The sequence below is a fragment of the Melospiza melodia genome, chromosome 5 (genome assembly GCF_035770615.1).
Source record: "Melospiza melodia melodia isolate bMelMel2 chromosome 5, bMelMel2.pri, whole genome shotgun sequence".
NCBI classification, from domain to species: Eukaryota; Metazoa; Chordata; class Aves; order Passeriformes; family Passerellidae; genus Melospiza; species Melospiza melodia.
The window spans coordinates 6839024-6983202 of NC_086198.1; the positions used below are offsets into that span (position 1 = coordinate 6839024).

The 144179-nt window shown below is 37.1% G+C and overlaps 3 protein-coding genes and 2 long non-coding RNA genes across 15 annotated transcripts; 1 reads left to right on the top strand and 4 right to left on the bottom strand.

Annotated features, from left to right (window-relative positions):
• Positions 1-18155: 18155 nt before the first annotated feature.
• LOC134418964 (uncharacterized) lies at positions 18156-23245 on the bottom strand. Its single transcript, XR_010027903.1, has 3 exons — positions 22215-23245; positions 20084-20280; positions 18156-18996 (listed from the first exon to the last, which is right to left on the bottom strand). It is a non-coding gene; the product is annotated as an uncharacterized LOC134418964 (long non-coding RNA).
• Positions 23246-26156: 2911 nt separating this feature from the next.
• On the bottom strand, positions 26157-33937 carry SPCS3 (signal peptidase complex subunit 3). Its single transcript, XM_063156178.1, has 5 exons — positions 33738-33937; positions 31179-31254; positions 28575-28649; positions 27041-27156; positions 26157-26597 (listed from the first exon to the last, which is right to left on the bottom strand). The coding sequence occupies exons 1-5, from the start codon at positions 33878-33880 to the stop codon at positions 26465-26467; spliced, it is 543 nt and encodes a 180-aa protein (XP_063012248.1). The 5' UTR covers positions 33881-33937; the 3' UTR covers positions 26157-26464.
• ASB5 (ankyrin repeat and SOCS box containing 5) lies at positions 33681-74160 on the top strand. Of its 5 annotated transcripts, none has more exons than XM_063156176.1 (9): positions 33681-33812; positions 40507-40658; positions 63580-63647; positions 66970-67049; positions 68119-68226; positions 69580-69730; positions 69864-69998; positions 71996-72187; positions 73558-74160. In XM_063156176.1, the coding sequence occupies exons 3-9, from the start codon at positions 63590-63592 to the stop codon at positions 73683-73685; spliced, it is 852 nt and encodes a 283-aa protein (XP_063012246.1). In that variant the 5' UTR covers positions 33681-33812; positions 40507-40658; positions 63580-63589; the 3' UTR covers positions 73686-74160. The 5 variants fall into 5 exon arrangements, with proteins under 5 accessions (XP_063012246.1, XP_063012245.1, XP_063012243.1 ...); XM_063156175.1 differs by having other exon boundaries at positions 33702-33812; positions 40504-40658; XM_063156177.1 differs by lacking the exons at positions 33681-33812; positions 40507-40658 and adding an exon at positions 58077-58195.
• LOC134418198 (uncharacterized) lies at positions 36013-45717 on the bottom strand. Its single transcript, XR_010027732.1, has 3 exons — positions 45652-45717; positions 42945-43262; positions 36013-36615 (listed from the first exon to the last, which is right to left on the bottom strand). It is a non-coding gene; the product is annotated as an uncharacterized LOC134418198 (long non-coding RNA).
• Positions 74161-76744: 2584 nt separating the features above from the next.
• On the bottom strand, positions 76745-130602 carry WDR17 (WD repeat domain 17). Of its 7 annotated transcripts, XM_063156166.1 has the most exons (31): positions 122161-122178; positions 121234-121334; positions 114972-115100; positions 113834-114017; positions 111810-112040; positions 109446-109697; positions 108575-108697; positions 108070-108257; positions 106644-106812; positions 104535-104626; positions 100141-100223; positions 99258-99344; positions 98354-98518; positions 97276-97478; positions 96990-97139; positions 96752-96882; positions 94762-94887; positions 92562-92717; positions 92222-92286; positions 91708-91840; positions 90409-90500; positions 89183-89282; positions 87944-88083; positions 85483-85503; positions 84411-84522; positions 83564-83705; positions 83373-83475; positions 82431-82532; positions 81291-81386; positions 80940-81123; positions 76745-79229 (listed from the first exon to the last, which is right to left on the bottom strand). In XM_063156166.1, the coding sequence occupies exons 2-31, from the start codon at positions 121297-121299 to the stop codon at positions 79110-79112; spliced, it is 3945 nt and encodes a 1314-aa protein (XP_063012236.1). In that variant the 5' UTR covers positions 121300-121334; positions 122161-122178; the 3' UTR covers positions 76745-79109. The 7 variants fall into 7 exon arrangements, with proteins under 7 accessions (XP_063012236.1, XP_063012237.1, XP_063012234.1 ...); XM_063156167.1 differs by lacking the exons at positions 121234-121334; positions 122161-122178 and adding an exon at positions 130513-130602; XM_063156164.1 differs by lacking the exon at positions 122161-122178 and having other exon boundaries at positions 121234-121745.
• Between the last annotated feature and the right edge of the window lie 13577 nt (positions 130603-144179).

Genomic DNA, 144179 nt, shown 5'->3' on the forward strand with positions numbered 1-144179 from the left:
TTTAGTGATCTCACAACTTGATGATGATATATTTTATTATTGCACCAACAGAGCAAGATGCTAAGACACAAAGATCACATGATTGTTTAGTTAAAAGGGACCTCTGTAGATCTGTCCCCAGTAAAATGTAAATTTTTAGCAGTTTTAATGATGCAGGTATTATCCACACATGGTTTGCCATCTGTAAAAGCTTTAAAAATAAAAATATATCAACAGGAACACATTTAGTTTCCACCATTCTCACAAGCATGTGAACTAATTTTAAACCCAAGTCAGGGCTTTTCAGGTCTTAATAGGTGTATTTAAAAAAAGTCTCCTCATAGGTACAGTATATGAATAAATAATCCTAATTCCTAACTACACTGTAAGGCACATACTCTTGGAGTGCTCATTCTACTAGTAAATGAGATTCAAGTTAGCACTCACAGGATAAGTCCTATTAATGCATGTTAGGGCAACTACACAAACATATTTACATATTAGAGTAATTACAAAAAGCAACAGCTTCTTAAATTAGGCAGTAAGCCCTGAGCTGGTTATTTGCTTCATTCCTAGCTGACTCAAAAAAAGAATGGAACAGTCAGTCACCAAACATTGACTTCAAAAAATAACACATTACAGCATTACTAGACTTGGTAAAATTCTGCTAGCTATAAAGCACCTCATGTCTTCTGGGAAGAAATGCAACTCACACTAGACCATAAATGCAATAACCTTGTAGATCATGGCATTTATCATTTTGACTCTTGCTAGAAAATCATATTTAATCCATGGTTTTGTGATTATCATTACAAAGAGACACGTCTGAGCAATAACTTGTAATAAAAGACCTGATGGGTTCTGTTACTTTTATCTTGATTATCCTTTGCAATGAGAGTTTGAAGCTAATGAAACTTGAACAAAGTACAGTAGATTTCTTTATAATGTAGAAGTACCAAGAAACAGGCCTATTCTGTTCTTATACATCATTTTTCACCAAGGGATCTCAAAATACTTTAAAGAAAAGGAAGGAAATGTCATTAAGCCATTTTACAGGTAGATAAATTTCAGAGATTTCAGTTTTTCTCTGCCTATTTCACATCCTCCTATGCAAGAAAAAACAATGGACACTATATTTAGAGGCAGCTTCCAAACTGTGGTCTGTGAGAATTCAGTAATTCACACAACCATATTCAAGAGTGGTTTCAGGGTGCCCTTTAAACTTGTGTGCTGATCCTGAAGTTCTAAAATTGGACAGCTGTTAACTGGGCCCCAAAAATCTTGCAAGGCAGAGGCAATGTTTATATGCATTGCGAAGTGCCAAGATACAGAAAATGAGATCCCAATTCCAATACTCTAATACTTAAGCCCTACCCATTAAGAACTGTTACCCAATTCAGACTGAAACTAAGGTGAAATTTTTCTCTCTGTGGATGAACTTATCTCAAAGAGTCTTCCTTTTACAAATTAACAGCAAAATTCAAAGTCATAAAAATTCATGAAAAATAGGTATTCTAATTTAGTCCAATAATTTTTTTTACATTAATGAAAATCTTTATTAAAATCGTATGCGAACTGAAAATGGGAGCTTTTAGATTGAAATTTTGAAGAAGAATTCTATCCTTTTTGTTGGTTGTTGCTCTGTTTTTAATATTTATGATTTATTTGGGGAGGGAAATAAAACTGACTCATCTGGATTTTTGCATTAGGCGGGAAGAAGATCTTTAGATCTCCCTAATAAAGTAATGCTGAGTATCTCCATTTTCTGATGATCCACTCTCAGTACTGAGATCCCCAAGAATGTCTGGGTTTTCATGTTCACAAGAGCCAGTCCCAGAGTCTAGAATGCCTTAGAGCTGTCTCACTTCATATGAAGGTCTCAAGATTAAGTAATAATCTCAGTACCAAATGTGAAGAACTATTTATACAAACAACTATCTTAAATGTAGGACTAGAAGCTTAACTTTAGGGGGGAAAAAAAAGAAAAAAAAAAGAAAGAAAAAAGAGTATCTTCAATTATTAGTCTTTCTGCCTTACCTCCATCCATTTATTTGTCAAGTTACAGAGCAACAGCAAATTATACCAACTTCAGATTCTGGCCACTTCTGTTTTCTTTAGTAATGAAAACAAGTGGCTGATAGTTATGTCATGTTTGTGTAACCAGTTTCATAATGAAAAGCGCAGCGCTGTGTCAAGGGAAAGCTTTGTACACCAACCATCTCCTAAGCCCTTCCTGGCAGGAGTTCAGCGGGTTGCCACCAAAAGTTCCAGGTCACCTCAGGAAGCAAAGTGGAATTAAATGTTTCCACATTAAGATTTGCAAATGCAAATCTGTCAGACAGATGGATTTCATAGCTATTTCTAAACTCTGCAATATACATCTTCCCAATGAAAGACCAGCAATTTAAGTCTAAAGAGTTTCTGGTAAAAAGGTTTTATACTACGTCAAGTCTGAAATTATGAAATCTGTTGTCTCTCATCATTAGGCCAGTTAAACTTCTAGTTATATGGCTTGAGTGTTGATACAAATGCTGGAAAACCAACATGGAAACTAGCTCATGAAATTTTCGGCTCAATTGCAAACTTTTGAGTATTTCAGGAATAAATATGACAATATACAAATTTGATTTATTATGAAATACAGCCCACTTAAATGAAGCTGAAGAGGTACAAGAGAGAGAAACATTCAGCTACACAATTTGTAACAAAAAATTAGATATAATGTGCGATCCCCAGATACAATTAAAAAAAACCAAAACCCACACAAGAAACATAAAGGAAACAAGAAATCGTGCAAGTACTAGTGCTAGTTAATGCTTTTATTCAAAGGCTATCTAAAGAGACAGTTTCAGGGCCAGAAGAATTTTGTTTTGTGCAAATTTTTGATGGAATCTTTTCAGGATGAAAAGATCTTCAGGGGTCCTCTCAGCCAAAGAATTCAACAGAAAACAGGAAGAACAGAAAAAAAAATTCCTTTTCTGCCACTCTGAGAGATGTTTTGGGCCATGAAGATGTTATGGAACTCATAACATTATGGTTGATTCCATAACTAAAGTTTGCATTTTACAATGAAAATTGACTTCCATAACAAAGATAATTTCTATACTAAGAACACAGAATGTGACCTCATGATTTTTATCCCAGCATATAATGCATAGGCACAGAAATTAAAAGAGTTCAACCATTTGTTCCACTGTGATCTGTATTATTCTGTATAGAAGTGACCCTCAACACATCTAACACAAGGAAAGGACATGGCTAATAGGAATAGCAAAAAAAAGGCCACCAGCACTTAATTCCTGTAAATCCTACCAAACACCAAACCAATGCCAGCAAATATCTGAGTCATGGAAGCCTTTAAATGTGCTTTCAAGCAATTTTAAAAAGGAAGAACTTTGCCCATACACTCAGAGTCTCCAGAACTGAATGCTGCTAGCTTTCATTGCTGAAGTGTTTTTCAGCGCTCAGCTTCTAAATCATAATCATAAATCAGATAAGGAGCTTGCAGGAAGTAAATCTGAGGTAAATCTAGGTCCTACTGCCCTAACTTACTTGATTACAAAAACAAATAAACAAGAATATCTGGGGATGTTTTTGAAGATGTAAATATTTTACATACCTAACACAACCTGAAATCAAGATGATTTTATATGTATTTACTCACTCAACTGAACGAGCCTGATTTTTTTTAAAGTAGATCTTAAGTATTTAATACCCAAAGATCTGACACAAGTCCCAAGTTATGATGCCCAAATTGCATTTCACATGTAGTAACTTGACCTGCAACTGAAGAGTGCTCAGTCCTGACTCCTATCTTAAACATATTTGACTGCACCTGTTTGTGAAAAAATGGCTTAGTATAAAAATTGAGTTATTTAAAAGTAATAAAATCCTTTTCCAAAGTTTAATGAAATGAGTGTATCACAACTCAAATTTCATAAAGCCATTGACACTTGTAAAATATTTTCCAAGTATAAAAGCATAATTGTTCAATATTCATACAGAACTGCTCCATTAACAGTATTGTATGTACAGAACATGACAGCAAAAGTGCTCTAACACATCCTTTTTCATGTACCTGAGTGCCACACGTGTGCCAAATACCCTGCAATACCTAATTCTAATGAAATGCATCTTGCAAGGAAAGCAACTGTGAAGGAGCATTGGTAAAAAACCACTTACTGCCATTTTTAGGATGGAAACATGCATTCTGAATTAGTTGGGCAAGGTTCAGGAGCCCAGACACAAAGGGGAAGAGCAGTGTGAGGTCTAAAGGACAATTTCAGGGTGCCCAGCTCACTGACAGTACTGGTACTCTCAGTATCCTGGTACTCACTGAGAAACCAGTAAGAAGGATGAGTAGCAACCCCAAGTTGAATTTTACACACTAAAATGTGCAACTATGTGCAAAGTATGTCTTTTGCCGTAGTTTGCTATATTTTCTATTTTATTGATGTGCTTAATTTTTAATTAATTTCACAAAGGAAAATAAGCAAAAAGGTGAGTGAGTGTATAAATGACAAACCAGAAAAACAATATTAGATGAAAACAGGCATCCCTATAGGCAGGCACTTTGATAATCAGCAAAGGAAAAAGTAAGAACTGGGCAAATATATGAGGCTGTGCAAGGAAGAACCCCCTTAACTTTTTCCATGTCCAACTTTACGCAAAGGCTAATATATGCTTTTGTGTAGTAATTACACATAGATCTCTATTTCAAGTACTTGGGCCACCCTGAACTCAAGCAAATATTATTCATTTCATTCATGATCACAGCTCTCATTCTGCAAATAGTTCTGGAAGCAGCTTCCAGTTGAAATATCTCTAAAGCATCATTGACTTTGAACTTGCAGAGATTTCATCAGCATAAGAAAAAAAAAAAAAAGCAATGACAGAACTATTTGTAAAAGTCAGACTATCAGGGGAAAATAACCTTGTATTATGCTAATAAGAAGGCTAAAAGAAGAACACTTGCATTCTCGAAGAAAGCTAGAATTTGCCTTACAGAGGAGATGACTAATTAAGAGCGTCTTATGGTTAAAATACTGTAACCATTTACTTTTTAACCAGAAGACATTCCTTTATTTCAAATATGTCACTACAGACTCCTCCTGTTTTCATACACAGTTAAGTGGCAGACAACATCCTAAGTCTATTCTGTACAGATTTATCAGCCAAAGACTTCTTGTTGAAAAACAAGGCAAACTTGGGCACCATAGGAAAGCATTGCCAGTAAGAGGGTTAGGATATTTTTCTCCAAATTGCTTTCTTGCAAAACATGGTTTGTGTATTTTTTTCCTCTATTTTTCATGCTACCACTATGAAGAAAACACAAATAGATTAAAAATACTTCAGAAGTGAAAAAATACATGGAAGATTCAAGTCTAGAGAGACAGAGCTGACCCTGGGGAACCATCCTTTTCTCCCATTTTGGAATGTTAAGACCTCAATAGCATGGCGGGGAGGGGAAAGGTGAAGGAAGATGGGAACTTATTTCTTATTACCTAAGCAATTGGGTTAAAGATTACAGGAAAACAAGAGAACATTTGCTTTTAGCTTTTATATCAGAAGCCAAAGCAGACTTGGTTGAAAGAATTTGCAACACTAATTCACATCTTTCTCGTGTCTGGAATAACCTAAATTGAACTGAACAATTAAATTAAAACATTGTTCTTCGTATACAAACATTGCAGCATCTTTGAAATTGTTTGTAATCAGAACAATTTCATCAAATAATCTTCAAGGGAAAACAAGGTATCTGGTTCATTACATCAGCAGTGAGTAGTAATTTCTCATATTTATCTCAAATCAGCTTCACTTTGTTGACACAGTTTAATCAATATTGTGCTTCTCATTATTTATTTCTTACTGTGAGAGTTAATCTTTTTCAACGGGCCTATTTAACTCAATTGTCAATTTATGAGCAAAACTAAATATGTTTTGTTAAAAAAAAAAGTCTTTCTGACGCTGCCAACATTTTTGTGGGAGGGCAAATATTCAGCCGTAGTTATTTTCTTATTTATATTCATGTTTTTTTAAAAAAAACAAAACCAACAACACAATATATTCCAAAAATACACAAAGCCTTACTTTATTTCAGGTCTTGTAAGACTCTGTATATTTTAATTTAGTAGCAACTTTAATTTAGTAGCCTCAAAGCTTTTTGGTAATCTCTGACAATCTCTGCCTGTGGTAAGACATGTATAGAATTTATAGGTTTTACCTGCAAAAACTGCATTTCCAAACACCAGGCAAACACTACCCAGTTTCCTAATATAACAGAGCTTATATTTTCACATTCATTGTCAATGAAATAAGCCTCATCTAGCACTTTTTGTGATTTTCTGTTCCCTTTTGCTAGAAAGAAACTCTGGTGTTATTATTCTGTTAACTGCGCCTCCTGATTTTGCCTTTTTTTCTACCAGGACTGGTAATTGTCTCGTCTCTGCAAACAGATGAGACTTGCATGTTTTTCCTACAAAACCTGAATCATAAGCTTCCTAAACTCTCCAGTTCTTTAAACAATTTAGAAATTTAGAATTGGATCAGGACCACTGTTCTATAATGACCATAAGTCTATACACCTGCTTTTTTCAGTTAGGTTTTCAGGAACTCTCATAAAGCACACCATAGAACAGGTTCCACAGAGGGAAAATGTGTATAAATATAAAAATCTAAGGTAAGCACTGGGAAGAGAGACAGGACAACTTGAAGCCACACTTGGCTTTTCTGCTGAAGAAGTGGAGACAGCTGTTTAGGCAGGAATCAACATAAATGAGCTCCTAGTGCCTGGTCACTGAAAATTTGTATGTGTGTGTATGCTGGTCTGCCTCAGCTGTCACGGAGCTCTTTGAAAACAAACTAATGATCCATTAAAACTTCCACTGAGGTAAATAATTATCACATCTTCTTTCACAGAGGAGTAAATAAAGATAGTAAATAAATAGCTGGTCTGAAACCACAGAGTAAAATCAGTAGTTCCAGAAACAGAGTACCAGTTTCCATGTTTACATATTCCCTTTAAAGAGTTTCTGTCCCACTTTACTTCTTGGTTTAGATTACAGATTAGCCTTTTAGGTTTTGCAGCTGCATATTTTAGCTCAGTTTCACAGAAAAACCTCACAAGTGAACAGAATGTGTGCATTGTACAGTATTATACGCCTGAGCTGCATCCAGAAGAAGCAGCAGGATGAGCACATCATACAAAGTAATCTGCTGGTAGAGTAAAAGGAAGACTCAAAAGGAATTGTCATGCAGAAGTCAGGTTTTGAAACACAAGCATCTTCCTAGTACTGCCTGATACAGGCAATATGTAGTTTCATTAGCAGCTTAACATCTAGCTCTATAATGAAGTTCCCTCCCAAATTATTTTTATTACAGCAGTACATGGCCTTAGACCACCTTTCATGCTAACTAATTACATCCACATGTTCCAGAGGCCCAACACAGACTTCATCAACTACTGATCAATCTTTCTGAAAAGACAGGCATGGTGAGGAGCACAGAGGAGCTGCTAAGCAAGCTGCTGTAGCAGCAGGCTGGATTGACACCCTGGACTGCTATGGGGGAACTGAAAACATAGTACTGCTAAACCAGAGAGGTTTGGTTAAGAGCAGCACAAAAGAAATTAGTGTAAAAGTCATGCTTTTGGAAAAGAACAACTTTATTTTTGAGAAAGACCAACTCTCAGCGGTAAGTTATGGTGAAGCAGAAAGTAAATATAATTCACTTACTTAAATAATTTATCAGAAAAATATGATCTGACAAAAATTCTTGACAAAAAAGGCTGTTTGATAAGGATAGCTACACAATATCACATGTAGCACATAGGAATGAAAATACATAATCTTTAAAAACAAACAATAGGTCACACTTGAGGGCAGTTCACTTAAGAAAGAAAAGCAAACTTTCTTACTCCCTGTGAAAAAGAATACAATTCAACTTCTCTCCATTCTTTCTTCATTTGTGTAATGTAGAATCAAGAAAAATTACAGTTATACTTTCCACATTCCATGTCTCTCTCATAATGAAAATTTCAAATGAAAAAGAGGGAATGATAGGAAGACATTAATGTCCCTCTTTGGAGGTGGTTGTACCACCTTTTCAAAGCACTGATGCACTGAACTGAGTTTAGCGTTTGATCAGAGAGTTTGGCACATAGGACTAGCTATCGGGGCAGGCAGGGAAAAGAAGTTGTAAAGAAAGAGGCAGAGCAGAATGATTAAAGCAAAGCCTAAAAAACTGAAAAGCATACTGATATACAGAATTGACACATTCACAGAAGTCAGCCATATACCTACTCTTTCAAAGATTATCTCATTTTAGAGACTTAATATATTATCATATGTCTACATATTTAGGCAATATTGATCTGTGAACTTGAGTAAATTGCATTTCATATTTCACTTTATCTGTCCATGGTTTTTGTTTGTGCTTTTATTACATTGCCCACCCTAACACATTCCAAGGTCTTGAAAATATTTTCAGTAGACAACCACTAAAATATCTGGTAACTTAGTAACATTAATACACTCATAAAAAAAGGCTTAATATATTTTTACTGTAAAAATAAAAAGAATACACACACATTCAGAAACAACTCTTCCAGATGACAGTATAAAGGGTTTGCCAAATGCAGTTAAGGAGCACTGATAAATTAACATGAAAATGAGTGTATATGGCACAGTATGTTTTCTGTTTAGTGGATTAACAGACAACTTTAGCCTATTAGTGTTTTCTGTGCTATATACACATCAAATCAGCACTAAAAATACAACTTCTGTAACTTTAACTTCAGCTCCCAGATAAACAAGACTCCTTTAACATGACAGCTATAAGCATTCACGAGAAAATAACTCTTTTCAGCAGTCATGTAACAGAAGCCATATGCAGAGACACATACCAGCAGTAGATAAAAATCTTACTATACTGAACTCAATTTCCCCAAGACACAGTTTTGCTCAATGTTCCACCACATCAGAACCACTATTCCTGTTTCTCACATGGTAAAATCATGCATGTATGGATGTGACTTCATTTGATCCCAAGTGTAATCACAAGAGCATTGAGAAAGCTCTGGTGGGGAGTGCACACTTGCCAGGAGAAAAACTTTTACTGAAGAACTCAGGGAGAGTGAAGTTTGAAAACATCACTCTTTCAGGGAAAACATGTAAAGAGCATTTAAATTAAGCAGTAAAATTCATCAAACCTCTGTAGTTTATCACACTGCTATCCACAGTCCTCTTTTTGTTACTGTTTTACTGCCAGTGTTCACATACTGTTACGCTGAATTTAACATTTGAAATACCTATGGCTTTGTAGTATTAAACTTTAGTAGTATTTTGTAGTATTAAAGCCTTTTAAAGTAGTAAACATATTTTGCTAAACACTTCAATAAGTCAGCCCCAAAGAAGGGAGAATGCCAGCTAAAGAAGTCAGCTCTTGGCAGAATTCAACTCCTCTAAGTCTTCAAAGAAAGGGCAGTCTCTGAAGACAATGGATTGGGCAAGCAGTTTTTAGCATGCCATTAAACCAAAAAAAGTCCAGATCAAAAGTGGAAGCAGATTGGGCTGTCTCTCTGAAAACAATACTTTGCATGCCATAGTGTTTCTCCAATATAATTTTGACTTGGCTAGAAAATTACTTTGGGTTTTCTTTAGCAGACCTTCTTTGAAAGGTGGGAACTTCTAAAGCACAGACTTCAGTTGTGAGTCATTACTATTGTTTCCTTTAAATTTTCTCACCAGCTCATCCTGCGCCACTTCCCTTGTTCTCATGAATGAACAACAGTAATGGAAACGTACCCATTGGTAAGAAAGACTGAGAAAACTTTTGTGATAGATTCTCAAATGTCCTGACAAAAAAAAGGCAACAGTTAATTCTAGTCGCTGATTTTAGGGCTGTTGTAGAAATTAAGAACTTAATATTAACTCATTTAATATGAACTTATTTCAACTTTGGAGCCATGAAACTCCTTAAGAGAAAAAAAAAAGCATCCATCTTGTGCAACTTTGTTTTATGATCCATTACCGTAAAAAGGAAGGGGGATGTGATTTTAATCTTAAAATAATATCCCATTTGTGTAAAGGCAATACATCATCAAAGCTTCATTTCCCCATAGCATCTCTGTATATCAGCACAAGGGAAAAAAATAAAAAGTCTTTACATACCATGAAATCTTACCTCCTTTCGAGATTAATGAGCAATAGTCTGTACGTACATTAAGAGGTCACTCGACCCCATCTGTTGTGCAATAGCCAGGCACACTGGGATAAGTGAAGGAGACTGAAAAGCTTCATTTTCCCTCTATAAGTCATTGCATGCAAGCTTTGTGCTGTGGGCCCTTCGTGTGTTACACCCTTGGAACTCCCTTTGACAGCAGTGGAATTTCTGAGAATGACATGAGCGTGGTACTGCCACATCAGGTTCTGCCAAGTGCTGCTTTCCTGCAACAAGCTCCCCCAGGTATTTGGTCTCTCCTAGTACTGAGACCAAAAGTTAAAAACCAAACAGCCCTCCACCAAACAAACAGAAAAAACCCCATGAAAATAAGGGGGATAGTCTAGTTTTACTAAAGACATGCAAACTTTAACAAGTTGTAGCCTAGACTTCGTTTTACTTAGCTACAAAGGAGGCCAAGAACTTTCCAGTTGCCCTTTCATGAAGGAGCACTATGACACAAACTCTGACTAAACACCTACTGCAATTTCTGTTCCACCATAACTATCAAGGCCTTCAAAGACGACTAGAAATATTAACATTTCTCTCCTGCAAGATTATAAATATATGGTTTTTAGATAACGATATCACAAGTCTGTTTCCTAGCTTCTCATTTGTTGCACTTTTATCCATGAAAACTGCCTCAAAAACCTGTTTTTTCTCTATCTTAAGAACTTGCTCATATAGTTTAACAAAGTCCCCCTCTGCCATGTGTTACATTGCCATCTAGTGACACATTGTAAAGGTATTTTCTGCTGATAAACTATTCTCAATCACTTTTCCCTAATGAAATTTCACTCAGTGTATTAGCTTAGGGTTAATAAAAGATTATTCAAATCATTAATGTAGTTTAATAGGAAAGGAAATTATATTATTTGATTGTTTTTAGACTATTTCTCACTGTGTGTTTGCTTTTCCATAATTAGTTCTTCGGCAGTCTTGCTGGTATTTTTTAATATTGTTAATGGAAAAGACCTTTATATTAGTAGGAAGTGGAAGTATTTTCTCTTTGAAAAAGAGATCACACAGGACTACTGGCATGGTTACAGAACTTGCTGTAAGTGCTCTGAATAATTATATTAATAATTTTACTGGTTTTACACTTCAAAATGAACCTTCTCCTAGTGCACATCTTACATGCCATCACCTTATCAATACCAGGTGCTTTCAAAACAATAAATCTAAGAACCAACTAAATTAAGCCAGGCCTAAGCCAAAAATGAATGGGCTTGTGCTGAAGATGAGAAACATACATGTGCTGTTGGGTTACAGCCTTCTCCCAAGCAGAGGGCCAGATAAACCAGGGTGTCACAGCCTCAGCTCACTGTGACCCTGCAAGTGGCCTGGAACAGGCATAAGATGCTCCAGCACCACCTTGCTAAGGTAATAAATGCTCTAGAGGACACAGTCAAAGCCCAGACTGACAACAGCCTTGGCAGGGTCCTTCCCTTCAGCTTTAGAAGGCCTGTGGTGTGCAGCCCAGCCCTGGGCAGCTTGCACTGCACTGCCTCTGGCTACTCTCAGGACAGCTAAAAATCCAAATGAGAACAGTTCCAGAGAGCCTCATCATAGTTTGCACAAAGATTTGGTTGACAGGGTTGACTTTACCTGTCTATAGTGTATTATACCAAACAGTCTTTGAAATTGTTCCAAACAATCTTTGAAATGTTGCTACTCTCCAGAAGCTATTTTGGGCACAACAGCAAGTTTGGATGCCCTGAGCTGTTTTTATGCTTTGGACTTAGGCACTGAAGGTGACCATTTCACTGAACTTCTTGCAATTCAGAACAGAATTAATGAGGTCCAAATGAGAAGAGTCTTGCCTCTGGCAAGAAAGTGATGCTGACCAGCTCAGGCTGCTAAGTCTAGTGATGAGACTGATTGTCCAGCTGGCTAAGTCCTGACTCACTGATTCTCTCTGCCTGAATGAAGGAGCAGTTACTTGCCATTCATTCACAGAAAACTGTTGGATCAGCAAGCTCTTCAAAATTACTTGGCCCCAAACCTTGAGTTGGGCCAATAAAGGTGGAAAAAGTATGTGAAATTTTCTTCAAATACTTCTATACTAAGTCATCTTCTTTCTAATCTGCCACTTTCAAAGTGGTTTATGAACACTACTGATTCTTATTTATAGCCGATATCTTTGTCTTTCCCTTTTAAATTGGATCAAAAATACTTTCCCAGTGCTTGCACATAAGGGAAAACCCCACAGCATTCTGGAGCAGGTATAAAACCAAAAGGTCCCCGATTAATGTAGCACTCCTTTACTTCTCATATATACAGAATACAATATTTTCTTACAGCACTTATTTTGGCCCTTCTTACTTGAAGTGGCAAAAGTTGGTAGGTAGAGGACAAAAATGGTTGGTTGTTTCTAATACAGTGGGAACTGCAGAGGCAGCAATTCTCATTTCATGCTCATGCTTTCTGTTGTTTTAACCACGGCTGCTTTGAGTTTCCTGCTGCTGCAGCACCAGCAACTGACTTGTATCTTGTCTCCTTGGGAAGCAGCTGTTCCCACTTAGCAGGGGTAGATGCTCAGAACGCAGACATTTACCTTAAAGAACGGGGTCACTGCGGTTATCTGTATAGAAATACGACCCCACTTCAAAGGACAGCTACTCCAGCTCCACTGCCCAAATATTTACAAAAAATAGTTTTGTTTTCTGTATGAAACACATAACAGGTAATAAATGCACTGAAATTTGCCTTAAACATATTCACAAAAACAGTGTAGCTTCAGAAAGAAGATGATGCTGCCCAGACTTCATTCCCTACAGCAATCTCTACCCATACTATTCAAAGTTGGAAAATTTGATTTATATTTGCAATGAATTAGGATTCAAAATGCTTGTGAGGCAACCAACCATCACTCCCTATATAGTTTAAAACTCATCTGCATTTGTCATCTGAAGCTTTTTTTTTTGGCCCATGAAAGATCTGTAGAGGACCCAAGAATAACATCCCAGAGTCCCGGGGCTGTCACAGTTTTTAACTGTAAAGATTTTTTCATTTACAACAGATGATAGCAAATCCCATCCCAGGGATGGGATTCCCAGGATAAACTAAACAGCACTCTTAAATGTCACCAGACACTTACTGCCTAGAGAACACAAATGCAAGTATGTCACTTGTGTACACATGCACATAATTGACTCATCTTTTTTTACTGTATTATACATGACATTCATAAATATGTCAAATATATTTTAAAAAAAAGTTATAATAAGACAATCAGTGTCTAAATCCAAACACTCTGAAAATTCCTTTAAATTAAAATCTCTCAACTAAAATAGGTAAAAAACCCTGCATATTAGAGTTATATATCTAAATTTAAAGTCCAAATATCTTATATACCCTACTCTGAAAATGAACATTTCTCACTCCATTGTTTTGTAAAGTGAATGCCTGACATCTGCTGGTAAATATACAAACTGCATCTCGTTGAATTAAACTGTCTCTGTTTTTTAGACTAAGGAAGACGTTTTAGAATATGTAATTGATTAAAATAAAATATTAAAATTATTACAATCATGACATAATGAGGCTCAAAACTGAACTGCATCAATATTGCTTTTACACATTAGACTTGAGAGAGGTTCTTAGATTTTCCTACAAAATTTCCTTGCAGAAATGATCAAATCCAGTCCTCAAAAAACCAACATGAAAACCAATCATTTTTCCTCAACACGATTTTTGTTTACGTTATTTTTACTATACTAAATTATCAAAAGCAATTTTAGTGCAATTACACTGCCATTTTGTTTAGATTGAACATTCTTCAAAAAGCTATTTCTACACTATTCTGTAATATTTCAGTCATGCTACCAAAAGTATAATTGCTGGTTAAAACAACTGGAATGTCCATTAAAGCACTGACTTATAAAAGTCTAATCTGTGACAAAGGATACAAAACATTTTTTTTAAGACTTCTCAAGACCCAGGAAAGATATGGGAGAAAATAAAGGATATTTCTCTAGGAAAAGCAGCGGAGAGCACTGTCCCCAGAACTGATCAAATGAAGGCTTTCAATTTTTCTCCCTCTCATGTATCGCACAGTTCTTTTTCTAAAATCTGAGGAATTTTTAGCATGGATAATTAGGACTCAGTTTTTATGATGTACCTTTGTAACACAATGTCTTGCTGAAACACAATTCAGAAATTGATTTTGTGCACAAATGGGTCAGCATATCAGAATTAAAATAATCTTGCTGGATCACAGCAGAAATCAGGAAGGAATGAATATACCCAGGAAAATGAAAAACTAAAATATTTTATGAATTCTTTAATATGGAGTAATATGAAAGTGGTAAAAAGACTGAAGTACTTTTTGACAAAATTTAAAAGGGGAAAAGATTTCCAAAGTTAATGACAAACCTTTGCTTAAATCCTATATGGATATGAAAGAGCAGAACTCCTTTGTCAGCCAGAGAAACTGATCCTTCATTGAAAAAAAAAAATTGTTTGACAAGAATTTCTTTTGTAAAGTAAAAAGCTATTGTCTTCATTCAATTTTGGTTATTCATTTTCCCTCTGTACCAACAAAAACAATCAAGTATAATTAAAACTTGGTACAGTTTCTATTGAGCCTCTATATCATAATGTGCATTTCTGGTGTTGAACAATATAAACACTATACTTGGCTACAATACCACCAAAAAGAGAGCATAAAAGAATTACTATAACTTTAATTGCAAATGTAGATCACTTTTCTGAAAGCAAACCATCCACAATTCTCTTTGACAGAATAAATTAATAAAAAAGGAGAGAGAGCTAAAAATACAAAAATTAATTAAAATCCAAGCCATCAAAAACCTTCACTTTGGATCCAGCAAAAAAGTCATTTACGCCTCATATAGCTCCCTGGGAAAAGGGTTAAATTTGTGTTGCACCCTGTAGAAGTGGCCAGATAAATCTCAGTGTTTGATGCTGGTTCCTCTGAAATACAAGCAGCACTGAAATAAAAATTGCTGAAGTTCCCTGGTGCTGACCAGTTCTTGAAGGATCACACTAAACAACAGATACATATAGTATAAATATTTATTAGATCTCCCAATATAGAAAGGATAACAGCTTGTTATGTAAAATACAAATGGAAGTTCCCCATTCTTTGTTTTCTTTAACAGTAAAAATTGTGAATTTCAGAGTAATGGGAAATTGCCATCCTGGGATCAGGAGAGCATTAAATGAGACACCACTACCAAACCCATGGCATTACTATTATGTGAAGTATCCAGAAAAAAAGAAACAAACAAACCCAGACACCTCTTATCTGAAGACACCCACTGGCTTTGATGAATATTGATGGATTCTTACACAGGTTATCTCACTGTGAGAAGTGGCTTACTGTCCATGCTGAGGATGTCAGCATCTCCTTTACAAATTTCTGATTAATAACTTATTAAAGTGAGAGACAGGGAAAAAAAGATACTCATCTAGTAAAAGGTTCTACCTATACCCTATTAAGTAAAAAAAAAAAAAAAAAAAAAAAAAAAAAGTTTTATTAACCAAAAAAAAACAAATCCTAAGGAGATATTCCTTTTTAGGAGAGACACTTGACAATACAGAGAGGTGACAACTAAGCTAAGTTCACTGCTCATGTGGATCAAACCTTGTGAAATGAGGCAGTCTTTACAGTGAGATCAGGAAACATTTTTGCATTTAGAATGCAGGCATTAGTGCACTACTCTCTTTCTTACTATACTAATTCCTAAAGCAAAATGCAAATGAACAAGTAATATTTAATGAGCAATGGGGACTAGAAAGGCAGGAAAGAAAAAGAAACCCTTGCCTGCTCTTTCTTTCAGAACTAGGAGAGATAAAGGAAGAAATCATGAAGAAATTTACCTTCTAGAAATAAAAGTAAAGTAAAAAAAAAACAAAAATCAACCAACCAAATAAACCAAAAAAACAGCAACATCACCAAACAACAAAATGCAAAACCCAGAAAGACTTCAGCAGCCACAATCTGATCACTGTTACTTCCAAATTACAGTTAAACTAGTTTTATCTCAATCTTCAGTTACAATGTCACACAAAACAGACCTCTGTCTACCACTCATAACTACATCTAACACCAACCATTCTTAAGCATAAACATTTTTACACTTCAACTCAGAAATCAGTGTTTTGGCTTATCTTCTTTCCCCATCTCATAGCTTCTACCACCACACTCTGAAACCTCATCTGTGTATCAAATCCAACAAACTCCCTTCAGCATGAGCACATGGGGCCAGAGCAGTCTCTTGGAAAACAAAAGCAAACCCTGACAGAGCAAGAAGAAACACTGAGCAAGGAGGCAGACTGAATGAATAGCACTGTACCTGCTGTGCACGATTTAACACAGAAGCAAAACTCCACACACGGCATCCAAATCCCAGCTCTGCCAAAGGCCTGCCCAATTAAGAGTTCTCAATTATCCCTTCTGGTTACCAACCACCTGTGCAGCCAGCTGGTGGGACCTGTGGTGGGTTTATCACATGCCACACAGGCAATTCTAGTTATCCCAGGATACTGTTTTGAAGACAGTTGCTTGCAAAAGCACTTCCAGTATGGCTTTAGAATGCCAGGATCTGTCTGGAATTAAATGTGTATTTTTCTTGTAAAGCACTTGGAAATCATTGCATTACAAGTGCAAAGCACACGATGACTGCTGCTAACAAAGTTAGTGGTATAATACAAACATGTCTTCTAATTACAGAAATGCTTGCTCACTGTCATGGTCTTCTAGCACTGGAAATATGCCCTCTAACCCATTTCTGCCAATTTTATAATTTTAAAACATGCCAGCTATTTCTTCAGAATTTACTAGCAAGGAACAAAAGGGAATACAGCTGGGAAGCAGAAGAAAGTTTCAGATGAATTTGCCCATGGTTAACCCACAGTTGTTCTTTTTCCACTTTATTTTCTAAATAGTTTATTCACAGAGGATTTAGAATTTCATTATTGGACCATTAATGATTGAAAAAAACAGTTGTGTTGAAGCTTGGAGTAAACAGGCAGGGGTAGTGAGAAGGAGAGAAGGGTGAGAGGAGGGGAAGAGGAGAAAGTGGAGAGATGGAGAGAAAAATCCTGGCCATGCAGATGATTACAGGGATGGCTGAGAGAACTGGGCAGTTCAACCTGGAGAAAGTTCCAGGAACTTCTAATTGAGGCCTCCCAGCACTTGGGAGGGGCCCTAAAGAAAGATGGGCATTAACAGTTTAGCAGGGCTTGTTGAGAGAGGACAAGGGATAATGGTTTTATACTGAAGAAGGCTGGATTTCTAGAAGGAAGAAGTTCGAGGGTGGAGAAGCACTGAGCATGCTGCCCAGAGGGGTTAGCTGTCCCATCCCAGGAAACATTCAAGGTCAGGCTGGATGGGGCTCTGGGCAGCCTGATGTGGTTGGAGATGTCCCTGCTCATGCAGAGGGGTTGCATTAGATGGCCTTTAAATGTCCTTTCCAACCAAGCTGTTCTATGACCATTGTTAATACTGAATACTCGTTTCCATCTGTGCATCTTCAGCTCATTATCTTCAATAACATTGAGAAAATGGTCTGAGGGAAGTGTTGGAGGGCACCAGAAAAAGATCCAGAAATGATTTGGCTTGTTCAAGCTAATTCTTGGATTTTTTTTTTTTTGTTTAATAAAAAGATGCCTGATGTAACTACTGCAATATGAACATTTACCCATGTGTGTAGAATGAGACTTTTCAGGCTAAACAATATCTGTCTGCTGCTTTTGAACGAACAGTTTAAAATTTTATAATTTTTAACTGTTTTAATGAAAAAAAAATTCCAAAATAAAGCAGCCAAATAAACCAGAAAAACTTTTTTTGAAGTCTTGACAGTTATTCTGTATGGATTTTCTAACACAAATTTGGAGCAAGATTGCTTCTCCAGTACCTGAGTTTTCAGCTTAAATAGCTTTCATTTTGCAGAACTGATCTGTAAAACCTACCATCTCGAAGCAATTTTCAGAACATTTTCAACAGTTGGAATCCAAAAATTATGCAGGAACTCTATTTAAATCTTGCCAGTAAACAATATAATAGCTAGGTTTAATGTCATTGTTCATAAGAAATATATAAAATAATTAACAACTGATAGAAATAATTTTTCTTAATGTCTATTTTCAATAACTGTAGAGCCACCCATAAATAAGACTGCCTGCTCAGGGGAGCAGAGCTCTAAACACAGATTTGTCAAAGCTATTTTGCCCCTCCTGCATAGAGCTGTCAGTGTAGTGCTGCATGTTTTCGATGGCAAATGGAAATGCAGGCTACTTTAAAAATTTCCTTTTTCCAGTCCTTACACAAGAACTCCTGTATCCAGAACCTCACTTAAAAATTACTATCTGAAATGTATCTTTAGCATTTCAGTTCAGCCTCTCTCCATTGAGTAAATCACTTGCCAAATACAAACCAACCCATCCAGAAAGTCAGCTTCACTCAAAAAACAATTTACACAGAGTTAATAATACAAGGAAATAAAACAACACACCATATACCACCAATGAATATAATAGTGAAGGAAAAAAAAAACACTACATTTTTTTCTTTTTGTTTTTTAAACTAACTTCTTTTATTAGCTAGAACAAAAGCTTTTGCCAGGACTGTAACAACAACAACAACTTCTTTTTCTTCTTCTCCTTCTAAAATGTCCCTTCTCACTCCCAAATTCCTTTCAACTCCTGAGTTTACATCCAAGCAAAAAGAAAAATTTGTGCACTCGTGCGTTCGCTGCTCCTGTCAGATTCTCTGTTTCCCTCCACATCTTCTTACACTTTCAGTCCTCACGCTGTCCCGCCATGATGAGTCTGACAGAAGAATTGGCACAAGTTAACAGAGCATTTCCCTCCCTCCCTCTGGTTTCCTCAGCGCATTTCAATCCATCCCAGGCCTGCAACGATGCACCCTCACCCCAAAGCTCACAGCAAGCATGCAGCAGCTCAGGCTCACTTGGCTCCAGGGCTCTGTGCCTTGGATAGCCGAGGAAACTTCTGATGAGCCTCCGTTCCAATAAACTGGAATGCAAACTCACCTCCATCTCAGAGCCTCAGTGACCTCGCCCAGCCCCTTCATGACTTGCAGGCACAAGGATGCAAAGCAGGTTTTTGTCTTTTCTCTTGAGTGCCAACAGGTCAAATATGTAGGCTTTGACATAACTAATTACCCTCTCTTTGAACTCTCCCAAGGACACTTTTAAAGAAAAGACAGAAGATTGCTGGTACATCCATGTGGGATCAGGAGGAAAGCAGCAAGGATCCGAGGCCAGCGGCGTGGCCGGGCAGTGTCACGTCCCTGCCACCCTGTGACAAGGCACACGGCTGCAGAGCCCCAGAGCCTGTAGGCCCTGCAGCTGCCACACGGATGGACCTGGTTCCCTCCCCGGGTGCCCAGAGGGAAACCTGAGGGCAGGCGTCCACCCCGAGGGTGCACCCGGAGCCCTGAGCAGGGATGGAGTCGCTGGCTGCTCTCTGGGGACGAGACCCTCCCTGCAGGTGACACTGCCTTTTCCTCTCCCTCCCTGTGGGACAGGGACCTCCAGGCTCTATGACCTTCCGTCAGCATCTAGGTGCTGTGTCAGAGCCAGAGGGGTCGAGGCTTTCCAGAACCATAGCATCCTTTAGGTTGCAAAAGCCACTTAAGGCCATCGAGCCCAGCTGTTGCCCCAGCACTGCCAAGCCCCCACCCAAATCAGGTCCCTAAACACCACATCTTGCCATGCTTTAAATGTCTCCAGCAATGGGGACTGCCCTGGGCAGCCCGCTCCTACGCCTGACCACCCTTTCAGTGAACAAATTGGTCCTCAAAGCCAATCTAAGCCTTCCCTGCTGCAACTTGAGGCCATTTTCTTTTGTCACGTCACTTCTTACTGGAGAGATCTCGGCACTTAAACCTTACCTGCTCCTTCCCTAGGAGGTCTTTGGCTTGCCTGGATGAGAGGAGAAACACTCCCACCACAGGAACGGCAGCTCAGCAGGTCCCACACCGAGGCAGGGGAGCAGCTGTCCTCACCAGAGCTCCGGTGTCAGCTCTCAGAGATCGGCTCTGCTCTGCCTCCCGGGCAGCTCTCTGCTCAGTGCTTCAGAATTGGCTGTCTGAAGGAGGGGGAAAAAACAGGTTAGCCAAGATTTTTATCCAGACTTATCTGATGTCTTTGCCTGCTTTGCCTCTTCCTGACTTCCTCCTGCTAAGAAAACAGCTGCCTTTGGACTTCTAGGGGGAACTGCCACGTAATGCTCGAAAAGGAACTACAGAAAAGTGCCTCATTTTTAAAGACTCAGCCAAGAAGACAGATAACTGCAGCTTCTCCATCCCCACTGCCTGCAGAGATGCCAGGCACCAGGCCAGCTCTGCTGCTGCTTCAAGTTGTTCCCAACTCTGCTGCAAGAACTGAAGGCTGCTTTGGCGTGCCATTGCTCCGCTTCTCCCTAAAAAGATCTTTCAGTGCTGTTACCCCTCCACAGGAAGGGCCTTTCTGTCTCACACACTCGGTGACACGAGGCTGCGCGAAGCTGCAGCAGCCTCTGCTCCAGGTGGGAAGGGCTTTCTTCCTCCTCTGGCACCTGGCTGGCACAGGTTGCTCACAGATGCTGGGGCTGCCCCATCCCTGGAAGAGTTCGAAGGCCCATTGGTGCTCTGGGATCAGGCTCAGAGCAACCTGGTCCATGGAACCATGTCCCTGCCCACGGCAGCAGGCTTGGAACGAGGTGATCTTTAGAGCCCCTTCCAACCTGAATTATTCCATGATTCTATGAACTCAAAAAACTCGGGGAAGAAATCTGTAAAGGTCACTAAATACATAAAAGCATATCCCCCTCAGCATAATTTTGAATGAAAAGCATATCTACAAACAGGGAGAAATATCCTACGTATTTGCTCTTGCTACCTTTCAGGCGTAATTTTAGCTATCGCTTCACTTTTTTAAATATTCTCTTTTGAAATAATAAGCAGTGTTCAAATTTTAGCATTTTTACACTATTGCAGAAGCAAAAATCGCTGACAGTCAGGCCGTGTCATTCTTTATGGAGCAGAGCCATCGTGACAGAATTTCTGGGACAGAAGTTTTACAGGACGTCACTCCACAGAGAGCACCAAATTCCATATCAGTTGGCAGTTCTGTACCTCCACATCAGAAAGCTAAACTAGGACAAGACAGCCTCGGGCTTCATGAAGGGCAAGGCAATAAGAGACGCGCCTTAATAAAATCATTACAATTTCCACAGATCTGTCACCTGATCTGTGACAGCACAGCACCCTGGCCAAGAGGAAGGTGAGCCTGCCCAGGACAGGGGTGGAACTAGGTCGTTTTCAGGATCTCTTCCACCCCAAACCATTCTGTGGTGTGATGAAACAGGAGAGTTGTAAGGGAGAAGAAGGATGAATTCCTTTGGAAGGATAATTGTTTGCCTCTCTAGTAGCAGGCTTTGCTGGCAGGATTGTTTTGCTCTTGCATTGACCTTGACTGAAGGTGCTTCACCCTGCAGAGAGCGCTAACAGCCTGCTGCACACGCTGTTCTTGGGCAGGCTGCACGGAGCTCGAGGGCAAAGAGCCCCCAGCAGTTCCGTGACAGGAGCAGATGCTCCTCCCCACGTTTGGAAATATCCATTAGGGATTTTTCCAGCAGATGGCAACAGCAGACTGGTGTGTACTGCAAGGGCAGACTCTGCAGGCTGCCTGAAACCTGCCTGGCCTCCACCCAAAGCACCTCTCGGGTCTGCTTCTCCCGCTCCTGGTATTGAGCCTAGCTGGCACCCCAGCGCATGGTTACTGGAATACAGAATAAATCAGTGCTGCAGTGAACTGCACTACAAGCTCTGCAGCTCTCGCTGTGTGTGCAGGGCTTAAAACACGCCTGGTGCATTTGAAACAGATGAAAATTATGGCTCCCCCTGAATAAACATGATTTCTCTCCGAGATATCATTTTGAAAAATAATACTTCAAGGGGTGATCAGAATGGGAGCACAGACAAACGCAAAGAATAAAAACTACAGCGTTTGATGCTTTATCAAAAGGTGTGTCTGCCCTACCGTGTCGGGAAGCTGGACTGCTGGACCCAACTTTGCAGCACATTCTTGTCATTGCTTGTGAGCCACCTTCACCAGCTGCTCTCGTGGCATTTGCCGTGCCATTTGCAAATTACAATACGAGCGAACCTGGAAGACAAAGCACAAGATAAATTTACAGCTGGACAGTCAAATCTTTTTCTCCAAAATGCAATCAATGTACAGCTTTCCCCTTAAGCTGAAGTACAGGCCAAATTCATAGAATCATTCGGGTCAGAAAAGCCCTTCAGGCAGTGAAAACGAGCATTTAGGTGTGGTGTGAAGCTTGGGGAACCCTGAAGAGGCCGTAAAAGTCAACTGATATTCTGTGGAAATTACAAATAAAAAATGGGAGGAATGAATTTACAATGAATCCAGTGCAGAAACGCCACAAGGGACAGCTTGCAGGGCAGATGCCTGAAAGCCAAAGCTGTGCTTCAGTGGCATCTGAGGTGGCAAGTTTGCAGAGTGCCTGTACACAAGTTTCTTTTCACTGTGAGCAGCGGCTCAGAAGACCTGGCTGTAAAAAACACAGGTTACTGTCCCCAAGCACATGCCAGTGGTCTGGAAAAGGGTGACACTGGTTGACATGACTGTTGTGTTTGCTAAAGGGGAGAGCTCCTCAGTCCTCCTCACTTCACTGATGCTCCATTGGCTATCACCGGCTCTTGGTGTAAACTCCGCTATTTCCGGCCACACTCGGCACTTCGGTGAAACTCGGCTGTTTTCAGCCACAGTCAGCTCTTCGGTGAAACTCGGCTGTTTTCGGCCACAGACAGCTCTTCAGTGAAACTCGGCTGTTTTCGGCCACACTCGGCACTTCGGTGAAACTCGGCTGTTTTCGGCCACACTCGGCTCTTCGGCTCTTCAGAACAATTCGGACAGTCGCGCTTCGCGTCACCTTTTACGACAGTCGCGCTTTACAACACCTTTTACGACAGTTGCGCTTTACGGCCGTCTTTACTACAGTCGCGCTTTACGGCACCTTTTACGACAGTCGCGCTTTACGGCCGCCTTTACGACAGTCGCGCTTTACGGCCGTCTTTACGACAGTCGCGCTTTACGGCACCTTTTACGACAGTCGCGCTTTACGGCCGTCTTTACGACAGTCGCGCTTTACGGCCGTCTTTACGACAGTCGCGCTTTACGGCCGGTTTTACGACAGTCGCGCTTTACGGCCGTCTTTACGACAGTCGCGCGTTACGGCCGTCTTTACGACAGTCGCGCTTTACGGCACCTTTTACGACAGTCGCGCTTTACGGCACCTTTTACGACAGTCGCGCTTTACGGCCGTCTTTACGACAGTCGCGCTTTACGGCCGTCTTTACGACAGTCGCGCTTTTCGGCACCTTTTACGACAGTCGCGCTTTACGGCACCTTTTACGACAGTCGCGCTTTACAGCCGTCTTTACGACAGTCGCGCTTTACGGCACCTTTTACGACAGTCGCGCTTTACGGCCGGTTTTACGACAGTCGCGCTTTACGGCCGTCTTTACGACAGTCGCGCTTTACGGCACCTTTTACGACAGTCGCGCTTTACATATTACTTCATAAACCAGCAATATTTGGTCAGCAACACAGCTAAGAGCACACTCAGCTGCCAGCAGTACTAGTACCTCATGAGATGTGTGAGACAAGAGGAAGCCAATGCCATTAGTTCCCACAAAAGCACATTCTTTTTGTAAATGCTTTGAGAATTGTCACAACAAAATACAGTAGCCATTTGACTTTTGGAAAGGCTTTTTACTTTTTTATAGAGATCAGTTGAGGACTTTGCCTCCTTAAACTCTGAACCAACACCCCGTCTCCGTGGCTCAGGAGCAAAAACCAAGCTATTACAGCATCAAGTGCTCATTTATGCTGGCCTTTTCATCAGGATAAAAACAAGTTCTTCTCTCCAAGAATTTGAACTCCATGATGGTTTCTCCTTCATCCCTCTAAAATGCTTACCTCAAACATAATTTCTGTTCACAGAGAAACACAAGTAAAGCATCAAACATCACATTTGAAAGCTACTGTTTCTGTGTTTTGAAATTCTGCTACTGTCTGCTGGGAGGAATATACCATTTTGTAGGACAGAAAGTAGCTTTCTCCCTGATGCTCTCTGACAGCAGATCCTTGTCTCTGTAGTTAAAGCTTCTCTTTAATAGGCAGACATTATATTCAGTGGAAGAGTACTGCCAAAGGAATGCAGGGAAGTGGTTGAATGCCAAGCCACAAGAAATGCTTCAGTAAACAACTCAATAATATAATTTAAGAAAAAACCAACCACTTATTTGGCAATTAGCAAAACAAATCTACAACTCTGCCCAATTATCTCTAAAAATATTTTGTTTTCCTTCTCTATGACAGTTTCAAGTTCTCTGTAACAGTTTTTAGAGCCATATATACAGTTGATATCAAAGCACAGCAAAAATCATGTGTTTCAACGTGCTGATTATACTACTCTGTGGAAAACAGCACAACTTCAGAGAACTGAAATTCATGCAAATATGCTGGATACAAATGACAAATTCTCCTACAACATTTATGTAAAATTTTTTTTTTTTAGTTTTTTTCACTTAAAATTTTGTTTGTACAGACAAAGCACCTTTTGGGAATTTTTTTCAAGACTTTTTTTGATTAATATATCAACATGAAGAATGTATTCAATAGTCACTTAGGAAAAACTCACAAATATTAAAGATCCGTTTTTAAAAGCAAGTTAGTTCCTTCAAAATCTATCAGCTCTTAGGTGAACTCAAAACAAAGGGACATACTCTGCTCCGATCTTTTGCATCTCTTTTTTAATAAGGGTTTTCACAATGCAGTTCTCATCATTTTTCCTATTACTTTTTTTCTGATTTACAGCATTAAAACCTGAGTTTTAGTTTCCTCTTTTTCCAAGTGTCCAGTACATCTAGAACATTCCGTCTGGCAATGAATTCCCTTTGTCATGCTTTGTGTGAAGATACACATGTAAATCAGGCATTGTGCCAGGAGGGTGACAGCAGATAGAGGGGGTGCTCCATCTCCTGGCTGTCCCCTGGATGGCCTGAACGCACCAGGCAATCACTGCAAGCCACTGCTGTTGCCTAGAGGCATCCTGGTACCCTGCTCCTTCCCTCCTCCCAACCCCGACAGCACTGCCAGCTGTGGCTGAGGGGAGGAGCACACACAGGGCGATGTGCAGCCACAGGGAGGCTGCTTCTTCTGCAGAGGTTTTGCCTGAAGCTGCTGCATGCTGCTTGCTGCCTTTCCTGGCTCATGCAACTCAGCAAGCCTTGCAGGTAGACCCACTGACAATCAGGCTGGGAAATCTGCCTCAATTACTCTATCTTACCATGGGGAAATCCTCTGCTTTGGAAAGGTTTGCCCAGACTGTTTAGGGAACATCTAGCCTATCCCTTGCTGTGGAAGATCCCCTCTGATATCAGTTGTCTCAGCCCCTTCTGGGACAAGCACGTTCATTCTTCCTTGATGAACAGATCCCAGTAAAAATCTAGAGATTCCATTTCAGAAAGCCTTTCTCTACCTAAAGCTTTTACATTTCTTACTGACTTAGCCTCATGTCTTATGCTTAAAGAAATGACTCAGTATATACTGAGTGGATTTCTTTTTATTCTTCCAGTTTGCTGCGTTGCAAGCAGTTATTAAAATGATTTGTAACACAGAACTGAATGTGGGCTTCATCAGTGGCACTCAAGACTTGAGGCTGACTGACAGATAATGAACTACTAGTTTTCCAAGTAGCTGCTGACAGTCCTAGAAAGGACCAAGTTTAGCCTACTGTAACATACTGCACATGGATTTAAAAAAATGCCCTAAAATGGAACAGCCATTTCCTTCAGGCACTTCCAGAAACCAACTCCAGAAAGTATATTTGAGTTCTACACAAAATAAATAATAATCACAGTACTTAAAAAGCCCAAACACAGGAAGACTATCTTCTGGTTTAAAAATATTTATTTAAAAGAAAAGGAGATCTATACTTAAATGGCCAGGAAAAAAAAATCTTCAGTTCTCCCCCTCAAAACCGTTACTCTGCAATTTAGCTTTCCCCTAAGTTTCAGCTTCAATGTTTTATTAAAAAAAAAAAACACCTGAATTTTCATTTTCTTTTCCTATGCTACTATCCTGAGGAAATTAAGCTCCATTCAGTGAAAAGTTGCATGGGATGCAAGAAGAAACTGCAATAAAATGTATCCACAATATACAAGTATAAAAATATTTTGCTTATGATTCAGTACTATAATTTAATAACTTTTTGTTGTTTCATAGGTATCTGGGAAAGGTACAGACACATGTCCTGATCCTGTTACAAGAGGTAGAATGCCAGCATTTGGTACAACATTCCAGGAGAGAGTCAAGGTGATATTCCTGTTTCCCCTGCAAAAGCAACAAAGACTATCAGCACAAACACTCAAGTTAAGTGATTTAATTAACAGTTACTAGTATTAAATAAATTAGGATACAGATTGTTTATCTGGTCCAGAAACAACAAGCTGTTTAATTTTAGGTAGTTACTGCCTACTTTTTTTTACTTGACTCCTTTGGAGTTAGGTGGATTACAAAACCAATTTTACACAGACTGAAGGCAGAAACCCAGAAGCCTGTTGCTCATAATAGCAGTGCATCTTCCAGTCTACAGAATACATAGGGTATCTGTACCCCAAGGCCATCTGCTACCAATCAAAGGTGCAATAGAGATGACAGAGTATCACATAGAGTACAGGCAACTTACTACACCAATGAACACATGTATTAAATGCAACGTATGTAAGTAAATCAAGATACCATGAATACTACTAATAAAACAAATATTTACTTACTTGAGACCATTTCCATCATCAAAGAAAAAGTACTTTGACTTCATGTCTTTTAAGGACAGCCTTGGGTTATCTCCTCTCAACATGATCTTGTCCCAAAGGACCACCTGATTTAGGGCCTAAAATCACAATTGTAATTAAGTCAGCAAGGTATCTTACCAGATCACATTCAGACACTGGACCTTCATTGCACTATTCCTCTAAAAACCCCTTTTGCAAGTACATGCTTGCAATCCCTAGCTAATTTAACAAAGTAACACTTCACAGTGGGGTAATGTAATGCTACTACGAAACAACAAGGAACATTTTAAAACACAAGAAAGACATTTAAAAAGAAGTCATATGCTTTAGAAGAATTACAAAGCATAAAGGGGTTTCCTTCTGAGTTGCAAAGGTAAGTCACTTTCAAAGCAGAATTTAGACTTTGTTTCAAATAAAGGACCTAAACTGAGTTAGCATGACTCTGCTTATGTCCATAACATTTTTCCAACTTTAATGGAAATCTCTATTTGAATTGCAAGCATAACCCCAAAAAATTTATTAACAGATGAAAAAGTGAGATCCCAAGTTCTTACATTACAGGAATTTACACTCTGAAGTGTAAATTCTTTACACTCTAAAGTGTAAAGTTGTCTCAAGTAGATGCTACACAGTCTTGTTTAGTAATTTACAGAACAATTTAGAAAAATACATCTCAGTATTGGTGAGAAGTGTTGAGTTACATAAAAGAAAAATCTAAAATATGGAACAATACAGTAAAATCACTGTACAATCTAGTACAAACATAATATCCACCATCTTGTTTAATATAACTAAGGTACTTTAAAAAAAAAAAAAGTTAAAAAAGAAGGATAGTTTTGTACAGCAAGTTAAGAAAACCCCCAAGTTTCACCATATCCTTGCAATGTGACCACAGCAGCTTTAACTAGAATTCAGTGGTACTATGGCAGCATGCTGTTTCATGAAAGCAATTTTTTAAACAGCTGCTCCACATAGCTTCTATCAGATCAGTAAAAAGGGTTTTCAACTATCCCAAAGGGAAGGCTCAGTAGCAACCAATTTAAAGGAACGAGGCAAATTATTTTGAGAAGTATGACAAGGTAATGTAAATGAATTACGGGGCTACAGTAACTGGTAGGGCCAACTGTGATCCATGAACAAAACACACACCACATCAGGCCAGCCCAGAAGCCACTCCCTCCTGTTTCTAACAGCAGTCAACTGCAGAAATTTAGGAAAAAAGTAAAATGGACAGAAAAGGTGAAAAAACTCATTTACAGTATACTATTGCAAGTATACTGCAACACAAGGCATATGCCATTTTTCTCCCATTCTACTGGGCATATATCAAGTTAGGTTTTATGGAGGTGAGCTTCCCAGCCTACGGTTTAACTGTCAAGAAAATAATCATGAAGGCCAGTGCAGGCTAGTAGGAAATACTGGTGGCCTTAACTCTTCTCAGCAGAACTAGAGAATGTTTAAAAATAGCTGCAGTACTAAAATGAGTAATTGCTTCAAACCTCTTTTTAATACTTACATTGTTTTTTGTTGAATATTCTGCAGACAAATATAGAAACAACTGTTTAACATTCCAATCAAATATACTCTGCAGATGTACGCAAGTTAAGAAAAATACCACAGTACTTACATAACCTTGTTTTATTTTTACTAGATCTAAGTAGTCTATAATCATTACAGTGAGCTCTTACCTTTCAACATACCTCATATTACTCATAAATCAGAGCACTGCCAGCAGTTTGAACACAAGTTTTAGTCATAATAAAGTGACAGGTTTTCAGGTGGGTATTTCTTTTTACTACTTATGAAATCTAGCAGATATTTCTCCTCCAATAATTTAAGAGTTCTATATTTGACACTGCAAGCTAGTAACCACAATCCTCTGCTAGACAACCTATTATAAAACCTTAAACATAAAAGTCACAACAGAATTCTTCCACAAATATCCCCAAGGCAATTTTTATAGTATCAGAGAACCCTTGCATCCGAATACAATAGCGTTAAACAATATATAAATACAAAATTGGTGAAGACTAAGGAATTCAAAGAGCCTTTAATGCCCATGTTAGAGAAATTAGAATATGGGAAGTATTTCATATTGGAAGGGACCCCAAAAATTAGCAAATTTGATTCTCTACTGACAACAAAGAAAGCTCATTAGACTGGAACAAAAAACTCTGATCAGATTTTTAATCAGCAGTAAAGAACTGATGACTGCCATTTGAGACAGTATAATAATGCTGGGAATCTAAATAGTTGTCTGTTTATTTAACAATAATGCGTGACTGCTAAGGAAAACACTTTTTAGTTCACAATAGAGATTAGCTGTAATCTTTTATTTCCTAGTCCTCTTTTCTATTCTATTTGCCATTATCTCAAAAGAATAAACAGATTCCCTAACCAGCCTCAAAATCTGTTTCTCCTTCTTCCACTCATCCCAAGACACACATGTTTTTCAGCTACTAATTGAAAGGGCAAGAAAGGAAAGAATTAAATATTTAACTCCTGTCACTGCAAGAATAGGTAGAAATATTTTACTTGAGGATTTTTTTGTCACCTGGCTCAAAATATCAAACAAGATTTTGAAGATCTCCTTGACAGGATTTCTTATCACTTGCAAAAGTTAACAATGAATTAAATAAGCTTAAAGGAGACTGTCAAAATTCTATGCTCCCTTTCCTTTGCCTAGTTCCTTTTTCTAACTGCCATTTTATTTAACTTCTCCCAGGACTAACAACTTCTTTCTGGTAGTTAAGACAGTCCATGTACCTGTACCTCTCCACAAATTTTGAACAAAAAACCCTACCAGACTTCAACACCTCTACGTATTGCAAGCTTTGTTTATGCCAGGCATGAGAGATTCAGTCAGAATATTTTTTTTTTTAAAAGGCTGTTACTAGTAGCAGTCATTCAAACATGGAATCCTTATGCTCACATATTGCAGACTAATCCTTTTATAAGAACATTTCTTTTAGTGGTCCTGTCCTGCTTTGCTCTGCTTCTCTCTATACACAATGTGTACAGGTCTGTGCATCTAATTTAGAATTCAGTCTCTGTTTTTAATATGTATAAGCTTTTCAGAGGTAAAACTCAGGAACTTACTTCTCCTGTTTCCAGTTGATAAAAAAAAAAAAAATCCTCTTATTCCTGTGCAAACAGGCCTGCAAAAATCTGATTAGCCTGTTTATCCAGCATTTGTATCAGGAGTTGTATTTTGTGTGGTCTGCTCACACAAGACAGTGTTCTTCAAAAGGGCGAAACCAAAGCAGAGAGGTGATCAGTGCCTTGCCTAACAGACAAAAACCAGCAGACAGGGAAAAATCCCAGGATTCTCAGACCAGCTGCAAAACATGGTTTAGTGTAACCACCTGAACATGCCACCTATTATTTGGTACTGACTTCTGAAGAAAAACTCTTTCAAGAGCCTAAATGCAGACTAGCAGGGAAGCAAAGAAATACAAAAAAAAAAAAAAAACAAACCTGCAAAACTGCAACAGCAATTGAGAAAGAGACCAAAAAACAATGTGATACATCTTTCAGTAAATTGTATGCTTCCCAATGAATTTCATACTATTCAATGCTAAAGATTAGAGTGTTTAACATCTAAGCAAGTAAACTATTACAATGTCTTTTTTATTTTTAGAAAATGATGGGTACTTCTATGCAACTATTATACAGTCAGGACTTAGAAATCCTCACAACAAATTGAGTTTGAAAGGTGCAGTTCCTACATCAGGTGTGACATTCAAAACAATATTCTATATAAACCCTACCATTAATCCACTTCTCAAACCACGGATACAAACTTCACTTAAAAGTAATAATGTCTAGATGTTAAACTGCATTCCTCATTATTAGATACAGTGCACTTAACAAAAGAGCCTGATTTCAAAAAAAGGCATTAAACAACTTGTCAACTACTAGAGACCAAAGAGCTGGTTTAAGTTCTATTTCACTGCCATAGCTATGCAAAATACTATTTTTAGCTGCTTTAAATTTTTATTTTTAGACAAATTGCTAGTTTTCCCCGTGTCCTGAATATCTGAAGATTATAAGGTAACAAAAATAGCATCTAAGTGTTCTCATTCCAAAAATTCTGCAAACCATATTTTCCATTAAGGATATCTGCAGTAATGTCAAATGTGACGAATCCCAGATCACTTCTTTCTCTAGGTCCAGTGAAATCTTCTACATTTTTTCTAGGAGAAAACAAAACACAACACAAGATTATCCTCTCTCATTATTTATATCTTACACATTACAAAAATTATGGTTTTTATTAGATATTTCCCACATCCATTTTCTGTATTTTGCTTGATATACTTCTGGCTAAAATGCAATCAACATTACAAACTAACACCCACCTTCCAGAAATTACGGTGTCCCAGTTTTAAATGTCAGGCCTTGACACCACAGTGTCTAAGACATATAAGTAGCCTATTGACTTTTTCCTGTTAACAAAAATCTGTATATAAGCTGGACTACATTTCACTTTAGTAAAATATGTTTTAGCATCTCCATATAAGTAAAACTGATTAGGACAACATCAGCATAGCAGTCTGCTGGCAAGCACATTCAATATTATTTCTCAACTGTCCTTGAAGAAACAAAAAAAACCAAAGCCTCTCATGAGGCTTTGACCATTCCAACACAACAGTTTACATGCATTGTTCACACAAGTCTCAAGATTTATTCCTGTGATGTATTTAAGTAACAGCATGAAGAAAATAGTTATTTTTATCTACATTCTGGAAAATGGTATCATTTTGGAAGGCTTTATTATAAGCGTCCATTTGGAAAACTACCTCATGTTGGCACACTAAAACACAATGGAAAGAGTAACTGGAAAATAACAGACACACAGCAGATATTGCCATATGTATTCATAAAGCTTATCAGTTTACCAAACTTACCATCTACAAAGAGGAATACCACAGGCAATTAGCTTGGCCATCAACTATGAACCTCAACTCTTCATTGAACAATTTTTTTTATGTATTATGAACTTCATAGCTATATTTATTCCAGTTCAGAAATTAGTAAATTAAAATATTATTTCATTAAAACCAGGTTTAGTAATCTCAAATTAAAAAAAAAAAAAGTTTACAAGTGAAGAAAACACTTTTGGAGATAGCAGATAAGAAAAACACCACTAAATCTTCACAACTTAAGCCTTGTTATGAATTTTCATCTCTTTGCAAAAAGCAGTATATTTTAAAGTAGAAAACCTTATCAAGCACTTGACTTCCTCTCTGAACCATTGTCAGTCAGATGGAATAGCAGGCCTGAGCTTGGGGACTCCAGAACTTCTCAGACATTCAAGAGAAGCAGATTAGGTGTAGCACCTCCCAGTAACATCAGATCTGCGTGCATCACACAAGGGACTGGCAACACACATTTCACCCAAACCAGGCATTTGTATGCTGCCCTATATATGCCCTGAGCTCACCATAACAGTCGGGAAGACATGCTTTTATGTCAAGTTTGTGCTTTTGCAATCCTCAGTGTAGCATGAATACAGGTTCTTGGTTTTTTTCCTGTGGTATTAAAGCAGTCTGAAAGGTGATGGCAGTCCCTTTATTTGCAATCATGTCTCCTTTCAAGTCCTGCTATTAGGCATCCACAGGTGACACAACTTGGGGTGGTTCCAAAGCTCCACAGAATCATCACCAAATCACAGAATGGCCTGGGTTGGAAGGGACCTTAAAGATCATCAATTTCCAACCTTCCTGACATGGACAGGGACACCTTTCACTAGTCCAAGTAGTGCAGAGCTCCATCCAACCTGGCACTAAGCACTTCCAAAGTGTGCTGCTTTAGCTCCCTAATCTGAGCCAAAACCAACCTAACAAAAAAACATGAGCTGAGTTAAAGCAGGTCAGTTAAATGTCCTATGAGCCAGATTCCCAATGGCCTCTGGTAAAGAACCACGTGGCAAAAACGGGAGCAAAGACCTCCACCCATAGGTGGCTGTAACAGCTGCTCAAATGCTTGTGGAACTACTGCCCTCCACATCACACATAAGTAACTAAATGGAAGTTCTCTGTGAGGAAGTCTCCTTTCAGAGAAAAAACCCCACCCCGAACTAACACCAAAACTGGGAAAAAAGGTTCCCCGGCACAAGTTTGCATCAGCCCATTTTATCTGTGTAGGCAATGCGTTTTGATGTGCTATTGTGTCCTACAATTGGTGCACTTCGCAGAAAAGAAGCCATCCCAATCACTTTGCTACCATAGGACAGAAAGTATGCTAGGTTATCAATGGAGGAACCCAAGAGAGCTACTAATCCAAAGCAAAAGGTACTACAATGGGATAAATGTTCACGGGATAAACTCCACGTTCCTGCAATCCCTGTCTCCCCCCAGCCGCGGGCAGGGCAGCAGCTGGCTCCGCTCCGCTCCCGGGACCGAGGCGGCCGGGCCGCTCCCCGAGCGCCGCCCCGGCTCCCGCCCGGCCGCGCCGTCGTGGGGCTCCCCCATTGGCCCGCCCGGAGCGCAGGAGGCCGAGCCCGAGCGCCGCGCGAGCCGCCGGCCGCCCCTGCCGGCCGCAGCGTCCCCTCACCCGCCCCTGGCTCTCGGCTCCCGAGCCCTTCGCTCCCCAGCGGGCAGCGCCTGCCGCCCAGCCCGGCCCGGCCCGGCCCTGCCCCGCCGCTCCCTTCCTTCCCTCTCCGCGCCGCACTCACAGCGTGACCCGGGAGACGGCGATGCGGACGGGCACGCTGCGCTCCTTGAAGGCGGTGGTGATGAAGCAGCCGAAGGTGAGCGCCGCCATCACGCTCAGCGAGAAGGCGAAGAGCGAGTTGGCCCGGGACAGCACCGTGTTCATCTCCCCGCTGGGCCCGGCCGGGGCTGCGGCCGCTGCTCGGGCGGGGCGGGCGCGCGGACGCGGCAGGAAGCGGGAGGCGGCGGGCAGGGGGGCCGCGCGCGCGACCGCCGGGAGGGGGCGTGGCCTCGCGCCGGCTGGGCGGGCTCCAGGATGGCCACGCCCCCTCGGCAACCCCGCCCCGTTCCGCCAGGAGATGGGCGGCGCCGGCGCCGGAGCGCGACATGGCGGCCGTGACATGGCGGCCGTGGTGGGGCGGGCAGGGGGGTGCTCTGTGGGTTCTCTGTCTGCCTCCCCCTCTGCTCCCAGGGCACTCCCTCTCACAGAGCATCTGTCGCTCTCCTGGATTTTTGCATTCGTGTAGTAAAGCGTAAATGAGTCTTAGGCGGAGGCTTGTATTTTTACTTGATGTCTGTATCTTGCTTTCACTGGTGGTGCTATTTGCCATTTCCTCCCTTGCTTCCTATAGGATGTTCCTATTCATTTGCCCTTTGTTACACACGTGCTCAGTGTGTCAATGTTCTTGCCTAGATATTTCCTTTAGTAGCTGGGCGTGTTCCTGGATCTTCTTCTTTGGCGTGGTGATCCCACACCGTCGGCAGGGTGAGGCAGCCTTTCACCTTACCCCACCAATTTGGTTGAAGTTTCAATTTAAATTGGTACCAGCAAAGATCAGTTTGTGTAGTGAGGTGATTCCTTACGCTTCCTGGGACCCCTCTTTGGTGCCTATTCCTGCTTCCCGGACCTGCAACGTTATCAATGTGAGAGCCCAGGGGGATGAGAACTTTTCAATGCTTTGGTGCCCTTCTTTTCGGTGTTCCCAACCGCTGTATTCGTGTGTATTAACTATACCAGAACGGATAAACCGGGATTTCCGGGGCTGCCAATAGGTGTCAGCAGTGATTCGGTTATGTTTGATTTCCCAGCCCTGAGGTTGCAGCGCTGCAGACACAGGGAGTAGGAGCAGGAGCTCCGAGCCAGGAGTCTGACAGGGTGGGAGCCTCATGGGGACTGAAGGGACAGGGAGAAGAAGGTGGGCACTGCCGGGCCTTTCTGAAATACCTCTGTTCTGTAATGATGGTGCTGTTTCTTTTCCTCCCTGTAGCCAAGAGCCAGGTCTATGAATCAGGGAAATAAACCTTTGCAGATAAAGGTAGGAAATAGAAAAGGAAAAAGACCATACTGAGGCTTTTTGTTTCCTCAGACTGAGTACCTGCAGCACATGTCTGTTTGGCCTGCAGGATGTGAAGGTACCTATGGAGACATTCCTTTGGGAGCCCTGTGTTCCGCTATCTGTGCATTTGCCACATTGAGATCAGTCACAATCCGAAAGAGGGTAGGCTCTTTTCTGGATTGCATTTCCTAATTATTGGCCTTTTTGATATTTCATAAGAGTTTCAGCAGCACAGAGAGCTTCTTGTGTAAAGATTTTTGTTGGCTTGTTATTATTTTATGCTATTCAAAATATTAATTATTGTCATGGTGCATGGTCTGGAACTTGTTGTTGCTGAAACCTTGGATTATTTTTACTGAAAAGTGGGTACTTTTCCCCAAAATAGTTGAAGACTTAGAAGCATTAAGGAAGCTTTTACTGTAAGCTTCATTTCAGAAGTTACAAAATGTCTGCTGCTTTCAAAAGGATAGTTCAAAAGCGAATGCCGTTTTTTGTCATATCTATGAAGAACAGAAGGCTTAATCACCTTTGTTCTTGTTTTTAGTTCATGTAGTTGCTATTTCGAGTTTTTCATACTAAACAACTCTTTAATTAAAAATATGGCTCTTTGGCAGAATTTACAGGAATAAAGTAGTGAAATTTTGAAAGCAGTAGTTAGGTACCGGCAAAAGATCAAAATCAAAAGGCTTAGCCAAATTAATGTGTTTTTAAGGCAGTGCATAAATATGGCTATTGCTTGTGGAGGTTTGGATTTATTTTAGTAGAAACCTTAAATAAGTATCACTTAAAAGCACAGTAAACAGGAGAAGACAGATGGTGTAATTTATTCAAGGACTGATCTATTACTGTTTCAGAATAAAGAAACCTATAGCTTTTTAATGACTGAAATATTGCAAAATCAAAATAGGAAAGTATCTTGAAATAAGGCAGTTGTGGGAGAAAATTATTCACAATAGCTGTTTAGTCGTAAGTTCTAGATTGCTCTTTGAAAGGTATAAAATATGATCTTTTGTGAAGAATGGTGACATAATATTAATATCAAAAGTTGCTGACAGCTAAATAAGTTATGTTACTGGGAATTGAGCAAATACTATAATTATGGAAACAAATTTGAAGGAGCTTGGGGAAGCAGAAAACTTTGGGAGACCATTTCCAAGATGCAGTGGAATGGTATTCATTACACCCAAGCAGCATCCTTAAGCCCAGACCAGCAAAGCACAAGGCCTGTCAGTGTTCAGGCTGGCTGTTACTTCAAGAAATGTCATGCTTTTCATTACAAACTCGTTGAAAAAAATGCAGAGATAGGATTGGCAGCAGGTCTGAAATGTAGAATTTGCCATCCTTCTCCAGTCCTCAGCCTAAAATTATCTGACTTTGCAAATGAGTTTTTGTACACTCTTTGATCTATTAAGCGTGTTCTTTTTTTATAGTGCCGGCACTTCAGCAGGATTGATCCTTGTCAGCAGCTGATGATAAGTAGTCTTTTGAGAGAGAGTAGCTTGCTTTCTTTGGTTGATATGTTTCTACTCTGATGTTCAAGTTACGGAGCAATTCCTTTCATCATCTGTAAACAAAATAGCAAGTGTTGACACTGACCATCAACAGAGATTGCTATGAGTTCTTTGTTTTCCCACTGAAGTCATATTGGTTCTAACACAGAACACATAGATGGAAGCTTTGGGGTGTATGTTGTGAATTTCAGGTGAAAGGGAGGTGTTAACTTCAGCCCAGCACCTGTAGCCTTCTTGGGGCTTAAGTTTCTGACTAATTTTACAGCTGAAAATTTAGGTGCCTGTGGCATCTTTGGCACCTAGACAGATGAGGACCTTTTTTTTGATCTAGGTACATGTATTTATGTCTTGATCTTTTTACCATGAATGTCTAAATAGTTTCTTGTATTTGTCCTTTATTAATTGTTGAAATGTTAATTCTTTAAGAGACAGTAGCAGCACACAGCCTCTTAGACAGCTCTGGGTAGGAAGATAAAGATTAAAATAAATGTGATGCTGTCATGATCAGCTGTCTCTTGCAACAGCCCCCTTTCAGTTAACACCTCTTCTGGATGGCTCATTTTTGCAGCTGGCGTGGAAAGGCTGTGACTAAGAGAAGGGCTTTTTGGACTGCATTTGATTCTAATGTTCTCCTCACCTCCATTTTTTAAACTTTGGATCTACACAGTATGCAGAATAAGAAGATAAGCAAGAAGAAATTTTCACTTGTCTTTGTGGTATTACTGTGAATCCTTCAGCAAGAAAATCTCGGGGAATTTTTAATTTCTGATTTCAGAATGAAGTTGATATTTTACAACATTGTCTCATTTAGTGGCATAATATATGGTAAAATAAAAGCTGCATCACAGAGAGAATCAAATGTTCTTGGCTCCAAAGTCAATATGTTTTGGAGCCTAACATAGTTAAGTTTTGGCTCCTGTGAGGTTTGCCCATTTCATGGCCTATGAAGCCAGGTTAGTAAATTCATTCAAACATTGCTAATTTAGCTTAACCTTTCTGACTTCATTGTGCTTTCCTTTCTGGGCTAGAAACCCGAGTGCTACTGCTCCACCTCAACCGGGGTTTAACCTCATTCACTCAGCCACTTGCAGCACTTCATCACAAGGTATTTTTATGTCTCTTGTAAAAGCACCAAGCAGAGACTTGTCGTGCCTCAGCTTGAAGAAAAAGATGTTTTACTGGCTCTGTCATGGTGATATCATTTAGCTGATACCAATTTTAGTGGATGGAAAAAGCCTTTCTGTTACAAGCAGTAGCCATGGGAGTCAGCATATAATGACATAAGCTTGCAGAATAAACTTTTAACTCTCATCCCTACTATTGACTGTGTAATTTCCTTTTCTTAACAACATTCTTAGGCACCAAAATACACTTTACAGAGAAAGAAGAAAAATTAAACCACTTAACCGCTTTTACTTAGTCAAGAACAAAACCTGACAAAGTTTGAAGAAAGGGGGAATAAAAGTAAACAAATTATTTCACTGTTTTGAGAAACAAAAAATATTTTTTGAAGAAAAATCTAAATGGTTAAAGAAAAATTTACAGACAGCCTGTAAGGAAGAATAAAATTAACAATTTTGAAAGGAATTAAAATTGATGACAAAAGATTCACAGCTTAAGAATTGCTTTTATTTAGAGGTATCTATTTAATAAGAACAGGTGACATTTTTGCTGTTAGTTGAAGAAAAGATTAAAAACTACAAAAATACCAGGTTTACTTAATGAATTTAGATTAATAAGGTGGTTGCCCTGCCTACTAAAGTTAGTTTGTCAATCTATTTGAAACTAAAGTTAGTTTGTCAATCTAGCTGAAACTAAAGTTAGTTTTTCAATCTAGTTGAAACACCAAAAGCATAGCTCCTGTGGTACCACAATCCTAAGAGGTTGAGTTAGTTGCCACAGAGGGAATCTCTGTTCTGTAGACATGGTTTGCAATGAAAGAAATTGCTTGGACCCGAGAAAGGAACTCTACAAAGGGAAAGAGGTGCAAAATGAGGAGATTCTTCCCAAGATTCACTGATACACCTCTGTCAGTACATAAGGCCATCAAAAATTATGCCTAAGTATCCTTAAGAAGAGGCAGTGCGTATGTGCATTTTGACATTACTCTCCCCTCATAGTTTGCTACGAGTTTTTCCAGGGGGTCATTTGCCTTGTCACAGGATGGGTTGTAGGGGGTGGGTGTGAGTGATTTTTTCATTGTAAAGTCCAACAAGATTGGTTTTAATTTATTAAGAGTTGAAATTGCCAGATTTTGAACTGAGGAATGTACCAGTACACATTCCTTCCTGTTGATTTCCAGCAAGGGAGAGAGAGGGGCAGGAACCTTTGGCTGAGGAATGGAATGGGCAGCTGGAGGAGGTAACTTTAATTTAAACTTCTGAGGGGCAAGATTTGCTAGAGTTCGTCTGTCAGCAGGCTGCGTGTGCCTGCTGTCTGACACGTTTCAGGGGTTAGTAATGTCTCTAAGTACACACATGACTTATTTTGGAATCTTCTGTAATACTCTTAATAGTTGAGTTATGTTAGGCATCCAAAGAGAACTGCAACAAATACTGTAAATAAACTTACTATGTTTCTAGCAAAACTCAGATTGAATTTACTTGTAAGCTTGTTGGTCATACCTACTTCCCTTCTGGGTAGAACTTTGCTGTCAGTGATTAGATGGACTGGTTAAACAGATCAGGCACGTTCATGTGATAATGTGACAGCACAATTGGCTGATGCCAGACTTGTAGCTGAAGGGGAGTCTGTCCCCATTATGAGAAGCAGCTGTCCAGTGGTGCATAACAAAGGGCTACGAACTTAACATTACTATGTTATTTTTTCAAGGACTGAGAAAGTTAGAAGACTAAAATTTCATGATCACTTAAGTATCTGAGTTACTTTTTATGCTTTTAAATACATGTTATATGGAGAATGTCTGCTGTGTGCAGAGATGCTGATTGATATTTAATCTCTGACCAGTAATCCCATTCTCTGGAAATCCAGACATACAAGTCTGTAGGCTAGAATTATTTTCTAAGATAGGAGTAGTATTTCCAACTACTAGAAAAGGCAAAACACCTCAATGAAACCATTTTTAATTCATTAAGAGTTAGTACAATAAACAGTCTTTTTATGATGTTAGAAATGAAATCATTAATGTGTTCAAATAACTTGATTTGTATAGAGCCTAAACTGTGTCAGACCAACGATTTTAGTACACTGGACCAAAAAAGTACCACTGTACCACCCAAAAGGATGAATTTGAACTTCTACAGCAGTTCAAGAGCTGTGGAAATAATGTGCTACACCAAAATATAAAGAGAAAGTATATACATAACAAACCTTTGTAAATTTTTGTGTATTAAAGCTCTTTTAAAGGAACTGTTGTGCCTCATTGTTAGAGAAGGCAAATGGTGTCTAAATAAGTAACTGTTAAGTAGAATGGGTGTCAAAAGCCAGAGCTCAACTAAGAGGAGAAGTGTTTTAAGACACTCTCATTTTTCCCTGTTGTGCCACTAAAGTTGTCATTGCATTGCATTTTGAAACAGACTTTTGGTTCTAGTCTTTGGTTGGGTTATCAGGCTATTAGCAGGGATTATGAGAACTACAGAAATTGGAATGAAACTAACTTTGGTTATGAGTTGTAACTTCATGTTGTATGGTGTGTGTAGATCCTGGATAGACATGGCATTCAGGAAGAAATCTGTAAATAGGAGAAATGGGTCTTTCATTTCTTTGGTTTACGGTGTTATATCTGTTGTAATTGGCAACACAACTCTCAGGTTTTTGTGCTGATAGTATGGCTTTGTCATGATGCTCAAGTAATTTTGTAGAATTCTTAAGGATACCAATGAGGTGCAGTGAAAAAGCAGTTCAGATCTAAACCAAGTTTCCTCTTTTCTGGATGAAAAGGTTTGTGTTCTCTCATATTTTGTCTTTTCATTCCCCCAAAGCAGTAGCACACAGTCTGTACTTCAGCCACCTCTTCCCTTCATATTTTATGAAGAGTAGTATTTGTGTTGTACCAATGGGCCTGAGCTCCTGTTTAGAAAAGGACACAGCAGCTGCTTGATGTTTCCCAGTCACTCCAGCTTCTGAATTTCTTCAGGTAAATATGACTTGTTTGGGTTTATTTTCTGTGCCTAAGCATAAATGCACCATATCCTTAACTTAAGAATTATAGTAATGAAAAGAACATTTAAGACTTTTTGAAGACTGATTTATGGTATGTATGCCTTTTTTTTGTCTCCAATAAGATGTCAAGGTAACATTTTGAATAGTGAAGAAATAAATTTTAAAATAGTTCCTTTGAGTCTAGATTTCTCCAGTTCAAATGCTTTGAATATAAAATGGTAGAAAAAAATGCTGAACATAGATTAAGAGGTAAATGATATAACATTCAGTAGCTTTAGATAAGTAGGTAAAATATTGAAGATTAGCATCTCATACACTCATTAAAATACAAGTCAGCTGGTCACTAAGCAGATAATTTTTGATGCTGAGTTAGACATTTCCTTTTCAGTAGCTCATGCTTCTCTTTTTTTGAGCCCTTCATGAAGCATTTTATGCTTATATCAGAAACTCAGTACTAAAATTTGATTTCTTACTCGTATTTTATTTTAAACTCTTTGTTTCAAGGGTATTACTTTAAAAATATCTCCTTGCTGGTTGCCTATAATATATAAAATAATAAATTCCTATAAGCACCTAAGAGTTCCTGTTTCTCTGCCTCTTATCTGAAAATCTTCTCTTATCCCTGTTATTGGACAGAAGTGTCAGAATCAGGATGTCTTGTGTATATCTAGATGTCTCTTATATGTGGAGGAAGATATGCTGGTGAAGTGTCATAGAAATAATTCCTTGTATTGTATTTCATCTTTATCTCATTGTTAAAATAAACATTTTCCCTTTCATGGTTTTATATGCATCTCCAAAATAGAGAAGATAACTGTTAAGACTAACTGTAATGGAATCTGTGTTGTGAATATAATTACTCTTTTACATCTTCTATCATTTAGTTTAAATAGATTACTTTAAAAAAATATAAATAGAAAGAAGTATGTTTTCCAAACGTAACAACACAGCATGTGCTACAAAGAAATCATATTTTTAAGGGTTTTGTAGTCTTTGATGTTGAAAAAAGTGCCTTCAAAGACTAAATATTCTGTCAGTAGTGTTAATTTTCTTTTGTATTTTCTCTCAGCTTACTGAAAATTAGACACACCAGTCTTCTAAAGCATAGAAGAAAAATTGTGAGAATAAAATAGTTTATGAATGTGGTTATGCAATTACTCATAGATGATAGAGCACAGGTTTTGTGGTTTTCTTTTTTTTTTTTTTCCCTTTGGTTTTTTGTTTGTTTGGTTTGTTTGTTTGTTTGGTTTGTTTTTCTAAAAATTACTTTGTTTGGTTGAGGGTAAATTGTACACTAGATTTTGGACAGTTTGAATTAGCACAAACAGGTGCCAATGCTGGATACTTTCTTTCTGCACTTGGCTGCTACACAGCAAAGCCTTAAAGGCCAGCGTACTTTGTCTGAGCTCTGGCATTTGAAATGAACCCCTTTATGGTCATTATAAACAGCAGGATTGCTATCTTGATTCTACAGATTACGTTCTTGAGAAATGATAGCTGACCAAGCTACATTAAAAGGGAACTCTAGGACCATAAATTCCAGCATTTGAAGTTTCTTGAGTGGTTTTAAAATTAAAAGAGTTAATTGCCAGAAGTGGGGAAGCAAATCAGAGGAATCATTACATTGTTCTTGTTTTATTTGCTGGAAATGTGCTAGTTTGTCAAAGGTATCCTCATCTGCCACAGTATTACTATCTTCTTAAACAAAATAAAAATACAAATATTGTTAATCTGCAATGTACTTTGTTGCCATTTTCTTGTGTGCTATGATAAAACCCTAAATGCTAAAATAATTTTGCATCCCATCTCTTCTGTTGACATTAAGTGAATGAACCATCAAGATTTCATTTTATTTAGTTTTGTAATCTGAATTTTGTATTAAAATAAAAGTTATTAAATACATAGTTAGTTATTCTTTTCACCAGGATACTTGAGTGGTTTTTTAACAGCAATGAAGTTATCTTCAGAATACTCCCCATTTTACTAGAGAGGAAATGAGGCCAAGAAATTTCATTCCCAAAAGTCAAAACTACATGGGAAATGTGAATATCCAGACTAAGCCACTGCTCTTTTTAAGTGTTTTGATATCATTATAGTGTTGTACATTTGTTACATATGGTACATTTCCATTTGGAACCTCTCAATATTCTGAAGTGCTGCAAGATACTGCCATGCAACAGAAAATGTGGAACACTTACATCTCACTTTTTTACAGTCCTTCATGTCATCTCATTGACTGCCAGATCCTTCGTTTACTTACCTATGTTTCTGTTTTCTGATTTCCATTGCAACAGCTGTAGCTTTCTGTTTCTGGTTTTCCCAGTCTGCACGGGCTTCCTCTCAGCTACTCTGTGTTCAGATCTCGCAGTCGCATTGTTGGTTCTCCCAAAATGCTGTGTGGGCGTTAACTCCTAAGCAGTTGCTCAGTTTTCATGACTGGGTGCCTCATAGCATGGCTTTGCCAGCAAGCTGTAACAGTAATTTCTGTAGCTCTTTAGAACCCTTAGGTTAGGATAGACTTGGTTCTGTGCAGCTGGGAGGGTTTCCAGCTAAGATGGCACGTAAGAGTTACACAGCACTAAAAAAAGAGGAAATATTATAAGACTAATTTTGCCAGCTTCTGATGAGTATGTGTGAACTGGAATTCTCAAAACTCATGATTTCATGTATATTTTCATCCTTATGTAGTTTATTACTGATGAGGGAAATTTTTGAAAGGACGCGAGGCAAGTTTTGATACAGGAATAACCTTCCTGTTCAATTTTCATCTTGTTCCTAAAAGTGGTTTTACAAATCCATGAGGTTGTTTGAAACATCACTTACAGAATACTAAATGCATATTAGCCTTATTATTGTAGTTTTAAATTTACTTTTTCTTGAACCTCGACAGAAAAAAATTACTTGAAAAAAACAACGTAACAATTGAGAAATTTATTTTGTGATTTATCTACTGCAGTTATAAGAAGCAGGAAACAGTATTGTATGGTGAAGATGAATTCTGAGCACTGTTAACTCCTGCTGTTATTTATGGTAATTGCTATTTGGAATTTTGCCTCTAAAAAGAAAGATTATTTTGTTTGTTAACAAAATATGGGAGAAGTCCAGATGAGAAAGCAAATACTAGGTGGCATAACATGAAAAAAGGGAAAAGGGGTCAGGTAAAAGACTGTAAGGAAGAAAAAGCTTTCTGTAACATAATTATGACTTTTCCTTGTACTGCATGGTAAATTTGTGAAACAGGTCCATAAGGTGGCTGGAAAATTCTGTGGACTGATCAAGTCAAGCTTAGTAATACTAGTACAAATATGGGAGAAGTAAGAAATTCCAGTATTGGGTGTGTTACTAAGGAAAATACCATTTCTATTAATGATTGAAACAGAGCTTGGCAGTGGTAGCTCAGATCATAATGCCTTTTATACTTGTGGAAAACATGACGCCTCAATGCAGTGTCGGATAACAATGTGCCAAATATAAAAAGGGATTTTCATTTGGCATTTTAAGTACTCATTCCCGCTTCTAAGAATGGTATGAGGAAAGCAGTTCCTATTCTGGCTGGATGAGAAAATGTCTATAAATGAAATTTGTTAAAAATTTGGGTATTTTTTTTTACTAACTAATATAGTTTGCAAGGTAAACTCCTTTTTAATTTCCTTTTCATTTCCTTTTCTAGTTATTTTAAGTGGACTAAATGTTTTCAAACAAAAATACCTGTTGCCTCTTTCTCTCAAGATAAGCACAATTCACTTCCTGTCTGTCAAAAATTTTAATAATTTCCAAGAACATTTCCACTTATCATTGTCTTTTCTTCATTTGTATAGGTTTGTTTGCATTTAGTTTCCAGAAAACATTATAGCTTCTTACTCTAATGAATTACTCTGAGAGTCAGATTATAAGAGGTGCCTTATTGTTTCCACTTCCCTTCAGAAGTATGGTTTTGTATTATAGTGCTTTATATCTGCTATTCTGTTCATTGAAGTCAGGGTGATTTGTGGATGCAGTGGCATTTGGATCATACCCTTTTATCCTGATGGACTGCTGCCAACATTCTAAAATATCTTTGTTTTTTTCTAATCATCAAATGAGAATCCAGGTTAGAATAGAAAGGTTTAGGATTACTTTGGTTAGAGCATTTTAAGATATAATTCAAGTCACTGTTTTTTTAATTTAGAAGGAAGTATAAAAGTTTAGGGTAGGACCCTTTCTTGTGCTGCCAGGAATTTTTCCTTTAGGATTATAGTTCACTTAGAAATCTGGTTCTGTCTTGCAGCTCCTCAGTTTATATCATGTTGCAACTCAGCAATTTACTGAGCAATTACTCACACTAATGGAACAACTTGTGAGTGACTGCTGATGACTGTGAGTAATAGCTTTATGGTATAAAGGCAAATTAATTCTTAAAAAATTGGAGGAATTTAGATTCCCCTCTCTAAATCTGGCCAACAGATAAAGCCTGTCGTGTCATATGATGCAGCACAATGAAATACATTTCATAACTATTAGAAATTTTCCATGTTGAAATGTTACCATTGCATTTTAATTAATTTAATTTTAGGTGCTCCAGGTCTTATGGATAAAAATATCTAGATGTTTGACTCGTATCACCTACTCTGAATACTGTTTTATGTATAGTGCTAAAGTCTAGATACTTTCATTCAGCCTGAGCAAAATAATGAGACTGTCAAAGCTGATATATATTAAATCTCTGTTTATTTATGAATGTGTACTTCAATTATTTACTGATATGATTCTAGTTTTTTAAGGAAAGAATATTAGTCTGACATAAAATGAAATATCAGAAAAGAGCAATTGTACTTAAGCAGCAGGAGAACATATTTTAGCAAAAACATGTTATCTGAGTTATGTGGTTTAGTACACAAATTTCAGGAGTTTATAATAATACTTTTGAAGATGTATTTTAAACATGTAAATAAATGAATTAGAAACACAGAATTTGTAACGCAACAGACCTTTTAAGTGGAACAAGTACAATCCAGGATCTTGGAACCTGCTCTCCCACATGAATATCACCGGGCTAGCAAGAGCGGTAGTGAACTCAGTACTATGTACAGTATAAATAATCGTCATATTTTGAGCAGCAGGCATCATGACCAGCTGATATTTTCTTTCCTCGGGACCAGTTGTTCCCAAGAGTGCATGGCTGGAGCCATCTGATCTTATCAACACATTTGAGAGCCCGACCCAAACACTGACAGAGGTTTTGCTGCAGCAATGACTGTCATAGAAGAAAGTCGCCCTTTTGCACAGCAGTTATCCAATGTCTACTTTACTATACTTTCACTTTTTTGTTTTAAACTTTTTGTGAAGATCAGCCTTGCTATACTTAGTCATTTCTACATTGTGAAAGGAAACCGTAAGGAAGCAGCAAGGATAGCTGCTGAATTTTATGGAGTTCCTCAAGGACAAGGTATATTTGTATATACTCTGTTATCTCTGCTGTTTGGGGATTTTGTTTTTCAGGTAATTACTTATCTGGTAGCCTCATTTGCATTCAGTTTTTCAAGTGATATGTGTGAGTGAGGTTTTTGTTCTGTACTTGTTGCTGTGTTTTTTATAAACAAAATTATCTGTAGGAGGGTTGTTAGATTATGTGAGCTTTTTTTTTTGGTTGTTTTTTTTGTTGTTTGTTTGTTTGTTTGTTTTAATTAAGTTGAGAATAAAATTCAAATACCACAGCTAGTTTTCTGTTTGGAGAGAGGCCTAGATTTAAGATGCCTGTGTATAAATAAGGTTGCCAAATACTTCCCAATCTGGGACTATTTTCCCAGTTGCTCCTAATGTCCCCCAGATTACCATGCATAGTTGAAATTTTCCAAGTTTAGCATATGATTATTTTGCAACGCTCTAGTGAAACTAGTCAAAATATTTCTGAAAGTTATGTCTTGATATAGTAATTTTTTGAGAGATATAGTCCTCATATACCTTGAATAAGTTGACTCTTGGCACAAAGCAGGAACCTTAATAACAGTTTATCAGGGCCAACTTTTGGGCATGTGTGTGGAAATCCTTCAGATTTTACTGGATTGTAAAGCTCTTGTGAGAAAATTTCTTTTTCTGTTGCCACTAGCAGAACTTTGGCAGAACTGTTGCCCCAAGTTCATCAGTAGTGAGGTACCATTTTCATTCAGTTCTTCTGCATTACAGAGCACTCTTTCTTCTAAATTGTGGCATGCTGGCACATGACTGAGCCCTGATTTTGCTCAGCTTGGGATCCCTGCTACCTCACTTGTCTTCATTATTTTTCCTTATATTCTGGGATGGCATCAAGCTGAGTTAGGCAATGGAAGAGAAAGACTTGTCTTTCCTCTTGCTGCCTTTATCACTCATCCCTAGGTACCACAAATGTGAAGACAAAGCCCAAGTTAAACATGAGGGAGAAACTATTGAAATGAGCCAGAAACAGTTTCAAACTCAAAAGATTTTTTCAATCTTCAGTGTTGGGACTAAAGCTAGACATTTTGTGTAGGGGTGTTAAAATTTGCAATCCAGAAAGAAAGGCTTAAATCCTAAAGCAGGAATTAGCTTACTTTGCAGAAGATTTACTTGAGATGGATTTCATCGTGTGTTTTCTGCACAAGCTCTGAAACCCAGGGTTTTTACATCTGAGCCTGTTAATGGCACCACTTGAACTGCTGTGCATGTGTGTGTTTGTGTGTGAGTGTATGTGCAGGTACAGGTGTGGGAGGGTGTGGGTGTGTATGTATATGTTCACTACAGTAGGGTAGGAAGGGCACAGGCAGGAATACTTGCAGAGAATGGCAAAGGCCTTACTTGAAGTCAAGAATTTTTTGCCAGAAGCTGCTCGCTAGCTCTAAGGCAGCTCTTTATAGGCAGACCAACACACGAGCTGGGCACAGAAGGACAGAGACTTGGGAGGAACTGGAGTGAATGGAATAACATGCATCAGGCTGGAGAGTAAAATAGTGTTTATGGTGTTACCTGTTGCTGAACTCAGGAATCTGTAATTCAGGCATTTTTCAAAAGTCTCATACCTAAAGAAATTTTAAGCTTTAAGTATTACTAAGCATTATAGTAGTTGGCCAATGCAAAAGGTGAAAATCTATCACTTTGGCAGGTTACTGTTTTGGTCAGGTAGCAGAGGTTTTTATCGATTTTAGGGTCAAACATATGGTAGATTTTCTAGTTTTCTGCTTGTTTTATTAAAAGAAAATAGTTAATGCAACTATTTTGTGCTTAAGTTGGACTTTTGACAGTTCAACATCAGTGTGCCACTGTCCAGCTTGCAGTGGTTGGTTCTGGATTTGTAACAGTTGTAAGCACATATCCAGCTAGTGTTACAGAATCTGCTATTCATCCATTAGTTGGGACTAACAGCAGCAATCCTTGCTCTTTGGGATGCAAATAATTCTCCTCAGAATCGATATTTTATCTTTTCTGTATTTATTTCTATATCTGTGGAAAGAGGCATGCTAATGTCTGAAGTCACAATGTGTTGTGGGATTTGATTTTTTGGTGTTGGTGAAACAGAGGGATGCCTCAGTAGACTTCATGTAATACATGTAACAAAATACCCCGTTAAAAGTGGTATCTAAAAGATGCACAACAGGTAACATGAAGCATGAAACTGCTTGAAACATTACATTGTAAAATTAAATACTGAGTATCCTCCTAATTAATGATCCATTCTGTGTTTTTTTCTCAAGTAGCAGAGAAACCTTGGCAGAAAAGACACAGCACAAAGAACCACCAAGACAGATAATTAGCCTAGCATCTGTCATTAGCTAATTAAAGTTTATAGTGTTTCAATAAGTAATTCAAATTAGAGGAAATGTTTCTTTTTATTTTCTAGTTTTAACCTGATTACATCCTCTCAAAATTCTGTTAGGAATGGTATTTTAGGTTTGCTGTTAATAACAAAAGATTACTTATTGCTGTTATAATGGCTTGTCTAGGATAGAGTGCTATAATTTTAAAGAAAAAAGAACCTTTGTAAATGTGCTACTAGGCACAGGCATTATTTCATATTTTCTAAATTGACCCCTTGAGTTAAAATAAGTCTTTCTTTTATGAAGTCTGTGTAATTGAGCGTGTTGCAGGTACAGAGAGGTAGTTTTTGGTGGAACTCCTTTTGTCAAACTGAAGGTATAGAGGTCAGTTCAGGAACTGAGGCCCAGGGATCATGCATTTCAAGGCTGACTTGCTTTATTTTGTCACTTTTTCTTTATTAAATATAAAGAGACAGCTTTGCCTGTGTCATCTGCTTTGTGTGGTCTTGTTGCTAAATGGGTCGTACTTTGTTCCTTAATATTTCAGGAATATTTTCAGTTTCAGTAGTCAGCAATTTACACTCCATTTATCCTTTGGATCTCAAGTGTACATGAATGGCTGGATAATGTCACAGTCATTAATTAGAAATTATTATACTGTTTATGTGACATGGAAATAAAGGAACTAGATCAGTGTTCAGCATCAGCTAAGAACAAAAAAGTGTATGTAAAGGCTCTACTAATTATAGGGCACTTTCATTTGTTTATGGAAATGATGTCTGAGTAAAACATTTCCCGTGTATAGCTCAAAGGTACCTTCAGAGGTAAATTGAGTGCTCTAGGATCAAATATACATGAGTTATCTGGTGAATGCTGGGCTAATCTGTTTTTAAAATGCTTAGTAATAGAGATTTCTGCAGCATCCTTATGCAACCAATAGCAGGTTTTCTGTTCTCATCACTAAACTGCTTCCCACTTCCCCCAAGGGTGACCTAAATCTGTGTCTCTGCTAACTAAATTCATTAAATATGATTGTTTCTCTCTGTGTATGAGAAGTAATCAATTTAATGACTATTATCATGCATTTTCTTACTTCTGCTGTTTTGTTTTTTTTTTATTTTCTAGAATAAAGTAAAAAGTATTTAATTTAGTCTGTCCTCCTAAGTCTTATTTTCTAGCACCTGGAGTTACTGCAGTTGCTCTCCCTTGGACTTGTGCCAGTTCATATATAGTTTACAGACATCTTTACTGATGTATAATTTCCCATGTTAAACAGAGTGCTCCAGCTGAGACTTTATGAGTGTAACCAGGGAACTGTTAGTTGTATACAAGTGGAACACTTATGTCATGTGCCATGTATATGGCACTCTGTGTAATACCTCCTGGAATGGTGCTGCCCCCTCAGCAGTAAAGTATTATGGATAGAGGCTGTAGCCTGTAAGCCACATGTTAAAACAAAGTCACTGTATTGTGCATTTTCTTTTTCCTCTCTATGTACAGTACTTTGTACTGGCCTTCAGCTAATTTCACGCTGTCTTGGTATCAGACAATTTCTCTGTTTTACTTTTCTGTTTTGAATTGCTTCTCTCTGAGCAGTTGTAGCATCTACAGTTTAGTGTCATCTAGTGCCTGCATAAAAATAAATACATTATTCTATCATTCACAGTATTAAAAGCCTGAATAGCACCAAATGCAGGACAGAACTTCGCAGTCTTTTTTACATTTGCTTAAAGTGAATTGAAGACCTGGGTCCTAATAAGCTATTAGAGTTGAATTATTTTTTTCAGTGAAGTCAGTGTTATTGGTACCATAAAAAATTAAATGAAAAAGGGATCCATTCTATTATAAAGGTGCCATTTGCTGAGTTATTTTTAACTCTGGCACTAATTTTGTAAACACTTACTCATATACACTTGCCCCACTGACTTGAAAGGGACTGATTAGTTGTTTGGAGCCAAGTGCTTTCCAATCGGGCACTAGAGCTGTGTTAGAAATAGCTTGTGGTGCCTAGTGTTTCTTTATTTATTGTGTTGAAGTGAACATTTACATATTCATTGCATTTGAAATTTTGCAAAAGTCAACATGTTATTGATTTCTTTCTTAACGGGTAAAGACGTAACAAGTGTATAAGTTTGCTCCATTTTAAAATCCTGTGCCCTACAAACTGATGCACAAGAATAAACTAACCTGAAAATTAACTTGGGTATATTTAGCTCCTTAGCAGACTATGTGTAATGACAGTGACCTGCACGTTAACATTTCTTCTTTCATGGTATTTCCAGATCTGTGAAGAGTTAATAAATCAGCCTTTTGTACAGCTGTTGCTGGATGAACACTGGAGGGTCAAAAGCAGCTTTTAGACTCTTCCTACTATAGCAACTAACAAGTCATATCATGACAGTGCTCTGTGTATAGGAGCACTGGGTTAGAGCTTCAGATGAGTTTTATAGTATAGTTGCTTTAGGATGTGGTAGTAGTGCTGTGGTATGAAGTGATTTCAAAGTTTGTGGATCAAATCTAAAGAATTAATAAATTATCAGATGTTTTGGGTCTGTAAGATATAAATTCTGCCAAAAAATACTGGTAAGATCTTGGTTTGTATGAAAGAGCCTATACTTTGTTACTAAAGATAACCTTACAGAAGGAGGCATAGTTCCCACTCATAAACATTTTTATAAGGCAGAAGGTGTCTATTTTATCAAAAGTAAACCTGATACTCAGTAATTGTCTAAATTATCTACAAGCAGAAAGTGATAGAGAGGAACCTTCTTACAAAAAAATATGCAGAGGTTAACATAGCATAAACAGCAAAGAGTCATGTACATATACAGATATCTGGGGTCTGATAGACAAGCTAAGTTGTTCTGAGAATGTAAAATGATTTCTCTTAAATATCGTATTTTTTAATTATGTCACCTATCTTCACAAAAATTTGTATAAAATTTCACTTTATCCATAAGTGTGTGCGTTAAAGTTACTTGAAAGCAGAAATTGTGTTTCTGGTATGCTTCCTAAAATACATTCTGATTTTGCAGAACAGGAGAGGTGAATATGGCCTGGTTTCTTCTAAGGTTAAGAAAGGCTACTCTTGAGTGACTGTAGCAAATTCTAAGCTACCCAACTTTGCTGTATGTGTCTTGATCAGGCATGGTAGGAAAGCTCAGTACACTGGTTAGGCTAAATTAAGCCATCCACGGGATTGTGGTAGTTCAGTCTACTGAGTCTCCATCTTCTCACAGAGACTGGTAAATACTATGAAGTTTTCTGTTTCCTTTTTTCTTGTACACTGAGAACTACTTGGGTAGTCCCAAGAATATGGTCCTTAAAGTACAGCTCATAAATGGACAATAATGTTGTGTCTCAGTGTTAGAGATCTACTGTTTGGATGGCTTGTAGTGAATGATTAGAGCAAAGTTTTCATATTTATTTTATCCTAACAAGTTGCAATTGATAATGCCACTCAGCAACAGTTGTTAGGTAGGGAAGATAGGCATGAGGCATTTTCTCAACTTGCATTCCACAGAGATCACAGTTCTATTAATAAAAGCCATGCAAGACCTCTCTTAGCTTCCTGGATACAATGGAGATTCATTCAGCAATGATAGGAATATTGTATGGCATACCTATTCACCATACCACTTGGTGTAAGGCACCACATTTAGCATTTGTTTTTCATTTGCAGCACGTAAGCTAATGGTGTAAAAATGCTTAAGATAGTGTGAATATTCTTTTTTGAAATTTTAGAAGGGTTTTTTTTTTGATGGAGCTCATCACTTTCTCTTGTATGCCAAATAACTTTGCCTAGTATGACAAATGACTGCCAAAGAAGAGTCATACTGCAGAATAACACCAAAAAGGCACCTTCTTTGAAGGAAGGAAATGACACATATTAGACAAATACCAGAACATTCTTTCTTGAAGAACATACTCTGTCTTAAAGAGGTTTTGCTCAGAGTTATATGATGCAACTAAATTGACATGGCCTTAGCCCTGACTTATTTGCAGCAACAAAGAGCAAGAACATCTGTTGGCAAGCACGTTACTTTTAATTCAAATTTTTCATTTTTTACATCCCTCATCTGAAAGAAAATTTCTGAGGCCACAGAAAAATCTAGTGAATATGTATGCTGGAGCCTGTTTGCATGCTTGCCTCTTGAAAAGAAACTGATATAGCCTTTTATGTGGATTTGTTTGTGGGGTTTGTTTTTTACTCTTCTGTAAATGTGAGGACCTCCTTGAGGTGCACCAGCTGCATTTTTTGCTTGGTTTCATTCAGGTGTGCCTCCTTGAAATGTATTTTTTTCCTGAATGTGGACCTTAACTTTTCACCAGCCTAGGTCCCATTGGCTTGCTTGGAGTGTACACTCTAAACTCACATGGAAATGCCCTTCATCAATAGATTTCTCTATTTTTCTGTGTGAAATGAAGAGTAAGCTTATGAAATAATAAAAGCACAAAGTGAACATTATGAACTCTGATGTATCTTAAAACCTGGGGTTTTAAAGGTGCATAGCAATAAGACTGAAAGGCAATCCTGGATCAATCTGTCTGCGAGGCTTTAAAGAGAACTGGTGTTAAAGAAAATATGCAGAAAACTGCAGTATTGGCTTGGGGCAAGCTCAGCTGTACCATCTGCCCTGGTCTTTCTTGCATTGGTGGGGCATAAGGCAACAGGGGAAGACCAAAATAGCAAAGCTCCCTGAAGGTGATGTTCCTTCCTCCAGCCACTGGATTTTTATGGGCAGGGTATTGCTATTCACATTCCTCTCTTGTAGGGGATGTTCTCAAACACTTGCAATGCAGGCAAACTGAGTGAACTTTTGCCAGTTAGAGGATGATGGCTTGGGGGGAATTGCACGGCATGCCTGAGTACTGAGCTCCGCTCAGGACTGCAGCAATCCTGGCTGGCCATAAATCCTTTGTGGCATGCTGCATCTGTTGCACCAGTGGATGTTACTCTCTGTGCCATGTCTGGAGCCTTCCTGGCAATAGATATGCTCTCTCTCTTTATGGCTGTTCTTTCACTGTTATTGACTCACGATTCTCTCTGGGGTGTCCTTTACCGCTCCTATGCTGACTACAGGTTTCATGCCTGTGTCTGTCTTGCTGTCAATATCTGGAGCTCAGGCCTGCTTGGTATCTGATTTGCTTAGGTTCTGCCCCATGACTTCTGTAATTTAGTTTAGTTTACATATTAGCAATTTTTCTAGGTTACTACATGAAAAGTCTGACAGGTACACATTGCAAACAAGCCAAAAAAATATAATAAATGTGTCACTGTTCTGTATTGGACTTCTGGGAGACCTGAGACAAAGCCTTTATCATATCAGAAGTTTAAATATTTTTTCAACCTTTAGTTATGATTCCAGCATCCAAGAACATAAGGTGTAACAACTGTAGAAATCTCAGGAGAAGAGGTAGGGAAATTATTGGCTAGACAGCCAGGCTGTTGCCATCATCATTATAATCTTCTTCTACTACTACTACTGATTTGGATTTCCAGCTAAGAGACAGTGATGAAATTGTATTAAGAGTATGTAATAGATTTTTTTAGAGCTTATAATGGTGTAAAGAAATGTCATTTTATGCTTAAGTAACTAGTGACCATTAAAGCATTCTCTACCTATCTGCTGGTATTTGTTAAGAGGACTGGTTGGTGACCTGGATAATGCCTAAGCTTCTTGTTGCCTGCTAATGACTTTATATCACCATCATACTTGCCATGAAGAATGGTTTGATGCAAGAATCTATTTAACAAACAAATAAAAAGTTGTTCAGGCCTTTCCCTGTTCCCTTCCTAGAGCTTTATCCCTGTACTTTCATGGTGCATTTATGTTCCTTGGCATTGAGTTGGCACTGTAAAATGTAACAGTGGCACCACTGTGGCCTTGTAGGATGCTGTTTTTGTCAGAAACCACAGTTCCTCAATCTTTCCTAAAATTTGCTTCATCCTGGCATCTCCTACAGGGAGGAATGTTCAAGATTTCTTCTGGTTTGTTTTTGGCAATGTCAAATAGCAGGCCACTGCTGAGGTACTGGCACTGAGCCACAGGGAGCCTGTTTGTCATTTCAGCTTCTTGGTTGCAGGGTGTGGATCACATGAGCAGGAAGAATCAGTTTCTAGTCCTGTTCCAGAACTTAGTGTGGCACGTTCCATGCAGTCACTGTGACCCCATAGTAATCCTGGTCACGAAAACAGAGTAACCTGAAAGTTCAGAACAGTTTGGGAAGCAAAGTGGGTCATCAGTTTGCTGTTTTGAGATGGTTGCACACAAAAAACTGATCTGTGACATTTGAAAACGGTGCAATTTTGTGCAATTTTTCCTAAGATAAATTACTGTTATAGGAGTTTGGACTGTATTGCACTGGACTGCATCATATTTTGAAAAGTCAAGGGGGTTTGGGGTATTGTTGGTTTTATCAACACATTTTTTGTGTGTTACCACAATTGCACCTCTGTTGCCTTAAAAATAGTCTTGAAAATAGAATGAGTTCCCTGCTGAAAGGGAGGAACAAAAATTTACTTCTATTTTCATTCCCACCTGTTAAGAACTGTTGCCCCTTTAAACTCAGAGCTATGTGCTGACATGGAAATGTTGAAACTTTACTCATATTTCCTTTTATAGAAACCTGGAATAAAAAGATTTTGAGAGTTTCCTTCAACACTTTTTCCTCTGCATTATAAATTTGAACAGAACTAATTGTTAATGAAATTTAACAGAGTGCTTTATTTAAAGCTTGTATGCTAATTTAGGCCAGAATTCCAAACCTATCAGTAAAGTCCTCTGGTTTCCTTACTGTCAGACTGTAGCATCTGTCCCTTCCCCTGGCTGCTTTTTTGAAGGTAACTGCATTGCTTCCACGAGTGACCGTAATCTAAGTGCTGTGCCTAACTGCTGCTTTGCCAAGTCAGGAAAAACAATGGTCAGCTGTGTTTTTTACATGCTTGGACATCTCCTTAGACTTGTGTTAAAGGTTTTCTGGCAGATTTTGGAAGTGTTTGAATGTCTTCTACAGAGAAAATTCTGAAGAACATAATCTCAGGACTAAGCCTAAGTGGTTTTGTAGTTTTGAATGTTAATAGTTTTATCACCTAATGAAGTTGAAAGATACTGATTTTTATTTTGTAGCTGATGTAGTCCAGGGCATAAATGAGAACGAACACGTAGCAAATCCGTGTCAGAGGTGGAACTGAAGTAGCACAGTCTTCAGCCTTACTCCATGGTTTTAGCCATGTTTATTCCCTCATATCAACTATATTTTTAAAATAATTTTGGATTATTTTTTATGCCATTTTAACTTTTTCTTTTTTATTCTTGTATTTATGAACTGTTTTAATAAGACACTTAAATGTTTTTTGCCTGGAGGTTGAATGGTTGGGCCTAGCAGAATTTAATGAAAAGTTCCTTCTGCAGTCCTGAACTGGATAAGCTTTGCCTTTTTTAAAGCACAAAAATGCATATTGTTTTATTGTTCTCTAGAGTATTCAGATTAACTCTATGATTGGCAAGCCTCTATGGAATATCTCTGTGTAATGGAGATACTTTTCGTGCAAGCCATGCTTTGGAGGTGGAGGGTTTTGGGGGTGCTCTAAGTGCATGGGGAGCTCCTTGTTTGCTGGCAGCTGTCTGCACAGGAGGGCAGGTGATGCTGGCTCCTGTGGGGCTCTGCCTCGTTGAAGCCATGGCAGCTGCCTCTGTTCCTGCTGCTCTCCTGGCTGCTGCCAGCCGCACCTCCCCGACAAGTCAGAGAGAGCAGAGGCTGGGATCAGTGTGGGAAGTGTCTGTATGAAGTGCTTCCAGGTTTGTACCACTCCTGTAGAAAGATGCAGATTCATTCTCAGCTGACAACCTCACCCACAAAACTCCTACAAAAAAATGTAGATTTTTTTTCTTGCCAGACCGCTGTCAATTCCTCATCTGCAGTCCCAGATGCTTTGCTTGATCCTGGTCCTCACCACATTCCCCTGAGAGTCCTGGAATTCCATTCCAAATGGAAATTTAAAACTGAGATGAGCCTCAGAGCCATGGCAAATACAAAAACTGTCAGTTTATTTCTCACAGGAGAATAATGCTGGTATCTTCCTGCACAGGCGCATGCTACATGTCCCTAGTATGCTCTCCTGTTAATTGCCCTTCCAATACTTATTTACTTGGAAGACAGCATAATTCTAGTACTTAAGTGATATATTTATAATGTCCTGTTTATAATGAGCCGTTTTGTGAAAGCTCTGTTTCAGATTTACATGCAGAGATTTGATATGTTGAGGTGTTTATTTCAGTCTGGGAGATACTCTGGTTTGTTCAGCTAGATAAAACCCGAGGAAAACAGTTGTCTGAAGGCAGCCCAATGTCTGTGAGAGGAGTGCTGTTTTGTTCTGTCTTGTGAGAAGGGCAGTAGCCCACCTGCTTCTGTTCTGTAAAGGGTGTAGCACTATTGCAAGCGAGACAGTTCTCATGTGCTGCAATTTCAAGGTGAAATTTGCAGCTGCTCCTTCTTCTTCCCCTCGCCCTATCTACCTATAATCTTGCCTCTGATTTTCTCCTAAAGAAAACCAAGAGGGATATAGAAAATTTCATTAAATATCTGAGCATTATTTCAGAATTTTAGGGATTAAGTTTTTTCAGGTACCTGAAAAAATAGTATTAGTGAAACTCAGTAATGTTGAGTTGCTTGTTAAAAATTTACAAGTGTCTACTTTATATATCTGTAGAGGAGAATAATGAGGAAATACTACAAGGAAATGCTGGGGAGGTAAAGGCGACATTTTAACATATTTTTATTAGAGAGAAATCACTGTCTTTTACTCTGATGCAATTTCATCATGGATTGCTTCTCTTTGCAGATTTCTGTTGTGTAGTATCAGCCTGATACATAGTAATGAACAAAAAATTCTAGCACTCTTTGGTTGGTTTTGTTGCTGTTTCTAAAAAATATTGATCTGTGCTTCTTCTGGGAAGACTACAGCCTTACTTTCACAATGGGATCAGACTTTCAAAATAATTTTTTTAAATCAAAACATGCCTTTGTTCAAGATTTAGTTTCATTGACATTTGTAGGATAACTTGCCCCCTATTTAAAAAAAAACAAAACCAAGAAACAAACCACAGAAAATCAGGAGTGTTTCAAAATTGCATGGATTCTCCAGAATTCTAAAATCACTCTTTACTGCACATTAGATATCAGTAAAACCTGATGCAGTAATAATTGTTGTTACTATTATTAAAAGATAAAATAATGTTGGGTTTCTGTTTTAGGCTGCTTGGTATTCAAGCAGCAAAACATTTGAATACTTACGCTTTAGGAATCTGTTTCTTTTTTGTGTTAAATGATTAAAAAATTAACACCTTCTTTCCATTTAAATCATGTAAATAGTTAAGACTCATGCTGTAGCTAAGCTGATTCTTTCTCTGTTTTAAAAATAGAAAATGCTGGAGCAGTCCTTCCCTTCCCCCACTCTGTAGTCACTAGTCCAAGCTAGTAAATGTTACTGAATGGATTTCAGTGTTGTGGCCATTCTACAGTAAGTACAGCAAGATCCTTTGTGAGAAAGCGAAAGGAGGAAAAAAGGTGCTGGAGATCATTTGTGGATGTTCGTCAGAGCAGAGCACCTGCACCAATGACAGGCAGGCTTTCCTCGAGAAGCAGATCATGACAACAAACGCTGCTGTGCAGAGGAGCCAGAATCTCCCCAAAAGACGCCTAGAAAGTGTAGGGGAGTGCCCTGCAAAACGGAAAGCTGGCTGGGGCATTCTGACCAGCCAAGGTTAGTACAGCAGCCATTTCACAAACCGGTACTGAAATATGCTAAGCTGACCCAGTTTATGATGGTCTAGCTATAAAACTGATTTTTGGTTTTTTAGTTTTTTTTTTCCTAGCTGTAATGTAAATGCATGCTTTTGTTAGTGGGACTTTATTGTCTTGCATGGGTTAACACGAGGGTACTGAGGCTATTTTCGTTCTTTCTGCTCTCTTATCAGCTGATCTAAAATACCATTTCTTGTTTATCTGCCCTATTTGTTTTATGCAAGTGTTTGAGGCTTGACTTACCCTGACTTTTGGTGTCCTGTCACAAGGTAACTGGATACTAAAGGTTAATTGTTTACTATAGGGAACCAGGGAATGAAAGGAGGGGGAGGAGTAAACTTTACATATAACTTTATGTGTAAGGAGTCTAAAGATATCTGAAATAGAAGGCAATAGAGGAACACAGGTGACTGAATTATTGTCCTGTACTAAGATACTAAGGACAAAATATAATTGTAAGGCTTTCCATAGAGAAGTACTTAGGAGGTTTTTAAATTGCTGAACACTGACATTTTCAACAATGAGGAATAAACTCTGTTAGAAGTGTTTAGGACTCTTATTGCCTGTGCCATATTTTCCTCTAATTTTTTTTCCATAGTCCAAGTGTGTAAAAGGGAGCTTTGAATAATTGCAAGAGTGTTAAGAGGAATTTTTTTGAAAGAGTGATCATAATTCCATGATTTAATGTTGATGATATCGTAAGGTTTAGAGTGAAACAAAATAAGAAATGAAGGAAGTCAACCTTGAAATTCATGATCATATGATATAAAATAAAAAGATGGAAATGTTAAAATAGTCAATGAAAGTAGTAGACACGAGTGAGTTCATATGTTTTACATAAAGGAACTGTGAATTTACCATGTAAAATATGGTTTAGCTATATGTTAGCTAGATTCTTAAAATATATTCTTATTCTTAAAATAGCTTTGATGATTTCCAGTATTGACAGTTTTAGAATGAAGCAATATTCAAAAATTTAAGCATGTTTCCTTATCTTCCAAGTAACCGTTTGAATGCAATGATACTGTATGATTGCATTTATTCATCAGTTTTAAAATGCAGAGCACCTTTTGCCCTCATGTTTTTCACTGCTTGGGCTAAGATTTCCTGACCTAAAGAAACTTTTATTTATGGTCATTTTAGCTCGTTAGGTCAGTATTTTCGAAAAAAACTTTGACAATATCCCTCAGCTGAAAAGAAATTTCACAAGAGTTTATCAGTGTTAGTGCTAGCCACTCCATTGTATGGTTGAAGGTTAGGCTCTCTTGTTACTCTTACAAAGAAATAGCCACAATTACTCTAGTTTTGAAATTCTCAGAATCTAAGTAAAATATGGAAACTAAAATTTTCTGTAGAATCCATCTTAACAGGGTCTAGCTACTTAGAGCCTCTTTTTAATTGCCATGCTGGGAATATACATTTCTTGGTAGGCATCCTGAAGTACTGAGAGACCTCTGTTGCATTTAAAGCTTCTGATTGTTGCAGTGCACTTGAATAGCAAATATATCTTTTATAAATGCTGAAGGATGCTTTTTTTCCTTCCTCTCTATTTCATCCATGCAGGTATCCAAACCTGACTTGGCTCTACAGGCACCCTTGCAGCGCAAAGGGAGAGAAAGTCATACTGCAATGCAGTCTGTAATTAAATAGGCAGATTGGAAAATGGACTGCAAGTGATGCAGAGGGTGGAATATATCATAAGATTGGATAGAAGGGTGAAAGGATAGAGTTAAAATGGGAAAAGGCCTTTAGCCTGCTGGCTTGAGGGGCTACAACTCCAGAATCTCATGGATGTGACAAAAATTACACGCGGCACAGATTTGCTGCACAAATGCTTTCTGTTTATAAGGTTTAGGATTAGGCCCGGGGCTGCATTCACACTCAGGCAGGCTGGGAAAATGCAGAGAATTCTCAGCAGTTTGGGGAACAATTTTCCCCAAAATTGTACTCTCGATTAAGACTGGGACTGTGTTTGAGGAGCAAAATTATTCCAGACTTTAATCTTCAGAGTCTGAACTCAGCTCAGAATGTCCATAGGCCTTTTCTGTCACCTTCTAGTTGGGAAGGGGACTGAAAAACCCTTACTTTGTTTTAGTGACTTGTCCAAGGAAATAATAACAGCCAAAGAATATTACCAGCTGCTCCTCCTACTCGAGTCATATCTGATGAGGATCTAATAGATTACTGAATTTGGAGATTTATGTGATTTTACATCTTGGCATTCTAGCTAGGGCATACAGACTTTGCAAGCTACTTTAGGTTAGAAAAACATCCAGACAGTTGTTGATGCTTCAAGAAGATGGAAACACAACCTGTGCATGAGCAATGGATGTGGAGCTGTGGCTGTGCTTTCATGTGACACGAGAAGGGGCCTGACACACTCCTTCCCACACATGCAAGGCTGAGCACAGCCAGCAGTGACTGCTGCTGCTCCCACCATTGCCATTGCCATCATCTTCACATGGCTTAATGTTAATTCTGTTGGGAACCAAGCAAGCTGTGTTTGGAAATTGCTGTTGTGTCATTCTAGGCTTTTTTGTAGTGTTCAGTGGCTTGTGTTTCTGTGGGAAAAGTATGGAAAAGTGCAATGCCAAACACTCAAAATGTTACCTGTGCCACCCTGATTTGACCATCCAGTGCATTATAGCCCAGTACTTGACAGCCCAGTCACATGCTGTACTCTTCCACAAAGCCCCAGCCTCCTTAGCTGTGCTCCTCCTCCAACATGAATGATGTTCTGAAAATGCATTAGTTTTATACTCAGAAAAACCATGCCCTATGTTCTGCTGTTTGATGCAAAGGTGAGAATCATGCGGTGAATGGTAGGGAGAAAGGGTTAGTGTTTTAATGCCCTTAAAAGTAAATTCCATTCTTGTCTTTGGAACCTATGTGTTTTAAGACCAGTCACCTAATGTAAAAGCTTTTTGGCTGATCATGGTTATTATTATCTAAAACTGAAATTTCAGATGCTCAGAGCTCTCATAACCATAATTAAACTGTGCTTTTAGTGTGCACTCTAATGTTTAAGAACTCAAAAAAAAAAAAAAAAAAGCTGTTAGAATGGTTTTATAATTGAAGTATCAAAACTCTGTCTTTTAGTTCTTTAGTTATAAAATAGTATGAATGGATGATCTGATATAGCTTCAGCAGGGGAGTTGAAGTATTCTTTTATCATTGGGACAATACCATGAAAAAGGCAGTAGAAAATCAACAACGTTACAGTGAGTTTGTAGTTTGGATGACATGTCTTAAAGAGATCCTGCTAGACATGGAGATAAAAAAAATTTTGAATACCAACTCATTCACTGAATGCAACGCTAGAATGGCAAAACTAATGTGTCATGTGGTGCAGGTGCTGTTAGACAGATGTGAGAAAGCTTTGTATGGCTTTTAGGAGTAGGCAATTGCTAGCATTTACCTTTGGAATGAAGCCCCCAGTTTGTAGATTTAAAGTCTACATTATGATAAACAATAGAAAGTTTATCATAGTGTTGTATACTGGTTTGAATCAATCAAGTTTTCATTGTTTGTATACATATATGCAAATATATATATATGTACACTGTCATATAGTTATATTGTTAGAGAATTTTCATATTACTTGAAACATTGAAATGACATATGCAAATACCGCTTTAATGATATCTTCTCTTTCATACATATTTTAATGCTCTCTAGCCTAAATTCTAATTCTCTTGGAGTTCTTCATTGTTGACTGTTTAAACTTCATTTATTAAAAAAAAAGTGACTTTTGTTTTTCTGGTCATATCTAATCATGATAGTTAAGCATCATAGATATATTTCTTAAAGTTTAAATCCTTCACTGAAGATTTTTTAAAATAGTTTTCACCATAAAATATCACTTGAGTAGTTGACATGCTTCTTTATCCTACAAGGGATTTAGACAGATGAGTAATTTTATAGTCCCACAATAAAAATCTTTTCTAACCTAATTAGATATACAAAATATCAGACACTTTCAACAACTGGGGTAAAGTGATTCTGTTGATCTTGGGACTCTGACGTGCCAGGTTTTTCTCTTTAGTTATTGATCCTGTATGTTGCTTCAGTTGCCAGAAGCTGAAGCACTCAGAATGCATCTTAAAAAATAAAAGGTAACAGTGCTTGTGTAAATACATAGCTTTTGTTGGTTTTGCAGAAATAAATATTAGCTACAATGCTTTCCAAATACTCTGTGTTTTTCATCTCCCTGTAATGAGCTGTGTCAGGCTTCTATTTTCAGTTCTTCTTTGATGATAGTGCTTCTTCTGATGACTGGGACTCCATCTGTTTAGCCATAGACCAGTAATTTTTTTAAGTGCTGAGCCCTGGTATAAATACTCTCCCAAAAAGAACTTATTCATTACAGTTCTCCTTTTGAAAATCTAACCTTTAATTTACTTTTTATACTGAGTTGGGGGTTGTTGTTTTGTTCGTTTTTTGGTTGGTTTTTTTTGAGACTTCACAAATTTTTAGAAATGAATACAAAAGGAATTATATGACTGGAGGTAAAGACTGTTGTGAAAATATTTTTACTTAGTATTTTACTACTATAATTATAATTTCAGGAATGACTTATAGATAATTGCAGGTAAAGGATGTAAAGGAGTGAAGTCTGTAGGGAAATGTGAGGAAAAGAACATTAATGACTTAGAAATGAATCAAAGTCAAGAACTGCAAACCCCCTATTTTTGGATGTTTTCACTGCTGAGAATAGCTATCAATGCCCCAGTTCAAAAACCAAAGAATATTTTAGAACATAATTGAAGGAATAGCGAACTACTAAAAGAAAAACACAGTTCAGGTACAGCTCTAACAGCTTTTGAAACATGTTCAGAATATCTTTGCTTTTCTTTCTAGATGTATTATGAGTAAGTAGTAAAATAACATAGGGACATTTGGCAGTGCTTCCCTTAAAATCTATGTACTGTTACTGATTTTTGAGGACAGAAAACTATGTCTTTGCACGAGGTTAAAATAGAAGGAGTTTTTCCTGCAGTTTATTCATGTCAAGGTTTTCTTGATTTCACTGTGTGTTTCTCTTGTGTTGAAATTCTGGTTAATCTGTCTTGGAAAGCCAATGCAGATACTGGCACTTTGAGAAGTTGATATGTTAAAGAAAGAAATGTAAAAAAGTGACAAAAAAGGGCAGCAGTCCTTTGCCATAAGAAACTGACAGCTTGTACGCGCTCACATATTCAAAGCTGTGTTTACTGAAGGCTGGAAGTTCGTATTACAGGGAGCTGCTGATCTTCCAAACATAGCCAGGGTGTTTTAGAAACAGGTCCAGCTAGCAAGAGCAGGGTTTTTTTATTATTATTTTAATTTTTTTTTATTTTCCAGATTGAAAGAAATGAGTAGGATTTATAATTGCAATTGGCTGGAAGTGCCATGGGGAGATGGAGATTTAGGTATTGTATAATAATTTGCAATTTTTTTTAACTTCACCTGTTAATGCAGTGAATCTATTTCTTCTTTCTTGTTAATGCTTACAAAGCAATGATGCTTTGTAATAGTTTGCCTTTCTGGTAAACTATACATAAGAGAACTTGAAACTAATGTGGCTTCTGTATATAGTTAAAGAGACTTTGTATTCAGCATTGTCAGGGGCCATAGGGAATTAATGCATTATCAATTTTGGAATAGATTATTTTTGCTATTACTGCTATTACAAACACAATGAATGAAAGTGTTTATGTTTCTGCTAATGACTTCTAAGTGAGAGACACTGTAATTTATAGATTAGCAGAAGGCAGTAATCTAGGCAAAGAGTTCAAGAACACCTTTGATGTTTATTTATGGTAAATATTTATGTTGAACATATTCTTGTCCCTGTGGTATTTAATGATGAATTACTATGTATATCAACAAGTCATTTGGAATGTGAATTTTATTTTTCCAGACTTGGTTGGCACAAAATTGTTCTGCAACTTTTTGCTTTTAGATTTTATTTGTAGTAGAGATGATACAAGCACTTTGCTTGTATCCATCATTTTATGGATTTATCAGAAACAGCTGGCTGCTGAATATCTCTGCCTGAAAATAGGGATATAAGGTGGGTCTAGGTGCAAACTAGAGCTTATAACAGGATCTGGCATAATTTGATTATCAAATGTCATTGGAGTAATTAAGAGGCATTCTTCTGATCAATCCAAGATGGAAGGAGGTGAAGGAAATAAAAGCAGAAAATTGTTGCTTTCAGATCCTACCTGCATCTTTGTTGTGTTTATACATGGCTACAAGAATGTCTGAAATGTACGTGTATTGAATGAGCATAAAAGCCTCATAACTCTTATGATTTTATAAGATGTTTTTTCATAGAATCAGTTCTTTTTTTTTCCTTTCCATTGAGTAGGATAAACTGAGAAAGAGATGTTCTCATCTATAAAGACAGAGGGCCAAAATTACCAAAAGCAACCTCTAAATACAGATTTAAATTTGAGGAATTTTTTGCAGCAGCCAGCAGGATAACTTAATGGATCTAATTTATTTGAATTAGAACAACTTGAGTGTTCATTCAGATACTACTGCAGAAGAAGAAAAACACTGATCGAAATACTCATAGTGATTACACACATCCAAACCAAAGTACAATAAATCTATCTGAGCTTGTTGGTATGACAGAGAAAATACTGATGATTTGTCAAAATTGGGTCACTTGAAGGTTTCTGAGCTCAAGGGCTTTTTAATGTATAATAGCCCTTAAAATCCAATCACTTTGTGTGGGGGGGGTTAAGTTGGTTTCTTTTTGGTGGTGGTTTTTTTTTGTTTTATTTGTTTGCTTTGTGGGTTTAGCTTGTTTTAATCTTTTTCTGTTTTTGGTTTGATTTTTTTTTTTTATTTTGACTATCAATAAGAATTTCAAAACTTTACATTAAATAAACCTGAAGTAAAAAGTACAGGGAGTAATGTGTGTGCATGTATATGTACATGCACACACAGATGACCAGAGCTTAGTGCAAATAATTCTGACCGAGGATTGGAAACTGGATCTTGCCAATAGTCCATCTACTGCCACAGATGAAAGAGTTCAAGGAGCTTCACACATACAGGATACTCTGACATGATAGAAATCTCACTGCATTGTTAAAATCAGGTTTATAAAACCTTACTGTCATATTTTTAAATTTCTGCAATCAGCTCTGTGTAGTCTTATGATAATTTAAATAATCATCTGTGCTTTTGTTTTGCCAAGTTTTTGATCTCAGTAGTATTCAGTAGTGCTGAGTCACAAAGTGCACCATGTTCTCCAAGATGCAGTCATACTTCTGTGTAGGTTTTAGTCTCATTCACTAACACCAGTAGGAAAATGGAGGTTTTATCTACGGTTTCCTATTGAGCACTATTCCATATGATTTAACTAGGCCCTGATTTCTTTTCATGTTGAATAGCCTTAAACTTTCTGTCATTCTTGATGTGATTTGAGGGGGTTGTTTATAGTAAACAAAAGTGTACTTTCTGAAACAGGCTAGTGGACAGGAGTCCAATAGGAAACAGAAACAGGGTCTATTTCTGGGGTGTAGTTATCTTAGAGCTTAGGCTGGTGACTGCCAGTGATTGAGCAACAGCCTTTGCATTTCAGACTCATTGCTTTGCCAGTAAATGCAGTGGCTGGCTCTGTAGGCAGTCCCTGCCCATGGCAGAGTCAAACCTGCATGCTTGGAAAAGTCACCTGCCAGTGTTAGCAATTCATCATGCCAGGCTAATTCTCTCTGCATTTCTTCAGGAATTTTGGGCAGCTTGATATAACTCACACAAGTTATTGTATTGGTATTTTACAGTTCTAGTGATTTTGTTCTTAGAGGAACAAATACTGATAATTCATAGTACATTTTGAAGATGTTTTTTTCCTTGCACAGCCTCTCAAAACTGAATTTTCATAATTCCTGCCATAAATCGGTTTCAGCTCTGGCTGCAGCCTTGGCTGGCTAGAAGGGAGCTGTGAGTGTGCAGTCTTGCAGAGGAAAGGGCAGGTCCTTCAGCAGGAGCTTCAGGATTGCTCTGGAAGCTGGGCTGGGAGTTACGGAGGGTTATGTGTGTGAATGCAGGGTTGTTGTTGGGTTACTATTCTTTTTTACCTTTCTCTTTTGAGGGTGATAAATAAATGAAAATTAAGGCCAAAACTTTACATATCTAGTAGACATATCTAATTATTTTTAAGCCTAATAGTTTATGGAATGAGAACTTAGACTTTATATCTTCTTTTGTACTTTTGTAATTTTTTTACTGTGATTCTCAATGTATTGCTCTCCTTGCACTTGTGTAGCAGCTTCAGATTAATCTGACCATACATAAAGATTCCCACATTGCTTTTCATATAAATCAACTTCTTTGTGACTTCTTCAGGCAGCTTTATATCTGGTTTAAGTTCAAATAATGCCTATATTCCAGCTACAAAGTTTTATTATATGTATTAAAAATGAACAATGCAAAAATAGAAGTGGAATATGGTAATTTATTAAACTTATTAAATTTATTGAATAGATGACTGGTATCAATATCTCCATTTTTTGTTCTGTGGACTGCATAATAATTTATTAGAGATGTGTTACAATTAATAATAGAGCACTATTTTACTGCTTAGAAACTGATGATTTGAGTCTCTAAAGAGGAAAAATTAATTTCATAGGACATTTGACTTCATTCTGTGTATCATATTTTCTGCTTTGCTCTGTGCATTCCAAACCCTTTCTAATTCATGTGGCTTATTCAATAAATGTTGTTGTTATACAGGTTCTTGGGCAGATCGCTCACCTCTGCATGAGGCAGCCAGCCAAGGACGTCTTCTTTCTCTGAAGACTTTATTGTCACAGGTGAAGGCTCTGTTTTTACAATTGCTTTCATTTTTAATGTCATTTAATTTCTCAGCATAGATTATTAATGCAGATTTAGTATGCTTTGTTATGCTTTTTTCACTTGAATTTTTCAGAGCAATACATATTTAGGAATTTTTCATATGATAAGATTTAAGCTAGTATTTAAAATATTTCCTCTGTATGTTTCAACCCCCATCCACCCCTGCCCCCCCCCCCAAAAAAAAATCCCAAACCAAAATTGTGTCTAAATTTATGTCAGTCATCCCCTCTTGCATATATCAAATATAAATCAATATAAAGCAGTTTCACTGCTTTAAGCCTTTGGGTAAATAGAGCAAGTCAGGAAAATACTAGTTAACAGGAAGAATCATTGAAAGATTCTGGGTTTTGCATTGTTGTCATTTAAAAAAATTGCTAATATCAAAGGGAGAGACTGTAAAGGCTAAATTTTAATATTAAAATATTGTCCTATTAGCTATTTTCAATATTAAAAATTTTCAATATTGAAAAATTATACTATAGAACACATTTGATGAAAGCAGGTAGACAAAATTGTTAGTTCTTAAGAATCAAACAACATCTACTGCAAAAAAATGAGAAGGCTTGGTGATTTTACCAATTCAATAAATGTTTTCTTTGCTAAAAATTCATAGCTTTGGATATTTCACCTGTTAAGTCACAGGTTGGAAGAGTCATAGGAGAGTGTAGACTCAGGACTTTGTGGGGTTTTAAAGATTAACAAGAGTGGAGATGCACCACCCTTCCTCTCATCTGTTTCAGGGTTTCACTGCCCCCCAGTTAAATTTTTTTCCACATAGCTACTTGGAATTTGCCATGTTCTGACTTGGGTCTGTTGCCTTTTGCCCTGTCACTGTGGATCTAAACAGTCTGCATATTTTATGCCTATTTCTGATCAAAAATAAATGCTCACTGAGGATTAATTTATTGCGAGTTGAATTTTAAGCCTATTTGGAGTATTGTAAACTATTCATTTGAACAGTAGTGTGAGGAAATTATTCTTAATAGGTTTTGTATGATCTTTCAATACCATTCACATCTATTTTAGGGGTACAATGTAGACACACTAACAATTGACCAAGTAACTCCACTCCATGAAGCCTGCCTGGGAGACCATGTAGGATGTGCAAGAATCCTCCTTGAAGCAGGAGCAAACGTAAGGCTTTGGTTTTGTTTTCTTTTATATGAAGTCCAATTCTAACCTTTGCTTAACTAAGAAGGAGATATTGCTTGATTTTAATGTAACTGGTCTCTACTTACCCTGTTCATCTCATGTAATTACAGCTGCCATCTGAATGCTAGCAAATGAGTGATGGGCAGCCACTGAGGCAGTACTGAGTTGGAGTGAGTCTGTTAGCAGTCTTCATTATGATATTTCACTTCAAAAATATGGAATGCGTTCCTCTACTGGGTTCCTCTTGTTTGAGGTGGCTTTCAGGAGGCTTTTCTTTTAATCTTCAGAATGTGTGCTGTCACACTGCACCTCTGTGCTCTTAAAATTCTTTGGTGTGAGTAGAAAAAAACACAGTCTCTTTTCTGTGCTCCTGGCATAGGTGGTCTTATCTTTTATCCCAAAATGAAAATGGGACTTCATGGAACACTTTCAGTGGAATGTCTGCTGACATCAGAGTTCAAGTGCATAGCTTCCTAGGTCTCTGATCTTTGTAATGGAAATATTTACTGTTCTTAAAATTCAGTTTGCAGAATCATGTGGAAAATGTCTGTGTTATTATAGAAAAATAAAAAAGATACATAGATATTTCCAAAGCAAATTGCTCCCTACTTCATCTAGCACAAGGAGTCTAAAGATACAAAACTATAAGGAAAAAAAATTCCCACCTGGTTTATTTTTAGTGTTTGTAATTGTTTTGGTGGGTTTAGGGGGTACATGGAAGAAGATGGGCCAGAGTCCTGGAAGAAGCCTTCTCCTCATACCTGTTTTCCTTCCTTTAGTATTATTAGGCCTCACAAACTTGTCTTCTTTGTCTCCTTTCTTTCTCACACTGGAAATATTCAGTTGAAGGCTGAGGTTGGTATTAAAGCAGTGAGCCTGTGCTATTAGTTTTGTCTCCATGCTGAGAAATATCACTTGAATCTGGAGACTAAAACTACAGAAGAAAATGGCAGATAATCCTCAATTCCTGCCAGAGCTGTGGAGAGAAGATCCCTTTATCCCATTAGTATGCAAAGTGTAAATTTTCTGTATCATTGAAATAAGCTCAGCGAAATGACTTTTGAAAATTATTTACTGCCCAGATGTCAATATATGCTCTTTAGTATTCCAGGTGTTTTTATCCAACATACTTTAACAAGAATAACAGTAAACTAATTCCAACTGAGAAGCATGGTAAGAGAAAGACAGTTTCACAGAGACTGGTCAGTTAAGTTGTTATTTTAATGAGTACTTTTTTTTTTTTTTTTTTGTATTTTATGCAATTTCTAACTATTTCCTGTTTAAAAATATACCTTTCTTTTAATTCTTTTTGTAAATAGATTTTATATATTCTAGGTAAATGCTACAACAATTGATGGAGTGACACCTTTATTTAATGCCTGTTCGAGAGGCAGTGCAGCATGTGCTGAGCTCCTGTTACAGTACGGTGCCAAAGCTCAGTGGGAGTCCTGTCTGCCATCACCAACACATGAAGCAGCCAGCAGAGGTAAGAAATTAGCTCCTCAATAAACGTGGAGCAGCTGAGCAATGTCTCAGTAAGAGGGTTAAGAAATGTGTGTGGTTTTGTCCATGAGGCAGCATACTGAAGTCCAGCAAACTGTCGTGCTTTGTACTGACAGGTCACAGTGAATGTCTGGAGGTGCTCATATCCTGGGGTATAGATGTTGACCAAGATCTTCCTCATTTAGGAACACCTCTGTATGTAGCTTGTGTTTCACAGCAGATCCATTGCATTCGAAAGCTTCTTTATGCAGGTATGTCATGATTTAAATAAAATATTACTGGTCTGCAAAATAAGCATATTGTACTCACCTTTCAACTCAGCTGTGCTCAGCCAATTGAACTGGAACCCTTGCTTGCAGGGTTCTACTTCAAAGTTTATGCTGAATAATATTTTCTTATAATTTACTTTTTTTTTTGGTGTCACAGTAAGCTTAAAACAAAAAAAAGGAAGCAAGACCAGTAAGAATTGAATGTTCAAAATTTCAGCACATAGTGCAGCTTTGTAGATATTAATTTTCTGTAGGAAAAAGAAGGGTAAAAAATGAGCTTTGAGAAATTTCATATAGTAATCATTGAGATTTCAGTGAAACTACTTTAGCAATGAAGTCCTCCTTGCTTTCATTCTTCAGCAAGTTCTGACTGATCTTTGCACAAGGCATAGAGGCTGAGTTGCAGAGGGAAGGGGTGAGGTAAAAGGCATCTGATCCTAAATTTCAGATTATTTTTTTAATCAATGGATTAGAGATGTTGAAGGCTGGCTCTGTTTCAGCACAAGGCCAGGGACACAACTGGCATAGCTGAAAGACAGTTTGGTGCATTTCAGGTATTTACATACAGGGCTTTTACATCCTGCAGAACAAGGAATTAAAATGCATTTATGAATAATTCAGTCTTGCTATCATTGCACCAGAATAGTTTTTCTAGTTGATTGCATGCTATATTTAGAACTTAAACAAGCAGTTAAAGTGTTTCTCATTGAGTCCATCTTCTTGGATGATTAATTATTTTATGTCATGATTTTTTATGTTTAAGAACAGCAAAAGTATAATTAGCATACTTTGGGATTCAAATACTACTATACAGAAAAAACAGTAACAGAAGGGCATATTCTGCATTTGTTGGTGCCCTGAAGTAGAAAAGGGTATGTAAATGGAGAATTTAAGTAACTACTTATGTAAATTAAATTTTTTCATGTTTTATCAGTTTGTGACAATGTACTAGAAGTTGAAAAGCAGGTAGACAATGAAATAAGCAAGAGAAGGCAGAAGCATGCTCCAATTGTTAATATAAGAACAGGGAATTATTCAGATTTCAGATCCAATTACTATAGACCTGTGACATTATTATTTTACTCAAATGGACATTTAAAATGCAAAAAGTGTTGAATCAGGGAGTTAAGTTGGTACAGAAGGCAATTATTGGTCTCACAAGGTCAGTAAGAAGTCTGAAGAAGGCTGGGTTTTAGATGAACCAACAGCTTCCATGTGTAAGGCAGATTGTTCCATACTAGCTAGTTTAGTTTAACTCTTGTATGGGTTTTTTTTCTTGAATATGAATGCATTATAGCAAATTAATTTAGTCCATTTTAATTTAAAACATGTTAAAAATTACATATTAATATAAAAGTGTACTAATTAGAACCCATGGATTAGAGAATTATTGGTTTGGGATTTTTTTTCCTATTAGCTTTCTTGACCATGTATCTCACCTTAACTAAAATTAAAACTAATTTATAGATTAATAAATAAAAAGGTTGGATGGGATGGGAGTTTATTTCAAACCCTCTGCCAGCTTCAACATGTGAAAAATTATAAGGTATTCAAGATTCTTTCTTGAGTTGGTGTATTCACAAAAATATACATACAAAACTTCAGTTTAGTGATATTTTTTTAAGACTTAAATAAGGAAAATATGCTTTTTATGTAGTGCAAATTTTCTTAAATATGAACAAAAAGTGCTTTTTATGATTAGGCAATGGTGATGCTTCTGTTATCTGATTGGTACCTGATGCTTTTTTAGCTGGTTGTACTTGGATAATAAAACCTAGGCTAAAAAACTAAAACCCAAACAAAACACTGATGTGATTAGTTATAGTTCTATGCAATAAAATAATAATAAAGTGGCTAAATGCACTATGGCAATCCAGACCAGTGGTGGTTTTTATTTGCTTTGTAGCCTCATCTTTCTTACTCAATGGCAAATTTAATTAATCTCTTCTTACGTCTCTTTATGTGCATCTGCCCACCAGGTGCCAACGTGCAGAAGGGAAAGCATTTGCAAACCCCACTCCATGCTGCTGCCCAGCATTCTAGTACAGAGATTGTAAACTTACTCCTCGAATTTGGGGCAGACATAAATGCCAAAAATTCAGATTTTGAGAGGCCTGTTGATTTAGCTGCCCCAAGCAGTTTAGTGGAGAGACTGCTGCTCTTCCACGAAGGTAAGTTTTAGATGTTTATATTTGAAACTGCAACTTGTGTTACCAAAATAACCAAACCTACCTAGAAAAAACCCCAATTTAACAGTCAAAAAAACCCATGTTATAGAAGGTAACACTAGGCTGTATGACATGATTATATGAGCATTCAGGTAATCTCCTTTCTAGTTATAAACATACTCAGCAATATTTAGCCTCAGGCCAGAGCCCATTGACCAAGCAGCATCAGAATTTATACAAGCTGAAAAAGTATCGTCATATATTTATTGGGTGTTTACTTAAGTAGATATTTAAGCTACATTTTTATTGGTTTTTACAGACCTTTTTGAAAAGAAACAGAGTATTTAAATTTCAGGTTAAAAATATATTTCATTTTGTTCAGCTCTCATAATATTTTAAATATGTATTTTATGAGCAAATAAAGCAAATTATTTTGATTATGGGCAAAAAAAAAAAAAGAGTAAGAATTTTAATTTTCTAAATTTTCTTTACAAAATTTTCAAAACCTGAGAAACAGAAGACTAAAGTGTCTATAGTTCCTCAAACCTCTTAAAGGTCTATCTGCCTTGTCAAGAGAGAATATTGCAAAGGGAACTGGACTTGTTTAGACTGAACTATGTATAATGTAAAAATAAGCCACAAGAGAATGCAACTATTTCAACAACCATGGGCGTCTCTTTAGAGGTGAACTGACAAGTAACACTGATTCATGTTTACCTCCAAAAAAAACCACCCTGTAGTCTGAATGCTGCTAGCAAAACCCCTCTAAAAACTCTATGTTTTCACAAGTTTACCAAGACTAGTAATTTTTAAAAGTTAGAGCAAAGAATAATATTACATTGCATGAAACATATCCAGGTTTATTGTCCAGAGAAAATAGCATTTTAAGGAACGGGGGGCAGAATGATAAAGACATTACGATTAAGTAGTAAGACCACTAAACATGGTCCAGGATCTTGGGGTATTTTTCCTGCTTATTCTTGTTGCAGTGATGCATTGGTAGTGCATCTGGTAGTGCTGTAGCAGGTATGGAACCTGTGCTGTGAATTAAAAAAACCAAAACAACAAGTGTGCAGTTTTTAAAAGTTATTGACATCAGATATTTTCTGGGAACTGGTTTTTAATTTAAAAAAAACTGACCTTGTCTTGCTTTCTTTAGTATTTCCCTAACTGTTTATTAAGGTTTAAGCAGCCCCAGTCTTTGTCTTTGAGGGGAGAAAGACAGTGAAGGAAACGGAATGAAGAAAAAGGTCAAATTTGCAAAATATGATTTTTTTTTCTTTTTTTTAGAAATCTGTTATTGTGTGAGGCAGTTGTAAAACAAAGTGCTGGCTTTTATAATTGTACAATTAAACTTCTTTCTTTATTTGCAGCCACACCATCTTCTCTTTGTCAGCTCTGCCGACTATGTATCCGAAATTACATAGGAAGAGCTAGACTGCATCTTGTTCCACAACTCCAGTTGCCAACAATACTTAAGAATTTCTTACAGTATAGATAACATAGTAATTGTTAGAAAATTAAATATAGCAAGTACATTTTTTTCTGTTTATTGTACATTTTATCTAAGGAACTGCTGGGCGGAAAAAAAAAGCCTTTCGCATATTGCTTAAAAAAATGTTATCTTTGACACCTGGTGTTGGAAATGTAATAGTAATTGGGAGCCATTCAGCAACTAGTGCCAAGGTGCTAATCCAGCTGAATTGAATAAGTGTGCTGATACTCTGGGACATGATTGTATAACTTTACCTTAACCCTTTATAGCTTTAGTGCTGTTAACTTCAATTGTGTTTATGTTTTTAAAATCTGTTTGACACACCTCAACCACAAAGAGTTTCTTCATTATTATTTGTTAAGTTTGTCCATTTAGAGTCAATATTTTATGTATTTTCAAATCTCTGTTTTTTGTGTACCTAAAAATACTTGGTCATGGGTGCACTATATGCATTGATAAAAATAAAACAATTAAACATCAATTCTTTTTCTTTTTCTTTTTCTAGACAGTTCATTAATCACAGTGAGAAACTTCCTTTACTCTTCCTCACTGCCTGTGCTGTGGATTGTAATTAAACTCATGTTAACATAACTTCAGTTTTTTATAGAATTCTGTTTACTGGTACAATTAGGAACTTACTTCTCAAAATCCTTAATACGGAGATACTTTTGGTATCCTCTTATAAAACAGAATTTTATGGGCACTTCCGTTATCTTTTCATAACAGTGCTGTATCACAAGAATTTAATGGGCATATTAAATAATTACTTGCCTCAGAGAAAGATATATTTTAATATGTAGTGTCTGTGAGATTTCTGAAGGCATATAGTGGAGATGTGGATACTGAATCTTCAAGCTCAAATTCAGGAAGTGAATACAAGGTTTCAAAAATGTCAGTTTTCTGTATTAAGATGGGTACAGCTCATGAAAGGACATTACTTCTCTTACTACATGTTTTGTAAACATTTACCCAGCTCCAAAAATCCTATTGCAAATTCCCAGAATACTCCAGCAGGCATTTCTGTGAAAAGGTATTGTTCAACTCTAGCCAGAGATAGAATGGTGACACCCCCAAGGGACATTAGAAAACCCTGAGGCTTTGCTTATGCCCTTGAATTTTTGATGATTGTGATCTGAATAGATTAAGATGCAGGAGTCCTCCTTTCCCTCTTCTCATTTGCTGTTCTTTTGAGAACAGATTACTTTCTCAGTGACTGATGCTCAGTTCCTGCAAACTAAAGCACGGGACATCTGAAAACTTGCCATTTGCCCTTGGTGATTCACCCTCTTCCATTCCTTTTCAGTGACTCCTTTCAGTATTTATGTTTCTACTGGAAAGATGATAAGTGAGGAACTAACTATAGAGGAAGCTTTCACAAAGAGGAATGCTTACTCAGTCGCTAAATAATATGCTCCTAATAAAAAATGTAGCTGTCTTGACACTGTTTAATAACCTTAATTTGCTTCTGTTTATTGCAAAAGCTCTAGTTAGGGGGCTTTTCTGGAGTCCTTGGAAAGTCAAATGCAGATATGAGGAGCTGCTTAGGAGTCCATCATATCCTGAGTCTGTACTGGGGTGTGTGTAGTGGTTTTTATTTTCATCCAGAAAGTAGCAATTTGTGGTTTTAGGTACCACACCATTACTGTGTATTACTCCCACAAACAAGCCAACTTTGAAGTGCCAAGCCAACCACAGCACTGCTGAACTTCTCCACGTAGAATGAGCTCATTTAGAACCTCACCTTCAGGTGTACATACATTGCTTTTCAGGTTTCATTCAGACAAAGTGGCAAAAAAAGCTCTCATGTTCTAGACACCTGTATCAGATTGGAGCAAACACAGCTATTCTGCAAAACACCTATGTGGAACACAACTAGATAAGGTTAAAAGTTTTGCTGAGTGTCACACCAGAGTGCAGGCCATCTCACTGCAAATAGGTGTGTTCATGCTCTTGTGGCATTTGCAAAATTTATTCCCACTATTCTCCATGATCCCTGCCACCATCCAAAGAGTGAACAAAGACCATCTTGGTAGTTTACAGGTATTTGGTAGTATTTTTTTGTGTAATTATACAGAATAGGGCACTAGTCAGAAGAAACTGGCTTGTGGTAATACCATTACTTTGATCTCAGGCAAGAGGCACTTTTCAACATAAACTTCCATCTTTTGCTAAGAGATAATTGTGTGAAAATTGAGTTCATTTTGTCAAACTGAGCTGAGTTGGATTGGGCATTGCTTCTGTTACTATGTGACAGGGACAAACAAATGAGGGAATGGATGTTGTTGGCCTGGCAGGACTATGCACTGGGACATGTCTCTGGCAGATCAGAGCCCTGTGCTACTGTCACATACCAAAACCACAGGGCAACGAAATACTTGGTGTTAGTGCTTGGTAAAATCCCTTCCAAAAATGATCCCTTGTTTAGCCAGAAATTACAGATTTGTTGCTGTTCTCATGTTGTCAGGGCCCTATTCAATGTGGCTTGGATGGGTTGAATTCTTAGTATGAAATAAATGTTATGTATTAAAATGTTAGAAACCAGGATCTGAAGCAAAGAGTGACCCAGGTCAGAGCACTGTTCAAGTGCCCTATTACAATAAAGCTCTTACTTAAAGAGTTAAAAAGTGTTCTAAGGCATTTTCAGAGGAAAAGAAAAAAAAAAAGTATTCCAGAGACCCACAGGAGGGTGAGAAAGCACGTGGAATACAAGGCTCTCCCTGTGCTTCTCCTGGGCCTGCCCTGGGGCTGGGGGCTGCCTGGCTCCAGCCATGGCCAGGGCAGCATCACTGCCCAGCCTGAGCAGGGTGGAACAGACAGGGCATCATTCCACACATCATGGCTTTAAAGTCATCTCAGACTGCAGCTGCCAGTGAAGCTGTCTCTGAAGATAATAAACGTGTCAGTACTGTTGGGACAGATTATTTCCGAAAAAACAATGGATTTGGTTTTGCACGGATGTTGAACATAACAGAGATTTAATAGTAATTGGAAAGCACTAGCTGTGTAGCTTCGTATGTTTTTTCATTTAAATGGAAATAAGACTTTTACAGAGGAGTCAAACAGTCTTTTGAAGACAAAGTATTCTTTAATATTAAGGGGGAGATATCTGTATTTGATTTGCTATACTAGACAATGAAGCTACACATTAGCAAACAATCTGAAATTATTTTTGAAACTGATGAAGCAGTTGACAGTTGCAACCACAGCTGTAACAGCAGACACAAATACAACCTTTTCTGCATATTTCCCTCGCTCACCACTGTACAAACAACTTCAAGGAAAATACAACCTCGTGTTATTCACAAAGACTGATACCTGATGGATCCCCAATATAAAAAATGCCCTTTGACTTAATTTTTGTATTTTAGCAAGGAATGAATTCGTAACCCTCACTCTGTAATTTAGAGGGAGTAGATTTGCCCAAGATTCCATGTTAAGTCATAATTTATGTGCAACACATTGATGCAGTTATTCTACATATTCAATATATTTCAACTGTGAAATATTAATAAAAATTTTTATGATACAACAAAAGATTTTAAATATAGTAGAATGGCAGTTGAGTTAATACTTCAGATCCCAATCCTCATGGGGCTTCATGATCAGTTCTTTTTTTTGCTCTCCACCTCTGTATCAAGAACTTTTACATACAAGGTTGTAAGATTTATGTGCTAAACGACAGATATTCTTTCATTTGACAGAAGCAAGATCAGATACTGACTGATGGAAAATTCTTTCAAAAACTATGAATTTTAACTTCTGAAACTGAATTCTTCTTCTGCAAGTACCATGGAGTAAACAAAGGAAAAATATTTTCAGAGAATACTTGCAGGAAGTAAAAGATTTGTTTCCAGCACCCATGTAAAAAATGGGGGTTTTAGGGTACAAAACAGCTGTGTTCCCCACCCAATATATTCTTACACCAGAAACCCTGTAATAATACTCTAGAACATTGACAGAGGATTTTAAAGAGGGAGGGCAAAAATCCAACCCAGGATTTTCTTTTATTTCTAATCTCCATTCCAACATTCCAGCATGGTGGCATTGTTATTTCTATAGTTAAATAAGGGCAAGGCTTGCCTCTAAATTGAAGCTTTTTTGATAGGATCTACTAAATAGAGACCCAATACTATTTCCAGTTTTAGAACAGTTGCTTTAGAAATAATTCTGCCATTTTTTGATTGTAACCTCTTTATATTTAATGTAACTATCAGGAATTTAAATAAATTTCAAAATTTATTTTAAAGTAGCAGCAAAAAAACCCAGATGAAATAGATTTCTGCTTATGTACTAAGCTAACAAATGCTTAGCTTATTAAGCTAACAAAAAGTATTGCAACCAAGGCATCTTTTCTAAAAGTGAGCAATTCTGCTTATAAGAATGATTAATAAGAATAATGAGTATAATATTTGCCTTATAATAAATTCCATACTATACACAGCTTTTAATATTTTTAGTATTCTATTGCCATGACTGCTTTTCCATTTGAGTGCAGATGTAGTAAATAAAAATATAAATGCACAAGTACTTACTTCTGGTCTGTCATATTATATGCATGTTTTTAACTAATACAAAATGTAAAGAGAAAACAAGCTTATTAAATGTACATAGCATAGTTAAATAACTTCAATAAATATGCTGCTTTTTCTATACAAAGCCTTTGTTAAAAAAACCAAGAAAATTTATAAAGAGTTTTAGCCTCCGGTGAAAGCATAACGGAAAATGTTGCCAAATATGATCCTATTAGAAAATACAATTTTGTAATCTAGATAATCTAAATAAATAAATAAAAAATAGATAATCTAAAGAAAACATAGATAATCTACACAAAACATAAGTGACCTTCTATTTGTACTGCTATTAAAGCACAATAAGAAGTGGATGAAAAAAACACCTACTCTTGAAATTTTACTTTTGCTATAGAACCCTGTGTGTAAAAATTAGTTCAAATTAAAAAGGGGGACAGTGTGAAACAGCCAAAATATTCCAGTCATTCTAAAAAAAGTTTGAAGTTGCTGTGAATAAAGTAATTATTTCTATGATTATATATTTGGAAGGGTGTTTATGGGTTTCACAGTTTATTATCAATATTTTGGTAATATGTAGATAGTTACTTACTTTACAAAGCATCTATTCACACAAAGTTGACAAAAATAATTGTCTGATGACAATATTCTTACAAAAAAATGACATGGCTATATATGAAATTAGGACTTTTTCTTTGGATTATCAAATAACTTTTCTTTGGATTCTCAACAAACATTTGTATAGAAATCCTTTTGTTCTCATGTTAAAATTTTCAAAGTTCAAGTAATTGACCTGCAGGAGGAATCAACTACCACCTCTCTGTCCTTTGACAATCAAGGTTAAATCAGCATTAACTCCCAGAGTGTTATTTTAAGCACTATAAAGTACAGAGGAAACACCTCATCAAAATGGGTTAAGTCGTATTCCTGTTCCCAATGGTGAAAAAGGATTCACTTTGGCCCACATCAAAGCATCATTCAGTGAAATAGTAGATTTTCCATCTTCGAGGAAGAACACAGGACCCTGTGAAGCAAAAATGTTTGGGAAGGAAGAGAAAATGAAATTATATACAGATTGTGTAAAGGCCACAACAAAAAGCATATTTTATCTCAGAAGAACATAAATGCCTTGTTTAGACCTATCCACTATGTTAATACAGGTATTTTTCCCCACTCACTTAGAACTCTGATAGCAGCGACACGTTATGAATTGAGGGCACTTATGTTCCCAAATCTGTCAAGCCAACCTTTCACAATATTGAAATTTTTAGTTTGATGTGTTTTATTGTTATTTTATATATGCTTGTCAATTATTCCAGAGTTAAATTTAGCTTGAATTAGAAACTGAGGTAACAAGCATTTTTCTTCAGAATACTGTCCCTATTTCATCATGGATATGATTATTATTTCTGGATATGATTATTATTTCTGCTGATCCTTGCTTTTCCTATCCACAAAAATCCTCTTGATATAATGTCTCCGTGAATTGTTTGAAAAGAGAGTCTATATGCAGTCTACAGAATAATTTGAATTATTCACTATGAAAAGGACAAAGTACTCATTCATGTGATGGAAAAAGAGCTATTTGCTAATTTATTGATTTGACAAAATGTGCTCTGAAAGCTGCATTTCAATTTCAGTGCTTTCTTAAAGAATTATGCTCTCCAAACTTGCTACATAGAACTTGTAAACCCACACAAGTAGGCTGCCCTGCTTTAGTATTAACTGATTTTGATTGTTGAGCCGATCTGCATGCCCAAAGACACCACTCCTAATGTATGCTAATCCAGAAATACGGATCCTGTCCATGAGAAGCTGGGGACACCATATTTGCTATTCTTGTTGAATGGACTCTAACATTGGCAGCTTTACATGTCTGTTAGAAAATGTTGAGAGTACAGCCACGGACAGAGACTACTCATCTATTCTGGAAGTGTTGAGAGCAAGTTATTTTAGATTGATGGTGAGTAGTTGAGAATTTTTTTACCTCAAAAATCCCACTAGCATTTTGTAAACTCTAATTTTCATCAGAAAACTATCCATCCCTCTTAGTCTTTAAACCACCCTGTTACTCTTTGGGCTGACATCTTACACGGGACAAAGGAAACAGATTCAGTATCACCTAGGAAAGTAAATTCATACTGAGGCATTTTCTGGAGTCAGGAGTAGTGTTTTCAAAATCTTTCAATTTTCTCTTTATTAAAATAACAAGATATGCTAAATAGGTTTTATAAGGACTAATGTGTATTAATCATAAAACTCAATGTGAGTGATGAATAAATATATTTGAATATTTAGTCTTCTAATGTCTGGATTTAATTAGTCATGAATTCCAAGTTTTATAGTATGCATTTCCACAGAGATAAAAACCAAAACGAGAAAAATATTAGTATGTGGTTGAAGACAAATAATCTCCTGGCTTTTATTCTAGCTGTGGTGAGGGATTAGCCAAAAGATACATGCACTTTAGATACAACGTTTGGCAAAGGAAATCTTTCATGTGTAAATTAAAAGGTTTTGGATTTTTGAAATGACAATTATTTGACTGGAGAATTCTTTATAAAGTCTTCCTTATATAGCAGATGTCACTTCCTGTCAATTTAAGTCTGCTTCTGTGATAATAGGGTAAACCTTTTTCCAGCCAAATGGTGGGAGAGACCTTTGATTTATGGCAACCTCACAAGTAGTCATTGCTATCAGCAAGAAAGAGCACTTCAGCTCTCTGAAAGCGTACCTGGATCTTTAGCCCTGTCAAACAGGAGGTGTGAACATCTGAATGACTGGGAAGGTTTGATCCAGTGACACAGTCTGGCCCAACCATTCCTTTCAGAGGCTCCCCCTGAATTCGTGAGACAAGTACTGAGTACAGAGCTCTCTGTGATTCAGAGGGCGGGGTGCATGGCAACTCATCCGTGGGCCTAGGAACATAAAAGAAATTTGGTTTTCAACTTGGCTTCCTAATTAGTGTGAGAGGTTAAGATCTGCAAAGCAGTTACATTCAGACTGTACAAAGGGAATATATTTACAGCTAAACAGTTAAATACTACTAGTCTCACTCATGGTAATTTTATACTTTTCCACCTACTTGTTTGATTGGGTGCAAGCTCTCCATGCATCTAATTCCTCAGAAAGCTGTTCAATTTTCAAAGGTACAGAAACTTCCCGTCTTTTTAAAAGCTGACTGAAAAGGAATGCAAGTTAATTAAAGTCCTAATTAATCCTAATAATGACAATTTTCTTAGAAACAAGACATGATAGACAGTAGTAAAATAAAACTATTTCCGATTGGATATGGAATAACTATGGAAATAAATTGATCCTTCACAATATACACTATATTAAGCTTCAGTAATACTCATACAAGTTATAGAAGTATAGCTTTATATTTAAATTTTATTTTAATTATCCCTATTTACACTTTATTTCATTTGCTGTATTTTTTTAACTTGAGGCCACTCTATATTTCAAGGCTATATGTGGTTTCATTTCTTAATATTGTCAACTTTACTAAAATTAAGGATCCATTTTGCCTGCATGTACCATATATGATAAAAATGCAATTAGAGAAACATGGTTCAACACATACATTGGGACAGCCTTGTTTCACTTGCACAAAGCAGTTTCAAAGCCCTTGCAGTGGGTGCATTTTTTTATTTATCAAAATATAATATAGGTGGCAGTTACTACCTGACCTAACTCTGTCATCTTTCATTTGTTTTAGGATCCCTTAAAAATGTCCTGCTTAAGCATATAAATTGTCCACCTTAAGCAGGTAAGTGTCCAGTTTAAGATGGGCCAGAACTAAAAACCAGTGAGTCTTGAAGATATTGGGCAATCCAAGAACAAAGCTTTGAGCCGTGTTGTTTTGTGGTTCTTTACATAATAAATAATTGAAAGCTTTACAGCCATAAGTAAAAGTATCACAAACTGAGTCTCAAAGACTGCTTTTTACTAGTCTAATAATATCCATATCAGAATAGCCCTTCTAAAAAGCTTGTATTTGATCTTGTTATTTCTTTAGGTTCAGAAAAGAAAAAACCAAACCAACAATAAACAAATGCTCCTTTTCCTTTTCTCCAATCCTCTCACCAAGTTTCAGACATGAGGATAGCTAAGAGGAAAGACATGTTTATTTTTTTGGGATGTGATGTGAAGAAGTGGGATGTATGGCATATGTCATAATAAGGACTGAGATTGCCCAGAGTTAATGAAAACACAGTGTTACCTTGTATACTCATATAGTGCAGGTACAATGCTGTTGTACTCTCTTCTGATAGCAAGTAAAGCACCAATGTAACCACACAAAATCAGTAACTCATTCCGAAACCTATAAATGAACAAGTATCAATCATGCAAAACAACAAGCATTTGGAAAAACATTGAATAAACTCATATTCCATCCACCTTTTGTGGAGAATATATGTTCACTGATTATGCTTACTTTCTGTGTCATGGACTTGTTTAAACAGACTGCATCTGCTTCATATTGATTTCCATCATTAAATTTTAAATGACATTTATGAGACAATTTTAAGCACAATTAAATAGAGTTACACAAACAACATCACTCAGACCTTTTAATGTGATAGAATGTAAATGTAAATAAATGTAAATAAAACTGCCCCAAATATTAGTGTAGATTTCAGGTTCACCAAGTTTCCCCAACTTTTTCTCCTTTTTGTTCTTCACACATATACTCGTGTAGGCACCTAGGCCTAGCTGCAACCATCCATCATAAAGGTGAACCAGTGCTATCCATCTATTTTAGAGTTAATTCTGAGTTAATTCTGACAGCTCAACGTTCCTTAATGCTTTGACATAAAAGCCCACATGATTTGTGATACCACTTCAGCAAACTGAAACCAGAGCTGATCAAGGTGAAGCTCCTCACATAAGACCAATATTGATTCACAGATTGTAAATGCTCCACAGAGAAAGCAGCAATAAAATATCTTTTTTTTTTTTTCTTGCTAAACCTTCATAGTTTGGGAGAGTCCACATTCTGTTCTCCAGACTGGAAAAAAGCATGCTTGCTGGATTTTTTTTTTTGTGTCCCTCCTCTGTTAAACAAAAAAATGATACTAACAGTGTGCACCTATATATATACAATCTGAAAGATTCCTTAAAGGAAAGTCCCACTTTTCTAAGTCAGGGAAAATATACTCACTCACTACACTTAGGCAACATTAACTGCTCAGTCCGTATGTAACTTAAAAGATCAAGATATGGAAAGACTGAATCTAAAGTCCAATCTGAGCCACAGAGTTGTTCTGTTGAAAAATAAAAAGAAAAATATCTCATAAGGAAAGTTATACAGACAACTTTTGCTTTAAAATTGTTCTTCATCCAACTACGTACCTTTCACATACTGAATGCCAACAGGGAGAGCCTTTTCAGGTTCTGTGCTTAACAGATAGAACTTCATTGTTTCAAATACATCCCCATCCGCCTGAATTGTCTCTGCCACTCGCATACATTCTTCCACATCAGGAAGATTACACTGGAAAACAAACATTTTGCCAGAAAATTACTGAAATGTTCAAACACTTTTCTAAGATGCAGAGAAATACTGATGTTTGCACACAACAAGAAAAAATTCTCTCTGAAGGAGTCATTGAAAGACATACCTGCATATATCGCGCATTAAGAAAGTCATCTACATCAAAGCAGCAATGGAAAAGGCTCTGTAACTTTAATTTAAGCAGTACCAGTTTTCATTGCTAATGTTTTTGTGAAGCTTTTACTACTGTTTAATAAATATGCAGTCTGAGTCACACCCTAAGAGAGAGCAACCAAAGCAGACCCTTCTGCTGCTGAAGAGGAAAGGGGACATTTATGGACATAACAGGCGTAAAATATAAAACAATTCAGACTACAGAAAGTTGATCTGTCGAAACATGATTAGGCTGCACATCTAGTAGGTTATAAATTGTACTGACAGGTAATTCTGAAGATCATAAGCTACTTCAGAAAGTAACGTGTCAGGGAAAGAGTGCACTAAAGGATAGAAATTAAGAACTAAATTTATTGTACAATACTGAAGATAAAGTCAACAAAGATTAATAGAGGAGAAAAGACTATGTTACATATAAGATGTGAAAGTCAAATTCATCCTGTGGTTTTATATGGCCTTATGTTTTTTGAAATTAGTAAATGAATCAATACAAAACCTTATTAGATTCAGGTAAATTCTTTTACATTGTACCTTTTCATGCAGGTCATTTATTTCTGCTGTGCATCCAGGATAAAAAGCACATAGTTTCACTAACTGCAGTTTATTATCAGGAATCATCATAAGAAGATCAACTGCTAAATCCCTGCACAAACAAAAGATGACATATAGTTACTCTTGATGGTTTTTAATAGAGGGAAGCTATTTTCCCTTTACATTGCTAATAAAAGAAGAGATTGCTGAAAAAATACTATTTCCAGACAAGTGCAGAAGCAACCTCAGTATCTAAGAATATTTTTGTTCAATAAATGAGGCTTAATTATTCATCTTACTGGGAAGGTCATTCATTAATGTTTTGTTGCTTTAGTTGGTTGAATTAAATAGTTGCACAATTCTTAAGCCTCAGAACCATCTCAAAGTGAAATGGAAGAATTTGTGAGCAGGGATGGGAAAGGAGAATAGGAACACTCCAATGTGAGATAAGAAAAGATGATAATGTGGTTCCGTGTCATGAAGCCATCCTCAAAACTCCAGGCTTCTAAAGCTTCATGACATCAACACAGGACATCTCTCAGTCATCCAGAATGGCCTGGTGCTCATGCGACACAGAAATAGAGAGATTATACGGGAAAAAATGTGATACCTAATTTTATCCTTCTCAAAGGAATACTGTTTGAGCAAACTGACATTTCTTATGTTTTCCTAAACTTTTTACCATTTGTTACCCTATCCTTCACACAACAAACAGATGAAGGGAATGTATAATATTAGGAAATTATTTGGAAATTGTTCTGTTTAAGTTTTAAGAACTGCTTATTCTCTGACTCTTCTATTCAAGCAGACATCATTTCTCCTGTGAACCTCAAGATTGACTTGCCCCTTTGTAAGGTAAAAAATGCTGCTGAGCACCTCTGGATTTTCAGAATGTGGTCCTTAGCTTAAAAATGTTCAAGTAAGCTATTATCCAATATTTGCAACTGCTTTCTATCTCATTTTCAAGTGTTAATAGCAATTAAAAATTAGGACACTTAGAGAAATTTGAAAAGCTTGTGACTTTATTAAGGGAAAAAAATAAGCTTAAACTTTCTCCAAAAAAGTAAAATACCTGTATCCAAGTGATGGGAAGCTAAAAGGAAGACATTGAAACAGTATTGAAAAAAATTTTGCAATAATTTACAGAGAAAATATCTGATAGAAAATAATTAAACTACAACAGCAAATCTATGGGTCAGAGCAACTGACTTCAACAGCAACAACAAAAAAAAAATAGCTTTCTATTTTATGCCTTTTGACAACATAAAGAAACTCATGCCAAAAGGTCTTTAGAAAATCTGTCATAGTATTACTGTGCAACAGCTACTTTTCCAAGTTACAGAAGCATTCTTCCAGAATCTAGGATATTTCACAAGTTCTTAAGCTATATTCAGGATCACTTACTTATATGTACTAATCTTCATAAGCAATTTAAACATTTTTTAAGTTATTAGAAATTTTCTTGTCAAAAAACTGAAATCAAATATTCATTTGAAAAAAAGTACTTCAAAGAAGATAATGGCCTGCAAGTCGTGCTACCTGGAATGATTTTTAAGAACCCAGAGATTCTAAGAAACTGGAATGATTTTTAAGAATTAAACTGAAAATACTGTTGGTATAAAGATCAAAACAAGGTGGCTAAGTTTGCATATGCAGAATTCAGTATCTCAGGTAAAATATGACTAGCTTTTTGAATAGTAGAAAGTTGCTTTTGACAATATTTAGGTGTTAAATACAAACAAAAATGTGTCCTTAAACATTCACTCATTTTCTCAAGGCTTTAGATTTGGGAAAGTGCATGAATGTTCAGGGGGGGGGTTTGGTTTTTTTTTTTTTTTTTTTGCTTGATTTTATATTTTAGAGCATTTCTAAAAACAACCAACCAAAACCCAAGAAACATTCCACCATTCAGTAACTGATTTCTTTATTAATTCATCAGGATCCTTCTGGTATTCCTTTTGCTGTCTACAATAAAGTGCTTCACTACAGTGAAATGTTTCCAACTGATATATCCCTAAGCATAACTACCAGTAAATTTAAGAAGGGAGCCCTTCAAATACCAGAGACCCTTGAATTCCACCTTCCCTATACATGATCTTATGAGTGCAGTTAACTAAAGGGATTATGCTGTGTGAAAATCCCTTTATTACAAAACAAAGAGATTCATGAATCTCTGATCTTTTCCTACAGAATATAAAAAATATGCTGCAAGGGCTGAAAATCAGAATCCAGGATTGCAAAGTGTTCAGCACAGTGTGTGAAACCCATTGAAAAGTCCAGATATATACTTGGGCAATATGCAGTACATCACTTTAAAATTTTATCATGTACAGACTTTATCACCATGTAGACTTCAGTGTACACATGCTATAAGCTTACAGCACCTTTATGGACATAAACATAGATGCCATACCATTATAAGCAGTAATTACAGCCCTGAGATGAGAACAAGCTTTTGTTATGGAACTGGAAAAAATATGCACTGTTTCTTTAACTCCAGTACTTCCTATTGGAGGCTACATAAAAATCACCCTTAACAATCAAAGAGCTTCAGAAACCTTAAAAGCTGCAGATGGAGTTGCCAAAACAACCCTATTAAGACTGGTGCAATGCAGACATGCTAAACCACTGCAAAATGAAAGCAGCAAGTCACCAGTTTCTTATTTTATCTTTTTCTACAATGCTTCATTGTCTGATGAAAGCTAAATATTCTAATGTTCTAATCTTCTCTCTAATGTAGAGGAGTTCCACTATGTTTCTCTCAGACTACCTCTAAATACATTAGCAAACATTAACTGTAGAAGAAAAACTGATCTTAAACAGTTTAAGTACATACTTTTTGTGAAATGTTAATTGCAAACCAGTTATACAGCTGCCAAATACACCTTAGAAAGGTTTTATGCTTTATCACTGTTAGACAGAAAAACAAGAAGCTGATTTTTTCAAAGTAAAACCTCTACAATGAGGAAAAGAAAATTTGCCACAGAAGGCTTCCCCTATATGCAAGAGAGAAGTTACTCCTGCAGAACTAAATAGCAATCTTGTTTCATCCTTAAATCACTGCATGAGTCCTGTGTTCCTAATACCAATAGAAGATAACTCCTCAGACTAATAGTTTTATATTTTTCAATCAAGTACTTAAAAATCACTTCACATATCCTACTTGAGCTGTTCCTTTTGACTTTTTAACTCAGTTCCAGCCTTACTTTTTTTGAAGCAGTTCTTTTTACTTAGTAAAAACTAGGACTTCATAAGCTACCTATTGCCCAAGTATCTAGGGTGTTTTTTTCAGTGGGTTTCATACTTTGGCAATGACTCCTTTCTCATTTACAATGCATACAGAATATATTTTGAGAATATTTGCATGCCCTGTACTTCAAAGGTCTAATACAGCAATCCTTATTCAAGCAGCAATTTTTATTCTCCCTTCCCATTGTGGTTTGATCTCTACAAAAGTTTCACAACGACACAACTTGATTGCTTTGTCAGGCAGAAAATTTTAAAAAATCTTGTTTGGATTAAGAAATTCTTACCATGTTATTACTGCCATACATTTTCTTGCTAGTAATTCTAGGGCATAATGTGTTGCTGGTGCTGCACTTTCTCCCAACACAGTACCCACACTGACTGCCAGCTCCAGTTCATTTCCACGAATCAGGTTTGCCATTGCAAGCTTGCTCAATGAAAAAATTATATCATTAAAGGACAGAAGCAGTTTTGGCCATTCATCATGCTGAGCATACGACATTCACCTATGACACTTTTTACAGACAGACAAAATATGCAATAGTTAAACCCAATTTTATATATTTTGGGTCTCTCGAATGAGTAAATAATTGTGCACCATTTGTTAATGTGCTTTTAAACAACCAAATAGATTTCCTTTAGCAGTATCTTCCTTTATTCAGCTGAAGAGATCACATAAATACAATACCTAAAATGCATGCTAGGAATTCGATCTAAACTTAAGGACACTAGCATTCAGAGATGATATTTCCCCCTCTCTTTCAATGAAAGGAGACTCAAAACCCCCAGAAAACAGGAAGGATTGCTCTTACTCTCTCTGAGCACAGTTACTGATAGGCATAGCAGAATGTCAAACCCTATGAGACTACACAATAACTTCAAATATGTCTGTTTAGAAATATAACAATTTACTGATTCTCAATTTCTCTTTGGGAAGAAATTATATTTTTTGGGGGGGATAGAAGAGGAAAAACATGTTAAGCTAACAACAACAAAATCCAGCTAAAATGAGGAAAAGAAACCATTTGTAAAACTACAAGCAAATAAAAAACATAATAAAATGTTTCCTACATGTCAGTTCTATTTTTTGTACTGAGGCGTGGGGTTTTCTTTTCCTATTTACTTCTTCATTTAGACTGCAAATTCTTCAAGGTGGATGATTGCATCTTCTTTAGCACAATAACTTCTAGTTTTGAATGGGTATTTTGGGTCACCATAAACAGTAACACTTAGATGTATATATCCAGGGTAGTTAAGTATCTTACCTTGTCTAATATAACAGGATATTGTAAATAAAATTCAGCAGCAACATGCTACCTTCTGTGCATGAGAGAGACCTTGAATTTAACAGAATCAAGGGAGTTCTGCTACTAACTTTAATACTATAACTATCTAACTTTGCATAAGTATAGAAAAATCAAATGCCAAATACCATTTTAGAATATGATACATACATTTTAAAACGTGTAGAGATGTAAAAAGGAAGTAAATATTGGCTTTTTCATTGTTAAAGAAAAAAAAATTACCTCTATATTTTCAACAGCCAAATGACAACACGCTGCAAGCACTGCACGACCATCCTGGAAATACCAATCTGCCAGTTCTTTACTGACCTTCTGCAGGAGACTGCAAGAACAAAAAAGAAATTCTACAAGGTCACTTTAAGGTTGGAGTGCCTTGGGTCTTAATTTATGTAATTCACCACATTTGCTTCTGTACCCTAAAAGTTGCTATATTTGGTTCACAGATAATGACACTACTAGCTTGAAAAATGCAATCTGTTTGAGGTTCATCCACTGCTTATGTTGGTTCATACTAAGGTGGGTCAGTTTCCCAAAGTTTATATCAGTAGGAAATGTCTCTTCAGATTGACAGAAGGAAAATCAAATACCTGGATATCCAATCTGTACCTGTAAACTCTGCACTAGTACTTCTCTAATTGCTCAAAAACTGCTTATGTAAATGAAGTAACTACACAGCCTCCAAACTGTTTTTCTCTAACTACAACTATAACTTGATAATGTAATTCAGGTTTTTGAGTGCTGTTCTAGACAATGCAAGGTGCATATTTGGTTTTTTTTATGGACATGGACAATGAGAATCATGAAATTGCTCGTGTTGGAAGGAACCTTAAAGATCATTCTGTTCCAAGCCCCCTGCGATGGGCAGGGATGTCTTCCCCTAGACTGGGTTACTCAGGGCCTCATCCAACCTGATCTTGAACACATCCAGAGATGGGGCAGCCACAGCTTCTCTGGGCAACCGGTTGCAGTGCCTCAGAGTAAAGAATTTTTTCCTAATATCTAATCTAAACCTACTCTCTCAGTTTGTTTTTTATTTTACATTATCAGAACCTTCACTTATGACAAAGAGCAAAGCTTCAGGAGGAGATTGTGTGTAATAACAAGGGATCACAGATACTTGTTAATGCTAAATCTTACTCACCAGAAGTTCTCAGTTAATATGCTATATATTTTAGTGCACAGGAATGCAACTTACATACTGAGCAAGAGAAAAGGACATTTATAATTATAATGCACACATATGAAAAATCCATTTTGTGCCAGGAGGCACAATAGGGAAATAAGTGTAGCATCAGGTAGTTAGTAACTACACTAAGTACTACAAGATGCAATATTTTGTTGAACTCTACATTGCTGATGCCAAATTAAACCACTCTGCTTTATCACCCTTAATGACTTTACACTCTGCAGTAAAATGAGTTTTATAGTTATAAACTAGAACAACTTACTCATTATAATCATCTGTATTGTTTCCAGCAGAATTTGAAGTTCCACTTGTTGTGGAGAGCGTCAACATCTGTATATTTCCTTCACAAGCTGCCTGGAAGTGAATAAAATGCAGATTAATTAATGCAGAATTCAAACTGAAGATGAAATGAAAATTTTCAATAACAATAAAAATAATCTAAGATATATAAATATCATTCTAAAGCCCAGTTATAAAAAAGAAAATATTTTAATGTATAAACTAATTAACATATTCACAGCTAAATCTTAGTCTAGTTTTATCTAGCCATAAGGAATTCTGAAGGAAGAGACTTCTTCCTTCCTATGCATTGGTGCAGGATTCTTCAGCATTTGGATATAATGGATGGTGAAGGCTACAACCTTGATTTTTACACCCCAAGTAGCAAGCAGCTCTGAGGGAAGGATGAAGTCCAGAGATACTGCTCAGCAGGTATACCAGCAAATCTGGAAAGATTTGGCATATAGTGGCTTAAGGTGAACTTTACTTTGTATCTTACAAAAATTTATTTCTAACATTAAATACATAGAGATCAGTGTGGGTTAAAATGAAATCAGTTGACAAAGTGGTGGTTGGTAAAGGGATGGACTCAGTGATCTCAGAGATCTTTTCCAACCTAATTGATTCTGTGAATTTTTTGAAATTCTTTCACATGCTTGAAGATGTAGCTGGGATAACAGCATTAAACCTCAAGGCTCAGTTACAAAGGAAGGTAAATCCTGGCATTTTGTTACTCATTATTATCTTATTAAACCTTTCAGACAGACTATTCTATGAATTGTAGTAGCTCTGCAATACCTCTCTTCCAAGAAAAATTAAGATCTTTCTGGAGCTTTAACTTGCTTTAAAGTTCAAACACTATAGTTTGAACTATAGTTCAAAACAATCTAAGCATGTGTCAAAGTTACATTCTGTACATTATTTAGCTAAAACCTACAGATGATTTCTCAGTAGAAATTAATGAGAAAGCAAATCCTACATGAATTTGATGTTAAGGACAATACCAGCTGTTGAAAATCAGCTTCCATTTAAATTGAAATTGAACACATTGGTTTACATTATGGTCGTTTGTTTCAGTTTAGAAGAATCAGACTTTAAATCTGTAAATGTGAGGTACCTCCTTCTTGTGATTTCTGTATAAAAACTGGTCAATACCATATGGAAGTAAAGACCAGGGCATCATTATTCAGCTATTTTGCCTTTTAAATGTGCATGTCACATTCTGACTTAAAAGCTAAGAGCTAAATACATCTCCCACACTGGTATATATGTATAGTAATACCTGTGCAACAAGCAGAGCCTCTTTAAGCTGACCTCTTGAAGTAAAGAATGAAACCAGTTTCTTCACATCTCCAATAGCTATACAGTATGGGATGACATCATCATTTTCTTCCTGAATTAACTGATCAGCTCTCCTAATTAAACAAATGAATAAATAAACAAGAAGGAACCATATATGAGCAATCACCAAAGTCAACTACATGGTGTAGGTGTTAGATGAAGACAAAAAAAGTTCACTGAAACCCATCTGCCTTTCCAGACTTACAAAGTGTGAATACTGCACTTAAAGAGTTTGTAAAGTTGCAATTTATTTTCAATTCTTTGATTTTTGTACACAAAGTTATTGTTGAAATGCTCCACAGTTCTATCCCAAAGCTTACTGAACAAAAAGTAACATCACTAGAATGCTGTAACAAAAGACAAGTGTATCTGGTAATAGTATCCATCCTTCCTACTTGTCTGTGTCCTTTTATGAACTGAAGCTACAATCTGCCATCCTATTTTAGTTAACTTACCTTTGCATTAACTTCCTCCAATATTTCATTGATACACCAGGTGCAACTGAGAGAGCTTTGTCCCACTAGAAGAAAGCAATAATACATTTAATGTGGTAATTTCCATTTGAGAAGCAGCCATATTTTAAACTAGTGTAACTTTTCTTCCATTAAAAATATATTTGTCAAAGTGAAATAAGGAATGAGTTATGCTTTAGACTGCATATGTTAAAAATAAGTGGAACAAGATTATTGTTTTGGGGACTTGTGAACCATTCATTGCTTCCCCATCTTTGCTAGGGTAGCTGGTTTTCAGAAACTTCAATAAGTTTTATTCTTCAATAGTGTTCTGATATTTTACCTCTCCAAGTTCTACCATTAGCTCACAATATCGCTGAATTTGTCCTAATCTTAAATGTATTTCTGCAGCTTCTTTGAGTCTTTCCTCTTTGCTGGGTGCACCAATACCACCTCCAAATTTAGACATCTTTACTGTTGTCAGTTCTTGTGCCTTGGACTGAGGGAAAAAAAAAAAGATTTAGAAGTTTTCTGTGATGAAAAAAAGTTTCCTTAAGAATGAACTATTGGTAAATATTACAGCAGAATATAATGGTTATAATTTAAGAAAAACATTAGCAAAAAGGCTAATTAAAAGAGATTTCAATGAGATTACAGTGAACTATATTTATGTTGTTAAAGTAAATGTGTTAGTGTTTTATTGTGCATATACATTTTCATTTATTATCTTCCTATAATAACTTATTTTTTTATTCTCATATATAATGGTAATTCATCCAGATGTCTCTCATAAAAATCTTGATATTTTGAAACTTAAAAAAAAACTATTTGTGTACATAAAGCATAGAGAGCTGAAAATTGTACGTATTACCATTATAATGATGTCCACACAAAGAAATAAAAAGGCAGTAGGTTTAACTGGTAGACAACAAGTTCTGTGATCTGATCTGTCATGCCCCATTAACCTTATAGCCAAGAAATTATTTATATTCCCAACTTCTGCAATTTTTATATTAGTTGCGAAGACAAGGCTTAATTTCTTCATCTGGCAGAGCCTGAGAAACAAGCTGCAACAGAATTATATGTACAGGAAAAAAACAAAACAAAACAAAGGGAGATTCCCATTTCAAGAATTCTCAGTTGAATTCTATCTTCAATGCACAATGATGGCATTGGGCTATTCATGACTTTGCAGAACTGTATATGGAAGATGGAGAATGAATTTTGAACATTCTTCCTCAAACTAAACTGCCACAAAGACCAATGGCAGCTCCCAAGAATCTGGCTTTTTTAAAAAAACATACTACCTTTTTTTTTATCTCAGCACCTCTATATTTTTTATTATTTTCATGCTAAAGTCATCAATGCATCCTCTCTGTTTACTAAGACCAGAAAAACCAGAGCTGCTATACATCCTTACTTCATCCTGAAATGTATAGGTGCTGCAGTGCCATTATTTAGTTTCCTAAGGAAAAGAGAATATTAGCAGTCCTTAATAAGCAGGCAGCATTACCCTACCCCATACTTTCTCTTAAAGATTTCAAACACCGATTTTGAGTCAGCAAGAAGGGGAAAAAATGTTTTTAAATAATGTGAACACTTACTTCAGGTCCACAGAATGACCAGCAATTACTGTAGTTACTCTAGGTCACTGGAGTTATAAATGCATGAAATAATTTTGCAGGGGTAAACAGACTGCTGGCACTGCACAAGTCAAGATTTAATGTCTTCTCAGGCCAACTGGCTGAGAAAATTGGTTTTTTGGACACATGGACACACAAACAGAGCTTCATAGGATTTGCAGAGCAGCTGCTATTATTACAGTTAACAACACTACTAAACTTAATCACTTGAGAGTCTCAAGGAACACGGGACACTAAAAAAGCCTGTGATCTTACAGCAAACAACTGGTGATACCTGGCAAGTATTAGCCCTGAGGATGGCAAGCGCATTTCCTCATCCATATCAGCAGATCATCTTTCCTCTATTTACAATCCAGTCATTGGAGTATGGGATTCTTTAGTACTCATCCAAGTCACTCTTAAGCTGTGTATCTGTATTAAGGACAGTTTCTTGCCATTCCTTCTTACAGAGAGCTACAGAACACATTTCTGATGACCCTCCCCCATTTTCAGACATGAATTCCCCTGTCTTTACATCTGAACATAGCTACACACTTCATGTTTATACAAATAAGGAATTTGACTTTACTGAACATAAAAGTACAGTGTATATAATAGGCAAGACAAATCACTTCATAGCTGAAACTGTAGTGACGATTGTTTGCAATTGATTTTGTTTTGAAATTGCTTTTCTAGTTAATAACTGTAACCTAGCATTTTAACACTGAGTATGCATGAAGTCACACAGACTCAGCTAGATGCTATTGTAACAGACAAGTATTGCAGTGAAGAACCAGTATTGCACAAATATCTTTGGATATGAAGTTGTGACCCTTTGTAAAGCACTGAGTGTTATTTTTAAATAGTGAAACACTACATGGACTAACAACCATTTTCACATACTGTTTGTGCTTCACTTACCAGTCTAAATCTAATGAGGTGTTTCATATGCATAATTCCTTTGCAGTAGTTTTGTGGAAGCAAACTGTCATCCTGTCCCTTTATTACAGCAACCAAATCCCACAAATTTTTGCTGCCTCCTGGAGGCTAAAATTGTTAGGGAAGAAGAATTTTATTACAGTTATGCTCAAGAGAGAAACTTGAACTTATAAAGATATTGGAAAACATTTGTCAGTCAACTCCAAGAAATACAATTTCAGACAATTCCAATATTAGAACCTTTATTATGAAAACATGAGCTAGTTCAAGAGACAAGTCCTTCAGTCTTCTTGAAGGCTGTAAAGATACAGTGAGATCCATGAACCTATTTGGTTATGTGTGGACATAGCTGAGGGCTCACCATTAGTTTTCCCTTTTGCTGTCAAATAAATGCAAGCTATCTTGTGTCCACTGCTGGCACAAACCAAGAGTCAGCTGCTGCCATGCAGGAGCTGACCCAGGACTTCCTTACTACTTTCTGTAAAGCAAAGGCATGGGCCAGGTAGAAAAGAATTTCAAGGCTTGACTGTCACAACCTGGTTTACTGTCCTAATATTAAATCTTAAAATAGACACGTATAGTATAACGGTATATGCACAAAATATTGTTTTAAAATAAATTTTAAGCATTTCTATTGGTCTAGCCTTTGAATCAATCCTTCTCTAGAAACAGGACACAATCCTTCTCTAGAAACAGGACAACAGTTTAACACTGAATGAAGTCTGGAAGAGAGTGAGTATTCAAAAGCTTAAAAAAGTCATTAAACCTTTGACCTAAAGAAGCTTTTCTAAGAATAACAGGATCACAAGTTTAGAAGTCAAATTATTTCTGAGCTGGTAAAAAGTATAAAATCCTACTAGGGAAACCTCACCCATCCAACCTCCCTGCCCGCTTCCCCCCTTGCCCCCTCCCCCCCAAAAAAAAATAATAAAAGAGTCTACTCTCTCTTTTTTCTCTCCCCTAAAACTCTTATCAGATTCCTCATAGTTTAGCACAATACCTCCTTTTCTGGAGTCAAAACCACTGCCCATACCTGATCAAAAAAGCTTTTGTTCTTGGAAAATTCTAGTATTCTTAAAACAGTTTTACTGTCAAATCAACAAGGGAAATCAAAATTTATAACTTATATAAAACTAAGAATTCCATAAATATATTTTTAACAAAAGAGAAAATGTCCCATTTTGAAATTGAGAAAGATTGTTTCATCATTTATCCGTTATCCACTTCAATTTAGGTAGAACTCAAACCAAATACTTTGGATGAACTAGGTCTTTTTAGAACAGTGTTATGATTTAAATTACAACAGTATTGGACACAAGTTTCAGTAGTAGTAGAACCTGTAGTTCCAAGTAATTTTGTCTTTGCTGTACCTCAAGTACAGCTTCTATTCAGGTAAGAACTCAAAGGAACCCATATTTTTTAACTCATTTGCACTGAGAAGCTGCAGCAATTTATAAAAAATATTACTATGCAATGAAGAAAAGGCAGTAGATGGATACTGAGGCAGAGGTCATCTGAATCTTTAGTTCCTAAAACATAAAAAGCAGTTTGGGCACAGACACAGGGCAGTTAAAAACTTGTCAGTAATGAAGGTGTTCTTTTAATAAAAACTCTAATGCAGCTTGATTAAGCACATAATTTCATTTTCTTCAATAGCAAATTGCTGTCAAATTAACCTTTCCTATAGAAAATTATATTATTTCACTAATTTAACTTTGCAAAAACCTGATTTGTTTTTTGCAAAGCTAAATTAGTGAAATTTGTTTTTCACAACTGACAAACAATGAAATCATGGACACTTTTATATGCTGACCTGGTTAGAAATAAACTTATTTCTGTCTATTTTCTAAGCTCCCTTCAAGAAAGAGAGAAAAAAAATGGTAGAGAAAAAAGAAATCTCAATGTTAGATTCTGACTTCAGAAAAGAAAGTCATGTGCATTAACAACATCCCTAATTTGGCAGAATACTTACTGAAAAAAATTCTGAAAACCACCTTAGTTTTTTTCCTTGAAGACTTCCTGACAATTTTTCCAATTCTTGTTTAATATCCCTGGAAACTTTACCACACAGCAAAGGAGGAGCTCCAGACTCCACGGCACGATCTAACACACACAAAGATTTATATATGAAATTAAAATACAAAACAACCAAAGGAATAGGAATATTAACATAAAGAAAATTAAAACAATGGCTTATGCAATTTTCTTACCTGTATTGCCGATAATATCATCCCAACATCTGTCTGTTATGATATTTATTTGTAGAGGGTTTATAAGAGGTGTCAATGACCAAAGTCTCACAGTGGAATCACGAGAGCAAGATGCCATCGTAAATGGACGACTAGGATGACACGTTAATCCTAGTAGAGGGAATATTTTAAAATGTAGTGAAATAAGCTTATGTAATAACCTGTTTGATTAAATTACTTTATAAATTTCAAACCCTATTAGAATGCATTTCAATACAGAAATAAAACAAAATTTAAAAGATATTACCATACACATCTGCACCATGATCATAAACAGTGTCCAAACATGTTCCATCTCTTGTGTCCCAGACTCGAATTGTATAGTCCCAACTGCCAGATATTAGCAGGTAAGGAATTTCAGGATTCCACATCAGTCCCCGTACTGGAGCTGTATGTCCACTAAGAACATTTATACAAGCATCTTGTGTATAATCCCATATCCGAACGGTACTGAAACAGGATAAAAGAGAACAATTTACATCAGATCACCTATTGAAATATAATTATCTCTCTACTAAAGCAATATTTTAAACTTCAAATTTATCAGAATATTTATTTGCATCACAACAGGGCTCAAAGAGTTGTAGTGAAAGGGGCTACATCTGGCTGGCAACTGGTCAGCAGCAATGCTCATCATGGCTCGATTCTAGGGCCGGTCCTCTTCAATGTATTTTATTGTCAAGAAATTTACTATCAGGTTGTCTTTTGTCATGAATCATTGCACTATGAACTAACAGATTTTGCTTCAAACATAAACCTTTAATGAATGATAATGGGAAAGCAATAGAAGCCAACACTCCAAACTTTACAAAAATATCTTGTATATTCTGCAGGGAAGTGGCTTAGAATCATAGAAAAATGCTTCCTTCTGCTTACCAGGGACTGATGTGCCCTCCCTCAAAAGCAATGGCATCAAACAAAAAACCAGAAAGATACAATACTCATTAAAATTCTCTGCAGATTCTACTCAAGTGCACTTTTGAAAAATATCAAATAAGGGCAGGTCTTGCACCTGTTTCTTCAGATGTAATGTAAGCATGTGGCATCCTCCTTGTGCCATTCCTCCCACTAACAGTATCAAGCACTGAGCCTACTTTTGGGAAAGCATATGGAAACTTGCACTACTGCAGCAGTTGTGACTATTTTAGATAATGATCCTGCAGTCCAAATACTGCATAAAGCTAAGAGCAGAGCTAAAACCTGTATCTGAACAAGACAGAGATTTAGATTATTAAGTATTGACAACACCATTACAAGCAAAGATGTAAGTTTCTCCAATAGTCCTGCTTGAGTTTTAAGTTTTCTAACCATTCAGAAATACTCACCCATCATCAGAGCCACTGCAGAGGATTCCTTCTCTGAGAGGAGACCACCGTACATGAAACACCTTTGCAGTATGCCCAGTAAAAACTTTCAATGGTTGATCAGAGCTGGTTGCCAAGTAGTAAACACGAACATTTTTATCCTCACAACCAGTAGCTATCATATCTCTGCAAAATAAAAACAGCAAAATCCTTGGTCACAGACATGATAAATGCTTCTTTAAATTTAAACAAAATAGATGTGCAATTTGCAATTATTTTTTTTAAATAGCAATTTTTTGCTTCTCCTTCATCTCTTCAAGATGTAACTATTGATAATCTGAGTAAAAAAACTAAATCAGAATAAACCTGATAAAGATCCTTTAGTTGCAATGGGGAATATATTTCCACTCGCCTCTGACTATGCACCCAATACACATCTATGATTAAATCAAATTACTAGATTTTTTTTTTTTTTGCAAAAAGTTCTCATTCATTATTAGGAATTTTCTACAAAATTTACATGCAATCACAAAAGTCTAGAGGTGTAGATTGGTGTCCTTGAAATGACTGCTACATTTTCACCTTAGCAGTCCTTTCAAGGACACCAATCTACACCTCTAGACCTCTCTTTCCTGGTATTGAATGTCTTCCCCCCCCTTCTCCCCCATTATATATTCAGCTAGATAATTTTTTTTCTCATCAATATGAAATGATCCTCCTTTGAAAGTTAAGAAAGTTCATGGTAGTCAATGAAATATACTACTGGGAAGGGAGAGCTGCAATAGGCATAACCTACTTTGGAATAGATATTTTCAGTGTTTAACTATCACAGTGAATATCACATTCTACATAAATTTGTGTTACTTTACTGGTAATCAATTTAAATAGTAAATGTTGTCAATTCTTTGGGTTAATTTTTACTTACTTATTGTTTTGACTCCAATCACAGCCAAACACTGCAGCTGGATGTTTGTACTTGTGAAGAACATTGCCATCAATGGTTCGAATAATACTGAAAACAATTACAATGTGATATTATAAGGAAAAATACATTCTGGGTAGGCTATCAAAAATTAGGTTTTATTCTGTGCAAATAAACCAAGAGCAAAAATGTGTACACAAAGAATTGGAGAAACAGTCACAAACAATATCAGCCCCTCAATCACAACATTTAACTGGATGTTGATTCTACAACATCTAACTTCAGTTATCTATGTTTCTTCAGAGGGGCTTTAAAGATTCACTGTGGTACATATTTCTTGAAAGGATCTCATAGCCCAGAATCAAAGCTGTAGTCATGGCTTTAAGGTAAAAATAGATCTTTATGAATTAAAAAGAAAGTTAATTATTTTCTAAAATTTCTGCCCATTATGTTCAAGCTGAAATGACACAGGTAGCAAGGGGGTATTATACTCCTGTGATAGTGCACTTGTGGTTATTTAATTCTAAAATAATACTTTTTAGTCCTTGAAACAACAAACTAGATAACATTTCAAAATTAAGACAAGTAAAGTTGGATATCTTTTGAAAAGTGTCCTCTACAGATAAGAAACCTAGAAGGATATTCTTGTCCAAATAAAAATCACTATTTAATTTCACTATCAGTGTGTCTTAGACACTATTCCTATTGAAAAAATTTCCTTTATTTTTTTTTAAATCATGAAAAATGTACCCTAACAAGTACAGAAGAGTAATAGAATTTAAGTTTTGTCCAGTAAGAAAAGTTTTTAAATTAATTGAGAGTATTGTCAAAATTTATGGACTTGAGAAGTGCATTTAGCCATTTGTTTTCTTCCAATAACACTCACCAAAATCCATCACTGCTGCAGGTTGCTATTCTTTTGGAATCTTTATGACTCCAGGCAATGCAGAAGATTCCATTCTTTCCATGCTTCAAAAAATGCAAAATACCTATCAATAAGAAATAATTCACCCCTTTTTCTCTCATCTACTGACTCATCTTTTTTACTTTATTCTCCTATGGTCTTCAGTCCTTTTCTCCCAGTATAGTACCCTGTACAAAACCACATGATAATGAGCACCCAATATAAGCTGGATGTTTGAGAATCCAAGTCCAAAACATTGGGACTATGGAGATATGTAGTAAAACCATTATAGCCTCCAGGATCTAAGAGACAATACCGGGTCAAGATGAAGAATGAGCAATCTGTAACTATATAAACCTGAAAGTTAAACAAGCAACATTGTGGACAATCAAGAGAGGCCTTTGGGCCTTGAGGCAACAACTTGAGGGACGTGAAGCACAAGTTGTGTTCTCTTCTGTCCTACCAGTTGCAGGGAATGATGTGGCAAGAAACAGGGAGATCATGCAGATGAACAACTGGACTTGATGCCGGTGTTACCAGCATGGTTTTGGGGGTTTTGATCATAGGTCAGTTTATACAATACCAAGCCTGGTGGCAACAAATGGGGTTCAGCTGTCTCCAAAGACAAAAAGGATCTTAGTTCAGGAGTTCACAGGGCTCACTGCAAGAGCTTTAAACTAGTTTGGAAAGAGACCAAGGTCAGGCTTGCCAGAGAGAATGTGTAGGGAAGGAGAGAACCATAGAAACCACTCTAGTAGCATTAGGAGGCTTAAGAGACAGTACCTGGAGCAAGCACAAGCAGCCAAAGAAGTAATCATTAGACAGAACTACAGGGAATCCCTTTGCACCTCCACTGGGATATGGACAGAATCAAATACTTCTGTTAGATGCCTGTACCCCAACAGATGCAGTATGGGGAACAAAGTGGATGAACTAGATATCTGTGTGCAGTCACAAGCCTTTGACTGCACTGTGATTACAGAGACACAGTGGGATACCTTGCATGACTGGAATGTTGCCACAAAAGGCTACATAATGTTTAGGAAAGACAGGCCAGAAAGTCACATTGGTGGAATTTTCCCCTGTGTCAGGCAACACTTAGGATGTATCAAGCTCTGTCTTGGACTGGATAATGGGCAAGTCGAGAGCTTATGGTTTGGATAAAAGACACTGTTGTGGGTGTTTGCTATAGGCTGCTTGATAGGTAAAAAGAAGTGGATGAAGCCATCTACAGCCAGCTAGAAGCAGCCCCAAAGTCACAGTCACTAGTCATTGTGGGGTACTTTAACTACCCTCACATCTGCTGGAGAAGCAGCACAGTGAAGTACAGAGTCCAAGAGGTTCCTGGAAAGTGTTAATGACAACTTCCTGTCATAGGTAGTGTAAGATCCCACAAGGAATCTTGTCCTGCTTGAATCTCATACTAACAAACAGGGAAAGCCTTGTGAGAGATATAAAGGTTGGGGGAAACCTTGGCTGTAATGACTATTGAGACTGTGGAGTTCAGTATCAAGCAAGGTGGAAGCAGGGCAGTAAGTAAGACAGTCATGGACTTGAGCAGAGCTACCTTTAGTCTCTTCAGGGATTTTCTTTGAACAGTTCCATGGAAACACACCTTGCAGGGAAAAAGGTCCAAGAGAACCAGTTGATATTCAAGGATCGTTTCCTCCAGGCTCAAAACAATGCACCCCAATGAGCAAGAAATTGGAGAAAGGGGGCAAGAGATCTTCATGGATGATCAAAGAACTTCTGTCATTAAGCACATGTAGGAAATGCACAGGAGATAGAAGCAGGGTCAGGCCCCTTGGAATTAATACAGAGAGGCTGGCAGAATAAATAGAAAGGAGATAAGGAACACAAAGGCTCATCTGGAATTAAGTCTGGCCAAGGATGTAAAGGAGAAGAAGTAGTCCTTCAGCTCTATTATAACAATAGGAACAATAACAAAAGGAAAACCAAGGATAATGTAGGCCCATTACTAAATGGAGGGGGGACCCTGGTAGCAGAGGATGCAGAAAAGGCAGAGTTATTGAACAATTTCTTTACAACAGTCTTCACGGACTGAACCAGCTCTCAAGAGTCTCTGACTCAAGGGACCACCATAGAAGAATGCTGGAAGCAAGACTTTCCCTTGATCAAGATGAACTGGGTTAGAGAACACACAGAAAAACTTGATATCCAAGGTCCATGGGCCCTGACAGGATGCATCCAAAAATGCTGAAAGAGCATCACCACAGCGAGGCTGCTCATGGCCATCTTTGAAAGGAAGGCTGTGGCAATCTGGAGAGGTGTCTGAGGTGAGAACTGTAAGAAAGCAAATGTCACTCCAGTCTCCAAAAAGAAAGAGGAAGACCCAGGGAACTACTAACCAATTAGCCTCACCTCAAGGGATGATGAGGGGAGAGCAGTGTGTATTGCTCACCTTGACTTCATCAAGAATTTCAACACTGTCTCTGACAAAGTCCTCATAGTCAAACTCAGAAAGTGTGGAGCAGATGAGTGGACAGTGAGGTGGATGGAGAACTGGCTGACAGCAGATCCCAGGGGGTCGTAATCAGTGGCACAGGCTCTAGTTGGAAGCCTATCACTAGCGATGGCCCCCAAGATTCAATACCAGTCCCAGAATTGTATATGTTGTTCATCAATGACTTGATAAAGGGGCAGATGCATCCTCAGCAAGCTGACTGACAACAGAAAGCTGGGAGGAGTGGCCAATACCCCAGGGTACTGTGCAGCCCTCCAGAGGGACCTTGACAGGTTGGAGAGGTGGGCAGAGAGGAACCAGTTGAAATTCAGCAAAGGCAACTGCAGGGTCCTGTACCTGGGGAAGAATAAACTCATGTACCAGCACAGGCGGGGCTGATCCACTGGAAAGCAGCTCTGTGGAGAAGGAGAGTGGAGTGGGAGTTCTGGTGGACACCAAGCTGTCCATGAGCAGCAGTGTGACCTTGTGGCCAAGAGGCCAATGGTGTCCTGGGGCGCATTAGGAAGAGCATTCCAGCACGGCAACAGAGGTGATCCTGCTCTTCTACTCTGCCCTGGTGAGGACAGAATTGTGCCCAGTTTTGTCCTCAGTTAAAGAGAGATATGGAACTTGTGGAGAAGGTTCAATAGGGGTCAACAAAAATTATTTCTCTCAGAAGAAAAGGCTGAGAGAGCTGGGCCTATTCAGTCTTGAGAAGTCGCAACTGAGAGGCGATCATCAATGTCTGTCAGTATCTGATGGGAGTGTGCCAAGAGGATGGAGCCAGGCTCTGCTCAGTAGTGCCAATCAAGGGGCAATGGGCAGAAACTGATGCACAGGAAGTTCCAAATGAACATGAGGAAGAACTTCTCTATTGTGTAAGTGACCAAGCACTGGAACAAACTGTCCTGAGAGGTTGGGGAGTCTCCCTCTCGGGAGATATTCCAGAACCATCTGGATGCAATCCTGTTCAAAGTGTTCTAGGATGACCCTGCTTGAGCAGGGAGGTTGGACCAAATGACTCCCTGTTGTCCCTTCCAACATTAATCATCCAGTGATTCTGAATAAAGGTTAGTTACTTGTTGGAATAATGAAGTATATGGGCATGAAAAATTGTGGTATGAGAAAACTTAATTAGGATGTGTATCAGGACCAGTATTACAGAAAAGATATTTATTAGCACAAATGCCAATATCAGTATTAGAATGCCAAAACTGCTGAAGGTAGGTATATTTGTTTTCTGCTTGTGCCTCTCCTCACTCCCCCACCTCTCTTCTTAAAGAGCATCCCTTGTACATTGACGTGGATCCTATACTTAAATGATGGTGTCTGTATAATCTGAAGATCACAGCTATATACCAGGAATACACAAAATAGTGTAAAATACTACAGCATAATATTACACAACTCCTTCTGCCAATAAACATTATGCTACTATTTCAGGACTTAAAAATGCCTGGATAAATTTCAGGTAATACAAGGCAAGCCACTGAATGAGTCATATTGCTTAGTGTGCTGCAAAATGGCGCTTTACTGATCTAGGCTTCAGGTACTTCAAGTTTTTTCTGGCCCTTATGTTTGAAAATATTGATGCTGAGTCTGTATGTCCATATATGTTTACACAGTTAAGGAATTAGCAATGCTTTTGCCATGTATCCCTACAAGACCAATTTTAAGATAATGGAGTCCATCTGGTGCTTCACCACTCTCATATTACTCTCATATTTTACTTCTGAGGAAATAAAAATACTTCTGCCACACATGTAAACTGGCACCTAGATAACTCCATAGACTTTTATTCTATAGCACCTTTTAAAAATATATGTACTTTGGCCATCTCTACTTATGGACACTAGAGGGAATGACTCACTTGCATTTCATATAGACAAAAAAAGTAGCAATCACATCTTACCTCACTGAATCTGGTTATTATTTTGCCTTTTCGAATATCCCAGATAAAGGCACCATTTCTGGATGTTCCACCTGCTATGCAGTTCAGATTTCCTTTAAAAAGACATGTTTATAAAATATTACAATAAGTATAAAATCACAAGATTGTTTAACAATGGTTTTGCTTTAAATTGAAGAATGTAATATGAACATAAGCCATCAATGGTACATGAACATGAGGCTAGCATTTGCTACTAAGTCACAAACATCAATTTCAGTGAAAGCCTGACCTGTTTTTCTACATTCCTGTTTTGAGGAATGGTCAAATAAAAATTGTATTCCTGTAAAAAGTGTCTTAATGCCTGCTAAAAGTCTTGCATGTAAGAAATTAATGATCATGATGCACATGACTAAACCTGAAAGAGAGGCAACCTCAATGTTTCAAGCCTAAAGTTGTAGCAACTAGAGCATTTCCCTTTAAAGTTCACTACATATAAAGACAAATCCTAAAAATGAGACAGAACACTTAACAGTATTTTGTTTCCTTAATCTTGCACCACTGCTGCACCTAAGACCATCAAGAATGTACCTGAATCTGTAACCATACTCTACAGGGTGGAAAATCTGAGTACAAAATTCCACAATGAGAACCGGAAAATTCATTTCAGGTCTAACTCAAAAGCCACCAAAGTCTCCTCACTACAGTGACTCTCTATCCCAATATAGCTACACTTTTCATTAAATAGCAGATTTATAGGAAACTTTTGACTGTTATTTTATTGCAAGCTTCAGAGGCAGAAAAGACAATCTATGCAGGAGGAGTCTACCAAGGTAAATATACAAAATGGGAGTAAACTCAGGTAGGAGAATGATGGGGAGAAAAAAGAAAAAAGGAGTAATCACTTTTTTCAAAGGTCTGAGACCAAACAAATTGGGGCATGCATTAGATTACACATTAGGAACAAAGTACAAGGCAGGAACTGTCTGGGAGTAAGCACCAAAATTCTGGCTGGGAGGGACAGGAGCTTTTGGACAGGATACTAAGGAACAAAACTGGAGCATGTACTTCCAATTTATCTTAAAAACAAAACAAAACAAAACAAAACAAAACCAAAAAAACCCAAAAAAACAAAAAAAAAAACCAAACAAAAACAAAAATAAAAAAAAAAAAAAAAAAACAACAAAAAAACAAAAGCAACAAACCTACACCCCTCCTGCAGCAAATAAACTATTGAATCAATGTGAGATACAACTAAACACTGAATTTAAACTTCAAAATTAAATAGCCAAGAACAAGCACTGTATTTCATATTGCCATGATTTCCATATAGCAAGAAAAATTATTTGTGAAGATATATATATATATACAGTGCAAGAGACTCTCTGAAATGAAAAAGTGCAAATTTATTTAACATATGCAGACTATATTAAGCTTCCCACCACAATATTTTTCTTCTGTCAGTTATTATTTTTTAAGAGTTTAAAAGTGCAGGTGAGTAGAGAAAGGTGAATTATTTAGATTTAAAAAAATACATCTGCTATCCAAAGAAATAAAACATGACAGGGAAGTCAACTTATTGTAAACTATTGACAACTATCAGATGTGTATTTTTATGTATACCAAAGGGGGTTACAGAATAGCTTTGAAAACAAAATTTCCTAGTGAGTCCAGTGATTTGTCTAAGAAAAAGTAGATGCTTTCCCCAAAAGACACTTCCTATTCTAATAAGGTCAAAGCAGAGTTATTCAGTGATTAGACTCGTACACAAAGAAGGAAGAAAAAGAGCTAAATACATATCTTCAACTGTTTCAGCAAAAATATAATCTGAATTCCTTTAAGTAGCTGCTTCTTGTGCAAAGCAGGACAGTTTGTCATCTGCATAATACCATGTTAGAAGTGTTCCAGAGATTTTCATCCCTCCATTCTGAGTATGAAATACTGTGAGCATTACTCAGAAGGGTAAGTTTCAGCAAGGTCTGAAGAATTGAATTCTACTGGTTTCACAGATAATTAAGTTTTGTTTAAACCTTAGAAGATGCCTTTCTATATAAAACTAATACTTTTATATGACAAACTCTGAATTTAATGCTAATTGAAAGAACACTTAGACATACAGCAAAATATTCTTACCTGGAGCCCAAGAAATGGAATAAATAACCCCCTCATTACCAGGAGATGTATAAACCGCTGATAAAGTATTTATGTCCCAAACTTTTATTGTGCCATCAAATGAAGCTGTAGCAAGAAGATCAGGGTTATCAGGTTTGAATTTGCAATCAAAGATGGTCTCAACATGTCCCTTAAATGAAACAAATATTTAATCCATTTTTATTACATTTGATTTTCTTCATAAGTCCAACTCTAGATCAACCTCTAAAATACATTGCATTTAATTTAATTGTCAGGTCAATTAAGAGTTCCAAAACCCTTTTATATTTAGGCTTATCAGTCAAAATAAAAGGCATAAAATAACTTAGACTACAACATGCTCTTTCATAGGTTATAATTAAAACCAGAAAAAATTCTTTCCTGAAACCATAGAGTAATGCAATGTCAGGAACTTGTTAGCATTTTCTGTTGAAAATATGTTGCTAAAATATTGAATTAAAAAACTAAGCAAAAAAAAAAAAAACCAACTTAATTTTTTAAAACAGGAACAGTTTTTCCCTTTTGGTTAAAAGTACCTGATTGGGAAAATAAAGTTCTGTATGATGAACATGTTCTACAAGTTGTCTAGTGCCCCACTGAATATTCTGTGTTTCTATATACAGTCTATGCTCTATTGCAGCTTAAACTTCAATCCATCAGAGTTTTAATGTATCAATTAGTTGTTTTCCAAGACATGCCTTTGTAGAATTTAAGTTTATAAATATATGAAACACAAGTATTATGTAAGAATTTTTTAAGCCTCAGTTGCTTTACAGGATGAAAGCCAATAAAAATGGAAAGAGAAAACCAACCAGCAGCCTCTATTCAAATGCATATGGGAATACAGCTGAAAATTGGGGTTTTTTTGAGTGAAAAGCGAACTTGGAAAGAGGAAAAGAGAAATATCCTCAAGAACCTCAGTAACTAAAAGCCTGGTGAAGAAAAGGGTCATCTAATATATGTTAAACCTGTTTCTGAATTTCAGGTTCAAAGTAAATTTAATAATTCTTTGTAATGTTAAACTGAGTGCATTCACCATATAACTCTCTGATTTGACTCAAACTTTTATTCTGAATTATAGAAAACCCATTAGAGAAAATTTCTGAGAACTAAAATTTCAAACTAAAATTTCAGTTAAAAAAATAAACAAACGAAAAACAAGTCTGTAACTCTTTATTTCTGTTTTTAAAAAAGCTGTCAGAATACTTCCAACAGAATTCAGTAACTTCCAATTAAAAATTTCTTTTAACTTCAGAACTGTGACTTTATTTCCTAGAAATTTGGGCTCTTTTTAACAATAGAAACTGCTTTACAGTACTGCAAAGCCTTCATTCTCCATTTTCTTGCTGTTAGAAAAAAGTGCATAAGCCAAATAAACTCTCTATTCAAAAACAGAGATGAACCATACCAAATCTCTAAGGAAATCCCACTTTTTGGCTCCCATGTCATAAAGCCCCACTCCACCATCCATGAAGCAACAGACGGTATGACCAGGAGGAAGAGAAAATGCTTGGTTTTGGGTTAAAGTTGGAGGAGGAACAGCCTCACTTGTTGAAGATGTATGGTGATTTTTAGGAGGATACTGTGATGAACATGCTTAACAATATAAAGCAAAAGACAAAGAGAGAAGATTATTTCTTATTACAATAATAAGCGAAATTATAAAGAGTAAAATGCTTGTATTCTAATAAGATTTAAAAGAAATGGAGAATTCCTGTATGAAGCCTGGCCTACTAAAGAAGGACCTTATAAAGTACTTGTCCTTTATGCATTTGTCTAATCCACTAGCAGCAGAAGATACTTTAATTAAGAACTAAATAGCTGACCAACACTACAGAGATTGATCTAGACTCATAAATAAGATTTTCTTAATTTGCAACCATTTAACTAATAACAATCAAAATTACACTTACACTTTTGTTTTGGAGGAGAACTTAGCACATGCAAGCCATGGAAACCAGTTTGCTTCAATTTAAAATTCTCTATAGGTGTTGTACGTGAAACATTCCAAACACGTAACACACCAACCTGAGAATCTGAGGTTTAAAAAAACAAAACAAAACACAGAGGTATGTGGTTTGAGGACTGATTTATACAAAAATACAGCACTGAATTAAACTTCAAGTCCTAAGAATAATTTAATAAGCAGGCACTGTCAACTCCATAGAATCACAGAATAGTTAGGGCTGGAGGGAATCTCTGGAGATCATCTAGTGTAACATCCATGGCATCCTATTTGTCCTCCATTCACCGCAATGAACATATCACTATTAACAACAATCATTATTAATATTGGCTATTTAAACACATATAAATTCTTCCTCTATTTTTATAAAATATTCTGCCAGTCTTAATTTCTTTATTCATTAGTTCAACCTGAGCCATAATGTCTATGGTGTAGAAAAGAGGCAGGAAATAGATTACTTTCTTCTTTTAATCTTTTAAATCTCTGAAGTGGCATCAATTACTACAATGCATTTTTATTCCTATTCCCAAAGGAATTAATATATTTTTTTCTAAAGGGTGCATGAGGAAAATATTATTTAGCAAATTGTAGAAAGTCACATTATTTATGTAGCTAAAACTTTTAAAACATGAAAAAACCGCTCAGTGTAGTTTTATTATTTTCTGGTTTTGTGTTATGGTCTTTTTTATGTACAATTCATGTATGCTTCTACTTTTAAAAATATTGTGAAACATAAAAATCAAGCTTGGAGTATCAATTTTTGAAGACTCAGTCCTGTATTTGTTATCTTTGTATAAATCAGGAAATAAAAGCCTTACCTCCAGTTATAAACATTCCAGGTGCACTAGAAACCCAGGCTAAACACTGAACAGATGCTGCTGCACTGGGAAAACTAAAAGTTGTGATACAGGACAGAGATTCAGAATCAACTAGTCGAATACCATTATGTAAATTAGCAACAAGAAGGTAATCAGTTGACAAAGGGTCCCACTCCAGAGCAGTAACTGGATCCTCTTCATCTGTTCCTTCAAGAGACTCTGGTCTTAAGACATGTTTCTGATTTTTAGAACCTTTAAAGTGCACAAGAAAACAGGTTATTTAAAAATTAAATCAAATACATACTTTCAATAGTTACAAGATTGGCAAACATAATTTTTTCCTCTCTCCCTGAAATTTTCACTAGCCTGCTCTCTTGTCTGCAGCAGTGAAATTATGAAGCTTTCTTGGCAATATTTGACTTAAGAGTATTACTTTTTCTATTAGATTTGACTTTATGTTTAATACAGCAGAAAACAGAAACAGCTATCAGATTTATAAACATAATTTTATAGGAAACGAAAGTATGTTAAATCACATACATTGTTCTAAGAATTTCTGTGAGTAAAGCTCTGCAGCACAGCATAAAATACAAGCCATTTGAATGCAAATAAATCTTCACACCACAGCATATACAGGCAAAATAAAGGCAGTAAGAACCAGAAAAACACTGTGGCAGTAAAGGCTTATTCTGAAGAACTGCCTTTAGACTTTTTTTCTTCTTAAAACCTGTGTGTGCAACTATGAAGTGCTTATAGATTCTGTAGCCAAAACAGACCATTCATATCTAGTCGGACACCCACAAAAAAGATATGTTTCACTTGATGATCCATATTATTGAAACCCACATTTTTAATATTATATTTATCTCCCACTTTTTTGTTTTTTCAGAGAGATTAATCTTAGTTGTATAAGACAGAGTACAGTCCAAATGAAATAGATCTGTATTTTTGAAATTGTGATCTTATAACAAAAAAAATTACTGCTTTTCTAGAAATAAGGAATTGACACCTTCCATTATTCATAGATAGACTTCATGAAAAGTATCAGTCTGATAAATACTTAGATGTTATCATATTAAAATTGATTTCCTTTTCCCAGTGCCAGTGCTAACTCAGTCAGCACTACAGAAGCAAGGAAATCTATTATTTGTGACATCCTGTGTGACAACTTAGTAGAGTGAACTGAAAGAAAATAAATTTTGCATGGTGTCACAGACATCTTTTCATAAAAATCCTTTCTTTAGGACTTTTCCCCTTTCTGAGAAGCTGTGGCCTCAGCAATAAAATGTAAACAATGGTTATCTGCTGCTGTGGAATGCAACAGGTGGATCGTGATTGCTCTTGGGTGAATGTTTGGATTTACTGACCACTCACGGGAGAGCTGTTCCTGCTTTCTGCCAGGACACAGAACTTTGTTGATTCATTCCTTTTCTATTCTTAGCTTAGCAAGCTTCTGAGAATTTTTCTCTCTATTCCTATTAGCATAGTAATAATGTAATATATAGCATAAAATAATAAATCAAGCCTTCTGAACATGAGGTCAAGATTCTCGTCTCTCTCTTCACCCTGAAAAACCCTTGCAAGCTCTGTAACAGCATGGCTGTTGGAGAACAATTCTATGTAAAATTAACACATTATTAAAGAACAGTTTTTCTCACAAAGTTGAAAATCAATTTTTATACAAGGAAGAAGCAGTCGGGAAAAAATTCAAATAGTCAACCTAATACAGATTTCTGCCTTTGAAGGAAGCTATGAAAACAAGTGGAATTTTACCTTGAAATGAGCATATCAACGTGACACCTTCTTAGCAGAGAGCTAGACTATTTCTAAAGTATGCACAAATGTGTGTGGTGGATTTCAGACAAAAAGAGATAAATATTTTCCCATCTATCCTTTGACAGAACAGAACCATGAAGACAATATTAAGTATGAGGTGAGATTCTACCAATAAAATTGCAGAGGATTCTACAATATGAAACAGATGACTCCAGAAAAAATGCAAAAATAGGAAAGTAAACAAAAGATTCAAGTCCTTCCATTTAGAAAAATAAAATTGCAGAAAAATATAGTTCAGTAGAAGATCATGGCTGTTACCATTTGCAAAAAAAAAGTTTACTGCAGTTGTGAAAAAAATGCAGTCTTATCTTGGTCTCAAAAGGCAGGAGACATAAAGAAAATGCTCTGAATTCTGTATCTAAGAAAGAATATTTTTGTGATATGGAAGGAATAGGAATATTGTGAATCAAGAAAAATGTTATGTATGTACCTACATTATAGAATCTAATTTTAAAAAGTGAAGAATTACATATGGAGAAACAAGAGATACATATATAAAACTAAATATTTTGTCATATGAGTTTTTACCTGATTGAAAAATAGAGAGGCTTCCATCAGTATGTCCAAATACCACCTTTCCTTTTTTCTTTGGATGCCATCTAAACAGACTGATATCTGACAAGAAACTATGTGCCTCTCTATGCACAGTTACCCCGCTGTCAGGTCCTGAGATAGTCCAAATGTACAGTGGACCTCTGTGCGACACAAATGCAACTGCATCGCCTGCATTCCAGCACCAGCCAAGGGATGCAGGAATTCCTGAAACATACAGGTACACCTTGTAAGAACCAGGACACAAAATTCAGGTAGTACTCCTCGACCCAGTATCAGCAATGGCCTTGAAAAACAGTAGAAATAATTTTTCTACATAGAAGTTGCTAGACTGAAATTTAGAGAAGTGTGTGAATATCTTACAGTGTAAAAGTAAACTAGACTTCCAGAGGCAGGAAGTAAAATAATTTCCCAAATTATGTTTATGCTACTTTGATGGGCTGTATTTCATGATATCTACACTTCATCAGTGCCAAAGACAATCACACATTTGAAAGAAGATAAGCCTGATCCTGCAAACAATACTTTCAGAGTTTCATTCACTACTTTGCTTTGCTATAAGTTATTTACCACTAAGATAGTAAAATACCGAGAATTTCAAAATGCCTGTTTTAGCAAAATACAATGAAATTTAGAGAGAAATCTAACTGAAGCAGATATTTTTGACAAGATCAGATATTTTAGTTCTGTAATAAAAGGGAACTCTTGATAGCTTTCTTCTGGATACATGACAGTTTTAATTCCGTTGTCTAATACCTAACTGTAGGCAGTCCTATTTAAGAATTTTGTTCTTAATGTCTCCAACCCTCATAATCCTCATAACTTAATAATATGTGCCTGAAGGAATAAATGACAGTAAGACAAATTTCTGAAGCTGAAAAATTAAAACTGTATTTAGACACTTTTATGTGGCAGTGTAAAAGGGACTAAAAGAGAAAGCCATAAAAGGTTTAAACATATTATCTTAATTTAGTTTCTAAAAATATTAAAATAGTAATAACACTTCATCATGTGTAGTCATTGGCTTAAGTAGATTTTTAAACAAGCCATGTATTGAAAAAAAGTACCAGCAATTATATTTATGCATATTATTCTTTTGGAATAGATTAAATCACTGTGGAATTTTCTTTCGCATTATATGTAAGACATAAAAGATTTCCAGAGGTATCCCTAAATTCTCTGGAGAAAACAGAGTAGGGAGTCCCAAAATAGCTTATTAGATCCTGAGATTCTAACTGTTCTTGGTTTGCACCCACTTTCCGACAATGAAAATGTAGGAGTCAAGGACACCTGATGAGACTGACTGTAAGAATCAATCTCAATTTGAAATACAGGTACTGGTATTGAAATACAGGTACAGATTTTGACTGGCATAAATCAGCACTGGACATGGAAATGTAACTGTAACAGATGCCTGACCCCCCTAGACTTGTAATACAAGCTCCAGCAGTTTCAAGGCCTGAAAGTTTCAAGGACGAGACAAGATTCAGGTGGACAAGCATTAGGGTATTTAAACAAAAGCTGTTGTTCAAATTCACTGATGATTTATACTTCAATCTGTTCAGGCCAGCTTTTGTTTGCTTTCACTTAGCTAAGTCATTGTGAAATATTTTATTTTAAAATTTAATTGTTTATCCTTTATACAGTGATGAAAAAAATGTTGGTTTTGGGATTATTTTTCTCTCCTACTCAACAAGAAATCACTAGCAAAGTTAATTCTTGAACTGGTTAAGTTCTTTAGAGAAAAAGAATAATGTCTTTCTTTACCAAATGCAAGATGGTTGAAGGCAATTTACTCACACTACCATTATTTTCTAGAATGAACTGCAACAAATCTGACAAGAATATTGTAAGATTGTGTTAGGCAATTGTTATTGTTATTGTGCTAGGCAATTGTTAAATCTCCACCCTAACACCTATAGAGTTTACACTATATCAAGTATTTTTTATACCCATGGATCAAGCTGTATGGATAAAACAGATCTCCATGTTTAAAATACCTTTTGTATTGTCCAGCTTGGCCACAACTTTCTGTTCATTCACATTCCATATGATCACTAAACTATCTGCACTGGCACTTGCAAACACGTCAGGGTTGTGGGGACACCAAGATATGGCTGTGATTGTCTTCTTGTGCTCAGACATAATTGCATGGAGCTTGAATTCATTGTATCGGTGATCCAGCTAGACAAATAGTAAAATTCATTTTAGAAACACATTTTTTGCAAACTTGCTTTAAATCCCTCTGTGTTGGAGAATACTTCATATAACAGTATTAGACTTATGGATGAATTTATAGTGCATTGAACTATTGCCAGTACCTCACATCTCAATAAAATAAATTCGCATATATTTGACTTAGAAAGAAAGGTTGCCTGATATCCAACTATGCAAAAACCAGTTTTATGTCTATCTTCCTGTCACTTAAAAATTATTATATTTCATTTAGAAGTGTACTCAAACAATCCTAAAATGTTTTATTTATAGGCATGGTAGCAATAATTTAGTAACCTCCAAGGGGGTAAACAGGAAAGAATATAAAAATGAGTTTGAAATCCTTCTCATTTTATAAATTACTTAGTACAGTTCAAAATACATATTAAAATAAAGCCCAAATATGACACAGTAAATTTTGTTCATTTTAATCCTACAACCTGTATAACTCTTAAAATTAAAGTACATCCTTTATTTCCTCACATATTTCTCAATCTGAAAATTTTATGTCACAGCATTTCTGGTTTTTTAGTTAGATGTTAATATACAACAACTGCAAACTTCAGAAGACCACAGTGCTGAGCTGTTTGGGCTCCAAATTAAATAAAGGTAGGTCACTGAATCCTCAACTTTGGACCATGAAACCCCTATGCAAAAGACTATTTTATACTACAGCTTCAAATGGAATTGTGGAATTACTTCATTTCTCCCTCAGAACCCAGTCTTCTATCACTGAGTTTCACACATGTCAAATGTTTGCTGCACTGTAAGCATGTCTTCTAAAAATAACTCTTGACACACACAACTTCAAGGGTATCCTGAATGTAATATTGAGCTTTGCAAAAGATTTTGTTGAAAGGGTTCAAATTGAGATCAACAACAATATAAAAGCGTAACTAATCAGATAAACAAGAATAATCTTACCTGATAAATATAAACAGCAAGGGTAGCACAGTAGGCAAATCTGTCACCGCTAGCGGCACATATATCCTTATTCCATGGCTGACATCCAGCAGCTAAAAGTCCCACTTGTTTCACATGTGACATTTTTGCCTTTAAAAGAGAAATTCATTAGACCCCAAGATGACAGAATATTAAAGATTAAAATAATGCATTTTTGTTCCCATAAATAATTTAAAAATGTATACTTTAAAAATACAACTTTCCTAAGATACAAATGAATGTATCTGAAATAAAGACAAGCAGATGTTCAGAGGCTTCAGTGCTACACAAGAAAGGGTGCCTAACACCATTCACAAAAAATTCAGCTGGAAGAAAAGGAGGGTGCAGGGGATCCCGCCCCTAAAAACTTGAATACTTCTTGATTTGTACTAGCTGCAACTGTTCATCATGTCCATTTTCTTCTGTGGTTCAATACTTTCTCTATTCGAGTTTACTGCCTTCCTCTGCTCTCCCATTCATCTCCCACTGACAGCCAGACAAAATAAACCATATACTAATAGTTTTAAGGAAAACCGACACGTAGAAAGGTCTTCAAATCACTTGCATAGAACAGCTCTTTATCACATTATCCTCATTATCATCCTTTCCATTTAGAAGCTTTCTAAATTTTCTTCATAATTACTGCCTAACAAAAAACTTTGAAGTGAGCTGTGAAAAATCAAAAGCAAAGCTTAGGGTAACATTACTGTACAGCAAACTATGCTTTCTCTGTCCAAAACAAGTCTCACAGTACCAGCTGTGCTCAGAGTGATAAAACTGAATTCAACATAAAAATGCAAGAAATGCTTTGCTGGGCCAGACCAATTATTTACCTAGCCCCCATTTCATTCACGATAACATCAACATGTTACCTAGTAACAGAATGTCTCAGGGTCACATTTATGCTGTGGATAGATTAATGGACTGAGGGACATCAGGTGGAAAAATACTACATGGAATATGGAGGATGACATCTTTAGGTCAAAGAGCTAAGACTACAATCCTGAAAGAGCAGGACAGCCACGTTAAATTTATCAAGTGTTAGGTACCGTATCAAGTTTCACAAAGAAAAGGGAATTAATGAGAAATGAGACTTCAAATGCAATAAAGCATTTTGAGGGAGCAACTGTTGATGAAGTACAAGGGTTGGTTCCTCAATGCACTGCTGTGTAACAGTTTAGCACAGATATGTTGCTGTAGATCAGTCTTGACCTACCTGATGTAGAGGGGAATGTATAGAGGGGGAAATATTTTTCTGGATGACAGTAGTATTAAGACACTTACAGAACAAACTTTATACAGGTGTTGCAGTAGTGATCTACAGTACCCAAAGAAACCAATTGGTCACTATCAACTAAAAATTGGTTGTCTAAATATTATCAAAATTTTATTTTAATGCATTTATACTAGGGATGAAAATAAACTTGAATTATTAATTTTATTTTTAATTTTTCTCCTCTGCTTGGTATATCTGCTTAGCAGGTAAACAGTAATGAATAATTATAGGTAGCAAATTTCATATGTTTCTCTCACTTTGGAAAGCGAAAAAAAAAATTGAGAGTGACTTATTTTGGGGGCTTCTTTAGCAGAAGATCAGGATCAGCTGAATGTTTGAGACTGATATCTCTCAAAGATATCACTGACGCTAGTTACAGTGCTTAAACATTCTGAGTGAGTACCAAATGACTGAAGGAAATGAAATGCTCACATGTAACCTTTGAAAATTTGGTGAAAGAGACTGCAACAGCAGAACAGAAATATACAGAAAATCAAGTTACAAGATATAGCTTTGTTCCAGACTAGGGCTTTGGCTATTAGACTTCCTTTCTATCTGTCAATAATTTTTATTCTTCCGACTTTTGCAGTAAATTAGAGATTCCAGAGAGAACATTTCTATAAACTGCATAATCTTGCAACTTCTTTGCAATCCATCTCATGTTCTAAATGGTGAGTTCTAAATGATATGAGAGAGAAATTCATCTAATTATTTAAAGAATCAACATCATCAAGTGGCAAAAATAGCCTCCAAACTTCTTATTTTTCCATTTAATATTCTTTTACTGCTCAGTAAAATTACAAATTCCAGAGGTCCCTTCTATGCAATTAAAATGTAAATCACATATGCAGAGAAATAATTTGATTTGGGGCATTCAGAACAGACTTCTAGTTCCCACGAAAAAAATAACTGGCACCATTAGCAACCACTTTTACTGAAATTACCGTCCCCCAGCTGATCCTCCAGCTGATTAGATAATTATTTTAGGAAAGCACAGAATACCTGGAACTAGAAATTTTGGGTTCTGCTCTTGATTCCAGGGAAAACAATGGTTAAAACTGTAGGTGTGTCAGCAAACTGATAAGGGACGTTTAAAAAAGGCACGGTGAAGTAGGAGAGAATGAGTTGTAAAATATTAGATTATCATAGGTTTAGTTTGCAGGTTTACTGCCTGAAAACCATCAATGTAAGACTGATAAAAAGTTGACAACTATATAGAACCAAAGACTACACAAGCCTTTACTTCATAATAATAAAAGATTTTTCTCACTTTGTACAGATACTCTTTTTTACCTTCTCACATGGGAGCTAAGAATTCTTGATTTGATGAAGTTTTAATCTGTAAGAAAAAATGGTTTAAGACTTGTTTAATTTGCAGTTTGATTCCATGTAAAATTAATTGCAAAGCCAAGATCTCTTACAGATGCTAAAACAGAATGCTACAGATTTTTCTTTTAGAGTAACAACAGATTTGTCTTGTAGGATTCTGCAGTAATCTCTTTAAAAATACTGCTAATAGGTGAAATTTTTCAATTTTAGATGAAAAATGTTGGTCTGTAATATAGTGTTATTTCACTGAGTTAAGAATTCATGCTTAATAAGTATTCTTAAACTTTGATTAGATTTTCCCCATTTAAATATATGTTAAAAAGTTACATATATAAAATATTCTAAACTTTATTACAGAAAAGAATTTGCATTTTAATAACTAATATTTATTGTTTAAAACTTGTTCTTATTTCCTCCTCTTTGTAATGATATACAACTTGACAAGAGGAAGCATTTGCCTTGAAATTCAAAATGATAGTATCTAGAAGAAGAAATGACAGTTGCGTGTGGAATACTGACTTGCTCTCTCGTAGGTATCATGCCTTAAAGCAATTTCCTGCACATCTTTTCAAACATTATAGATTTCTGTTAAGCATAATTAACCAAATAAGCAGATATAAAAGAGAAAGATGTATTCATCAAAACAGCCTGAGCAAAAGGACAAAAACGTAGGAATGCAGCATAACTGAACATATGTATGATTTCACACTTGGTGCATTTTCATACAATGGAGATATTTTATACTTTGTAAAGAAGTACTTTATTTTTAAGTAATTATATTTGACTCTTAAGTATAAAATGAAAAAACCTCTGTGTGTGTAAAAAAAGCATACCACATTGGGAAAGCTAGCAGTGTGTGCTCACAGTTTCCAAGGAGATGAAGGAAAGAGGGAGGACAACAAAACCCTTTCTTTTCAATTGGCAGAAACAGCAACATTCTAGGTCCTTCCTTGTTGCTTAATATAGAAAAAACCCCAACAACCAACCACATTAAACTGAAAATTGGTATATCATAAATATTATTTAAAAATAGCAACTGAATTGACTAGATACATATCATGGCTTTATATCAATAACTTAAAGATAAATGCCTAATAATCCCTACCTTAGCATAGGTATCAATTTTTGGAAAGCATTTTAGAATTTCCATGTTCATTCCAATACCTTGCGGGTCCCAAAAATGGAAAATATTGTTCTCATTGTAGAATGAAATCACTTTACTTGACAGATGGAGGAACTAAATCTTGATGTTCCCGAATAATGCAGTTACTACAGGATGCAGGAGAAAAGACTGAGTGTTGTGTCACACCACACACAAAACTGCAGTGCCAGTAGCCTGGCAACTGCAGCTCTTTAACAGGCACCATTTTAATTTTAATCTAACTCCTTTTTCTCTGCTTCAGCTACTCAGTGTATTTCATTGCTCATTGTATTTCCCGATTGCACTACGATAACACTTGTAGAATAACAATAGCTCTTTAAACCCATCACTTAACACTTTCATTATCAATACAGTGCAGGCATGTCATCAGTATCCATAAATATCTAACCATCAAGCACAAGCCACAACAGATGCTCACATGTGCTTTGATTGTGGTCCATGTGCTGTAAGACCTATCCAAATATGCAATATGGCATGCGTACAAAAGTGGATATAGAGTAGCCTTATGTTAATCAATATGCTTCTGTGTATACAGAGTGTAGTTTCTTAACAGCTACAAGCAGTAAAGTGCTAGTGTCCTCTGCTTCTGTTCACTCTATTGTCATTATTTTCCATCAGGTTTGTCTCTTTTCTTATGTGGAAAGCTTGCTGTCACTCCTGTATGTCAGACATATAAAATTCTCATATATCTCATCCACACTACTGTCCCAAGGCACCAATATTTTTGTCAGCAAATCAATGATAACATAATAATTAGTAAGATCTTTAGTGATATAAAGACATTATATCATGTTATTTCTCCTTGAAAACATTGGGTGTATTTACCCATCCTTGGAGATAAAAAATGTCACCTGTGAACCAGAGTTTCAAATTCATTACCCTATCCAGTGGGACCAGTTAGAAGCACTGGATAATGGACAATCATTTTATCTTGCTAAAAGCATGAAGGTGTTCAAACTTATGAAGAAATGTTGGCATGTGTGCAAGACAGAGCAGAAAATGACATCTGACTGAATGTCTGCCTCAACAGCACTGAGATGCATGGAAAAACACAAACATAATTAGCACTGGTGTTCTTCCATTGGAACTGGGAAACACCAAGCACATTATAGCCATGTTAGGAAATTAAAATCTCAGTAATTCTTCCTGACCCATGAAATGAGAGTAATTGGAAATACTCTGGTATATATGGAAATATTCTGGTATACATACAGCTTAAAAGACAATAGATAACTTACAATATGAAAACTTTGACAAAACAAACAAAAGTTCTTCCTGCTTTGGAATACTGCAAAATGCTAACCAATCTGTAGTCTTGACGTGGTTTAACAAACTGCAGTTACTACTGCAGGTGTCTGAATAGTCTGAGGCAATGCACACTACTCAAGCAACTCCTCTGGGCAGTGATAACCAAGCCAATATCTGCAGAGTATTGCTTAATCATAGTTTGCAGATAATGTGTGCAATACACAGAGATATGTACACAACCATGTCTGATCACATAATGAAGCATCTAAAAGCCTGCATAAGATTCTGTTCTCAACTTCCAATACAGAGTTACAACAATCACCAGAAGACTGCTTTTCTGCTGGCAAATTGCCAAGACTGCTCTGATTTCAGATAAAGTTACCTCTTGACACATCTCACACCCGAATCCCTGATGACAGCTGTTAAAAGGTAATTCTACATCTGAAGCACCCATATCATGAGTGACATGTAAAATGAGAACAGTGGAACAGTATTAATATCTGCCAGTTTTTTTATACTTATGAGCATATAGCTGGCATTATCAAGTAATACACATTAATCCAATGAAAGCAGCTGTTTTCACTAGCATCTCCTGCATTCTAATTAGCTGACTATATACTCTGAAAACAGAAAAAGAAATCACAGAAATGTAAGGTACCATAAAAGAGCTTAATACAGTGAGAGAAATGTGACTTATATCCATTTCCCACCATAAATCTATGAAAGCAGCTGTAGACATGCAGCTAATACATACTAAAAATAAATCCAAGTAATCCTGCAAATGTTGCTATAGTAACAACTCCTCCTCAGAAAAATGGTAATAAAAACATAAAGCTATCCAAGATACAACTTGGAAATGACCCTATGTGAATTTAATCTCTCCCAAATATTTGTGGTTTACCCTATTACTAACTATAATTATTTCATTTTACTCCATGCATGGTATATTAATTCCTTCTAATACAACAAAGTGTAATGTTTGCTTTTCATCTCATTGCATATTAAAAAATTACTACTTGTTAAATTATGCAACCTAAAAGATGCAAGTAGGTGGCTGTCACACTTCCAGTACCTTTTATGCAGCTAGCAACATTAATTTTCAAAAAAGTCATTTTGTCTCAAACCACGACAACTACTTTTGATATAATCAATATAATAATAAAGAGCAGCTTAAAGAAGAAAAATATAAAAATAGTAAAAGAGAAAATATCACTTTAAGCAATTCTTACTCTTTGTTGTCCTTCATACCAATCATCTTCATCAAACCAGTGGGAAATATAAGTCATCCAAGCCATGAAAGAAGGCACAGTTGAAATAAAAAATACAGAACCTGAAGACATATAAGTACAATAAATCCTGTGCTAAAATTTATTCAACAGTATAATAAGCTATTCAAAGATCAGATCTGAAGTCTGTGATATGATTTGAGATTAATAAGTTTTAAATTAGTAAATATGTAATCTGAAATACTTTTAACAGCAATTTAAATGTTCTACCTATTGGATTTTCTAATGGAAATCGGAATTCAATACTACAGCAATTATTAGATTATATATTCCAGTATTTAAAATTGAAGCAGGTTAGTGCTTCAAGATTGATTTTGCCGTGCTTCTGAGCTCCAAAAATGAGGTGCTGTTTGAGTCATTCTTATCTGTCTTCTAAAAAATTACTTTCATTTTTTAAAAATGTACTATCTACAAAATGTAGTTCAGTGCACAAAAGCTTGTACTGAAATGTAAAATATCCTCAGAATCATGGGGAATGATTTGTTTTGGTTATGTAGGGAGTGGTTTCAATTGGCACAGTAGGAGGGGCCAAAATTATCGCAAATACCAAGCGTCGGTTTAACTTCTTTTTTTTTTGTAAGAGGAAAAAGAAAAACCTGCAAGTCCATTGTTCACAGCCAGCAGAGCCTAAAGGGCTCAGCTGCAGCCACCAGCGTTGGCTGAAAAATGTAAAAAGCCTAATTTAACCAATTCATCAGAATGGATCTGCTTCTTTTCTCTTCCTTAGAAGAGTTTCACATATCTGACAACATTTATGCCTTACACAGGTAGTATCCTTTTCTGGTATGCCTCCAAGTTTCACATTAGGTTTCACAGTGCATTATGCCAGTGAAAATGAAAGGTAAAAATGAATAAAAGCTGTACTACCACATTTCCATGCTGCAGCAATATACTTCTTCAGCTGTGCTATGTAGGAGACATTATCATACAAATCTTCCTGACTGCATGGTTACAGCAGCTCAAATCCTCAATAGACATTGTGCAGACCTAAAAAAACCCAGTTTCTTAAGAAACCTAGGATCCAGATATGCTCTGCCTTTCTACGCTGACTTAACAAGCTGTTCCTCAGTTTGTAATATAATAAATGTAAAAACTAACCAGGGAATTCTATTGCTTAATCAAGAAAAAAACAAAGCAGAGTCAGAAAAGTAGCTGGAAGTACCAGCTCCTAACTGGCTGACATTACATGCCAATTCCACAGAGCAATTCTGTGTTATTACCTGTCCTACCCCAGAATGTGTAGTTTCCATTAAGGGTACTGTATAGGCAGGTGACATTCTCCAGGGGAATAAAGAAAAACAGCAATATTTTTGGTTCAAATCTCTTATTCAGAAATTCTGACAACCAAGGTGAAAAAAAGAAAACAAACCCAAAACAAACCACACACGCAAAACCATAAATATTTAAGTCAAGGCACCCAGTAATAGGAAGTAGCATTCCAAGATTATCAGATGTTTTGTAGTTATATAGTCATCCATGTAACAAGAATATACAGAACTTCCTACAATACTGCTGAAATTTTTCAAATTAATTGCCCTTTGAGATTTCAGCTCAAACATAAGCATAAGCATAGTGCACAGAATTGCATGGTCTCATAAACTGTATGAGAAACATGGCACCAATTCAGTCACCTCAAATGACAGCACTGAAGACACTCCTGACCATAACCATGGTCTATGAGCAATCAAGAAAAACATTACTGATGTACCGCTTCCGTGAACAAAATTTTAAAAATTGTGAAAATGTATCCACATTATTACTGCTTGTTACACATGAAAATCATGGTTTCAAGTAAATAAATACTTGACCATTATGGAAAGTCTTTGCTTTCAGGGTGTTGTGTCTTTTTTATAAGGGCATATAGTATCACTGAGAATCTTGATCAAACAATGACAAGTAGTTCAGTAGTATCAAACTTGTTTCTCTTTTATGCCTGTAGCTGTTCCACCATCTCTGAAAACGTGTTTCTTTTGTATGCCTATGTATTGGTTTTGCACCCTCTGGCTTTTGGTAGTTAGGGGAGCCACAGAGGCGGCTCCTGTGAGAAGTTGCTGGAAGCTTCCACCATGCCTGGCAGAGCCAATTCCTGGTGGCTCCTGAAGATGGACATGCTGCTGGCCAAAGCTGGGCCAATGAGAGAGGCTGGTAACGCCTCTCTGATAACATATTTTAAGAAGGAAATCAAAACAAAGTGCAGGTGGTTTTTTATTGTCAGACAAGAGGAGGAGGTGAGAACATGTGAGGGAAACAACAGAAGCACCAAGATCAGTGGAGAAGGAGGGGAGGAGCTGTCCCAGGTGCCACAGCCACGATTCCTCTGCAGGCCGTGGTGAGACCAAGGTGAAGCAGCTGCGCCCCTCAGCCCTTGGGGATCCATGGGAATGCAGAGATCCACCCACAGCCCACGGGGAGGTGTTCATGCTGGAGAGGGTGGATGCCTGGAGGAGGCTGTGATCCAGTGGGAGCCCTGGTGGAGAGAGACAGGGCCCTGCTTCCCGGCTGGAGCAGCCTGTCCTTGGAGCACTGCGCCCCGTGAAGAGGGACCCACACCACAGCAGCTCCAGGAGGACTCTGTGCCCGTGGGAGGGGCTCACATTGCAGCACTTTTGGGGGGACTCCTGCTGGGGAGAGTGCACCCACTCTGGAGAGGTTCGTGGAGAACTGTTTCCTGTGGGAGGGACCCCATGGTGTAGCAGGGGGAGGACTCCTCTCCCTGTGCAGGGGAAGAACGCCGGGGGTGATGAACTGAGCAAACCTCCATGCCCTGTCTCCTTGCACTGTTGGTGGGAAGGAGGAAGGGGTTGGGGAAAAAAGGTGTTTTTAAGGGCTTATTTTACTTATTATCTTTCTCTAATTTAGTTAGCAATAAATTCACTTTGTACCTTTAAGTTGAGCCTGTTTTGCCCTTGGACTTTTTTTTCTCTCAATCCTTACCTCAACTCATGAACACTTCATTAATTCATCTCCCCTCTGCCCAGCTGTAGCAGGGGAGGGTGAGCAACTGGCTTTTGTGGGCGCCTGAAATTTGGCCACTGTCAAACCACAACAGCCTGTACCTGCTCCACCATCTATGTGATCTGAGTTTTCCAGTCTCAATACCAACCTGTCAGAAGAATGAGTCTCTCAAGACAGACAAACACTGTGACTCACATTTAGTTTCAGCATCATCAGGGAAGCATGGGCTAAAATGGATATGGATACTGTATTATCCTTTCAATAAACTGGTAAATATCTTCAACTGAAAAGTACAGATATAATTAAAATCATCTCAGGATAGCAGATGGGAACTTAAACTGCTTAAAAATATCTGTTACAATTACCTGTGAATAAATTAAGAAGTTTGGTGCTAAATTATACGTGAAAAATTAAAGACAAGAAAGACTTCAAATGCATTATAAGGCAATTATATGTTTTTGCCTACTTCATCATTCATCTCCAGGTGCTGGGAAAACTATTATATTATAGTGTGCTGGTTTTGGCTAGGGTAGAGTTATCTTTCTTCCAAGTGGGTGGTATGGGGATGTGTTTGGGTTTGTGCTGAACAGAACTGACAACACAGAGAATATAATTCATAGAGATTACAAAGAGCCAAGGCATTTTCTGGGGGTGCATATGAAGCTGTAAGGAAATTCAGGCTGGGACAGTTGACCCCAATTGACCAAAGCAATATTCCAGACCATGCTACATCATGCCAAGTACATAAAGTGAGGGGAAAAAGGAGCAAGGGGAGACATTCAGAGTGATGGTGTTTGTTTTCCCAAGTAACCACTGATGGGGCCCAGCTCTCCTGGAGATGGCGGAGCACCTACCTGCCCATGCGAAGCAGTGAAAGATTCCTTGTTTAGCTTTGCTTGTGTGCTTGGGTTTTGATTTCCTCCTTAAACTGTCTTTATCTCAACCCACAAGTTCTCTGGCTTTTACCTTGAGGTTTCTCTCCCTGATCCTGCTGGTGGGGGAGTGAGAGAGTAGGTGAGTGGGTGAGTGGGGCTTGGCTGTTGGTTGGGATTAAACCATGACATACAGGTATAACAAAACTTATGTGTAGGATGAATAAAACTATGTGTACTAAATAGTGTAATAAAAATATGAAAAACCTCAAAATGTTCAATCCTTTAAATTGTTGTAATTAATCTTATTAAATGTTTTACAAGTAACTTCGTATGCTCTTAACCTAAAGTCCAGCTGGCACCTCCAGTTAAGTGTTCACTGATCTCAATTTAAGGACAACAAAATGTACTATAATAGATCAGACCAAAAGAGACATCTTCAAGGCATATACAGTCTTGTGTATAATATATTGCCCAATAAATTTGTTTTAAATATTCTAGAAGGAATAAAACCAGACAAAACATCCTATTGATTTGATGCAGAAACAATTGTTTAATTCTTGAGCTGACACAAGAAAATTGCATGAAACTGTCAGGACATGTTCAGGTTAGACATTATGAAAAGATTCTTCACTGAGAGGGTGGTCAGTCACTGGGACAGATTCCTCCTGAAGCTTTCATGACATCAAACCATTCAGATTTCACTGAGCATCTGGACAATGCTCTTAGTCATGTGGTTTAGCGAGGAGCAGGATGTCAGACTCAATGATCCTTAAAGACCCCTTCAAACTTGAGATATACTATAATTCTATCATCAAACTTGTGCTGCAGACATTTCACAATCCTCCCTTTGGAACAAGGTACTCTTATTTTAGCTCATTTCAGATTGAGTAGGCCTAAATACAAAAAACTTTTAACTGTCAGAAGGAAAAAGTGGAAGGGATGTTGAAAATAATAATGATTTACCATATAAACATCACAATGTGTTTTTAAAGTTCAGAACTACAATGGTCAAGAATTACAAGAAACCAAATGCAACCAACCACCCCACCTCCCAAAGGAAACTCATTAAAAAAAAAAAAAAACCAAACCAAAACAAAAACCCCACTCGTGGTTATCTTCTCTTTGTATTTCGTACCAAAGCTGATCTTCTGGACATTCCAGTGCAGATATCTGTTTAGCATGAGAGCAAGCTGCTACCTTGCTCTTTACAAAAGACATGACCTTAACAATCTGGAAGAATATGCTGGAGAGTATAGTGGCCTCAATCTCTACTCACTGAAAAAAACTGTACCTAAATATAACATACATGTATAATTTGCCTAGAAAACAGAGGATGAAAGATTACATCTGAAAATAATATCCTATATTGCCTCAGAATGAGCAAACTGATGGTACTCTCCCATGTTTTCTGGCAATACCAAAAATCAGCAACGCACTTTAGTTATGAATACAGATTTTCAGAAATGGATGATGAGAGGTAAGAAACCTCTATTTTGATCTTCCACTTACACCATGAAATTTACCCTATTAAATAATTTGAAGTTGATATACTGTGACAAATCAACCATGTACTTTTTTTCAAATACATCTTTAACCACTGTTTCTGTTTCTGCTTAACTATTATATACAGAAATATTTAGACATTTTCTGTTAAACCTCTATAAAAAGTTATGTTGGATATATTCTTGTCATAAATTAGTAGCATTATATGTTTTTCAAAATTAAGAATTATTTTATATTAATCCAATTTTTACCTCAGAAGTTTTTATTTTTGCTATACTCAGTTCTCTGAGAAAGCTTCCTGCCAATCTATATAGACATAATTTCATACTATGTCTCACCAAAACTCTAAAAATTATCTGTCTTAACTACTGAATTACTAAAGATTAATATGCTGTGACTTTGCACTGAAGACACAAAACTCATTAGAAGAATGTCTTAATAACAAAAATGAACAACAAATAACCCAAGAACAAAATACTTTAAAATTTCCTTAAATTAAAAAAGCCTAGAAATTAATTACTTTCATAATTTATATGCCATTATGCAAATTCATTACACCAACATATACAGCACAGAAGTCAGTTAAATCCTCAAGTTTTATTTATTAACAAGCACTTTAAGAATCTTTACACTGAGAACACAAAGCATGTAATAATGCCAAGTATCCTACAATAAATCCTAAAATACAATGTTTAGGGTAAAGCTGTGCAAGAATCAATCATATAACGACACAGCAAACTTATACCTCAGCAATCCTATGCCATACAAGGTCAGGCAACAATTAGATTTCCCTAGACTTCCCCAACTCCTATCAAGCTACTAATGGCTCAAACATAGCATGGCTCTAGATAGGTGTCCTTTTCATTTTTTTCTCTCACTTGCTCTTTCCCAGCAAGCTATATGGATTTATCAGGACAAGATGACACACAGAACAATCAGGCCGCCTCACAGTGATTGGAATAAGCTTTCAGTAACAGATGTACAACACTATCATCACCACCAGACCTACACTGGGCTGAGACTTTCACACAACCTTCTCACAAGCTACTTTTAAGATTGAGCTTTATCAGGAGATTAAGCTTTAGCTACCAACAATAGCAGTGGATTGGACTTGATCATGTATCTTCTTAAGGATGTTCTATAACTGGATTTTAAAAATAAATTCGATGAAGCTTTATAGTCTTTTTCCAAGAAAATAAATTACCATCTCTTCAGAAAAAAATTATAAGTTTATATATATTTATAATACCACTTTTACTACGGCTTAGCAGATACCATTCTAATGCTGTGAAGAATACATATTAAAAAAATGACAATTTTAAATATCTCCAATTGTGTCCTTGGTCAAAAAAGACAAAAAGGAATATATTTACAGAGAAAAATTACAACCTCATTCATATGTATATTGAAATATTTGTATCAGTTCCATAATCACTACTTGTATAAAATTTGAATGCAGCCAACATTAAAGTACCCCAGTTATGATTGAACCAGGCAGGCAGCTAACTGCCCATGGCCACTTGGTGATTTTTTGGTCTGTCAGCAAACAGTTCACATGCCAAGAAACATACTGCATGTATTTTTTGATATTATGATCACAAGATTTTATTTATGTCTAGTTAAGTCATTCCATTGTAACATATTCTTCAGAGACAGATTCTAATAAATTTAGACTATAATAGTGCAAATCCCTGTCTGCAGTTATAATGCACACATTATAAAGTAAATATTTTAATTACATCAACTTTTTATACTATAGTTGGCTGATTCGGATGTTAAGATAAATATAAATTAAATAATTACTATAAAGTACATTTCTAAGGCAGACATAAGAAACAACATAAGCACTCTCTCATGTACCAAAAACTTATCTATCAAGGAAAAAAAAAAGCATCTGTAGGACAAAAAAGACCACAAAGAAAATAAAATGAAAGTAGGAAAATAATTTAATGAAATAAAACAAATTCTTTCTAGCTGTGAAACTCGAAGTAAGATTTAAAATCAACTGTATTTGTTAATGGATTTGCTGAGATAAGAAAGGTTGAACAGTCAAAATGGGGATGACATGCAGTTGTATATCAACTTACTAATTTTCCAAATTTGAATTGGTAGTTAAAGCTGGACATGGGCAAGAAAAACTTGTTTTTATTAGAAAAAGAGGTCAACTCTTGAAAAGTTTACCTCCAATACAATGTTCTAAAACATGAGATTTTCTGCCCTAGGAATTTTTACAGAGCAGTCAGTTTAACAGGTTTTTTCAGACACTTCAGAGCCACTTGTGCCCAAATATCCATAAAGGCAAAAGAAACCTCAAAAAGCAACCATCATAATAAACCCCAAAATAAGAAACCCATTAACTGCAAAAAGATTGCCCTTGATTCTCTGGGAAACCAGTGTGGGATACAACTACATAACCTGATGACAGCCAGCAGTTAGCAATAAAAGATGTGCTTAGGTTAGCAACAAATGATCAGTGTTGAGAAGAGCTCTTCTCAACACTAACCTCACACTTGACAAGAACACAGAGAATGTTGGAACTGAGGAAGAAGCCTGTAGATATCTTATCAAGGAGAATAATTAATAAATGAAAAAAAAAAACAGTAAGTAAAACAATAGCCCCATGATATTTTTAAAATTTTGCATTATCTGTATTCTTCCATGCATACTCCATATTACCTCTCTAAGTTCTTTATACCACCATGTCTCCATGTGGGTTACAACAATTTGTTGAAGATGACTACAGTCTTAACTGAAGCTTTTGAACAGTTTTCAAATACAAAATATAAAAATGATATCACTAAGTCATCTAGCCTGATTCATGCAAGGCACTTATTCTCAAACAGAAACCTTGAAATGTATCGGTATCTTACACAGTTGTGCCTGTAATTAGGAAAGAAACACCACAACAGAAGTGTATTTTCTCTATTTTAGGACTACAAAAAAACTAGGAAGTGCAAGGATTAGAACCTTGAACTTATTTTAAAACAGTGGGAAATATGTCTTTCCAGAAATAACTTAAAGCAAAATAACTGTACTAAAGTTTGAAGAACATCTTACTGTTACGTGTTTCTTACCAGAATTCTTCCCCTGTTCTTATGAATAGCAGTAGCTGCATAATGTCAGGGCAAAATTTTTAAACAAGGTACAAAACCACAAGGCTCAACACTCCTATAAAAACCCTCTAAAATTAGTTAGAAAGAGAGGCAATGATCTTCCTAGCCCATTGAAATTTTGAAAGACTAAGTGCATAGCAATCAGAAAGAGGCTCTTGAACCAATAGGGTTTAGCCCTCAAAATGGACATTTCCAAGTATTTATTTTCTATATCATTCCATGGTTAAGTCCATTATTAAGAACAGTATGGTCTTTGTCGAGTCTAAAATCCAGGATTATGTTCTTCACTGCAGCATTACCAGTAATTAAAGATCTTGCTCAACAGTAGCAAGATGAGCAAGCTTCCAACGCAGTTTCTCAAACTGTTGAACGACAATGTCTATGTAAAGCAACATCTTTAAGATACTAGAAGAATTTACTGTACAGAGAAAAAACCCTTAAACTTATTTCTTCATTTACAGAGTCTGCTGTCTTAAATTCACTCTCATAAGCTTTTCTTGTAGTTTGCTTTTGTACTTGAATGATTTTTTTTTAACTCTCTAAGCTTGATTTTGCTTCCCCCTCCCACCCTCGTCCCAGCTGGGAAAAGCATTTATAGTATAAACAAGCGCAAAGCTCTCCCTCCCTGCGGAGGGCAAGCGTTCGCTTGCTTCTTTTAGAGATTGCTGCCCCCGCCTTTACTCGATCTTAAGTTCGCGTTTCCGCACAAGCACGTTTGTAAAGAGACGCACACAGAGCAGGACAGTCCCCAGAACAGTGTAAAATCCCGACAGTACCGTCAGACGGCTCCTGGATGCTTCAGACACCGCCCGCAGCCCCGAGCGCTCCCCGGGGCCGCTCCGTCCCCGGAGCGCAGGTGGGCGCAGGGCGGCGCGGCCGAGCCCCGCGCAACCTCCCGGGCCGCGCCGCACCCCGAGGGGCAAGAAACGCGGGGCAAGAAACGCCGCGCCAGAAACGCCGCGCCGCACCCGCCCTGGCCTGCCGGGCCGAGCTCCGGCCGCTGCGCGGGGGCGGCCGCCGGCGCCGCTCCCTCACCTGCCGGCCCGCAGCGCCCACAGCGCGGCCGCGGCAGCGCCGTCTCCGGGCAACCCGCGCGCCCGCCCCCGCCGCGTTGCCGGGCAACGCGCGCGCGCCCCGAGCGCGGCCCCGGCACGGCCGCTGGGAGCGGGGCGCGCGGGCCGTGAGGGGACAGCGGCCCCGGCCCGGCTCCGCTGACACCCGTGTCCGGCTGCGCCGTGCGGACCGTGGGTTAGCGGCTACGTGGCCTCGAAGGTCTCTTCCGACCTTAGTGATGCTGTCATTGTGTGACGGTTCCGTGCGGCCCCGGCTGGGGCGGCGGCTGGGAAGGGCAGGTTTCAGGGCTCTCAAGCCGCATTCCCCGTTACTGGGAGGGCACCCGAAACCAGCGCCAGGATGGAAGGGCGGATTTTGCTCTCCCCGAGGATCTCCGGGGGTGCTGGTCCGTCCCCAGACGCCCCGGTTGTCAAGCCAAGCACTTGGAAAGTGACATGAAACTGACTCGGTTTGATAAAGTGACATGAATATTGACTCATTTAGCTGTAGCTGCCCTTCGTTCGCAGGGACCGTGGTTACATGCTGAAGGGCTGAAGGGAACTGCAGCTAACGCACTAATCCCATCAAACAGGAGTCACAAAATGCATCCCCCCAGATCCCACTCCGCCTAGAGTTATCATGTACATATGTGGGTTTATGATTCACAGACACTTATTGGGCAACATCCACCTGTTTTTCTCTTCTACTTTTTCCCTCCTCCAACTGTTTGTGCAGCTGGGTGGTGGCTTGCAGTGTGGAACTTGTTTAGTGAAAAGTATTTTGCCTTGAATTATATTTCAGATAGAAGAATTTCCTGGTCCAACTCAGTTTATCACCATTGCTGTGTTTGTGTCAAAGTGATGCAAACAGTGGGAAAGTACCCAATAGAGTGTGAAACTACAGTCCCGAAGACAGTTCTTGATTTCTTTCAATAAAGCTGACACAATCCACTGTACCTGACATGTATGCAAATAAGAAAAAATGTCTTGTTACCCTGTTCTCTGCAATAAAGCAATGTGTTGTTTGAGAAGATTTGTTGTACTGTGTAATTCCTGACAAATTCTTCTTTAGGAGAAGGAATTGAGAAGAGGTGGATAAAGAATCACCTTGTCTAAGATTTACTGGGCAGAAAATATACAATATACATCAACTGTCAGTTAAACATTTCTTTAATTTGCTTCCTTCCTTAGAAGACTATGCTATGTTTCAACCTAAAGGATCTTGAAGATCATAGCACCCATACTTGGTCATAGTCTCAAGCACTATCTATTTTCCAAATCCAACAAGAAGTTGGATAGTACAAGAAGTCAGTACAAGAAGTCAGTACAAGAAGTGGGAGCAGACAGAGAATGGAACAAAAGGCCCTTAAGCACTACACTTCAAGAAAGGCTTCTGGCAGAGGTAAATGCAAAAAATTGAAGGAAAAATAAATGTATTCTTTCACTCTTAATATTTTATCTTTTGGCAAAAATAAACTATGAGATTTTTATACTAAATGTTGCATTTGAGGTCATGGTTATGTACCCTGTACATTTATCTGTCATCCTAGACTTTTGATCTCCAAAACATCCCACAACACTGAACACTATTTTTAAAGTCAGCATTTGCATTTGTTATTTTTAAAACATCCATTCCATCTGGAAATCCATGTGCTCCCTTTTTAATAATAGACAGCGAATAATTTTCTGTTCAGTTTTTGTCTGGTCATGCTTCCCTAGCTCTTTTCAGCCAAACCTTCCACCAGCTGAAGAGATCCAGCCAACTTTCACTCTTAGACAAGATCTAACTGATAAGTGCAAATTACCACATATGTTGCCTTTATCTTTTCTAGTTAAATTGGATGGCCTAGGGTGACTGGAACTGCCTTGAGCTTATTCCTAGAAAAGTGTCGGTCTGTGGATCAAAGGACTGATTCACAGGACCATAATATAGTAAAAGAGGATGACTCAGATTAGAGGGACCTTCTGAAACAAGCTAGTCAAAGCTCCTGTTCAAAGCAGGGTGAGCTACGAGGACAGGACAGATCGCTCATGGTTTTATTTTGGCAGTCCTCCACTGAACCTACTCCCTTTTGTTGATGCCTTTCTTGTGTTGGGGGCCCAAAACTGGAAGCAGGTGAAAAGATATGGCCTAAGAAGTGCTTAGGAGAGGGAAATAATCTTTTAACACTTTCTCTTTTACATGCTAAGGATAGAAATATTTTCTTTAAATAGAACTAATCACATTTAAGTGCATAAAGTAATTTTCTCTGGATTCTGAGATTATATTTAGCACTGCAATCTTTGCTATGCTGTGTTTTATTTTAGTTACTTAGAAAAGAAATATAATTTTTACTATTAGGAGTCTTGATTAGCAAAGGCATACCTAGTAAATGCAAGGTGTCTAACTCTACCACACTACTAAGAATAAATCCTACTTTTTCTAGCTTCTCTGTGACTCTCAGCTCAAGAAGTAAAGGTATCAAGGTGAAATGCAGTAGTTTATTGTCATCCATATCCACCATACACTGTCTTATCTACACCATTAGTTATCGTTACTAGAGCCTTAAGTTTTTGCAGAAGTTTTTCTTGTTTTTCCTCAGTCACTAAAAGTTAAGCAGTTTATTCAGCTAGTTGTTTCTTATTCTTACCAGAGCTCTGTATTTTCTCCTGCACTCCTGTTATTAAAGAAGGATACATTTATCCCAATAATGAACATTCAATAAAATCAGTAGAAATAGAAATTTAAAGATATTGAAAATGCAATTTCAATTTCCATCATATGTCGAATCAACAAGTACTTAGAATTTTGGTTACTTTCATTTTATTCCTATGATATGAGTGACCTCTGGTGGGAATATGTAAATATTGTTTTAATTTCTCACTAAGAATATTTTTTCCCACTAATGATCCTATTCACTTGCTGTCTGGCTGGAAACATATGCCTTTCTACCTCATGTTAACTGAGGTAGAAATTATCTCCAGCAAATGATTTCATGGGGGACTCAGGCTGGTGGTTATCTTCTCCCATTTTTTCTAAGAAGTCCATAATGAAAGGTGTCAAAATGAGAAAATACTTGAAAGAAGCCTAATTAATTGCGTTCATGCAGTTTTTTTATTAGGTGCATATCCTCTCTGCTGTGACTAAAATCAGTAATTTTATAAACTATTTTAAGCAGAGGAATTACCACCTTGGTGCTGGTGTTGATGTTTGTTGGTACTTACAGCATTGGGATTGCCTAAATTCATTCCAGGAAATGAAATGCAGTGAGTCCAACATTTGCAAATGAGATCAGGCCAAATCAGAAAGTCCCACTTGTCCTTAGTGACTTGCACCATGTAGACTTTGAACAGCCACTGCAGGGCATGAGGAAGAAGAAGGTGACAGACCCTTCCTGGCTGATGATTAGCGATAGTTTTCAAAAAGCAGTAACCAGGGATAATCACTACTCTGAACAGGCTCTGGTTAACAAGCTCTTAGCAACAGTACATACAAACGTTTTTGTTAAAGGCAGTGCCTGCTAATGTAGTGCTCAGGCCCTACAGCAGTAACTCATGTCTGTGTATGGGTCTCTACAACCAAGATTTAGGATTAAACCATCAAGATTCTATTTGAAATCATTATTTCCTTGTTACAATGTGTTCTGTAGCAGCCCACTATAACATTTTCATAGAATAACAGAATCATCAGGGTGGGAAGAGACCTTCAAGATCATCAAGTCCAACCATCAATTTTGCATCATTAAATATCGAATGCATAAACCTAAAATTATAAACCCAAGAATTAACATTTTAGCTCTGCTGGATATTATAGGATGTGCTCAATGGACGCTTTGAGGTAGAAGTACAGTGTGTTCTCCCTCTTGATTGCTTCCTTCTTCTCCTGCATATCCTTCTTCAGAGATAAGAAAGAAAGGGAGAGAGTAGGATGGGTATAAATTGTTTACTCATTCCACCCCACCAACAACACCTTTTATTTCATGGGCAGCAATCATATTTTGTCTCAAATATTTTATTTAATGCACTTCTCATTAAACTTTCCCATCTCACATTTAGCCTTTGAGCACATCTCATATTAAATCCTGTGAACTAGGTTCCTTTCTTTTTCTTCTGAGTATCTTGACATTATTTTGAACTAAGAGATTACATATGAGAAGCTATGTGTTATCAATTCAGTTTTATAGCAACTAGGCAGTCATTTTATTTAGGTTTAGATAATTGCAAAATCTGGGGTAATATCGGGTCTTTAATGATGGACAACTTTTCTACTCATTATTAGTAAGTCTTCTGGTAGAAAGGAAGAAGCTGTGCAACTGTTTCAATAGCAACAATAATTCAAAAGCAACAATAGATGCCAGCGGTACCATAAATTTGTGTTGTTTTAAATCTATTATTACTCATGCTGCAAGCTCTTAACACTTCCAATGAACTTTGATATTGTGGAACTGCTAAGGCCCAGATCTGTCAGCAGAAGAACCAGATCTATCATCAGGCACAAAGACTGAAATCACTCTTTGGCTAGGAAAGTCTGTCATGCTCAAACAGCAGCGTCTGGATGGAGACGAGGTGGGATTAGGTGATTTCAAAGACAGTGCTGTGTCCAGTGCCAGCAGGTGTGCGGGCCATGGAGCTCCCTGGGGCGCACCACAAAACAGGGATATGTGGTAGAGCTGTGTGCTCTGGGCAGGGGCCATGCAATGTTGCTGTAGGATGACACTACAAAGCACCTGGCAAGCATGGGCCAGACATCACATCTTCAGGAGGTGGACACTGGAAATTGGTTGAAGTCAGGGTTTTCTGGTTTTGCTGAAACTTCTTCATTGTCAGCACATTAAATTGTATAAATACAATCTGATCTCTTCCCTCATGGGTTTATGAAATAATTTCTTTAGAGTTCTTACCATATCCTCCGCCTTCTGTTCTGCCTCCTTCTTACTTCCTTCAGTCCCTCATCTGCACCTTTTATCCTTGAGAAGCCTTTCAATGACCAGGTGCATAGTTACTTTTCTTCTTAGCCCTCTTCTTACTGTGCTTTTCAGAGTGTTTAAATCTACCTCAATGTAGCCTCCCCTTAGCAGGAGTTCTCTCTGCTTTTCTTTTATCTTCTTCTACCATTATCTCATGATTATAAATAAAATCTGAAAGCTTAAATAATGGATGGTAATATAGTCAATGTATAGTAAAATTATGTCAGACTATGACAGTTCTGCTGAAGAATTAAAAAGTTAGAGTTCACACAGTCTTTTTTTTCTGTAGAAAGAAATTATGAACATTAATCCTTCATATGCAAAAAATGGAAGATTAAAGAACGATTCTACTTATTTAGGTTTTCTTTTGATCTTTTTTCCTAGTCCTTCCCTCCTGCTTGCTCCCTGATGCCATTCAAACTCTTCAGTTTCCATTCAATAAAGTAGGATATTATGTTTCTTGTCAAGTGCTTTCAGGCAAATATAATTTCTTAATGCTTTCTTATTCATCTCTGGAGGCTAAATCAGTCATTTGCAAGAAAGCAACACAGCAGATGTAACGGGAACAGGACTAAGTTCCAGAACTGAGATCTTGTTGCTTTCAAATTTGGAGCATCATGGCATCTCCATAAAATAAGGCTAATACTATAGCTGCTTTTATAGAACCAATGCAGTTTTTTAGAGAACTTTGTAGTAGTAAGATCCAAGAGTAATGAATCTCACCTTTCATTGTATCAGACAAAAGTTTTGTCCCTTACAACAGAGGCAAAGTTGTGCTTGGACATACTAGAAACAGAAAGATAAGGTCTGTTTTCAGCACATTTTCAACATGATAGCATTTTCTAAAACATCAAACATAGCATTAGGAAAGTACAGCAGAACTACTATAGCAGATTAATGTGTTGTATGATTCATAAAATATAATGCAACACTGAAAAAGGGTCAAACCCAATATTTTTTGTAGTCTGCCACACTTGTTAAATAATGGCAAATATGTGCTTGACTTGCCTAAATGAACTAAACAAAAGAGTAATGTACCCTTCAACAAAATAGCTAATTTTTTCCTTTCATAATGCTGAACATTTCATAATCCAGTGTCAGTGGATACACCAATACATTCAGTAGAGGCAAAATCTAGTACTTATTCTCTACCAGATGATTTACAAACTTATGATTGTAATAACTTATTATGTCCCCTTTTGCTGCATAACTGAAGCTTAAAAGCAGGTAGAGCATTATAATTTTCCCTTTTATCTTGAAGTAGTTAAGGATATTTTTCAATTCCCTGCTGTTTTACTCTTCCCCCTACCCACTCTCTTTTTCCACTTTTTTCTTTATGTTCTTATTCTGTGCTATTTTTACCTGTAGATCTGGAAAAAAAATAAGTGTTTCCTCTGTGACTGCAACTTTCAGAGCACTTGTCTCCCATAAGCATCTCAATGCTTTTGCCTTGTTGCTGAGAGACCCCATCTCCTGACCCTGCAAGCTCTGCTTGTGGAACTTGACTGCTGAGAAATGCAGCAAATAGCAAGGTTGGCTTTGTGGATGGAGGTGTGCTTTTTCAGGAGTTTGTGTATTTGACTGGGGGATCTGGAAGAGTAATGTTATCCTCTTTGGAGAGGAATCAACCCACCAGAGAGTGGTGGGCTGCTTTTTAGGGTTTTGTTTGTTCATTTTCTGCGCTTTTTTTTTTGTTGTTGTTTGGCTATGTTTGGTTTTGGCCTCGGGTTTTTCTTTTTATAGTAGGGGGAAGGATGTTCTATAAATTGCTCATGTTACCTGCACGGCAGGATGTTGTGCTTTTTTCTGAGAAACCGTGCTTGGCCCTGTAAACAGGGGAGTGGCAATAATGCTGCCTGCCTCACCAGCTCTGCACCTCACTTAGGCTTGTTTATTTATTGCACAACAGAAAGGTACATTTGGTTTGCAGCGTATGCCAGTGACATCACCGATTTGGCTCTGCTGAATAGCCTGAGCCGGTGTCTGTCCAATGCGAGGCGTTTCTTTAAGGCTTCCTTTACAATCCGGTCACGTTCCGACACCAAAAATTTTCAGACCAGCTATTTAAAAGACGTACCAAAAAAAGAAAAGAGAGGAAAGAAAAGGAAAAAAATAAACCGGAGCATGAGCAGGGTGAAAACCTGCGGCAACATTTGCCCGCGGTGCCGGCGGGTGGCGGGCGGAGCGCAGCCGCTGCAGCGGTGACGTCATGCGGAGGGCGCTGGTGCGGAGCGCGGCCGGCAGGGGGCGCCGCTCTGGGCCCGCCGGCGGCGAGCGCGGTCCCCGCCGTGCCGGGCGTGTGGGGAGCGGGGCTCGGCTGGAACCGGGCCTCGGCGGGCACCGGGGCTCGGCTGGAACCGGGCCTCGGCTGGAACCGGGGTTCGGCTGGAACCGGGGCTCGGCGGGCACCGGGGCTCGGCTGGAACCGGGGCTCGGCGGGCACCGGGAGCTGCTCTCAAACCGCGTGCTCATCATCTCTGCTCCATGCAAAAACAAAACAAAACAGCGCCCCACCTTCCCCCCCCCGCCCCCGCGCCCACCCCACCCCCCCAAAAAAAAAAAAAAAAAAAAAAGGGAAAAGCAGGGATTACGTCATTTGTTTTTAAAGCGAGTGGAAATCCTTTTTCCTTGAGGAGTGAAGGGAGACTGTTTTTCCCGCAGCCTCCTGCAGGTGGAGAGCTGGAGGATAATTTCAGGTTTGATGCGGACGCAGAAGACAACGCAGTTACTAATCTCAGACAGGAATTTCTTGTAGTCAGAATGGTCGATCTTGATTCAAGTTGCCGCCCCATCATAAAAAACAACCTTTTTTTTTTTTTTTCTTTTTCTTTTCCTGATTGATTAGAGCTGTTTCGGTTCACAGAGGAATACAGTTCGAAGGAAAAACAGTGCTTTCATTGGACAAAGCCGAAGCTTCCATGAGCTTCTCAGAGAAGTCTCCCTGTAGTCCCCATCCCCTGTTACAAAACCTCTCCGCATAACCCCAATACAGCTGCCAAAACACATAGTCCTGGAAGGTGATTGCTTCTGTCTTCATAAGCACGTGAAACAGTCCAGTGTTTGCTTCAGAGCTGGGTAGACAGTGGCTCCACAAAGTTCCAGTAATCAGTTTTCTGCCAAAGAAAATAAAATATACAGGCAGTAAGGAGGGTGAACGGAGCATGTTGAAGAAGGCTTATTCCAAATTGTTGCTTGTGAAATATGCAATATTTCGGTGATCTTTGAAAAGAGAATGCTCTCCACTGTGAAAAAAATCCCCCAAACCCTCTTTGTAATCTCATCCTGAATAATTTTGTGTTCTGTGAGAATCCTGTTGCTGGTAGTGAAACCGATTAGAGTATTGTCAGATGCACTTTGATACTGTATGAGAAAGCTAGTGCAATCATTGAAATTATTAGCATGGGAAAAAAGAGGATGATAGTAGCATAAATGAATGAAGGGACTGGAATAGGAAAAAATACTGATAATACTGAAAACACTTTGCTGATGACTTGTGTTGAGAACTCCTGGCTTTTATTAACAAAACAGATAAAATATCAGAGGTATCCTAGGTAGACATTATTTCTTTATCCTGAATACTAATTCGTTTTACTGAAGCCTTTTTGATTTGTTCTTCTCCCCCAAATCACTTAGATTCATTGACAGAATCCCAGTATTCTGAGAGGAAAAGTTTTCCAGCTGACTTTAAAAACTATAATTATTTCAATAACATGGTAAAGATAGTAATTAGAGATTTTCCTCATCTTTCAGTGTAAAAGTTCATGGGACATGGCTAGTCAGGATATTTTTGTAGGCATAGACTTTTGCATTCTCTTCTCTTCCAGCTGTGAAAATACAGTTGCAAAACTAAATCCAGTTTATGTTGGTAACCTTTTTTTCCCAAAGTTCCAAAGAAATTATTACCTCTCTGATGAAGGTCTCTACTGAGGAAGGTGTGACTTCAAATGCAGCAAAAATTGGTGAATATAGGCATCATGCAGGACTCAGATGTTGAAATTAAAGATGATTATAATGACAGTTTTTATCACCCAAGTGATGCTAGTATGATGAGTGTTGATGAGATCCTGTTGCTGTTCTTCCTTTAGAAGATGTTGGAGCCTATGCAGTAGAGGAAATAAAATAGTTGGAAGCACATTTTGAAGCAAAAACTCCAGGCAGAAGTAGCAGGGGAAAAAAGGTCTCTGTTCTTCAAAGTGTTGCTCTTCATATTTTGTTATGTGAATATTTGTGCTGGTGTTGAGAGGCAGCAGAAGGAGTAGGCCAGGAAAAAACTGAGAATGATGAAACTGAACTTATTAGATCAAGTGTTTTCTTGAAAAGAGAGTTAGAAGTGTAAGATTTATCTGCTTTTGTGTTATTTGGGCAATGGCGAGAAAAGGTTTCCGTTTGATCTATAGTAGTTTTCCATTTCAAAGCATGATTCTGATCAACAATTAAGTACTTTGTGACCAAGTCAATGTCAGGTCTTACATACGAGGAAACTGTTTAATAAGTCTGTCTGAAAGTACTGATATTAAGCATGATATCTGTAATGTTTATTGATCCTTTGCCATAGCCCAGAGAATGGCTTGGACCAGATGCCCTTCCGCAGTCATCTTCTGAGAAAAGTTACTTTTTCAACAGTTCTCTTACAGTATTGGCCCAATAATATACCAAATATTGACACTGAGTTCATAAATTGTCCCTCTCTGAAGGCAGGTGCAGTTTGCTCATCTGTAATGTAGCTAATACACTGACTGTTTTTCCATTTTAAGATTTGAAAATCTTAAGGTGATATCTTTGGCCTCTGGTCACTAGCCTCCCAGACCTCTGTGCCTCCTGGGAAAGTCTGGGGGGCAGGAATGCTGACTATGTGAGAGGAAGACTGAGTTAAGTGTTCATATTAGCAGACTGAGACTGCAGGATGTGCATCCAATATTGCTATTTCTTGTCTTTCTTTAAAGATTGTGGTGATTATGAGAGGTCTTCAGTAACTGGAGAAAGCTAATTAATAGCTTTCAAAAGGCAAAGGAAAGATATTTAAAGAGCTGTACACAGCACAGTCTCATCTCAGTTCCTGGGAAGATTATGAAAGAAATCTTTCTGGAAGCCATTATTAGGCACAGCAAGGTAAATGATGTGATTCATAAAGCCATCCTAGCTTTACTGAGGACAAACCATGTCTGACTAACCTGATTACATTCTGTAATGAGGCACCTCTCTCTAGACAAGGGTACAAGAGATAAACAATGTTGTTTACCTTGACTAAACCAGGTATTTTGACATGGTTTCTTAAAGCATTAGGGACTAGTGGCCAGAACACAGGTGAGAAGGCAGCTCCACTGTATGTCTCAAAGGACAGAGGTGTACAGCATGATGTCTGAGGAGTGGCTGCACTTTAGAGGCTGATACTGGTGCAAACATTACATAACAATTTCATCATTGACCTGGATGATGGCAACGAAAGTGCCCTTTTCTTTGTGAATGACAGCAAAATGGGTGGCAGAGCGAGTCAGCCTGTACACTGGGCTATACACAGGGATAGCATTCAAAGGGACCTCAGCTAATCTGATTATAAGGTACCTGGTGGAATTTGTTAAGAACAGGCTGCTGAGTTATACCTGGGCTGGCATAACCCCATGCAACAGCATTGGCTGGTGAGTGACTTGCCAGGAATCAGCTCTTTCAGAAAAGACCCGAGGCTGAGTGAGGATTTAAACATGAGTCAGCGCTGTGGCACAAAGGCTGTCTGCCTGCTTGGTGGCCGCAGCGTGTGCAGCCTGCATAGCAAGGGAAGTGATTCTTCCCCCTCAGTCAGTACTCAGATTGCATCAGGTGAGTACAGGAGGTGCATCCATCCTTCCCCCACACCCGTCAGGAGGCTGCTAAACTGGAACATGCTCAGAGGATGGCTATCAGAACAGCTAAGGGGATAGGGCACCGTGGAGATTTTCAGCTGTTGAAAACATGGAGTTCTCATTTCAATAAAGGATAAATAGATACAATTATTTAATACAGAATGGTTCTTTAAAAATGGTGTGCTTTTAACACCTAAGACTGTGTGGGTAGAGAAGTTCTGGAGTGAAAAAATCTAATACTTAGGAAGTAGTTTGGAAAGAATACTGTTCTCTCCAAACATACAAAGGTTAAAAAAGAGTAAGAAAGTAGTATTGACCCTTAGTATTCCACTTTGCACTATGAGAAAGATTAAAAATAAACAGATTAAAGGAGTTTTATGATTGGCTTCTTTGCTATTCTCCTTTTACACTTATTCTAGTCTGCTTTGGTTTCCATAGCTACTAGTTTAATCATGATGCACACAGCTATTTCTAATTACAGTATATGCCAGCATAAAATTAATTCTTTGAGTATCTCAAGCAAAAAAAAAAAAAAAAAAACCAAAAAAAAAAACAGCTTGCAGCTTGTTCTTTGACATTTTATTATTGCAAATCCTGAAGTAGCACACAGCACATCGTATTCAGTCTGTTCGATTTTATTTTAAAAAAAAGAAGCTTTAAATATATACCTGCTTAGATCTGTGTCAAGGGAGACAGGTTACAAAAGGACTGTATTATACCCAAGTCTGATGCATTAATTTCAAATTATATGGCACTCCTAAATGATCAGTGGCTATTACAGAAAAAACTTGTCATACTGAACATCCAATGTCATCTATTTCTATTCTCTGTCTTTTATCAATGTGAAGTTTCTGTGACATCTTTAAATTCCTCTTAGGCAAATATATGTTTTTCCCTTCCAAAACAAAGACAGTGAATTAGATATATCTTCTGTCTTGAAGAACTTGCAAGGACTCCGGTTCTACAACAGAGTATAGGTGAACCAGACATGTAGTTCAGTGAGAAGTTATTCAAGTGCCATGATTGCAGGCTAGGTCAAAAATTAATCTTCCTTCTAATTCAGTAAAAGTCTTTCTGTGAGTAAAGAATGTGAATTCAGATCTGAATAAATTTATAAATAAGACCTAGAATTTTAAACTTCTAAAATGATACACTGCCTCTGCTTGATTGATGAGTTTTAACAATGTTTAATTAGTTGGAAAAGCTTATGCGCATATTTCCCTTCAACAGAATTTGGATCATGTGTCTCCCATTTGCTTCTTCCATAAACATCCTTGCTATATTGTATAGTGAACTCTGTGTTTTTATATAATGTACATCATATATTTCTATTTCTTAAAAAACTTTGCCAACTTTGCCAACTTTATTGATTCAGTCATTTTAGATGAGTTTTCACGTGTACATCAAAAGATGGTGCACTCATTGTAAGATAATCATTTGTGTCTCATTGCTTGAAAAATTATCTATAGACTGAGGGTTTTAATTAGTTTTTTTATGTTAAATCCATCTTGCCTCATCTTTACCCTTCATCCCCAAACTTTCTAAGTTTTTTTTATGTAGAATTTTACCTGTATGATATGGCTGGTCTACTAGACTTTAAAGGTATCTTTTATCTTTATTTATGTATATGCTTTTTTCAGGTACCTTAATTCTGGACTTGCATTGTACCAAATTAGAATATGATTTTACTGAAAAGCGTGTGACTATGTCACTTTCTCATCTGTAAAGTATTTTTTTTTGAGGGTAAATATTAGTGTAGTTAAAATACCCTTCTGTGAGCACTTTGTAAAAACTTGTCTGTTCCTCCAGCACTGGTAGAGCTACCAATTTAAATTGACCTGGCAAAAAATAAAAAAAATTTAAAAAAACTAAACCAACCAGCCAACCAGAGAAACCTAATAAATAATAAAAGTAGACTTGCTAAGTTTGATGCAGAATGCTTGGAATGTTTCTTTTTATGCTCTCTTAGCTATTGGGCCTTCTCATCCTGTTGTGATAAAAAAGTGCTGTCTGAGTAATTTAGAAAGAGTAATCAATAGAAATTGGCCTATAGCACAGCACACTCAAACAAAATCCAATCTAAAAACTCTCACAATTCATTATATTCTTATATATTCCCATAAACACTGCTTTAAAGTTGATAGGCATATATTTGTTTCAGAAACTATGGGGCTGTACTGATATACAAAATGGAATTAACTGTGAAATTCCTTGTAGAGTTTCCATAAGGAAAATGCTGGCTTCAAAATCTATTGACATACTCGAGTATATTGGTATGTTATTTGAGCAGAATGATTGGCCATCATTTATTATTGGCAGATGGAATTGATAGCTCTGTGTTACAGATTACAATCAATTCAAACCTGGTTCTGTCCTGATTCTTCAAGCCTAATAGATACAGCATAGGGTAGGGCTTACATCCATTGGTTTTAAATGTCTTGAAAATTCACTTTGTTATTTCCCTTTTTGAATGATCTTATAGCTCTCCTATTGTGTTTAAATAACCAAATAATTGCGAAATATTTCTCCGGTAAACTGATGAGGGAGAAAAATAACATGGAAGATATACAAGAACAAATGGATCATATGATCATCTAATTTCATTTTT

Excerpts from the sequence above, each read along its gene's own strand:
- SPCS3 (XM_063156178.1), bottom strand. The coding sequence starts at position 33,880 with ATGAACACGGTGCTGTCCCGGGCCAACTCGCTCTTCGCCTTCTCGCTG. Across the intron at positions 31,255-33,737 it reads GCCGTCTCCCGGGTCACGCT|AAAAAATGTAGAAGATTTCA; the intron begins GTGAGTGCGGCG and ends GTTTTCTCCTAG. Across the intron at positions 26,598-27,040 it reads GATGATGGAAATGGTCTCAA|GGGAAACAGGAATATCACCT; the intron begins GTAAGTAAATAT and ends TTGCTTTTGCAG.
- ASB5 (XM_063156173.1), top strand. The coding sequence starts at position 45,914 with ATGACTGTCATAGAAGAAAGTCGCCCTTTTGCACAGCAGTTATCCAAT. Across the intron at positions 67,050-68,118 it reads TGAAGACTTTATTGTCACAG|GGGTACAATGTAGACACACT; the intron begins GTGAAGGCTCTG and ends CATCTATTTTAG. Across the intron at positions 68,227-69,579 it reads TCCTTGAAGCAGGAGCAAAC|GTAAATGCTACAACAATTGA; the intron begins GTAAGGCTTTGG and ends TATATATTCTAG.
- WDR17 (XM_063156164.1), bottom strand. The coding sequence starts at position 121,344 with ATGTCTTCAGGTTCTGTATTTTTTATTTCAACTGTGCCTTCTTTCATG. Across the intron at positions 100,224-104,534 it reads TAATAACCAGATTCAGTGAG|CATGGAAAGAATGGAATCTT; the intron begins GTAAGATGTGAT and ends CATTTTTTGAAG. Across the intron at positions 85,504-87,943 it reads TGTATGGCAGTAATAACATG|CTTCCCATCACTTGGATACA; the intron begins GTAAGAATTTCT and ends TCTTCCTTTTAG.